This window comes from Bufo bufo, chromosome 8, assembly GCF_905171765.1.
Source record: "Bufo bufo chromosome 8, aBufBuf1.1, whole genome shotgun sequence".
NCBI lineage: Eukaryota > Metazoa > Chordata > Amphibia > Anura > Bufonidae > Bufo > Bufo bufo.
The window spans coordinates 138,051,107-138,155,466 of record NC_053396.1 but is presented as its reverse complement, the minus strand read 5'-3'; the positions used below and the strand labels follow the sequence as shown (position 1 = coordinate 138,155,466).

Here is a 104,360-nt window from a genome sequence, read left to right as displayed (position 1 = left end):
TCTGCCAGGAAACTGAAAATGGGTCGTGGATGGGTGTTCCAGCACGACAATGACCCAAAACATACAGCAAAGGCAACAAAGGAGTGGCTCAAGAAGAAGCACATTAAGGTCATGGAGTGGCCTAGTCAGTCTCCGGACCTTAATCCAATCGAAAACCTATGGAGGGAGCTCAAGCTCAGAGTTGCACAGAGACAGCCTCGAAACCTTAGGGATTTAGAGATGATCTGCAAAGAGGAGTGGACCAACATTCCTCCTAAAATGTGCGCAAACTTGGTCATCAATTACAAGAAACGTTTGACCTCTGTGCTTGCAAACAAGGGTTTTTCCACCAAGTATTAAGTCTTTTTTTGTTAGAGGGTTCAAATACTTATTTCACTCAATGAAATGCAAATCAGTTGCTATCTTTTATTTAAAGTTATTTTTTCGATTTTCCTTTTGATGTGCTATCTGCCACTGTTACAATAAACCTACCATTGAAATGATACTGTTCTGAGACTTTTCATTTCTTTGTCATTGGACAAACTTACAAAATCAGTGAGGGGTCAAATAATTATTTCCCCCACTGTATATATAAAAAAAATCCCGGCAATGATTTATTCATCCACATCGATTGATGTGAATGGATAAATCTGGTTTACCAGGGCATACGAGCTGAAGTAGGTATGGATGTTGGGCGGAGCTCCTATGTCCTGGCAGACGCCTTTCCCCTCCTTTTTTTTTTTATCCACATTGATCGATGCTAATGAAGAAATCTGTGCCGTTCATTTTTTTCTTTGAGCCCAGAGGCTGAACGGAAAAAAAAAATCTCATTACCCGTATGCTCAATATAAGGAGAGTAGCAGAAACTCCTAATGCTGGCCATACATGTAATGATTGCAAAGACCCTCAAATGCCAGGGCAGTACAAACACCCCACAAATAACACCATTTTGGAAAGAAGACACCCAAAGGTATTCGCTGAGGGGCATATTGAGTCCATGAAAGATTGAAATTTTTGTCTCAAGTTAGCGGAAAGGGAGACTTTGTGAGAAAAAACCTCAAAAAATCAATTTCCGCTAACTTGTGCCAAAATTATTTTTTTTCTATGAACTCGCCATGCCCCTCATTAAATAACTTGGGGTGTCTTCTTTCCAAAATGGGGTCACATGTGGGGTATTTATACTGCCCTGGCTTTTTAGGGGCCCTAAAGCGTGAGAAGAAGTCTGGGATCCAAATGTCTAAAAATGCCCTCCTAAAAGGAATTTGGGCACCTTTGGGCATCTAGGCTGCAAAAAAGTGTCACACATGTGGTATCGCCGTACTCAGGAGAAGTTGGGGAATGTGTTTTGGGGTGTCATTTTACATATACCCATGCTGGGTGAGATAAATATCTTGGTCAAATGCCAACTTTGTATAAAAAAAATGGGAAAAGTTGTCTTTTGCCGAGATATTTCTCTCACCCAGCATGGGTATATGTAAAATGACACCCCAAAACACATTGCCCAACTTCTCCTGAGTACGGAGATACCACATGTGTGACACTTTTTTGCAGCCTAGGTGGGCAAAGGGGCCCATATTCCAAAGAGCACCTTTCGGATTTCACCGGCCATTTTTTACAGATTTTGATTTCAAACTACTTACCACACATTTGGGCCCCTAGAATGCCAGGGCAGTATAACTACCCCACAAGTGACCCCATTTTGGAAAGAAGACACCCCAAGGTATTCCGTGAGGGGCATGGCGAGTTCCTAGAATTTTTTATTTTTTGTCACAAGTTAGTGGAAAATGCTGATTTTTTTTTTTTTCTCATATTCCACTAACTTGTGACAAAAAATAAAAACTTCTATGAACTCACTATGCCCATCAGCGAATAGCTTGGGGTGTCTTCTTTCCAAAATGGGGTCACTTGTGGGGTAGTTATACTGCCCTGGCATTCTAGGGGCCCAAATGTGTGGTAAGTAGTTTGAAATCAAAATGTGTAAAAAATGGCCGGTGAAATCCGAAAGGTGCTCTTTGGAATGTGGGCCCCTTTGCCCACCTAGGCTGCAAAAAAGTGTCACAGATGTGGTATCTCCGTACTCAGGAGAAGTTGGGCAATGTGTTTTGGGGTGTCATTTTACATATACCCATGCTGGGTGAGAGAAATATCTCGGCAAAAGACAACTTTTCCCATTTTTTTATACAAAGTTGGCATTTGACCAAGATATTTCTCTCACCCAGCATGGGTATATGTAAAATGACACCCCAAAACACATTGCCCAACTTCTCCTGAGTACGGAGATACCAGATGTGTGACACTTTTTTGCAGCCTAGGTGGGCAAAGGGGCCCACATTCCGAAGAGCACCTTTCGGATTTCACCGGCCATTTTTTACACATTTTGATTTCAAACTACTTACCACACATTTGGGCCCCTAGAATGCCAGGGCAGTATAACTACCCCACAAGTGACCCCATTTTGGAAAGAAGACACCCCAAGGTATTCGCTGATGGGCATAGTGAGTTCATAGAAGTTTTTATTTTTTGTCACAAGTTAGTGGAATATGAGACTTTTTAAGAAAAAAAAAAAAATCATCATTTTCCACTAACTTGTGACAAAAAATAAAAAGTTCTATGAACTCACTATGCCCATCAGCGAATACCTTAGGGTGTCTACTTTCCGAAATGGGGTCATTTGTGGGGTGTTTGTACTGTCTGGCCATTGTAGAACCTCAGGAAACATGACAGGTGCTCAGAAAGTCAGAGCTGCTTCAAAAAGCGGAAATTCACATTTTTGTACCATAGTTTGTAAACGCTATAACTTTTACCCAAACCATTTTTTTTTTACCCAAACATTTTTTTTTTATCAAAGACATGTAGAACAATAAATTTAGAGAAAAATTTATATATGGATGTCTTTTTTTTTAGTAAAATTTTACAACTGAAAGTGAAAAATTTCATTTTTTTGCACAAAAATCGTTAAATTTCGATTTATAACAAAAAAAAGTAAAAATGTCAGCAGCAATGAAATGCCACCAAATGAAAGCTCTATTAGTGAGAAGAAAAGGAGGTAAAATTCATTTGGGTGGTAAGTTGCATGACCGAGCAATAAGCGGTGAAAATAGGGTAGGTCAGAAGTGTAAAAAGTGGCCTGGTCATTAAAGGGAACCTGTCACCAGGATTTTGGGTATAGAGCTGAGGACATGGGTTGATAGATGGCCGCTAGCACATCCGCAATACCCAGTCCCCATAGCTCTGTGTGCTTTTATTGTGTAAAAAAAACGATGTGATACATGTGCAAATTAACCTGAGATAAGTCCTGTACGTGAGAGGAGTCAGGGACAGGACTCATCTCAGGGTAATTTGCATATGTATCAAATCTTTTTTTTTTTACACAATAAAAGCCCACAGAGCTATGGGGACTGGGTATTGCGGATGTGCTAGTGGCCATCTAGAAATCCATGTCCTCAGCAATATACACAAAATCCAGGTGACAGGTTCCCTTTAAGGGTGTTTAAGCTATAGGGGCTGAGGTGGTTAAAGGGGTTGTCCTCAGAGCATGAAATGCAGGATCGCACAGGGCAAGGGTTCTTTTATTTACAATAACACTTCCGCCCAGCAGTGTGTTCGGTGACGTCACCGGCTCTGATGGGCGAGCTTTAGTGCTGCCCTAGCCGTTTTACAGGCTAGGGCAGTGCTAAAGCCTGCCCATCAGTGCCGTTGACGTCACCAGGCTCACTGCTGGGCGGAAGCCTCTGCCTGGCAACCCCATGGAGAGCCCGGTACGTCACCGGAACTGCAGAAAATGCCTTTGCCCAGCGCGATTTAGCGCAGGGCAAAGGAGAGCATTAGAGCATGTACTGCTCCAATGCTCAAGTCAGGGGGGTTGTCTGGGTGAAAATGGGGCTGAACCCGGACAACCCCTTTAAAGGTGCGATGTATGTATTTGGTGTCACAAGTAGCGCGTGACATTCACTCCAATGACTTCAATGTGTCGAGCACCGCACTCACCTATGACATGCTTGGTACTCAGCTGTGTTTTTGTGACATGCGACTTGCTGTCAGGTGACACATGTTGCTGTGTAGCCCTAGCCTTACTCCATAGGGTGACAGCAGTCGCGGCTGGATTTATTGTGACTGTTGCAGCGATCCCATTCATTTCTATGGGATCAGGATCACCGCTACTCGGCGGTCCTGGCCACAACAGTGACCAGTGTAGCCCTAGATTTAGGGTCATTTCACACTGAGTTTTTTGGGGCGTTTCTGCCTCAAAATCAGCTCCAAAAATGCCTCAAAACAGCCTCCAATTCATTTCATTGGGAAGAAGTGTGTAGAGAAGAAGCAGCGCGTCCTATCGTGGGGCAGAATCAGCGTGGATTTTTCCATTCAAATGGGAAACAGGAAAAGAAAATGCACCATTTGAGATGTGCACATACATGTGTTTTTTCGTGTGTAAGCGCACCAAACAGAGCTATAGAATTGAATAAAGTCAAAGATCTGCCTGAAAAATGCACGTCATTTTGAGATGTAAAAATCTGCTTGGATTTAGAGCTGATTTTTGACACATGTATTTTGAAAATCAGCCATAGGCTGGGTTCTCACCTGAGCGTTTTACAGCGCATTCCTACGCGCTGTAAAACGCTCAACAGGCAAAAACCAATGTTTCCCTATGGGCATGGTTCTCACCTGAGCGTTTTACAGCGCATTCCTACGCGCTGTAAAACGCTCAACAGGCAAAAACCAATGTTTCCCTATGGGCATGGTTCTCACCTGAGCGTTTTACAGCGCGTACGAACGCGCTGTAAAAACGCCCTACACCCCAAGAAGTACAGGAGCTTTTTTGGGGCGTATTGTCGCACGTAACACCTCTGTTTTTCATTGTACACCTCTGTGGTCAATAGCAAGAACTTTCCAAAATACAAAAACGCCCCAAAATATGCCCGATAAAAACGCCTGTAAACAGCGCATATCGAATACGCTCAGGTCTGAACCCAGCCTTAGGGTCCGGCTACATGGGGACATTTCATGTAATACATTTCATTAGTGTTGCTATGGGACAGTCGCAGAAATCTATCCAAGTGGGATATTTCTGCAAACCTTGCAACAAGGGGCCTGTTGCATTGCGACACCTTTGAAGTAAATAGCATCAAATGTCGCCTTGTAGCCGCAGCCGTTTTCTGCCCGCAGAGCCTCCCGCTCCGCACTAGAAGCCGGCGGGCGCCGCGGTGCATTGTGGGCTCCGGGTCCCAGCAGCAGTCTGGCCGCCGCGGTGCATTGTGGGCTCCGGGTCCAGCAGTCTGGCCGCCGCGGTGCATTGTGGGCTCCGGGTCCAGCAGTCTGGCCGCCGCGGTGCATTGTGGGTCGCTGCCGCGGTGCATGCCGGTCCGTGCAGGGTGACAGCGGGGACGTCAGAGAGAATCTTCTCCATCACAGCAGGAAGCCGGCAGGAAGCGAGGCCTCCAATCCGGCCCTTCCTGTGCGATAAGCGGCTCAGCTGCATCCCGAGCATCCGGGGAGGAAGGGGAGAGCCATGGATAAAGTGCCGGGGCTGGAGACGGCGAGCGGAGGAGGCGGCACCGCCGGAGCATCTGCCGCTAGGAAGCCTCCGCGACCCGCGGCTCCGCCGTCACTGCCCGGCTCCCGGCAGGCCAGCGTGGAGACCCTCGACAGGTACGGGGGGGATAGAGTGTCAGCTCTGCGGTCCAGGGGTAAGGCGCGACTCTTGTCTGGGGAAATGTCCCAGATGTGCGACTTCTCTATGACAATGTCACCTGCTGTGTCACCTTCCGATACATAGGGTGACTCTTCTGAGGGCATGTTCACACTGAGGATTTTTTTACATGCGGTTTCCCAGACGGCAGCAGTCCATTCAATGGTGCTGATCTGAGAGCGGGACTGCGGCCGGTGTGAACATAGCCCTATACTCCATGTGTTAGGGTTAACGAAGAATTCCGTTATGTCCGTTGTAGCCGAATCCATAACGGGATTCTCTGATAATCCGACGCCGAACACTAGTGGTGATGGGTGCCCCCCAAACCTGTGCGGGGCTCCTCCTAAATCCTCTGCCCATAGAACTCCGCGGTGGGTGCCACTGTCATCCCCCTCGCTGTGTATCAGTGGGAAGGCTTACGTTTTTTTTTATTTTTTCGCTTTAATGCCTCATGCACACGACTGTATTTTGTTTCCTTGTCCGTTCCGTTTTTTTTGGCGGATAGGATGCGGACCCATTCATTTCAATGGGTCCACAAAAAATACGGACAGCACACCGTATGCTGTCCGCATCAGTATGTCCGTTCCATAGCCCCGTAAAAAAAAATAGTACATGTCCTATTTTTTTCTAGTTTGCGGACAAGGATAGGCATTATTACAATGGATCCGCAAAAATATAACGGATCCGCAGAAAAAAACTGATGCCATACGGACGTCATCCGTTTTGTTTTTGTTTTTTGCGGATCTGCAATTTGCGGGGGGGGGGGGGGGGGTGATTTTTACTCACATGGCTTTTTCTTCCTATAAAACAGTCTACGTCAGCGGAGCGCAACCTTGTTTGGTCTGGGGGCCGCATTGTCGCATCGCTCTATTTCAAGGGGCCGCAAAAAAAAGTTAATCGGCAATTGTTTGCCTCGGCTTATTACACAGGCTAAGGGCTCGTTCACACGACCGTGGTTTTGGTCCGAACCCATTCACTTCAATGGGGCCGCAAAAGATGCGGACAGCACATGAGCCGCATCCGTCGCTCTGTTCCATTTCTATAATGGGCCTCCTGTTCCGTTCAGAAAATTGCGGAAGACACACGACCGGCATTCGTGTTTTGCGGATGGCAAAACACGGCACAGTCGTGTGAACAAGCCCTAATGCAAAGTGACTGGGGAGGAATGATCGCTACCACAGTCATTCCTCCCTCATTCACTTCTGTCGATTATCGGCGGCACATTCCTGATTACACGGTGAGATGTGCTGGCGATAATTGTACATATTTCATCCTGATAAAATATGCAAATCAGCCGACAAACGAGCGATTCCTTGTTTCCTTTGTTGATCCGTCATTACCCCCAATGCAAGTCAATGGGACGGATCAGTTTTCTCTGCCACAATAGAGAATGGATCCGTCCCCCACTGACTTTCAATGGTGTTCAGGACGGATCCGTCTTGGCTATGTTAAAGATGATATAACGGATGCAGACGGTTGTATTATCAGTAACGGAAGCGTTTTTGCTGATTCCTGCCAGATCCAGTAACAACGCTAGTGTGAAAGTAGCCTAAAAAATGATTTTTAACACGTTCCTGCAGCATGGGCCTGACACAGAAGATCCCTGCCGCTCCCGCTGTCTCCATCTTCGGGTTCTGGCGCTGTTTACATCCGGCTGGCTATGGGCATAGTCACTTGTACCTCTCCAGCCAGTGACTGGCCTCAGTGGTGATGTGGCCACAAGTAACGTGTCACCGCTAAAGTCCGTCATTTGCTGGAGAGGTGCTCCGAGCCAGGAGGATGCAGACCGCGAGAGCAGCACGGAGCAGGAAAGTAGGAATATTCTGTATCACGAGCCATGCTGCAGGAACTTGTTAAAAATCATTTCAACTGGGAGACCCCTTTAAAGAGGACCTTTCACCGATTCTTACCCTATGAACTAACTATACCAGGGGTCTGCAACCTTTAAGACATAAAGAGCCACTTGGACCCGTTTCCGAAGGAAAAAAAAAACTGGGAGCCGCAAAACCATTGCGACATTTAAAACAAATATAACACTGCATATATTGTTTCTTACCTTAATGCTATATACAGGATCGCGCAGTCAGCTGTCAATCTGAAGAAAAAAAGGACTTTTTCACTTAACAATGTAAAATATATTTTTGCAAATTAATAGCTAATTAAAATATTTAATTTACCTTTACCAGACCACCCCCAATCATGTGCCAGTAATACCAGACCCCCCCAATCATGTGCCAGTAATACCAGACCCCCTCCAATCATGTGCCAGTAATACCAGACCCCCTCCAATCATGTGCCAGTAATACCAGACCCCCTCCAATCATGTGCCAGTAATACCAGATCCCCTCCAATCATGTGCCAGTAATACCAAACCCCCCTCCAATCATGTGCCAGTAATACTAGACCCCCCTCCAATCATGTGCCAGTAATACCAGACCCCCCTCCAATCATGTGCCAGTAATACCAGACCCCCTCCAATCATGTGCCAGTAATACCAGATCCCCCTCCAATCATGTGCCAGTAATACCAGATCCCCCTCCAATCATGTGCCAGTAATACCAAACCCCCTCCAATCATGTGCCAGTAATACCAGACCCCCCTCCAATCATGTGCCAGTAATACCAGACCCCCCTCCAATCATGTGCCAGTAATACCAGACCCCCTCCAATCATGTGCCAGTAATACCAAACCCCCTCCAATCATGTGCCAGTAATACTAGACCCCCCTCCAATCATGTGCCAGTAATACCAGACCCCCCTCCAATCATGTGCCAGTAATACCAGACCTCCCCAATCATGTGCCAGTAGTAATACCAGACCCCCCCAATCATGTGCCAGTAGTAATACCAGACCCACCCAATCATGTGCCAGTAGTAATACCAGACCCCCCACCCAATCATGTGCCAGTAGTAATACCAGACCCCCCACCCAATCATGTGCCAGTAGTAATACCAGACCCCCCCAATCATGTGCCAGTAGTAATACCAGACCCCCCCCCCCAATCATGTGCCAGTAATTCCAGGGGCCCCCCCAAATTCTCCAATCATGTGCCAGTATAATACCATTATGTGCCAGACTGGCAGTTAAAAAAAATAATAATTAACACTTATACTTACCTCTTTGGAGCGATGTGATGCAGGCCTCTTCCGGCCTGTGTCCCGACTCCAGCGCTGTACGGCTCAGGTGGCGCGATGAAGTCATCGCGCCGCCTACGCCGGCCTCTGATAGGCTGCCGCCCTAGTAGTGCCGGCAGCCTATCAGAGGAACAGGAAAGGGACACACCTCCCTGCCCTGCTCATCCGCACAGCCTTCTGTTTGTATCGCTGTCCTGAGGACGGCGATGCAAACAGATCACTATGGAGATGAGCGCTTCGCTTCCACAATGGAAGCGCTCATCTCAGTGCCTGCCCAGCCGCCGCCGCCGCACACACACTGCTCATGCCGCACACACACTGCTCATGCCCATGCCTGAGCCGCGGCAAAGGTTCAAAAGAGCCGCGGGTTGCTGACCACTGAACTATACAGACATATGCAGCGGCCCCCGGGGCTCTCTCTGCACTTACTATTATCCCCGGGCGCCGCTCCGTTCTCCTGCTATGCCCTCCGGTATCTCCGTTCCCTAAGTTATGGTAGGCGGAGTCTGCCCTAGCGCTGGCCAATCCCATTGCAGAGCTCACAGCCTGGGAGAAAATAACCTCCCAGGCTGTGAGCTCTGCGCTGCGATTGGCCAGCGCTAGGGCAGACTCCGCCTACCATAACTTAGGGACTGGTATCTCCGCCTAACATAACTTAGGGAACGGAGATACCGGAGGGCATAGCAGGAGAACGGAGCGGCGCCCGGGGATAATAGTAAGTGCAGTGAGATCCCCGGGCGCCGCTCTACATATCTGTATAGTTAGTTCATAGGGTAAGAATCGGTGAAAGGTCCTCTTTAACCACCTCAGCCCCCAGTGCTTAAACACCCTGAAAGACCAGGCCACTTTTTACACTTCTGACCTACACTACTTTCACCGTTTATTGCTCGGTCATGCAACTTACCACCCAAATGAATTTTACCTCCTTTTCTTCTCACTAATAGAGCTTTCATTTGGTGGTATTTCATTGCTGCTGACATTTTTACTTTTTTTGTTATTAATCGAAATTTAACGATTTTTTTGCAAAAAAATGACATTTTTTACTTTCAGTTGTAAAATTTTGCAAAAAAAACGACATCCATATATAAATTTTGCTCTAAATTTATTGTTCTACATGTCTTTGATAAAAAAAAAATGTTTGGGTAAAAAAAAAAATGGTTTGGGTAAAAGTTATAGCGTTTACAAACTATGGTACAAAAATGTGAATTTCCGCTTTTTGAAGCAGCTCTGACTTTCTGAGCACCTGTCATGTTTCCTGAGGTTCTACAATGCCCAGACAGTACAAACACCCCACAAATGACCCCATTTCGAAAAGTTCACACCCTAAGGTATTCGCTGATGGGCATAGTGAGTTCATAGAACTTTTTATTTTTTGTCACAAGTTAGCGGAAAATGATGATTTTTTTTTTTTTTTTCTTACAAAGTCTCATATTCCACTAACTTGTGACAAAAAATAAAAAGTTCTATGAACTCACTATGCCCATCACGAAATACCTTGGGGTCTCTTCTTTCCAAAATGGGGTCACTTGTGGGGTAGTTATACTGCCCTGGCATTCTAGGGGCCAAAATGTGTGGTAAGGAGTTTGAAATCAAATTCAGTAAAAAATGACCTGTGAAATCCGAAAGGTGCTCTTTGGAATATGGGCCCCTTTGCCCACCTAGGCTGCAAAAAAGTGTCACACATCTGGTATCTCTGTATTCAGGAGAAGTTGAGGAATGTGTTTTGGGGTGTCTTTTTACATATACCCATGCTGGGTGAGATAAATATCTTGGTCAAATGCCAACTTTGTATAAAAAAATGGGAAAAGTTGTCTTTTGCCAAGATATTTCTCTCACCCAGCATGGGTATATGTAAAATGACACCCCAAAACACATTCCCCACCTTCTCCTGAGTACGGAGATACCAGATGTGTGACACTTTTTTGCAGCCTAGGTGGGCAAAGGGGCCCATATTCCAAAGAGCACCTTTCGGATTTCACAGGTCATTTTTTACTGAATTTGATTTCAAACTCCTTACCACACATTTGGGCCCCTAGAATGCCAGGGCAGTATAACTACCCCACAAGTGACCCCATTTTGGAAAGAAGAGACCCCAAGGTATTCGCTGATGGGCATAGTGAGTTCATGGAAGTTTTTATTTTTTGTCACAAGTTAGTGGAATATGAGACTTTGTATGAAAAAAATAAAAAAATAAAAAATCATCATTTTCCACTAACTTGTGACAAAAAATAAAAAATTCTAGGAACTTGCCATGCCCCTCACGGAATACCTTGGGGTGTCTTCTTTCCAAAATGGGGTCACTTGTGGGGTAGTTATACTGCCCTGGCATTTTCCAGGGGCCCTAATGTGTGGTAAGTAGGTAAATGACCTGTGAAATCCGAAAGGTGCTCTTTGGAATGTGGGCCCCTTTGCCCACCTAGGCTGCAAAAAAGTGTCACACATCTGGTATCTCCGTACTCGGGAGAAGGTTGGGAATGTGTTTTGTGGTGTCATTTTACATATACCCATGCTGGGTGAGAGAAATATCTTGGCAAAAGACAACTTTTCCCATTTTTTTTATACAAAGTTGGCATTTGACCAAGATATTTATCTCACCCAGCATGGGTATATGTAAAAAGACACCCCAAAACACATTCCTCAACTTCTCCTGAATACAGAGATACCAGATGTGTGACACTTTTTTGCAGCCTAGGTGGGCAAAGGTGCCCAAATTCCTTTTAGGAGGGCATTTTTAGACATTTGGATACCAGACTTCTTCTCACACTTTGGGGCCCCTAAAATGCCAGGGCAGTATAAATACCCCACATGTGACCCCATTTTGGAAAGAAGACACCCCAAGGTATTCAATGAGGGGCATGGCGAGTTCATAGAAAAAAAAAATTTTTGGCACAAGTTAGCGGAAATTGATTTTTTTGATTTTGTTCTCACAAAGTCTCCCTTTCCGCTAACTTGGGACAAAAATTTCAATCTTTCATGGACTCAATATGCCCCTCAGCGAATACCTTGGGGTGTCTTCTTTCCAAAATGGGGTCATTTGTGGGGTGTTTGTACTGCCCTGGCATTTGAGGGTCTCCGCAATCATTACATGTATGGCCAGCATTAGGAGTTTCTGCTATTCTCCTTATATTGAGCATACAGGTAATGAGATTTTTTTTTTCCGTTCAGCCTCTGGGCTGAAAGAAAAAAATGAACGGCACAGATTTCTTCATTCGCATCGATCAATGTGGATGAAAAAATCTCTGCCAAAAAAAGAAAAAGGAGGGGAAAGGCGTCTGCCAGGACATAGGAGCTCCGCCCAACATCCATACCCACTTCAGCTCGTATGCCCTGGCAAACCAGATTTCTCCATTCACATCAATCGATGTGGATGAATAAATCATTGCCGGGATTTTTTTTTTTATATATACAAAGTGTTTGCCAAAGTATATGAACACCGCCACCTCCTCAGCTCATATGCCTCGGCAAACATATCTTTTACTGCAGAGGAGAAATCTCGTCTTGCAGCGCCGCATACACCGACTTGCGTGTAATCTGACAGCAGCGCAATGCTTCTGTCCGAATGCACATCAGTGCTGCAGCTAGTCGATCGGTTGGTCCACCTGGAAGGTAAAAAAAACAAAACAAAAAAGAAAAAACCAGGCCGCAAAGCAATAACTTTATTAACTTTAGAACAGAACATATTAACTTTTTTTAAACTTTTTAAACTTTTTTACTTACCGGTAATTTTTTTTTTTGTTTAGTTTTTTTTACCTTTATAGAACAAACCTCTCCTTCCCCATGGGACAATGTGCAAAGCGCAAATCGCCCAAAGATGTGGCGAAGTACGTTATGCACTTTATCCCAGGTGAAAGGAGAGGTTTGCAGCAGCTGTGAGTAAATGGGCCCTAATAGCCCTGTGTGCCTGTCCTGTGAGATGCAATCCCTATGCTAGGTGTACCTGTGTGTGGTACTTCCGGAAACACTCACCTAAGCATAGGGCAGGGTGGTCAGGGCAGTCAGGACAGAAATAGCGGGTGTCACGCCTTATTCCACTCCTGCTACAGACACGACATTTTTTTCGGGGTGGCGGTTGGGTTGAGGTACCAGCAACGACACTGGGGAAATGTCGCTCGTGTAGACGGCTAACTACACTGGTGGATGGGGCCACGGAACCTCCTGGGTAAAGGAGGTTCGCGATGATCTCTTCCTGGAATTTGAGGAAGGATCCTGTTCTCCCAGCCTTACTGTAGAGAACAAAACTATTGTACAGCGCCAATTGAATTAAATATACAGACACCTTCTTATACCAGCGTCTGGTTCTGCGGGAAACTAAATAGGGAGCCAACATCTGGTCATTGAAGTCCACCCCTCCCATGAGCGCATTATAGTCGTGGACACAGAGGGGCTTTTCAATGACACGGGTTGCCCTTTCAATTTGGATTGTCGTGTCTGCGTGAATGGAGGAGAGCATGTAAACGTCACGCTTGTCTCTCCATTTCACCGCGAGCAGTTCTTCGTTACACAAGGCAGCCCTCTCCCCCCTTGCAAGACGGGTGGTTACAAGCCGTTGGGGGAAGCCCACGCGACTAGTTCGCGCGGTGCCACAGGCGCAAATCCGTTCTAGAAACAAATGCCTAAAGAGGGCCACACTTGTGTAAAAATTGTCCACATAAAGATGGTACCCCTTGCCGAATAAGGGTGACACCAAGTCCCAGACTGTCTTCCCACTGCTCCCCAGGTAGTCAGGGCAACCGACCGGCTCCAGGGTCTGATCTTTTCCCTCATAGATCCGAAATTAGTGGGTATAGCCTGTGGCCCTTTCACAGAGCTTATACAATTTGACCCCATACCGGGCACGCTTGCTTGGGATGTATTGTTTGAAGCCAAGGCGCCCGGTAAAATGTATTAGGGACTCGTCTACGCAGATGTTTTGCTCGGGGGTATACAAATCTGCAAATTTCTGGTTGAAATGGTCTATGAGGGGCCGAATTTTGTGGAGCCGGTCAAAAGCTGGGTGGCCTCTGGGACGGGAGGTGGTGTTGTCGCTAAAATGCAGAAAACGCAGGATGATCTCAAATCGTGTCCTGGACATAGCAGCAGAGAACATGGGCATGTGATGAATTGGGTTCGTGGACCAATATGACCGCAATTCATGTTTTTTTGTCAGGCCCATGTTGAGGAGAAGGCCCAGAAAAATTTTAAGTTCGGAAACTTGGACTGGTTTCCACCGGTAAGGCTGGGCATAATAGCTTTCCGGGTTTGCGGTTATAAATTGTGTGGCATACTGGTTGGTCTCTGCCACGACTAAGTCCAAGAGCTCCGCAGTCAAGAACAGCTCAAAAAATCCCAGGGCCGAACCGATTTGAGCCGTCTCAACCCGAACTCCAGACTGGGCGGTGAAAGGGGGAACTACTGGTGCGGCTGAAGTTGGTGACTGCCAATCAGGGTTTGCCAGCACCTCAGGGACTCTAGGGGGTCTACGGGCCTGTCTGTGCGGTGGCTGCGACGGGGTAACTACTGCACGTGCCACCGTACCAGCTTCAACTGCCCTTCTGGTGCTCGCTACTTCACCATGTTGTACGGCAGTGCTGGTACTAGGTCCAGGAAGGGCTGCGCTGCTGGTGTATGCCTCACCACGTGATCCGGCAGCGACAGCCCCACTCTGCTGCTCTTGAAGCGGATCCTGCGTAACCTGTGGTCTAGCGACACGGGGCCGGGTACGCCTGGTGCTGCCAGGGACCTCCACCTCCTCGTCCGAACTTTGGGTCAGAGAGCCAATGCTTTCCACAGGTTCATATTCTGACCCGCTAGATTCGTCAGATGAGGGTTCCCACTCCTCATCCGACTGGGTCAGAATCCTGTAGGCCTCTTCAGAAGAATACCCCCTGTTTGACATTTTGGACTACTAAATTTAGGGGTATTCCCTGAGACTACCCAAGAAAAAAAGCAAACCTGTCTTACAAAGGGGAGGCTAGCGAAGTACCGGAGGCCACTGCGGTTGATAAAAAATATCAAAACTGATTTTTTTATCGCCGCAGTGCGTGTAAAGTGAATGTGCAGTGATCAAAAAATATATATTTTTTGTCACTGCGGTGGGGCGGGTGTGGGTGAACGCACGTGTGGGCGACCGATCAGGCCTGATCGGGCAAACACTGCGTTTTGGGTGGAGGGCGAACTAAAGTGACACTAATACTATTATAGATCTGACCGTGATCAGTTTTGATCACTTACAGATACTGTAAAAGTACAAATGCTGATTAGCGATACGCTAATCAGCGAATAAAAGTGACTGCGGTGGGCTGGGCGCTAACTGACGCTAACTACCTAACCAAGGGGCCTAAACTATCCCTAAAACCTGACAGTTTACACTGATCACTTTTTTTCCTTTCACTAGTGATTGACAGGGGCGATCAAAGGGGTGATCAAAGGGTTAATTGGGGTGCAGGGGGGTGATCTGGGGCTAAGGTGTAGTGTTTGGTGTACTCACAGTTCAGTCTGCTCCTGTGCTGGATCCAACCGACGAAAAGGACCAGCACAGGAGCAGAGAAGCCATATAACAGATCATATTTACTAATATGATCTGTTATATGACTTTGGATTGGATTTTTTAAAAATCAGCAACCTGCCAGCGACGATCATTGGCTGGCAGGTTGCTGATGCAATTCTCCTCGAACTTTTGCCGGCCCGCGATGCGCATGCGCGGGCCGGCTGAGACCGAAATCTCGCGTCTCGCGAGAGGACGCGCCAGCGCGTCCACTCGGAATGAAACAACCACCTCCAGGACGCGTCTGTGCGTACAGCGGTCCGGAGGTGGTTAAGTGACGACGTTTCCTACTCACTGCAGAAGACGGCGCTCACTGGTTCTTACCGCCTCCTGCACCCAAGATATACTGTAGGTGACCTGCAATAACCAGTAAGCACTTTCCCTGAAGGCTCACCCACACGGCCATTGTTTTAGTCCGCAACTGAGCCAAATTTTTTTTATGTGGCTTGGATGTGGACCCATTCACTTCAACGGGGCCGCAGAAGATGCGGACAGCAAAATGCAGAACACACATGGCTGGTGTCCTGCGGACCAAAAGAAAAGGTACGGTTGTGTGTATGAGGCCTTACTAGCCGGGAAAGCACTTATTGGTTAACCCTTTAATGGCCAGTCACTTTTCTCATGAATGGCATTGGAGGACACAGCACCATGGGTATATGTCCAGCTGACACTAGGAGGCTGATACTAGAAAGGAAAAGTGTTGGGTCCACCCAGATGGGCTATACTCTCTGCACAGACACTAAACTAACCAGTTTTAGTCTAGTGTCCCTAGGAGGCAGACATGACCTGCTCTGTTTTTATTGCAGGTCTTGCTGCTTTTTTATGTTCTCTTTTTTTTCTTTTTTTTTCTTTCAAAGGCCTCTGCCTGCTGCAGGATGGGGCTTCATTGTGGACTCCACTTTAGTAGCACCCCCTGCAGGCACGTACTATTGTACCTCACCTGTCACCTTGTCCCCCATTACTGCATCCGCAGTGGCATGTCGGCAATCCCACGTAAGTGCGAGTTTGCCGAAGGGGTGACCCTGCAGCGCCTGAAGATGTCGGATGGTACGTACTCTCCCCTGTGTCGCTGCCCCATGGGGTCTCCTGGGTTAGTTCCCTTCTTCTGGCCAGGGGTTGGGATATTCGGGGGGCCCAGGGAGTTTACCCTTTCCCCCCCCCCCCCTCAGGGTCGCCACGTATATTACGTGCACCCATTGCAATAAAAAGTTGCCCTGTGGTCAGCCTGACCCTGTCAGTGCGCAGTGCCTTGTCCCCAGGCCCTCTCAGGACTCCCTGTCCACCCCTTCTTTGTCGGTCCCTTCTGAATGGGCCTCTCCCCTGTCCGAAGCCATAGGGAACCTTGCCCGACACTCTCCCAATCCATGGTAGAGTCGCTGGACCGCCTGCTTGCCCAACTTGCGGCCGCCTCTGCCCCTCCTAGGGACCCCTCCGCAGACGGGGCACGCTCACGTTCAGACACCAGGTCCTGCAAACGACCTCGGGTTGTCACAACTATGTCCCGCTCCTTCTCGGGTCACTCCCAGGACAGGTCTGAGGCTGGCAACGAATCCTCCCCTGCTGCACCTTCCGCCACCTCGGGGGACACCTCTGACTCAGATTCCAGATCAGAGCAGAGCACTGCCCTGTCTGCAGCCATGCAGGATCTCATCAGGGCAGTTAGGGCCACTCTCCACGTGCAGGAAGACCCCTCCTTCTTGCCTCAGTAATCCGTATCATTCCGCCATTCTAGGCACTCGGCTTTGGTTTTCCCTAACCATGCGGATCTCGACGCACTGCTGGCCAAGGAGTGGCGTCACCCGGATAGGCGTCTCCAGCCTTCGAAGAGTTTGGATGTCCTACTTCGAGGAGTCCATTACTATGTGGTCTGTCCTTCCTCAGGTAGACCCACAGGTGGCCCGTCTTGCTAAGGCCACCACCGTTCCTTTGGCCGACGCGGCTTCCTTGTCTGATCCGTCGGACAAGAAGATAAACTCCTTGTCCACGTCTGCATTCGTGGCAGCAGGTTCCGCTTTCCATCCTGCCTTTGCTGCGTCTTGGGTGGCAAAGGCCTGTGTGGTCTGGGCCTAACAGCTGGTTCAGTCCTTGCCCCTGGATTCTACTCGGGGGAGCTCCATCTCCTTGCCTCTTATCTTCTCCAGGCATCCCGGTATCTTTGTGATGTTTCCCTGGAATCGGCCCGCTGCACTAGCAGGGCGGCCGCTAACTCTGTTGCCATCTGCCACACGGTCTAGCTTCGTGCCTGGGCGGCGGATGCCGCCTCCAAAAAGGCGCTCATATCACTCCTCTTCCTGGGTGGTAGGCTTTTTGGGAAGCGTTTGTAGGAGCCTATTTCTGAGGCCACGGGTGGGAAAAGTTCCCGCCGTCCTATGTCTGATTCGCGATCACAGCTTTTTCGCTCCTTTCGGGATTCCGCCTCCCGTCAGGACAAAAAGACTATTTATCCTTCCTTCAAGGCAAGGCCCTCCTGGGACGCCCGCCCTAAGCCTTCCAAACTCCAGTCTTTAAAGCCATCATCTGCATGACGGTTTTCCCCCCGTTCGAGTCGACCCCCCAAGCGGGGGGTCGTTTTCTCTCCTTTCAGGATCACTGGAGCGCAAGCGTGGACGACGCCTGGGTCCTGGAGGTAGTTTCCTCCAGATGCAAAATAGATTTCTCCGCCCTTCCCACAGGTCTGTTCTTCCAATCGTCACCGCCCAGGTCACCCTCCCGGGCGGCCGCTTTTTTTCAGGCCATTCATTCCCTTCACGCGCATGGAGTGATTGTTCCTGTCCCGACCTTGGAACGTTTTCAGGGGTTTTACTCGAACCTCTTCACTGTTCCCAAGAAGGACGGTACTCTTTGCCCCATTTTGGATCTGAACGCGCTCAATTATTTCGTCCATGTCCGTCACTTTCGCATGGAGTCCCTCAAGTCAGTGATTGCTTCCCTTGAGGTAGGCAAGTTTCTGTCATCCATCGACATCCGGGATGCTTAACTGCATGTCCCCATAGCTCTGTCTCATCAGAGGTACCTTTGCTTCACGGTAGGTTCTCTACATTTTCAATTCGTGGTATTGCCCTTCGGCCTGGCGTCTGCCCCGAAGGTCTTTACAAAGGTGTTGGCTCCCCTCGTCGCACTTCTCCGTGCCAGAGGAGTTGCAGTAATACCCTACCTGGACGATCTTCTGGCGAAGGCTTCGTCCCGGGAGGACAACCTGTCCTGCCTTCACATCACCCTGTCCGTGCTATCCCAGTTCGGGTGGCTGGTGAACCACTCCAAGTCCTCCCTTGTTCCCAGCCAGAGGATGGATTTCCTGGGCATGGTCTTCGACACATGCCTCTGATGAGTGTTCCTTTCCCAGGACAAGGCAGTGGCCCTCCAGTCAGGGGTGGCTCGTCTTCGCGAGCCGTCTCCTCTGTCCATCAGGGCGTGCATGTGCGTTCAGGGCCGGATGGTTGCAGCCTTTGAGGCAATTCCTTATGCCCAATTCCACACCCGGTCCCTTCAGCTCTCAATTCTTGCCCGGTGGAACAAGTCTCCGTAAGGCCTCTAATGCCCGATCCGCTTTTCTCCTCAGGTCCGCCAGGACTTGAGTTGGTGGCTGAACTCCTGAACCGTCTCCCTTGGCAGATCCTTCCTTATCTCCCGTTAGCAGGTGATCTCCACTGATGCCAGCCTGGCAGGTTGGGGGGAAGTCTTCGGGTCTCTCACAGCCCAGGGTCAGTGGTCGATACGGGACAGCTCCCTGCAGATCAATATCTTGGAGCTCAGGGCCATTTTCCTAGCTCTCTCCTGTTGGACTTCCCTCTTCCACTGTCATCCTGTCCGGATTCAGACGGACAACTCCACTGCGGTGGCTTATTTGAACTATCAGGGGGGCACCAGAAGCATGGTGGTCCTGAAGAAAGCCTCTCGCATCCTGCGGTGGGCAGAGAGACACGTTCCCGGTCTCTCCGCTGTCCACATCCCCAGAGTCAACAATTGGGCAGCCAACTTTCTCAGTCGCTAACGTCTCTACCTGGCCGAGTGGTCACTCCATGCAGAGGTGTTTCAAGAGACACAAATCCCACCCTTGTTGTTTTCTCTTTGTTCAGGTTTACCGGGTTTCCCGGGACTCTTTGATAATGGTCTTCTTTCTGGTTTAGGACATGTTGGCTTCACTTTTCGCTCTGGATTTTGGTGCTCCTACTGCTTTAGTACCAAGTGGTTAGTTTAGTGTCTGTGCAGAGGGTATAGCCCATCTGGGTGCAGCCAACACTTTTTTTTCCTTTCTAGTGGCAGCCTCCTAGTGGCAGCTGGGCATATACCCATGGTGCTGTGTCCCCCAATGCATCCAACTAGAAAAGGATTTTACGGTAAGTACAAAAATCTATTTTTTTTGTGATTTAGTGCACGTGGTTCAAACACTTATTTTTTTGGACTACCAAAATAACTTTTGCAGCTTTTTATTACATAACACAAGGCTTTTTAATATACGGTATATATTATAATATAATTTTAAAAAAAATTTGTCCTTTTTATTCAAACTATAACTTATTATTTAAATATGCAAATTATTATAATTAGTTCCCTATATGTGTTGGATCGTTTTATTATACAATATGTATAGTTTCACATGAATGGGGTGATAATTGTAATGGTTTTGGTTGGTGTGGGCGTTTTTTTTTATGTATTTCACTTATTTTTTTAATATATTTCTGCTACAAAAAGACCTTTGGGGGACACTGACTTTTTTTATTTTGCACATTTTCCTTTCTTTCCCTTTTTTATTTGTATTTTATTTATTTTGTATTTTTATTATTATTTTTTTATCATCACGTTATTTATTTTTAAAATATATTTTTGCCACATAATATGACAGTGAATAATTTTATTTTGCACCTTTTCCTTTTTATAGTTTTCTTTTACTTGTATTTTATTTATTTATTTTACATCTTTTTGCTATTTCTTTTTTTAAATTTTTTTAAATATATTTTTGCAGCACTATGTGTCCCCAAGAGGTCTTTAAAAGACCCCAGTGGGACACTGACTTTTTTTTTTTTTGCACTTTTGTTTCCCTTTTTATTGTTTTTTCCAATTATTTTTAAAGGGGTTGTCCGGGTTCAGAGCTGAACCCGGACATATCTCCATTTTCACCCAGGCAGCCCCCCTGACTTGAGCATCGGAGCAGTTCATGCTCCGATGCTCTCCTTTGCCCTGCGCTAAATCGTGCAGGGCAAAGGCATTTTTTGGAGATCCGGTGACGTACCGGGCTCTCCATGGGGCTGCCAAGAAGCCTGGTGACGTCACCGGCACTGATGGGCGGGCTTTAGTGCTGCCTTAGCCAGTAAAACGGCTAGGGCAGCGTGGCAGCTAGGGCGGCCGTTTTACTGGCTAGGGCAGCACTAAAGCGATCTAGCGCAGGGCAAAGGAGAGCATCGGAGCATTTCCACTGTAACTGGAGCATCCAAAGGAGCCTCAGTTACAGGGAAAACTAGCCTCCTAGGCGGGGCTTTGTACAAGACAGAGCTGGTGAGGCTCTGCAGTCCTCTGCCCCTGACACCAGGCGATCGCCAGGTCTAAACTGCACAGCGCGCCGCTCACCTGTGTGAGGAGAAGGCAGAAGCGCTGATACACACTGCTTCTGCCTTCTCCTCGGCTTCTCCGCTGTCTCTGACAGCCGGGGACCTGTCCTGCTGGGTAGAAACACAGGTGATCGTGTGATCAGCTGTGTTTCTGCCCGGAGCACCGCATGCGGCCTGTGGGCTGCAGGTTGTGCCCCCCTGGTCTTTGGGAAAGTGTAAAAAAAAAAAACACAGCAAAAGGGCTCATGCACCCGACCGTATTTTCTTTCTGTGTCTATCCCGTTTTTTTTTTGTTTGTTTTGCAGCCCGTATGCGGAAACCATTCACTTCAATGGGTCTGAAAAAAAAAACTGAAATGACTCCGTGTGCATCAGAATCAAATTGGTGGTGGTCCGACACCTTGCACCTCCGCCGATCGGCTGAGCTGCTTGTGTGAGCACTGCGTCCTCTTTAGTGTTTACCTGTTGTCTACTTTATAGCGGTGGTGCAGTGTAATTACAGCTTCTTCTCCTGTTCAGTGTAATTACACTGCACTACTGCAACACTGGAGACGGCGCCGTGGGTAATCACTGAAGAGGAGTGCCGTGGCACTCTATGATCCGAAGCCTAATTATCAGTTTCACATCTGCGGGGATGTGACCCCCAGGACCCCCACCGATCAGCTGTTAGAAGAGGCCTTGAGCACTGCAGCCTCTTCCTAGGCCAGTGACATTCCTGTACATCGGTCACATGGCCCAGTTGCAGCTCAGCCCCATTTAAGTCAATGGGACTGAGCTGTAGTACCAAGCACTGCCACTATACAGTGTACGGCGCTGTCCTTGGAAAGCTACCGGGAGCCTGCATCGCCCACCAGAGCTCCAGTGAGATGTGATAATGGTGACCTATCCTGAGATTAAGCCATCATTATCATTTCCGGGATAACCCTTTTATGATAAAAGAGAAGTCGGTCCAGAATGATGTATGTATGACTATGGGATCAGACTACACGGGGCTTGTTTGTTGTCTGTTACCATGGAATCACATAGGTCTGCCTAGGAGTTGCCACATTTTGCCATTTCAGATGGAATAGAACGGTAACAGATGAACTGGCTGAGCCCTAGGTGGATATAACCTTTAACATCGGAGGTCTTCAGTGCCCGTGAGCTCATTCCTACTTGGATCTCTCCTTTTCCAGTTTAATTTCTTCTCTTCTTTCCTGTAAAGGTCATATTCATTGAGCGATGGACTAATTCGAACATGAGCTATTTCTTTCCTAGGACCGTCCTGATTACTTCTGACAAGGAAAGTTTCTACAACATTCACTTGTCCAAACCCCATTTTAAAACTGGAGGCTTAAAGTCTTCTCCATGAGTCGCACTGATAGTTTTTCCATTAGCCCTTACAGCTCTAGTCCTTCCAGACTAAGCAGGGTTGGCAAGAGCTTCTCTAACCCACACACGGAAAATGTTCTATGGTGCCATATTGATCAGAAAATGGCGGAGATTAATGGAAAGGTCGTGGGATTTAGGTCTTTTACTTTAGTTTTTGTTAAAATAGAATTTTAGTTTTGCACAGAATATCCCAAGGCCAAAATATTTCAGAGGTTCATGTTCTTGACTAGTCCCATCCCGAGTCCTCCACCACTACCTTCTGGCCACCCTCTGACCTGCATGGAGGTGTTGGACTGAAACTTTTTTACTTTGACAAAAAAAAATAAAAAAATAGTGGGATCCATGGTGAATATTGTCAGCAGTCCAGATGAGTAAATCCATGAAAATCTGACCCAAGCGTAGTAGATGCCTACAGTGCACATAAGGCCTGGATCCTGTGACAGTATTAAAGGACCTTAACATGTATAGCTTGGAAGAAAGACGAGATAGAGGGGATATGATAGAAACTTTTAAATACATAAAGGGAATCAACAAGGTAAAAGAGGAGAGAATATTTAAAAGAAGAAAAACTGCTACAAGAGGACATAGTTTTAAATTAGAGGGGCAAAGGTTTAAAAGTAATATCAGGAAGTATTACTTTACTGAGAGAGTAGTGGATGCATGGAGTAGCCTTCCTGCAGAAGTGGTAGCTGCAAATACAGTGAAGGAGTTTAAGCATGCATGGGATAGGCATAAGGCCATCCTTCATATAAGATAGGGCCAGGGGCTATCCATAGTATTCAGTATATTGGGCACATTCTATGTTTCTATGTATAGACTAGTAGAGGAGGAACACCCAAGTCTCAGAAGTACAGGCTTCATCTCAGATACTGATCCTATCAACCCACTTCAGGGCTCCAGATGGCGACCAAAATGGTCGCCAATGCGACTTAGAATTTACAAATGGCGACAAGACTTTTTAGTCTTGTCGCCATTTGCGACTAGACCCACAGCTCTGCAGTTGAATACAGCGGCGGGGCACAGGAGATATGATAGTTCTCTGCCCCGCCGCCGATGTTCTTCTCAGCAGCGCAGTGGAGAAGGAGTCTCTCCCTCCCCCTGTGCTGCTGCCGCCGCCAATAGGGGGGGAGGGGCCGTAGCCACTGCGCCACCAATGAAGATAACTGACCTGTTAATACAAATACAGGAGGTAGGTGCCGGAATCAAATAGCCGACACCCGACCTCTATGACGGGGAGCTGCGATCAGCGGCAGTTAACCCTTCAGGTGCGGTACATGAGGGGTTAACTGCAGCGGATCGCAGGTCCCTGTCATAGAGGTCGGGTGCCGGCTATTTGATTCCGGCACCCGCCTCCTGTATTTGTATTAACAGGTCAGTTATCTTCATTGGTGGCGCAGTGCGCCCCCCCACCCCCCAACACCCCAGTATAATAAACATTGGTGGCGCAGTGCCAATGAGGGTTAAAAAAGAAATAAATAAAAAATTTATTCACCTCCTCCAATTGATCGCGCAGCTGCCGGTCTCCTGTTCTTTCTTCAGGACCTGTGGTGACGTCACTGAGCTCATCACATGGTCCATTATCATGTGATGGTGATGGATCATGTGATGAACACAGTGATGTCACCACAGGTCCTGAAGAAAGAACAGGAGACCGGCAGCTACGCGATCAATTGGAGGAGGTGAGTTCATTATTTTTATTATTTTTTTTAACCCTCAATTGACCTACTACTAAGCATTCTGTATTAAAGAATGCTATTATTTTCCCTTATAACCATGTTATAAGGGAAAATAACACAGTGAATAGACTTTCATCCTAGCAACCGTGCGTGAAAATCGCACCTCATCCTCGCTTGCGGATGCTTGCGATTTTCACGCAGCCCCATTAACTTCTATGGGGCCTGCGTTGCGTGAAAAACGCACAACATGCGATTTTCACGCAACGCACAAGTGATGCGTGAAAATCACCACTCATGTGCACAGCCCCATAGAAGTAAATGGGTCCGGATTCAGTGCGGGTGCAATGCGCTCACCTCGCGCATTGCACCCACGCAGAAATCTCGCCCATGTGAAAGGGGCCTAAGGGTGAATAGGACAAGGGTTCCAGCCCCTAAGGGGGCTAATACTAAGTAAAAAAAAAACAAAGGCTACACTAAGGCTACTTTCACACTTGCGGCAGTGTGATCCGGCAAGCAGTTCCGTCATCGGAACTGCCTGCCGGATCCACCGATCTGGATGTGACTGAAAGCATTTGTGAGACGCATCCGGATGCGGATCCGTCTGTCCGCTTGTCATGCGGACAGGCGGATCCGTCTTGTATCTTTTTTCAAATTTTTACACATGCGCAGACCGGAAGGACGGATCCGGTATTTTGAATGCCGGATCTGGCACTAATCCATTCCTATGGGGAAAAATGCCGGATCCGGCATTCAGGCAAGTCTTCAGTTTTTTTCGCCGGAGATAAAACCGTAGCATGCTACGGTTTTCTCTTTTGTCTGATCAGTCTGATGCATATATAAACAATAAATAAACATATTACATAGCGCTGCGTCCGACAAGTCCAAACTATTGAATTATTAAAAAATATCTCCTATGTGGTGAGCGCCGTAACAGACATAAATAACTAAAAACCATGCGATTTGCTATTTTTTTTACACCTTGCCACCCCAAAAAATAGTATAAGGACTGTTCTATTATGGGCCGAACGTTTCATAAAATGCGGCTTTTTTGTGTGTGTTTTTTTTTTTTTTTGTGTGTGGTATTGAGTATCGCAATACTTTTTTTTATGGTGATGAAAGCGAATCAAAATTTTGGTATTGAAACAACCCTATGCCGATCTGATCAGCGTAGCGTTGTCACGATACCAGAATTCTGATTCGGTTTCGATTTGGCGACTAAAAATTTAATTTGGCTCCTAAATTTCTGAGTTCAGGAGCCAATGGCTACTAGGTATTTTTTTTAGTCTGGAGCACTGCCCTTCCAGCCCTCCCCACATAAATCAACATCCTAATGGCATGGACCATGTGCCAGAAGCCGTTAAAGGAGTTCTCCGCTTTGGGCAATCCTTACTTATTAGAAGGATCCCTTGACAATTAGCTGATCGCAACAGGGGCAGACTGGGAACTTAAAGTAGCCCTAGAAAAATAAAAAAACCTTAATAGTGGCCCCATATTGTAGGAGAGTCCAAATTGATAGAAGGCGGGGCAACACAAGCTATAAGTAGGCAGGGACAACGGAAGGAGGAGGGGCTAGCAGTACCATTGTGCAGCACAAAATATCGCCCCAGCAGAACCAAATACTACAGTGCAGCATGAATAACTGCCCTATCACCACACCAAGGATGGTAAGGCTACTTTCACACCTGCGTTCGGTGCGGATACATCTTGTATCTGCACAGACGGATCCGCACCGATAATGCAAAAGCTTGTATCCATTCAGAACGGATCCGTTTGCATTATTCTTTCAAAAAAATGTCTAAGTCAAAACGGATCTGTCCTGACTTACATTGAAAGTCAATGGGGGATGGATCCGTTTTCATTTGCACCATATTGTGTCAGTGAAAACGAATCCGTCCCCGTTGACTTACATTGTAAGTCAGGACGGATCCGTTTGGCTCCGCATCGTCAGACGGACACCAAAACGCTGCAAGCAGTGTTTTAGTTTCCGCCTCCAGAGCGGAATGGAGGCGGAACGGAGCCAAACTGATGCATTCTGAGCGGATCCTTATCCGTTCAGAATGCATTGGGGCTAAACTGATCCGTTTTGGGCCGCTTGTGAGAGCCTTGAAACAGATCTTACAAGCGGACCCAGAAACGGCAGTGTGAAAGTAGCCTAACACCGTTGAATTCAGGAGGAGGACCTGCGGCCACCGCCAGGTAGATGACTACCTGATGCTCCTAGCATTAATTAGTGCTGAGATCATCAGACTGTTTCCTACCTGGCCAACGGCTGTTAGGAGGCCTCGGGCAGGCCACCCCTTCAAACCCGCCACCGCTCCCCCCCCCCCCCCCCCCCCCCCCCGAACATCAGCCCACCTGGAAATTTCCCTGTAGGGTATATGTCCAGTCCGCTACTGGATTTCAAAGTGTCACCCTGCTCGGATCCCCAGCGATCAGCTATTACCTGTGGAAAAACCTAGCAGTAAGTGTTACATTTTCCCTCCAGCGCCACCACAGGGGAAATGAAGCATTACACAGTGCTTATACAAATCTAAGGACTGTCTGTTTAATACAAGACAGGTCCTCAAGTTGGAGAGACTCTCTGTGTAACCACTTTCTGACCAGAGGATCTCTCTTGAGAGGGGAGAATAAGGGGATGATATACTCTGATGTTCTGCCATATCTTGGGCTCTGTTCACATGTGCGTCTTGGGTTTCTCTTGAGCTTTTTGGTTATTTTTGGTGGCAAGAATAGAATAGACTGGACTGCAGCGCTATTTTCACTATGAATAAGAGAGAGCCTGATGGGAAATTTTGTTTCCTTTCACCCTTACTGGTTCTTCTGTCTTGGTGTCGGGGAGTGGGGGTGCTGCGGAATAATAACCCGTGACTTTGTGAAATCGTGGCTTATTACATGTGTCTGTCTTCTTTCTTGCAGTCCTACTGGATCACACGTTGAATGGTGCAAGCAGCTGATTGCAGCCACAATATCCAGTCAGATTTCCGGTTCAGTGCCCCCCGAAAATGTTTCTCGAGATTACAGGGTGAGTGCGAATAAGGTGGAGCCCACCAAAATATTGTACGTGTTGCGTCTCAGACCTCATTATTAGGGGGTTTTCCAATAATAGGAAAATGTCCTCTGAAACTTTGTGACTCCACAGATCCGGTGAACTGTTCATGTAAACCCTTGTTAAGGGCTCATTCATATGATCGTAGGCCGTCCAAGCCATTGACTTGAATGGGTCTTCAGTCCGCAAGACACGGCGCGGATGCACAAATCGGAAGCCCACAGAAGTACTATGAAGCAGTTCTATGGGCTTTTAGGTCTGTGCAAAAAATACAGTAAAATGACTAGACACCTGTGACATTCAGGAAGCACATTTTCCCTCACCCATGACGGCACCCATGCGACTAGGACCTCCCATCCAGGACAGGAAACCTGAAGAGAGAAAATGGTTCACACCCCCACCACACTTCAGGTTTCCTGTCCTCCGGATAGGAGGTACCTGAGGAGCTCGGGCCGGAAGAGGTGTGGGCATCCTCGGTCATTGGATTAGGCATTTTTGGGCCTAGGGATTAAAAGGAGCCGAGGCACGTTTTATAAATCGGCAGCAGGAGTAGGCAGCCAGTCTTGTGTGCACACAGTGCTATGCAGGACGCGCCGACCCCCTGGAGCCCTCGAGGCCCACAAGCCCGGTATTGGTCCTGAGGAGCAGGGAAGCTTGACTCTACTATTGGTGAGATGTATCCTCTCCTAATAAATTTTAGGTGTTATTTTTGCTTTATTGTTGTAGGTAGCAAAAACACCAAAGAAATCATCTGGAAAGACTAAACATAAAGAATGTGTAGGATGTAAAGTAGGTTTAGCAGCCTCTTATATTAAACCACTATGTCAAGCTTGTATAGATAAGCTGGTTATGGAAGAGTCTCACAGCTTATCCAGAAATATTGGGGGAGACTATCTCAGTTTCTTCCAGCCTGGAGGTGTAAGTGTAATAGAAAACGGATTCCGTCTGGAATTCCTTTCTCCTCCACCAGATTTTTTTTGCCCAGACAGCATGTCCCAAAAATCCGGAAAGAAGAAATGCTTTGGAGTTAGAAGTTTTCTCCCTCTTGGACAAAGGGGTAGTTTGCCCGGTTCCCAAAACAGAGAGGGGCAAAGGGTTTTATTCTCCTCTATTTTTGGTGAAAAAAAAAAACAAATGGAACATTCAGAATGATTTTAAATCTAAAAAAATTAAACAGATCTCTGGTCTACAATTTTTTTTGTATGGAGACGATAAAATCAACTGTAGATCTCCTCTTCCAGGATTGCTGGATGGAAAGCTTGGATCTGGAAGATGCATATTACCATGTTCCAATCCATGCTTCCTCCCAAAAGTTTTTAAAAACAGCAGTCTGACTTGCAAATATATCATGAGACGTGGACATGGATTTTGCAACAAATCTGAAAAACCACGGTTAGGTGCAGAATTTATTATAAAGGGCTCATTTCTACGACAAATCCATGATGTGTGAATTCACCTTAAAAGGTCAGTTAGGGAATACGTCATACATGGGTACAGTATGGGTGCTGGAAATAGACAAGCCATACCATTGCATATATATCTAGTCATTACAGGTAGATCCCTCAGCTGCAGCTACGCCGCTTGCTGATGGTCTCTGCTTCACAATATAAATTATATAATTTTATATATCTTTTTTATTTTTTATTTTTTTTATTTTAGTTTTTAGGGGTTGACAATAAAAGGGTACAATCGAGTAAAACAAAATTTGCAGAAGCAGATATAATGCAAAATAAATTACATATCTCAAAAATAAAGGCTACTTTCACATCTGCGCTTTTGCTGTCCTGTTTTGAGATCCGGTGTGGAATCTCAAAACCACAGCAAAACGCTTCCATTATTATAATACAACCGGCTGCATCTGTTCAGAACGGATCCGGTTGTATTACCTCTAAAATGAACAAGACCGGTTTTTTTCGTGTCCTGAAGAACGGATCCGGCAGCATTGACTTACATTGTGTTTCATGCCGGATCAGTCTTGATCAGTATCCCATGACGCGCACAAAAGCGCTGTTAGCAGCGGTTTTGTGTCCGGCATGGGAACACAACAAACCATAACGGAATCCATTCTGGTGCACCCCGTTCAGCTTTGTCCCCATTGACAATGAATGGGGACAAAACTGAAGCGTTGTACTGCGGTTTTGAGATCCTGCGCCGGATCTTGGGACCGAACAGCACAACACAGATGTGAAAGTAGCCTAAATAAATGACCGTTTCTCTGAAAAAGAAAACCCACCCATGTAGTGTACTAACGATGTGACTTTTTATAGAAAGATCCGGCTGAATTTTACCTTGTCTTGACACTGTTGTGCATTTTAACAGGTCTACAAGAGGCCCGATACAAGGGTAAGATATGTCCGGTGTCCAGTGGTTGGCCTCTTGCCTGTTTTGTCCACTATGTGCCTCGTGTTGAATTTTTTTTTTCCCGTATTATTGAGTATCAAAATCTCTTATCTGATGCAGAAATTACTGCAGAACATTTACCAAGCAGATGAAATAATCTGAAATGGGGTAAACAGATTCCAAGATTACGAGGGTTTTTTCCCCCTCTTGTACATTTGGAGATCTTGATGCTCGTCCTGCAGGTTGCCTTTTCCTTCTGCCGTGAAGACGTTTTTTTCAGGTTTTCCAGCCTGTGTTCTTTGCTTGTATTAGTTGTGCTGTGTTTGCCTGCTGTGTAGCCTCACTTGTGTCTGTGTTTTGTATTTTACGGTTGAACAGGCTCCACATTGACGTCTGATGGTCAGCTTGTGCAGTGTCTTTGAACCGTATTTTGCTGCTTGAAAATCTTCTTTTTTTTTTCATGGAAATTCCAACAGAAGCTAAAAATGTGTTTTGTCCTGAGGGCGCCAGTAACTCCAGACGATTTCATGGTCCTTGCATTCTTCAACTTTTTTGGTATTGTTGAATATTCAATCTTATAGGACAGTATAATGAATATAGATATTAAGAATGCTGTGGAGTTCTTTGAAGGAAATCAAAGAATTCTATATTTGAGCCCCCGTTTTTGATATATATATATATATATATATATATATATATATATATATATATATATGATCAGGCATGTTGAATTTCAGTGCCCAATCCTTTTATTCTCCCATGAAGCTTTTTCTTGGCATTGAAACACATGTATGGGGCATTCGGGAGAGATGGCTGTCAACAAACATTTGACCATCAACCATTGAAGGTGGTGTATGGGACCCTTACAGCTTATGCAGATACACAGACCCTGTATGGCAGTTCTTTGAGAGCCTATGGAGTCCCTTTTGTGGCCCTTTATGTACACCATGCGGTGTCCCGTGAGGCATGCTTTTTTTCTTCATCCCAGAAGCAATAATTCTACAGTAGAGCACCAGCATAATATGCCTTGCAAATTGAGCATTCCGAGTTTCTTTTGTGTGTCTTAGTATAAAATGAAGGAATCATTATGGGCCCATAGCATCTACACTTTGCAACATTGTGCACAAGGTACACGGTCTGGTCCAATCTCTGGACAGAAGACAGTAAAGTTGGCAGGAGCTATAGCTCCAGCACATAGTTCTCTTTTTCTTAAAAAGGTCATATGATAATAATGTGGGGGAACATGGCAACAAGTGTTGAGTTTTCCTGCAGCTCCTCCGCAGGGAAAAGGAAGTATTACACCATTTCTATTGGCGGTGGGGCATCAGTGTAATGAATGGATGTGAGAGGTCTTCCTGAGGAAGAGATACACCTTATAGCCACTCACGGACAAATAGATGGTGATCCATTTAGTAACTTGGTAGTGGGTTTTCTAAACCAGTCACCCCCTTTTAAAGGTGCTTTACCACAATGGATGTTTGTCACCAATCCACATGATAGGACAAAAATATCTGAGCTTGAGATTCCCATTATAATTACAGTGAGGTTCCTGAATCCCCTAACCCTCCTCTTGATGTAATTGAAGTGAGCAGCGGTTTGCATGAAGCTGCGTTCAATCATACACCCTGCTGCTCCGATCATTGTGTGGAGGGCTGACGGAAGTAGCGGAGTGTTGTAGTCGGCTGTTCCTGTTGGTTTCTTTGGGTAGAGGGGCACCACACATGCTTGACCACTGCTCCATTTAAACTCTTCATTGAGGTTCTGCATTTAGAAGAAACGGCAATCGGGAACCATGTTCTAGAGATGAGACAATTTCTTGAAATTGGTTTTGTGTCTAATTAGTGAAATTTTACAAAAAATTATATTTGTGTCTGAATTAAATATGCTCCAATTGGCCTTAAAATTGGTATATCACACTCTGATGTCTCATAGGACTCCTTTTTAATATCTTTTGATAATCTTGATTTTTTTAAAAGGGGGAGAAAGAACAAAAAAAATTAAACTCTTGAATGATTGACAGCAATAGTGGCACTGACATACATAGCTATGGGTAAACACCTGGCTAATGGTGGGACCCCCGCCTATTAGCTGATTGAGAAGTCACTGGTGCCTTCTCATGGCTTTTCCTAGGCAAGTGACGACTCGTTCATTGCTCATGTGACTTAGGAGCAGCTCAACCCCATAGAAGTGAATGGGGCTGAGCGCGATACCAAGCACAGCCGCTATACTATGTACAACGCTGTGCTTGGTGAGCCGGGAGAAGGCCGTGGCACTCACAGGAGCACCGGTGCGTTCTCCAAAAGCTTCTCCAGCTCCTCTGGATAGGTCATTAGTATCTGATCGGTGGGGCTCCGACACCGGTGACCCCCGCTGATCAGATACCAATGACCTATCCTGAGGAAAGGCCTTAAATGGGTTTTCCTAGATATATTAACTGATGTATCTTTCTAGTGTGGGTCTGAGACTCCTCGACGATCAACCACAGCTTTCTCTTAGCTCACCAAGCCTTACACAGTATGGCATCTTGGAAAACCCCTTTAATGAACCCTCTGGAATTATATGGATTCGTATGGTTTCATGTAATCCACCGTTCTTGTTTGTTACTGGTGTGTAAGGATCCTTGACAGCTTGATCTATGTGTTGCTCAAGGCTGCTCCACATCATTGGAAGACGATCAATATTTGTGCAGCGTGATGCGGTTTGTTTAGTGCCATTCTTCCACAGCCCAGCCCGCCTGATCCTCATCAACAGACAAGGCGTGCCTGATCCTCAACCTTTCAATGTGTTTACTGAGCTTAAGTGAACGTCCGGTATTCAACATTAAACTAGCCGGTCAGCTTTAAGTAGTCTGTAAGAAATCTGTATATTAATCTCCTGGTTTCTGATTGTCCTCCTTCCATGTTACACAAGGTTATCACTTTACTGCAGTGAACCCCAATATGTCTTTCCCCTATATCACTCTCACAGGGGTCCTGGAAGGTGAGACCTGAGGACTTATTTGTTGGGGTCTTTACATTGCAGGTCAATTTAGATGTTGTGACATGGGAGGAACACTGTGGTCCCTCGCAACCTTTTTTAACAAACTAGGGAATTACAGATTGATTGCTTTTTATTCCCTCAAAAAGATAAATACCTGAACCTCCAAGAGTTCTCATCTCAGCCTTTTTAAAGGCTGTGGACACTTTGACCAAAAAAAATCACATTAACCTAGGAATTACAGAACACTTACCTGGTGGCCTCCTTTTCAGCTGCAGATCGACCAATTTCTAGGTCTTTTTTTTGCCATCCATGATGGTTGCAGCACTTCTCAGACTACCTGGTGTACACTGTGCATTGCTAGTCCAAGATACTTCCTTCTGCCCTCAGATTAGTCAACACGGTGCGTGTGAACGGTGCCGGCCAATCCAAGAGCAGGGCTGGACAAGCAGGAAGTGTTTTGGACTAGGTCTGGATGAGTTCTCGATATTTTTTCAATACTTTGATACCTGGTTCGATATACCAGGGCTGGAGTTTTTTCGATACTAAGCTGCGCTATTGCACAGCCTAGTATCAGTCACTATCAGAGAACATGGCGCGCATTATGTGCAGGGAATTGTACGGAGCGGGGTGTTGCGGTTTGCTAGCTGTATAATACAGCAAACAACCGACCGCAATGACCATTATCAGCCATCACGCCAAAACTGGTCAATTAACCCCTCAGATGGTGCATTTAACAGTGATGGTGGCATCTGTGAGGCAAGGCAGAGGGATGCGACTCCCTCTGCCTTCTGATCGTAGCCCCGACAGTGAAAATACAGAGCTCCAATCGGTTACCATGACACCCTGAGGCCTGCTGAGACTTCACATGGCTGTCACAGTAACCTCCCTGCTAAGCTGTGCACAAGGCACAGCTCATCAGGGAGTGTGTCAGAATCCCATTCACCCTAATAGATCTCTATTAGGGTGAGTAGGATAAGGGATCAAAAGATCCCAGGGTCTAACCCCCCAAGAAGGCTAAAAGTTATAAATAAAAAAAAAAACATATTAAGTTTTAAATCGCTTCCCTTTCCCAATTTTACATATAAAAAAAATGTAAACACTAAAAAATAAAAATATCAGGTATCACTGGGTCCAAAAATGTCAACTATTTTTTTTCCTGTGCCATTCCGCCATAACGAAAAAAAATTAAAAACATGCAGTTCACAATTTATTATTTTTTTGTCACCTTGTCCCCCCAAAAAACTTGGTGAACAAAAGTTCTATGTACCCCAAAAATGGTACCAATAAAACTAGAGTTTAGCCCACCAAAAAAAAAGTTGTGGCTCTCAGAAAATGGTGATGCAAAAATTTTTTCTTTTATTTTTTTCTCAAAGGTTTTTATTTTTTTTGCCTCATATCAAGTATCGCAATGCCTTTTCTTAGTATTGAAACCGAATCAAATTTTGGTATTGTGACAACTCAGTGTGCATCAGACAGTCTGAGAAGCAGTACAGCCTTATTGGATGGCAGAAGAGGAGCCTGGAAATTGGCAGACCTACAGCTGAAAAGATGGAGGGCACCATGTAATTGTTCGCTTCCCGGTTGATGTGTTGGGGTTTTTTTTTTTGTTTTTTTTTTAAAAGGAGGGTATCTTTAGATGTCCTTTTTAGCCACTTCTTGGAATCATACACTGATAAGTGACAGCTGCTTATAGGTGTTGTCACCAATCTAGTTTTCCAATGACCTGCCTTATATTCCCTATTTCGGTTATGTTCACCTTATTGCTCTGTCTCTGTAAATGTTAAAGGGGTTTTCCTAGACTTAAATACTGATGACTTATCCGCTGGATAGGTCATCAGTATCTGAACAGTGGGGGTTCGACACACCAAGACCCCCGCCAATCAGCTGTTTGAGAAGGCAGCAGTACTCTCTGTAGCACTACAGTCTTCTCATAGCTTTTCCTAGGCCTGTGACGACACGCTCACTGGTCACGTGGCCCCTAGACGCAGCTCAGCCCCTTAGAAGTGAATGGGGCTGAGCTGTAATACCAAGCACAGGCACTATACAATCCACGGCGCTGTGCTTGGTGAGCAAGGAGAAGGCCACGGCACTCACAGGAGCGCCGGTGCCTTCTCAAACAGCTGATTGGTGGGAGTCCCAATTGTCGGACCCCCAAGATCAAATATTGATGATTTATCAAGAAGATAGGTCATCGGTAAAAAAAAATCGCAGAAAACCCTTTTAAGTGTTATTACAGTGTTTTCCAGGCTCCAGGTATTAATGACCTATCCTCTGGATCTATCAATATGATCGGTGGGGTTCTGACACCGGGCAACCCCACTGATCACTGTTCTCTGCAGCCGTCAGCCCCACAATTAGCACTTTGAACGGAGCCAGAAGCACAGCTCTGTTCAAAGTGCTGTGACCGTGCTTCATCACTGCAGGTCAGCTCTCATTCAAGTGCTTCAGGGATCCCTGCTGACCTAGAGGATAGGTTATCAATATTAGGAGCCCAGAATACCTCTTTTAACTTTAGTTCTAACATTATGCTCATCAAAAGGGGCATATGGATTAAGAACTCTGTACATCCCACCAAGATAGAAAACTGTTGTAGAATAGAATATTTATTTAAATTTAAAGGCTATGTACACTTTCAGGGCCAATTTTTTATGATTGAATGGTACTCATTTTGGGCTAAAATAATTTCTTCAATTGGTCTTTATTAAAAATATTTACCCGTTCTGTCACAAAGGTTTAACTTGTCTAGCTGTGTGAATCATACTTTCACTTTGTGCCGGTCATGTACTAAACCTTATCTCTAAATTGCTAAAAGGTCTTAAACACTTATTTAAGCCACATTCTTATCAGTAAGATAAGAATTGAGCTATAATGAGAGTTTAGGAAGTCAGAGATAAGGAGCCGTCAGCTGAGCTGCATGGCGGAAAAAAGTTCAAATTCAGAGCCCACTACTAGAGAATCTCAAAGCTGTACAGAGAAAGGGGCTCAACATTTTTAAAACAGATCAATTGAAAAAATGAGTTTTAGCGTGCAATAATAAAATTGCTCTCTACAGAGCGCTTAAAATGATTACTACTGGTAATACAGACCGCACTGTTATCGCATCCTGGTTTAGGCTCCATATTGCTTGCCGGCCATAACCATTACTTGTTGCTTGTTTTGTTTCTTTGTCTCTGTGATGTTTTACGGTGAATGATAAGGTTTTATGCTATATACCAAACATCTGCACCACTTTATATGTAAAGGGTAAATATTCCTGTAATGGTTTGATTAATTTAAATGTGTATTTGTGCATTGCATTGCTGATAATAACGGGATTGCTTACAGGTAAATGTTAGTGTGAGTACGATATCCATCCTGTAATGGTGCCTGATATTCTGTTTGATAATGCAAGAGGCATGATGGTTACATCTCCACTGTCTGATCAGTGATCCGCGTGACCGCTCTGCTGTATTTATTACATGCATGTTGTGTGTCTGGCTGCTTTCAAGTGTTGTCTTGTAATTGCTGGTCTGTCATGTTATGTATGTCTTCCGCTGAATTCTATGCTCAAACTTGCAGTGCACAAGTTTCCGTGATGTGCAGCGTAAGCATTTCAGCTATGTGTGTTTTGTTGGAAAATGACCTATTGTTTAAATCAAGTCTTTATGTTTAAAGGGGTAATCGCATGATTAACGTAAAAAAAAAATCAAAATCGGACATCCTATTGTGCATGACATTCTCTTTGTAACCAAGCTAGAACGAGCCCTGTACCTCACATAGATCCGGAGATCTCCCCATTCATTGCGCCAATTGCTCTGCTATATTTACAGCTGGCAGCTCAGGGGGCGTGTCCTTTCTGCTGCAGCCCTCTCACTATCACAGCTCAGGCGGATTGTCCTTTCTGCTGCAGCTCCCTCCCTGTAACTCTCACAGCTTCTAACAGTAGGATAGAACGGAGCATGTGCGTCCACCTCAGTGTGGTGGACAGAGAAATACGGAAATGAACAAACAGCAGGTGGTGCTATACAGATACATTTTATTGATTAGCTCATTGAGTGTGCTAAAGTTTTCTTTTTCTTTTTAAGGGTACTTTCACACTAGCGGCAAGGACATGTCGTACTTTTAGTCCGGCCGCCTCTCTGCATGCGCTGCCGTGCTGCCGCCGGAACTCCGCCCCGCCCCCATTGAGTCAATGGGGCCGGAGCAATAGTCTGGGGGCACGCGTGCACTAGCGGCAGGACGGATCTGACAGGCTGTTCACCCGCCTGAACAGCCTGCCCGAGTTCCTTGCCGCTAGTGTGAAACTAGCCTTAAATATTTGTTTATTAACGGCTTTAAAACCAAGAAGAAATAGAAACGTACAATTGCATCAAATGAGTGAGTGATACAATAGAGGGATTACATATGAAATAGTCTAATGATCAGACAGCCATGTAGAGTAGGCTGCTCATCGAGTGCACTAAATTTGCAATTGCATGCAAGTGCAAAAATATTCAGATCCAGGTTGTGGTTTGAAAAATGTAGAATATTTTTCATGGGTCAACCACCTTAACATATGTTTAAAGAAATTTTGGTGCATCCTAGAATACACTAGCCGATGAACCTAATAATAGTCTGACACCTCCTGGTCTGTACAGACCACTGATCGGCAGTCATCTCATAGACAGAGTCCATAGACAAGATCCACCGCTCCCAGTAGGTGATTGACATATCTACTCCCTCCCTGCAGAATGACCTCTGCACAGGTCACAGAGCATGTCTAGAAAACTATCCTATCGAGTCCCTTCCAGTCTATTATGTCTATGGGCCATGTGGCTCTCAGAAGGCTGTTGACAACAGATCAGACATGATGGTTGCCCCCAGAAAATATAAATTAAAAAAAATCTACAAAGAAAAAAGAATAATTACCATTTGGTTTTAATTAACATTGTATGTGGAACATTCCCTTACAACACACAAACTATAAAAAAAAAAAAAAGAACTTTGTATCTGGCCTTTTGGAGCTGATATCCGGGGCACTTGCAGGGTCCCTGCAGCTCCCAAGTGCAGGTGCATGGTCTGAATACATAGATACTATATTGATCTCATGGAACTGTTCTCTGCTGATATATTTGGTGCAGATGATGCCCTTGAGGCCATGACAACTCAACAACCCCCACGAGGAGTCATTCTAAGATGTATACTCCTGCTGGAAGTGGAGTGTTTCCTATAAGAACAAATACCTACGTATCATTCCTTCCCCTTGTTCCGCATGTGGTGACTTACCTGCCAAAGAGGACATTTAGCCTCCACTTTGTGCGCACTTATGGCTAACGTCTTGAACTTGTCTTTTAAGTCTAACCTGTCCTTTTATCTGTTGTCTGCATGATTATTTCTCTCTTGTTGCCCCTGTTCTGTCCCGCCTCGTGCATACACAGGATATACAGGACGAGCACAATGGCTACCATTCCGAAACGGAGGCTGAGCAGTTGGCAAGTTGTACCCCTATATTTTATATCACCGTAGTGCATGTCTCTAGGTTTTAGATCTGTCCTAGAACAATCCATCATGTACGTATACTGCTCATTTAGAAGCCATCATCACCCGTGAGAACACCATATGTTCTAGACTACGCCATTAAGGTCTGGGCGAGTGACTACGGTCATACTGCATTGGACGTGAAGTCCTAGAACATAGGCCACCGTTCACCTGACTGAGGCCAAAAGAGTATGCTTCCACTGGGTTGGGGAGTTCCAACATACCGTAAAACACTGTATGATATGACTTGAAACATTCCTATGACCTTATTCATTTTCCCATTCATTTCCATTGAAGTCACGAGTCGTTTAGGACTGGTCAAGGGGGTTGTTCCAGAATGATACTTTATCACCTGTCCTCAGGATAGATGATGAATGTATGATCGGTGGGGATCCAACCACTGACCCCCTTCCATCCCAGCTAAAAGGATGTGGATCCCGTGTCCCTCAAGGGTCAAGCATGGGTGCTGCCACTCCCTTCGAAGTCTACAGGACTGCTAAAGTCAAGTACAGCACTCGTCTGCCTCAGGCAATCCCAATGAATTTAATAGAGAGGCAGGGAACATTCTTAACCAGCGCTCCATTCAAACAGGGGACACGGGGTCTCCATTCTCATAATTGGTGAGGAAGCCAGTGGTTGGACCCCCACCAATAGACACTTATCACCTATTCTGTGGATCAGTGAGATGTTGCCATTCTGGGAACATCATTTTAAACAATGTTCTCTACCTGGTACTTTACTTAAAGTTTCGGCCACATGTGATTGAGGTTTTGTAAAGCACTTTTTATTTTACTTTTTGCCACTGAACATGACTCTACATTGTCAGATTTTACTGCCTCATTCTCACAGGGTAGTATTGAGGCATCAGATATGATATAGCTCTTGGTTGTTATTTTTCATACACATTTTAATTAGAATTTTGTCATTTTCTCTTTTGATTGGGGTTATTTCTTGTTTTAGCAGAATGTCTTTAAACCTGAGTTGACTGTAGATTGATCCTTGGTTACATTAGGGAGAGAAATACATCAGATTGGTTGGATTATCCCTCTCTAGTCCTGTTTTTCTCAGATATTAGTTATGTCAAGGGTACCTGGCAGCCACTCACCCTCAACCAGGCATGTTATCAAGGAATCAATGCTTCTGTTTTTTTCATTGAATTGCATGTGCTTTGTTATAAAAAAAACTAAATTTTTATTGGATTTAATGACACATTTTGCTTTGTATTGCTTCTGCAGCTGCCATGTATTTACACTATGTAGCAGGCTGCAGAATGTCCTTCTGTAAAAAATCCATCAGTCTGGCCTTCTGAAGGTTGTAGCCTGCAGTCCCTCTCTTTCCCCTAGAGAATGATCTTTATGATTTATAATCAAATCCTAGATGAACTGTGATTTGGTCATAAATCAGCTTAGAAGGTTGCTCAGGTGAGAAGCCAGTCGGGGAGATATATCAAAACTTCCAAATCCATCCGCCAGTCTTGAACTCCCTGCGCTGGCGTGAAGCCTCTTAACAAATCAGGCGCATCTCTACTCTGCCGTGCGCCCGAAACTGAAGTCTACGCCATTCACAGGCTGGTGTAGCCTTCAGCTATAACTTCTTCCACTTTCTGGCAAAAGCTATAGTAAATGCTGCAGCGGCGCTGAGCCACAGCCCTTCCACTAAGCCACGACCCTTTTTCTTCTGAAAAGTGCTGAGAAGCTCAAAGAGTTGCAAATTATAGTGCACACATACCGTGCGCCATAATCTGTGACTTTAGGCTGATAGGCCTTGATAAATGTCTCTCGGTATCACAAAATGGCATTGTTCAACTTGCTCTATAGTCTGTATGCGATGCATTTGGAAAGTCTTCAGACCCTTTCACTTTTTTACATTTTGTTACGTTGCTATCTTGTGATAAAATAAAAAAAAATTACCCCATCATTCTACACTCAATACCCGATAATGAGAAACCAGAATGTTGTAAATCTGCTAATTTATTGAAAAGTAAAAACTCAAATCTTGCATTGACATAAGTATTCAGACCCTTTGCTCAATACTTAGTTGAAGCACCTTTGGCAGCAATTACAGCCTCCAATGGTCTTGGGTATGATGCCACAAGGTTTGCACACCTAGATTTGGTGATTTTATGCCATTCTTCTCTGCAGATCCTCTTAAACTTTGTCAGGTTGGATGTGGACAGTCAGTGGACAGCCATTTTCAGGTCTCTCCAGACATGTTCGATTGGGTTCAGGTCAGGGCTCTGGCTCGGCCACTCAAGGACATTCACAGAGTTGTCCCTGTCACTCCTGTGTTGTCTCGGCTGTTCTTGGGGTCATTGTTTTATTGGATGATGAACCTTTGGCCCAGTCTGAGGTCCTGGACTAGGTTTTCACCAACTATACAGTACAGACTAAAAGTTTGGACACACCTTCTCATTCAAAGAGTTTTCTTTATTTTCATGACTATGAAGGCATCAAAACTATGAATTAACACATGTGGAATTATATACATAACAAACAAGTGTGAAACAACAGAAAATATGTCATATTCTAGGTTCTTCAAAGTAGACACCTTTTGCTTTGATAACTGCTTTGCACACTCTTGGCATTCTCTTGATGAGCTTCAAGAGGTAGTCCCCTGAAATGGTCTTCCAACAGTCTTGAAGGAGTTCCCAGAGATGCTTAGCACTTGTTGGCCCTTTTGCCTTCACTCTGCGGTCCAGCTCACCCCAAACCATCTCGATTGGGTTCAGGTCCGGTGACTGTGGAGGCCAGGTCATCTGGCGCAGCACCCCATCACTCTCCTTCATGGTTAAATAGCCCTTACTTTCAAAGTTTTCCCAATTTTTCGGCTGACTGACTGACCTTCATTTCTTAAAGTAATGATGGCCACTCGTTTTTCTTTACTTAGCTGCTTTTTTCTTGCCATAATACAAATTCTAACAGTCTATTCAGTAGGACTATCAGCTGTGTATCCACCTGACTTCTCCTCAACGCAACTGATGGTCCCAACCCCATTTCTAAGGCAAGAAATCCCACTTATTAAACCTGACAGGGCACACCTGTGAAGTGAAAACCATTTCAGGGTACTACCTCTTGAAGCTCATCAAGAGAATGCCAAAAGTGTGCAAAGCAGTAATCAAAGCAAAAGGTGGCTACTTTGAAGAACCTAGAATATGACATATTTTCAGTTGTTTCACACTTGTTTGTTATGTATATAATTCCACATGTGTTAATTCATAGTTTTGATGCCTTCAGTGTGAATCTACAATTTTCATAGTCATGAAAATAAAGAAAACTCTTTGAATGAGAAGGTGTGTCCAAACTTTTGGTCTGTACTGTATCTCTGTGCTTTGGTCAGGGTTGAGGGAAAGCTGAATGTAACAGTCTCCCTGTCCCAGCCTCTAAAAAATACCCCACATCATGAAGCTGTTGCCACCATGCTTTGCTGTAGGGTGGTATTGGAAAGTGATGAGCAGTGCCTGTATGCATGTGGAACCGCAGAGTCAACCAACAGGTTTGGCTTTGGGCTAAACCTAAGGGCGTTATCCGGGAAGTCCCCTATATTTACCCTTTAACCCCTATACAGGGATCTGGACTTCACTGCAGGGGTGCCACCAAGTCACTACCTCCTGAAATAGTCTGTGTGGTTGACAGCTGACCCACAGTGGTCAGAAATACCAGTATGGAGCACCAAGGGATCAGGCAAAATCGTAGTTGGGGACAGACTGAGATCAGGACTGACGGAGTACAGGCAATCCAGTAAACAACAGTCTGAGGTCAACACACCTTTGCTAGAACTAGCAGGCTAGCAAACCTATTGCTCAGGCACTCTCCCATAGGGAAAGGTGCCTTAGGTGGTCCGCCATAGGCTGGAGTGCACACCAAGGTCTCCTTAAGAACCAGAGGGAGCACTTGCTCGCCCTATTGGCAGAAGGTAAAGGCCTTTGCCGGCAAGGACCAGGCCTCAGCCTGCAGGAGGCGGTGTCAAACACCGATGGCCAGACCCACCGCAAGGAGGCAAAGAGGGGCTCTCGCGTCTGGGCTACAGGTGAAGCCACAAATGGGTGAGTAAAGCAGCAACGTGTTGGCCTGGAAAAGCGGGACAGCGGCGAACTCGAGCCACCCTCGCCTGATTACTTAGTTTGCCAGGGGGGGCCAGCTCTAGGAAGAGTCATGGTTATTCCAAACGTCTTCCATATAAGAATTATGAAAGCCACTGTGCTCTTGGCAACTTTTTTCTTTTTAATAAATTTGAAAAAAGTTCTACAATTCTGTTTTTACTTTCCTATTATTGGATATTGAGTGCAGATGGGGAAAAACGTGAATGTTTTTTTTATTTTTAATACAAGGCCGCAAATTAACAAAATGTGAAAAAAGTGAAAGGATCTGAAGACTTTACAGATGCACTGTAGATGCCAGAGACAGAAGCCAAACGAGGCTTTTAATTAAACCCAATAAGAGGAAACATTTTTATAACTAAATGCATGCAATTCAATAAGCCTGTAAGGATGGAATTACACATTGTGGCCATGTCGCCTTACTGATGTCACCATGAGTTGCTGATGTACAGCCACAATGTGGCTTTTCTGCACAGTTTTTAATTTTTTTTGCCTTTCAAAATCCTAGTTGCTTTCTTTCACAAACAGCACCACACGTGTTCACAGGTTATGTGTGGCATTGCAGCTTAGCCCCTTTCCCAGTGGAGCTGCGCTAAAATACCAGACACAACCCCTGGACAGGCATGGTGCCAGTTTAAGAAGAAAGCAGTATTTTTCTAATCCTGGATAACCCCTTCAATTTATATTTCTCCCAAAACAGTGGTCCATAAAACACTGCACCATCTGATTTTGTTTGCTTTCAGTTCTACATTAAAGGGGTTGTCTGACTTAAATAAAAATCTCGGGCAGCCCCTGTAAATGGCCCCCCAAAAAAAAAAAAATCAATACCTCTTTTGCCCCTTGCCACTTCCTCCACTGTTCTCCATTTCTCCCCGCTGCTGTTTGTTTTCTTGACTGCAGTGGTGACGTTGTGTGCACACAGGTCACTGCTGCAGCCATTCACTGGCCTCTGCAGCAATGTTCCGTAATGTTCCGTATACAGCTGATTGGCTGCACCGTAACCTGTGTGCATTTAACGTCACCAGGAAGATGACATCAGCGGTGCAAAACCGGAGTGCATCGCTGGTAGCAGCAGGGGGAAAGGGGTAAGTACGACATCTTTCGGTATTTTTTAGCTCATTTACAGGGAGTGTAAACTTAAAAAAAAAAAAAAAAAAAAACTCTAGTTAGAAAGCAATTTTGAAGAGTTCCTCTTCAAATAATAATTTTACAATATAAACAGAGTTTAAAAGGGTTATCCAACCCCTCTAATGCCTAGGCCCCTCGTATAGATTGTACTTGCCCCGCTCCCCGCGTCACTCCTGTTGCCTGCAGGGAACTGCTGCATCAAGACATCCGGCGACCGCGTGGGGAAGGATTTGCAGCCAATAGCAGGCTCGTTCCCGTCACGACCTGCTATTGACACACCCCCCGGCCCCGAGCCCCCACTGTGGCCGAATGTTTTGATCCGTGTGGCCATCAGAAGCGACGCAGGTGTTTGGGGGGGGGGGGGTGTACAACCTGTATGAGGGGCCCGGGCATTATAGGGGTTGGATAACCCCTTTAAGGGCTTATTCATGTGTCAGTGATTCCTGTCTAGTGCTGTCCGTTATCTCCAGACAGAATATGGATCTGTTGAACTTCCTACCTGTTTTCAGACATTTTGGTTTTTTTCCCCGCAGACTGTTAGTTGGTGGAAGATGGCAGCATGCACTACGTTGGCTCATTTTGCTGACAGATCACACCCATCCTGTTCAGTGGGTCTGTGAAAACTACAGACAGCACACTGATGCTATGCGTGTCTGGTCCATTTTTTTTTTTTTTTTACTGATCCATTGCATAGAAAATTCATAAAAATTTTGCAAAGAAAAAGTTTGCCTTTTTCTTGGGTGCAAAAAAAAAAACTAAAAAAAAAAAACTGATCAACCACAGTGAAAAAAATCTTTAACCTTTGCTATCCGCAAAACTGACACGGACGTGTGAATAAGGCCTAACTTTGTAAATGCATCACCTTACTCGTACTGATCCTAAGTTACAGCCTGTATTATACCCCAGAGCTGCATTCACAATTCTGCTGGTTGTTGTGAAATGCAGTGCAGGCAGCGGGTTATAGAGCTGGAGGAGCTGAGCAGTTTCATACACTATATATAGTTTTGTGGGAAAGATTCAGTAAAACTTGTAATTGTATATATTTAATAACTAGTAAGAGGCACGTAGTAGCTATCACCTGGTCCCTCAGCATTTTGCAGTGTCATTTATTGGGTCTAGATGCGCTGTAGAATTTAAGGATCTCCCATTAATGGCTGGTATTGTGTGCGCTGCCCGTTTTTGCGGGCTCCATTCAACCTACAGAACTAGGGCTTCCATTGATTTTGATTCTTTACGCCCGTCTCTCGCTGTATATAAAAGCTGTACATTGATTTATGCGCCTGACCTCCCGGTAGAGAGCTTCATAATACCGACATGTCTGTAACTTCATGTGCATTACCATTATGACCAGCCCGCAGAAATCAATGTCTGCCCTGGATATTTGGCCATAGAAAAGACAGAGAAAGATGACATTTATTATACATGAGGTGATGTAGACTGGATGGAGCCCGCTGTGTCCTATTAATCCTGTATTCACCACCCATTCTGTAAGCGGCTATGCTCCTCCGAGGGGGGGAAGAGTGCTTCTAGGAACACTTCAACTGGGATATGACACAGATTTTCTTTTTGCCAGGCTTTGAGAGATGGGAACAAGCTGGCACAGATGGAGGAGGCACCGCTTTTCCCTGGAGAGTCTATCAAGGCCATTGGTAAGTGGAGATGAGGATCACATGGCCCTATGTAATAGTCACCTGCTGGATATGTCTCTTTAGTTGACATTTACTATGGTGTATATAATATACTATGTAATACAATATAATTTTATGGGAATCAGCGCTGAGGTGTTCCCCCCCCAAATGCCCCATATATCCATAAAGGTTAATATTACAATTCTGTCCGCCAGCAGCCACCACTAGGGGGAGCTTAATGAGGACAGATTTATTAGTGGGTTCACTGGAAACCATAGCAATAAGCTCCTAGGAAATAATTGGAACTGAATGTTAGACCTGTGTTTGTAGAATAAAAGCAAAATTGTGGTCAAAGGTGGATATTTCCCTTAAAAGAGTTGTTTGAGGAACAGCACCACATCTGTCCATGGGTTGTGTCTGGAATTGTGGCTCAGCTCCATTAAAGTGAATGGTTCAGAGCTGCAATACCACACTCAACCAGTGGGCAGACATGTTGATGTTTTTTTTTTTTTTGGGGGGGGGGGGAGGGGGAACAGCCATGTTTTTCTAACCCTGGGCAATTATCGTTAGAAAGGTTAACAAGGAACAGAGCCTCTGAATACCAAAAACGAATGACTATTTGCAACCATGCCTACATGGGTTCCCTTACTTTGGGCTAAAATAGGGGGTTCACGTTTATGATGCAGTAGGTAGGTAATGTACTTTAGGATGCTATAGTGGGTTCACATGCATATATACCAGTTTTTGGCGCTGCCCGCCTAGCAGTCTCCCATTTCGATGGCTCCTCCCAGGACATATCCTCGCAGGCACGGTTGTGGTAGAGTTGCACCTCGTATCCCACAACCCGGGTCATTCCTACAGTAAAGTGATGAGCTTCTCCACATCAATCCATGGCATCTTGGTGGTATTGTTTTTCTCACCAATATAGCAAGGCCTAGCAGCCCACGCTCTTCATCTGTTCCTTGACCAGTCAGCACAGTTTACACGTGGCTCAGAGGGCTGTCCCTGGGTTTCCAGGTCTGCACGATGAGGAGACTGCAATTCGAGCCCAAGAACAAGACACGTTCTATAATCTGAAGAATGGACATACAGATGCGGACAACACATGGATCTCATCCTTGGGCCGTCCACATTTTTTGTGGACCCATAGAAATAAATGGGCCTGTGTGTGATCCGCAAAAATATGCGAATCGGATGTGGATGCAAATGCTGAAGGTTTTAGTTTTCTTGAGCTATCCAAGTGACTAATACCTATGCTGCAGAAAGTGTTTGTTGGCAGCCTTTTTCTGTTAGGTGAACCTCCGTTGTTAAAGGGGTCCTCTCACTTCAGCAAATAGAATTTTATTATGTACAGAAAGTTAATACAAGGCACTTACTAATGTATAGTGATTCTCCATTCTACATGATCAATGCTATTTGCTGGAGTGACACAACTCCTTAAAGTTGATTGCTGGGGTTCAGTTGTCATTGTCGGGGTACCTGACGTTTCATCTACATGATGCTTGCCAGAATGGAGAGTCTCTAAAAAAATAAAATAAAAATGGCGACTCTTATTTTTGGTAGATTTCACCTGTGCAAGTTTTACATGGTCGGCCAGATGTGTTAATTTGATGGCCTCTACTTCAGATTCCTCTGATGGATGGTTTTAGAGGCTTGACCCGTGGTGCTTAGTCTGCTTCAGCCAAGCCTTCCTCCACTCTTTCATAAAATATGATTTTATTTTACAGCTAAGGATGTCATGTATATCTGTCCATTTTGGGGGGCCGTGAGTGGGACACTAACAGTAACGGATTTCAAGATGTACTTCAAAAATGTTGAAAGGGTAAGTGGTCACCAGAGATGTAGTCATTTTTACCTACTGTTGGCTTAGTATGAGGCACAATTTCATTCCAGAATTGTGGGGTACTTGGTGCCCCTTTCCCATGAAGCTGTGTTCCTATGTCGGGCAAGGCACAGATGATTCCTCCAAGCCTAGATGCAGTTTACAGCAGGATCTCTGTGCACGCACATTAGTAAATGCCCACATTTTTCATTTTGAGCTGTAGACTTGTAGATGTATAAAGTTGTACTATAGCACACAGATAAAGACATAGGGGGTCATTTATTAAGACCGGTCTTAATAACGCCCATCTGTGGCAGTAGATCTGCCGGAGTTTTGTAGAGGAGCTGGTCTCTTCATAACTTTGGCGGATCCACCGCCGCTTCTAAATCTAAGCCTTACATTTAGACCTTTTTCTACACCTGAAACAGGCGTAGAAAGTGGTAAATGAGACGCCACGCCCATCTTTTTAGACCTGCGTGAGCGGGAAAAGTCACAGATGGCGGTGTAACTAACTGTTGCGCCACCATCTGCGCCTGAAATACGCCTAATATAGGCGTATTTCAGTATAATAAATGACCCCCATAATTATATATGTTCATTGGTGTTTGTGCTGCAGAATATGTACTTGTCAGTACGGTAGTTGTACATTTTATTTAGAACAGTTAGACTGTAGATTTGCTATGTACAGTAGAAGCGGATGGGGCTTTGTTGGGGTTTCCTTTTAAATACAGATTTTATGGAAAGGAAAGAAGCAATGCTGCCCTTTAATGAGCTGATTTTCTTTTTCATTATTATTTTTTTATTATTATTTTTTTGCTTTTTGCCAGCTTATTATTGCCCCTAGTGGACACAATCACCCGCATAGCAAACTTCTTTTTGCTGTGATACGGTCAGCGAATGGCCAGTATGATTATTTTCATATGACTGGATAAGTGTCTTAATTTACTAACTTAGTATCTAACGTTCCTGTATTACATTGCAGGACCCTCCGTTCATCCTTGATGTACCTCTGAGTGTTATCAGCCGAGTGGAGAAGATTGGAGTTCAAAGCCAAGGCAGTAACTCCTGTGGTATAGAGATCGTTTGCAAGGTATCTATCTGTGCGCATTACATAAGGAAAGTCTTTTACTTTAAAGTCTACTCCGAGACTCTTATACTGATACCTCTGGATAGGTCATCAGTACCTGACAGGTGGGGGTCTGACACCCAGGAACCCTGCCAATCAGCTTTTTGAGAAGTCTGTAGCGCCGTGGCCTTCTCTCAGCTTACCAAGCACAGCGCCATACATTGGTATCACAGCTCAGCCCCATTCACATCAATGAATGTAACGTCACATGGCCTAGGCTAAGCTGCGAGAAGACCAAGATGCCACTTTGATTGCTAGTGCCTTCTCAAACAGCTGATTGGCGGGGTTTCCCTGGTGTCAGAACCCCACCGATCAGATGCTGATGTCCTATCTAGAGGATAGGTCATCCGTATAAAAGTCTAGGGAAAACACCAACTTTGAATTGAGGCCATAGTGCTTGTTCTGACCTAACCATGTACTTGCAGCTTTGATTCTTTATATCGCAATACTCTAATCTTACTGGACAAGAAAATGTTGCCCACAGGATTTAAAAAAAAAAAAACCTTAAAATTTCATAAAATACAATTTAGTGGTCTCTGTGGTGCTAAAGTGGAAGTGGGTCTCCGTGTATGCTATGTGGTGAGTGAAGATATTCAGGTCTTCACAAAAGTATCCAAATCTTTATGCGTAATCTATAATCTCCTAATCTGCTGCCAATGGCAGACAGCAATCCATACCTATTCAGGAGCAGCCATCTTCGAACAGTTGGACATTTGCAGGAACTGCCTGCCCTATCCGGCAATCTGTATGCAAACGGATACCATTTGTAGACTGATCCGGATGCGGATCCGTCTCACAAATGCATTGCAATACCGGATCCTTCTCTCCGGTTGTCATCTGGAAAAACGGATCCGGTATTTATCTTTTTCACATTCTTAAAGGTCTGCGCCTACGCAGTACCGCAAAACCGGATCTGTTTTTCGGGAACACTTGGGGACAGATCCGGCATTAATGCATTTCAATGGAAAATAATGCCGGCATTCCGATAAGTGTTCCGGAATTTTGGACGGAGAAAATACTGCAGCATGCTGCAGTATTTTCTCTGTCCAAAAGCCGTACAGTGACCGAACTGAAGACATCCTGATGCATACTGAACGGATTGCTCTCCATTCAGAATGCATTAGGATAAAACTGATCCGTTTTTTTCCGGTATTGAGCCCCTAGGACGGAACTCAATACCGGAAAAAAAAAACGCTAGTGTGACAGTGCCCTAAGAGGATGCATCTCCATGCTGGGGGTGTGTGCCAAGGAGGCCTTGCTGCGGAAGCCTGCTTCAGAGACAGGGAGCAAGCAGAGGAGGGATTATTGGTTTGGGGAATCTCAGGTGACACTGAAGGACAGTGGCAGATGCGAGGAAGCTGGAGGCAAAGTTCCGAGAGCAACCAAACAACTTTACTGTACTTTTAACAAGAGGTCAGTCCACAGATACTTGAACATTGCATAACGAAGAGAACTTAGGCAGCCCTATTAGGTGTGCACTTCTGGGGAGGGCCCTTCCACCCCCGTTGATCTATGAGTACAATATCTCTATGGGGCAGGATATTCCTCCATTATCTTATACAATATAGGACTGGTCAGCATGGTGCAGTGCCATCTGGAGAGGAAATGTTCACTATTATTTTCTCATGACACTTGTAAATAGTGAAATTCTTGAGCTTCCTCTGCTTTTAACATTCTTGTATTATAACCCTAGATTATAGCTTTCTGTGTAACACGTCCCTATGTTTATGTCTGGCAAGGATATGAGGAACTTGCGGCTAGCGTACAAGCAGGAAGAGCAGAGCAAACTGGAAATCTTTGAAAATCTTATAAAGAATGCATTTCCTGTTTCCAATGGGATGGTAAGTGAAGTCATTGACCCTGATAACATGCTGGCCTGAAATACTGAAATAACTGAGGTTACATGTTGTATGATGTGATTTCTGCAGTTATAGGAAACGCATCTCCTTTATAGTAATACCTTCTAACACTGGACTCTTGGGACTAATTTAATGACTAATTTAGATGGTAAACCTTCTTAAAGACCCTATTACACGGGCAGATTATTGTGAAGATGATCGCCACCCGTCATCTGGCAGTATAATACTGCTGCCGATCACCCAACAAACGAGCAAATGGGAACTTTTAACATGGCAGATTGCGCAGTGTAATCGGTGCTCTGCTGCTCTATCTGCCCGTGTAATAGGGCCTTAAAGGGATTCTGTCACCTCGTTTTAGGTTATAGAGCTGCGGACATGCACGGCTAGATCGCCGCTAGCATGTCCGCAATATACCGGTCCTATAGGGCTGTGTGCTTTTATTTTGTTTAAAAAATGATTTTAGAGATATGTAAATTAGTCTTGTAAGGTGCCCAAGGAGCTGTACGAACCTTCTTGGTGCCCAGCCACGCCACCCCTGTGAAGGAGCCCAGCACCGCCTATGTCCTCCGAATCTCCTCCTTCTGTCACAGTTAGATTGCCGTAATCTCGCGATGCGCGAGCTCGCACATGCGCAGTTCCTTCCCTGAGGCTGATGCCAGCACAGGGAAGGAACACTATACCGGCACTGCGCATGCGCGAGCTCGCACAACGCGAGATTACGGCAATCTAACTGACGAAAGGAGGACATTCGGAGGACACAGGCGGTGCTGGGCTCCTTCACAGGGGGGCATGGCTGGGCACCAGGAAGGTTCGTAGGGCCCCTTGGGCACCTTACAAGACTCATTTACATAGCTCTAAAATCATTTTTTAAACAAAATAAAAGCGCACAGCCCTATAGGACAGGTATATTGCGGACATGCTAGCGGTGATCTAGCCGTGCATGTCCGCATCTCTATAACAGAAAATGAGGTGACAGAATCCCTTTAAGGGGTTTTCAGGGACCTATTCTCAGAGTAGGTCATCAATATCTGATCAGTAATGGTCCTACTGCCGATCAGCTGTATATGAAGCACCACATCCTCTTCTTAGGCCAGTGATGTCATGTCCATCGGTCACATGGCCTTTGTGCAGCTCAGTTCCATAAGTGAATGGGATTGAGCTGCAATACCAAGCACAGCCTCTATACAATGTACAGCACTGTGCTTGGTATATTATGAAGATCTCTGCAGACCCTTCAAAGAACTGCTCGGTTGGAGTTGGAGCCCCAACAATCTAATATTGATGACCTATCCTTAGGGGAAGTCATCAATATTTAAATCTTGTAAAACCCCTTTAAGAGTCCCTACACACAAACACCATAGAAACCTCACATCTGTCTGGAGAGAGTCTGCAGGGCCCCATACACATTAGTTAGTTGCTGGGGTCAGCCGATAAACGTCTAATGTTTTTGGGAGCCTTAGAGTATGTTCACATGGCGTCTTTTGCTGTGGAACTTTGGCTCGTACACCCACGCTGAAATTTTACTGGCGACCACATGGCTTCTACCTCCCATTCAGTTCAATGGGAGGGAACATGGTGGTGGTGGTTTAAAGTTGCGGTCGCGCTGACAAGGGACATGACCATTCTTTGGGCGGCCACAGCTTTAAGCCACCGCTCCACAATCCTCAATGCTGTCTCCCAATGAAATGAGAGGCAGAAAGGATGCGGCTGCCGGTGGGATGTTAGCAAAATTTCTGTACGGCTATCTGCGCAAACATTCTGTGGTAAAACCCACCATGTGAACAGTCCCTTAACTTATCAGAATCTTTTTGTTACCATGTCTTCCTGTACCTGGTCACTGCTCATGGGTTTAAAATGTAATTTAAGGCCACTTTTTGCAAATGTTAAAACCAGCAGACTTTCCTGTTAAACCTGCCTAGATGTCACCCAGCATGTCCTTGGATATTCAGACCCTCTCAGGGCCAGTAAAAAACCTTCACCATGAGTAATGAACCCTGGACACTGGTTTCAGGTTTGGATGGAATTGTGTTTTGTGATGGAATAAGTTTTCATGTTTTAGTCCTGTGACCTAGTCCTCACTGGAACCAAATTTTATTTTGCTGCGAGTACATCTGTTCACTGCCAGGAAAACTATACCCTTATGTTGGAAGGACCTCCATATTAATCGTAGAAGCTTAAAAAAACTGTTTACTAAGACTGAAGACAGCTGTGGAGATGGAAAGGATGAATCCAGTGCAACCCTGGACGCTTAATCTACCTGGATTAAATGTATTTAAACTGTGACTTCATGGTCATTTCTTCTGTCTGACTGCCATATTCCTATGTCCTGATAGTCTCCCAGTAAACTAGCAGACTAACAACTATCTCACAGATGTTTGTTAGTGGTTACATTGATTTGAAAGGTTGTACTGCAACCATTATTCATTTATTCATTTTCAGACCCCCTAGTAGGCAGCTTGCATCCTGCTCCTTGTTTCAGAACTTTCTAGTAATACATGCTGGAAAAGGTGGTCTAGTTCCAGGATACTGCTGCCTTCACTAGTTGTCATGTATCAGCACAGCCTCATTCTTGGACTGATTTCCCAGTCTACAGCCCAAAGGACCTCTTTGTGATGACAGACAATGATGCTGAGGAGTGTGTGATGTTCCCCCTCATTCTCTCTTTCCCGTTCTTTCCTCCCCATCCACAGCTTTTGTGATCTCTCCTCCCAAAAGACTTGGGTGTCTTGTTTAGCGATGAGAAGTAGAGAGATGAGTCGTGTAAGGATTTTGGTTTTCTATGGTTAGCTCTGTTTTAGACCCCCAAAGGAGGTTTCTCTATATAAGAGCATCTTCTGTTTCTGGTGCAGTCTGGCGGTGCACCTCAGCTGCAGTGATCTGCTTATGTGATAATGTATCTGGTTCACAGTGATAATTGAGGAGGGATTACTTCTCAGTTGCTGTAAATGTAAGACCTGATTTCTTCTTTCTTCTCAGCAGGTTTTGTGCATATTTTAGGGTACCTGCACACGATTACGGTGACAATACTTGCGCTATACCTCCTGTATAACGTTTGCGCACCCTAAAATGATCTGTGACATTCAGTGTGCTTTTTTCATAGACGCTGCGGACAGCGACATTATCTGTGCTACATCTCCTGTTTAACGTATGCGCATTCCTAAAAATATCAGTAGCATTCTGTGTACTTTATTTGCGCATACACTTACAAAACATGCGCTTCTGTACGTGTGACATACTTGCAAGCATATATACCATTTAATATGCGCAAGGCGAGCAGTAAGGGACGGGGAAGTGGCCGTGCTGCTGATGGTGCACGCAGAGGCCGTGGCCCTGAACGCGGTGAAACTGTACCTGCTGACAGAGCACAAGAAACACACTCATCCACAATACTTGGCTTCATGTCCCAGTTTGCAGGGTGGCGCAGGACACCACTCAAAGTCAGACCAGTGCGACCAGGTGGTAGGTTGAATTGCAGCAGATAATGCTTCCAGTCGGTTAAGCACCACCCTATCCTCCACAAAGTCCAGTCTCAGTAGTCAAGAGTCTGGTCAACAGAATCCTCACCCTGATACTCCTTTCTCCCACCATGGAGAGTCTTGGCAAACAAGTGATCCCACACTCGGACATTCCGAGGAGCTCTTTTTATCACCATTCCTTGATTTGGGCCTCTCGACAAGCCCGTTGGAAGAGGGACATGAGGAGATATTGTGCTCTGATTCCCAAACTCTTGAGCATCCACAGTCAGAAGAAGATGACGGTGGGGAACGGCAATTAGTGTTTCACAGGGTGGATGATGATGATGAGACAAAGTTGCGAATAAGTAAACCGCAGTTAGTGTCTCAAGAGGTTAATGATGGGGATGAGACACAGTTGTCAATAAGTGAGGTTGTTAGGTCAACAAGTCAGGAGGTTGACCAGAGTGAGGAAGTGGAAGAGGAGGTGGTGGACGATGAAGTCACTGACCCAACCTGGGAAGGTGGAAAGCCGAGCGAGGACAGCAGTACAGAGGGGAAGGGATCCGCTGCACCGCAACAGTCTAAAAGAGGCAGTGGGGTGGCAAAATGGAGAAGGCGGGCCACACCAAACAGGCCCGCAACTCCCTTGCCAAGGGGTAGGTGTTCCGCAGTCTGGCGCTTTTTTGAGGAAAGTGCGGATGATAAAAGAATTGTATTTTGCAACCTGTGCTGTACCAAAATGAGCAGGGGCATGAACACTAGCAACCTCACCACCACCAGCATGATCCGCTAAATGACATCAAAGCACCCTAATAGGTGGGCCAAACGCCTGGGTCCACAATCAGTGTCTGCGGGTCACACCACTGCCTCCTCTTCCCCTGTGTTGCGTGCTGGCCAATCTCCTGTTGAAGACGCAGGCCCAGATGCCTCCCGCCATGCACCTGGACCTTCACAAGCACCATCAGCTAGCACATCCACTTCTGTGTCCCAGCGCAGCGTACAGATGTCCATACCCCAGGCCTTCGAACGAAGACGCAAATATCCAGTCACCCACCCACAGGCCATAGCACTGAATGCGCACCTTTCCAAATTGCTGGCCCTAGAAATGTTGCCATTTAGGCTTGTGGACACTGAGGATTTCCTCAGCCTTATGGCGGTGGCCGTCCCTCATTACTCTGTCCCCAGCCGCCAATATTTTTCACGGTGTGCAGTCCCAGACTTACACCAGCATGTGTCCCGTAACATCACCCATTCCCTGACCAACGCAGTTATTGGGAAGGTCCACTTAACGACTGACACATGGACAAGTGCTTTTGGCCAGGGACGCTACATTTTCCTGATGGCACACTGGGTGAACGTTGTGGAGGCCGGGAGCGAGTCGTACCCTGGGATGGCACAGGTGCTACTGACGCCAAGGATTGCGGGCCCTACTTTCATCAGGGTTTCCGCCACCACCTATGTTAGTGGCTGCAACCCCCCCTTCTCTTCCTCCGCCTCCTCCTCCACTTCCACCTCTTAATTATCATCTTGCAGCACCAGTCGGACATCAGTCAGTAGCTGGAAACAGTGTAGCACTGCAGTGGGGAAGCGGCAACAGGCCGTGCTTAAACTGATCTGCTTAAGTGACAAACAGCACACCGCCGCAGAGCTGTGGCAGGGGATAAGGGACCAGACTGAGCTGTGGCTCTCGCCACTCAACCTAGAACCAGGCATGGTTGTGTCTGATAATGGCCGTATCTTGGTGGTGGCTTTTGAAGCTCGGCAAGCTCACACACATACCATGCCTAGCCCACGTGTTCAACCTAGTGGTTCAGCGGTTTCTCAAAACCTACCCCAATTTGCCTGAGCTACTGATAAAGGTGTGCCGCTTGTGTGCCCATTTCCGCAAGTCATCGACAGCTTCTGCCGGTCTGGCAACGCTGCAGCAGCGCTTGCAATTGTCAGCACACAGACTGTTGTGCAACATGAGCACACGCTGGAACTCCACGTTCCACATGTTGGCCAGGCTTTGCGATTACACTATTATCAGCGTAACCATCCCACTTCTGTGTCTACTCAAACGCTCACTGCTCACAATTAAGGCGGACGCTTTGCATGTGGAAGAGGTGGAAATGGGGGAAGACAATACACAGGGTGATAGCCAGACCACCCTCAGTTTGTCTTCTCAGCGCAAATTGGATGATTGAGGAGGAGGAGAAGGAGACGGTTGCCTCCGCTAAAGAGGGTAGAACCAATGGAAGCTTTATTCAGTCTGTTTAGCGTGGAAGGGCCGAAGAGGATGAGGAGATTGAAAGTCATCCTCCTGATGAGGACAGCGAAGTCTTGTTTGTTGGAACTCTGGCACACATGGCTGAATTTGTTAGGCTGTCTTTCCCGTGACCCTTGCGTTGTACGCATTTTGGCCAACAGAGATTACTGGTTGTTCACCCTTCTCGACCCCCGCTACAAAGAGAACTTCTCATCTCTCATTTCTGTGGTGGAGAGGACGAGCAAAATGGTGCAATACCAGAAGGTCCTTGTGGAAAAAATGACCCAAAAAATTTTCAGCTGACAACGCTGGCTGCAGAGTACATAGTTCCTTGGCCAGCCGAGGAGGTGAACACACAGCAGTTCCAACAGGCAGGGCAAGACTCTCCAAGGCCTGGGACAGTTTTATGACACCCCGCCAGCACCCTCAACCTGATGCGCGGCCTAGTGTCACAAGGAGGGGAAAATTTTAGAAGATGGTGAAGGAGTACGTAGCAGACCGTGTCGGCATCCTCAGTGATCCCTCTGTGCCTTACAACTATTGGGTGTCCAAGCTGGACACGTGGCACGAACTGGCGCCCGCCCTGCTGCCAGTGTTTTGTCTGAGCGTGTATTTAGTGCTGCTGGGGGCGTAATAACTGATAAGCGCATCCGCCTGTGAACTGAAAATGCTGACAGGTTGATTCTTATAAAAATGAACAAGGCCTGGATTGCCCCTGACTTCTCTACTCCACCAGAGGAAAGCGGCTGAACATAAAGGCACTTTAAATGTGTCTTTTATGGTGTATTGAATACACTGTATTCCCATGCCCCCTTCCACCACTAACGGTATATGGTTCAATATCCCTTTTCTCGTCCTCCTCCTCCATCATATCAACATGCTTATTAGGCTGCCCTCGCTCCTAATGATTTAGAGGGTCAGCTCAGCAGCAGGCCCTCACCCATAATGTTTTTGAGGGTCACCAGCAGGCCCTCAACCATAATGTTTTAGATGGTCAGATCAGCAGGCCCTTGCTCCTAATGTTTTAGAGGGTCACCAGCAGGCCATCAATCATAATTTTTTAAGGGTGTGTATTAGGGGTGGGCGATATAGACGATATAGGCGATATGCGATATAAATTTGTGCCACGATATGGATTTTGAGCATATCGCATATATCGCCGGACCGCGATATGATCGCGCTCTCTGCGCGCACCATCTTCTCCTGAGTCGGCACACAGAGAGTCCCTCCCTCCCCACTGTGCGCGGCTGCCGCTGACCACCAATGACAAAAGAGGAGGAGGGGAGGGACTGACAGTAAATCATTGAGTTTTCACGATCTCAGTGAGCGCGTGAAAACTCAAATCCGATGGTATATTCTAACCCCCAGGCGTTCCCATGGTGACAGGGACGCTTGCCTGGGCGTTAGAATATACAGGGCCACGCCGCTGACAGTAGAACATTTAAAAACTAATCAGTAACTTTAACTTTATTCATTGGTGATCTCTTTACTGTATACCTTACTAGGTCTTAGCTCCGGTAACAGCAGGCAGTGCGGGCGGGCGGCGCTCACTCACTGACGTCACGCGCCTGCTCCTCCCACTAGGCGGCGCAGGCAGGTGACGTCAGTGAGTGAGCGCCGCCCCCCCGCACTGCCTGCTGTTATCGGAGCTAAGACCTAGTAAGGTATACAGTAAAGAGATCACCAATTAATAAAGTTAAAGTTACTGATTAGTTTTTAAATGTATTCCTGTGAGCGGGGGGGGGGGGGGGGGGATCTGTGGATGGCACCGTTTAGGGGAGGGGGGGATCTGTGGATGGCACCGTTTAGGGGAGGGGGGGATCTGTGGATGGCACCGTTTAGGGGAGGGGGGGGGGGAGCTGTGGATGGCACCGTTTAGGGGAGGGGGGGGATCTGTGGATGGCACCGTTTAGGGGAGGGGGGGATCTGTGGATGGCACCGTTTAGGGGAGGGGGGGGATCTGTGGATGGCACCGTTTAGGGGAGGGGGGGATCTGTGGATGGCACCGTTTAGGGGAGGGGGGGGGGGATCTGTGGATGGCACCGTTTAGGGGAGGGGGGGGGATCTGTGGATGGCACCGTTTAGGGGAGGGGGGGATCTGTGGATGGCACCGTTTAGGGGAGGGGGGGGGGGATCTGTGGATGGCACCGTTTGGGGGGGATCTGTGGATGGCACCGTTTAGGGGAGGGGGGGGATCTGTGGATGGCACCGTTTAGGGGAGGGGGGGGATCTGTGGATGGCACCGTTTAGGGGAGGGGGGGATCTGTGGATGGCACCGTTTAGGGGGGGGGATCTGTGGATGGCACCGTTTAGGGGAGGGGGGGATCTGTGGATGGCACCGTTTAGGGGAGGGGGGGGGATCTGTGGATGGCACCATTTAGGGGAGGGGGGGGGGTCTGGGGATGGCACCATTTAGAGGAGGGGGATCAGCTCCCTGCTGCTGTGTGCACAAAGCACAGGGCAGCAGGGAGAGTGTAAAGTCCTATTCACCCTAATAGAGCTTTATTAGGGTGAATATGACAAGGGTTCTACGTTCTAGCCCTTAAGGAGACTAATAGTTATTAAATAAAAAGTAAAAAAAAGTTTAAACACGCCCCCCCAAATATAGAAAACAATATATCACAATATATATCGCATATCGCACATGCTTAAAATTATATCGCAATATAGATTTTAGGCCATATCGCCCACCCCTAGTGTGTATGATGCCCTCCTTTATGTGTAATAAAGGGTGTATTGGAGTGCCGGTTCCTTGTAATTTTTGGCAGCCCTTTCACTTAGTGCATAGGCTTTATGAGTGTAGGAGTCCCACTACCTGAACAATTGTACCACAATGTGAATGAGGCCTCCTTTATGTGATATACAGGTTGTATCCGAGTGCTTCTTCCTTGTAATTTTTGGCAGCACTTGCACTTTATATACAAGTAAATATACAGGAAAGAATGTTTCCTAACAATTTTTACTCTAAAATCGATTTTATCTTCGGTTTTGTGCGTAATTTTTTCAGTCTGTAAAAGTGGCGTACTACTCGGACAACATCGTTCCCAGCAGCGACCTGGGAGTCCAAGATGCATTCAGTCATCCTCCCCATGCTGTTCCCGAACCATTTCAGTGATGTTTCCATCAATTTCTGACCTTTTCCTGTGAATCAGACACCCTCCCCTCTTCAGAGCAGGGGGTGCCTGGTTTAATGCTCGGGTTCTCCCATTGACTTCCATTGTGCTCGGGTGCTCTGTAGAGCACCCCAGTATCCCGATGTGTTCGGCCAGAGCACCCGAGCACTTTGGTGCTCGAAAAACACTAGATTTGACAAATCCCCTGTAAATTTTGCATATCTTTTCTGTGCAGGAATTTTAAGATCTGCAGCATGTCAGTAGCTTCTGTGGATTGTTAGTGCTGATTGGGGCAAAACCGCATCACATCCACAAAGAAATCCGCAGGTAACACATACGGTTTGTGGTGTGGAAAGGCAGAAAGAATCTGTGCTGAAATTCTGTTTGGAAACTTGCACTCGGGTGCAGATAGCCATATCATTTCATGTAATGGACTTCATAAAACCTTCTCTTCTCTTCCAGCCGCTGTTTGCTTTCAGCTATAAAGAAAAGTTCTCTGTAAATGGCTGGAAAGTTTACGACCCTGCAGCAGAATACAAGAGACAGGTATAGTGTCATGCTTTACTGCACTCAGCCATTTTTTATTTTTTAGTTTATTTTACAGTGTTCTCTATATACTTTGTCCACATTTCTGTCATCACATCTGCATCGGAGGATGGATTGCAGATAGAAATAGATTTGACGGAAAAAATAATGCATCTTTTAGCGCTATTCTTCCCATCAAAGCAGCCGACACCTCGAAGGAAACCCAAAAGAGTGCACTATGTCAGTGTCTGGTGTCCATTGTATGCTCTTTCTGGCACTTCTTTGTGGTTTCTGACAAATGTGACCAGAGCCTAAAGGGCTTAGTAACATTTATCAGGATGTGTCAGGGTTTCACCACTGCATTTGATACCCTTCCTTTACAGGGGTTGCCTCCTCTGTCTCATCTCCAGAACAGACCCCCGAAAGTGAAGGAGAGCACACTGCACATGTGCGGCTTGCTCTTCATTCATTTTATCTGAGTTCCCAAAAATATCTGAGTTCGGCTTTTTCGGAAGTCACATGGAAATGAATGGGGAGCGTACAACGCAAGCCCTGCCTCTGCTCCATACACTGCTAACCCCAGTTATTCTCGGCAGTACCATAGAAATTAATGGGGGGCAGCCGCGCATGCATGGCAGCTCTCTGCTTACTTCGGGGGTACCGTTTTGGAGACGGATGCAGGTCCCACCTATCTGACACTGGTGGCCTATCTCAGTGATAAGCCACTAATATCTCAGATGAGACAACCCCCATAAGCAACTCCTCTTCGTTCACTTTGGTGGTCACATTCTGGAGATAGGTGCAGGTCCCACCTATCTGACATTAGTGGCGTACCGTAGCGATAAGCCACCAATATCTCAGATGAGACAACCCCTTTAAGTATCTGTACTATATATGGGACAATTGTAGCAGAGATGCCGCTGCTTTGCTGATCTAAGGGATGTTGAACAATCACTCGAGAAGACGTATTGCAGTAAATATAAATGAAGATCGTTATCCTTTACTTCTATTGTGCTGACATACTCTGCGGTGGTTACTGAGAGTGCATTGATTCGTATCAGGGTCTTCCCAGCAGAGTCAGCAGTCTGCTATCCCTACATAAGACGTGCGAATGCTAGGACTCTACTAGAGGAAGCACCCGTTATCTCAGCCCTAGTCAGCATTAATCAGTAATCTCACTATTGATAATATGCATATCGTGTGCACAACGGTGCAAATAAGAATATCACACGTAATACACGAAAGAGGCGTACAGAGGCCATGCGGCCCACTGTGCGGATGTCAGTGACTGATTTAATGTCATTCCAGATGATTGCATGTTATTCCTCCGCTCCTCTATTTGCCATTGATTTTTCGTCCCGTGTATGCAGTCAGAAATACATTTGTTAAACTCTGTGATTCATTTTCCTCCTTAGATCCCGTTCCCTGAGAATGCATTGATCGGTTCTCTTATAGAGCTGCTGTCTCTGCTTTAAAAAAAAAAGTTAAATCTAATTATCTATAAGGATGATATAGATACTGTCATTTAGATCAAATCTTAGAGGAATATGTATGCTTTTAATCCACTGTATGAAGAAGAAAAAAATCACAGCATAGCAGGGGTTAAATGAAAAATGCATACAGTCTCTATTCAAGCAGGCGCAGCCACCTCGAAGTGCGACTTTTCGGCAGCACCACCGACTGCCGAAATGCTGCATTTTATGATGGATGTGCCTTCTTGAATAAAGACAGCTTGCATCTTTAATTTAACCCCTGCAATGCTGTAATATTTTTTTATTTTATTATTATTATTATTATTATTATTTTTTACAGTGGATTTTCAGATTGCTGATCTGTTGATCACGTGCATGGTGGATAAAGGTTCAGCAGCCGACCCTTATACTGCATTTTGTATGCTTTTAGCCTATTCAGTTAACACATGTACCATAAGAGGAGAGGGTTCTTGCCTTTAGGTGCAATTTTAATGTAAAATTAATTTGGTTTTCTTGCGGTTTTACTCCAGTTTGTCTGCATCGGTGGTATTGTTGCTTGTGACTTCTATTATACCATTCTGCCTTTGCCGTGTAATGGAGGTCAGCGCTACATGATCTGGCTTCCTGGTGAGCTTGAGGTAGCCTCGAGCCCCCCAAAAAAAGAACACTTATATAGAGGGAGAAGGGGAGGAAAAAAACACAGGACCAATCCCCCAAAAAAGCAAGGGAGAGAAACCGGGATCTTCAAACTGAGCAGTTACACTTTGTCCGAACAAGAAACGAGAGTGCTGAGTTAGGCCCCATTCACACATCCACAATTTCGTTCCGCAAAATGGTCCCATTCATTTCTATGGGGCCGCACGATGTGCAGCGCGGCTCCGGAAATCCAGACCCGGACTTCCGGGTCCGCCTTCCCGTTCCCGAAAAAAAAAAAAAAGAACATGTCCAATTCTTGTCCGCAATTGTGGACAAGAACAGGCATATTCTATTAGTGCCGGCGATGATTCATGAGAGGGATGAATCAATTTGAAGTCTTTTTAGATGTTCATAAATATGTAAGGAAGCTAAATATATAGTGAAGTATTTCACTAATAGTCAAATGGCACCAATAAAGAATTTTGAGGAAAATAATGAATTTACGCATACATCGCTACAGGAAAAAAAAAATTTTTCCCCAAGAACAAAAGTAATGAATGCATCGAAGCCTTTAAAAGGGGAGTATTAAATGAAATAGAAAAAATGGAAATCAAGCCAAAGGTGCATAACTTGACAAGGGAAGAAAAGACAGCACTGAGGGATCTAGAAAATAATAGGAATATAGTAATAAAACCGGTTGACAAAGGGGGGGGGGGGGGGGGTGTTAGTTATTATGCTCTTTAAAATGTCACAGCATCAGTGCAATTCCGGTGAATTCTCCCGATCTGGCCTTACGGGATGTTTTTAAGCCATGGGCCATAATGGCAGCTGCTCATATCAATGTAACCATTAACGTCTGTTTTTTTTAAAAAGGTCTTGGCCTAAAGCCGTCCCTCTACACAAAGATCGTAAGGTCGAGAAAATTCACTTCCTTGTCACTGATGCTTATACATAGCCAATATGCTGCAGTGTACAGCATGGGGAAGGGACAGGGCAGCATCCTGGGCAAACAGTAGATTTTCTACTCCCGTTAGACAGTGCAGCTTGGCTGCTGTCATAGGTATAACCTAACAGATCAGAGATTGAAACAGCCAAAACTGAAGAAAATAGAAAGCTGCTAAACTTTTCCAAAACGAACATACCTTTCCAGGACGTTCTCCATGACAGCACCACATGGAGGATGTCTCCCCGCCCACTATTGGGACAGGAACAGAGAGAGGTTAAAAGTAACCCCCCCCCCCCACCATTGTTTTTTCCTGTCCCAATGATGGATGGGGACAGAGAGGGATCTCTGAACCCGGAGACTGGCAGGGGTTGGATTGGGAGGCATGTTCCTCTCCTTCCCTCCCGGTAAGGTGCCACGCTTAAACCCTCTAAGCTGGGGGTCCCTTAGCTGTTTCCCCAGCCCCTCCAGTACCTAATGGCCAAGTGGCTATAGGAAGGTCAGAGTTCCAAGTAGGCCGCAGGCTGGGGAGTTGTTTGCCATAACCCCGGTGGGGCTCTGGGCAACGGGCTCCCTCCTCCTCCTCATCGACGGACGTCAGGACCGCATGGGAGACGCGGTATGCACGAGGCGCAGGGCGTCTGATGTAATTTCCCGGACCAAGGAAGGGCAGTCGGAAACAAGATGGCGGCGCCCATAGTGGCGTCAACGATATGGTGGCTGGTGAGGAGGATTGCGACGTCCGGCCTCACGTCCCATCCGGTTGACTCTGCTAGCATGAGTCCCGGAAGGAAGAGGAGGGGCATCGCGGCAACAGGAGGGGTAAGTGCCAGTGGTATTTAGACCTCAGGGGAGCTAGCATGAGGGTCCTCACCTTATGGATACCTCAGCTATATGCAGAGATCAATCTCCAGAGCCTCCTGTGCAGGGACATGTAAGTAAATATCTTATCCGGTCCCTTTCTTTATCCCTTGGAGTATCTACTCTAAAAGACTGTCCGTCATATCTTCCTAGTGGGAAAAAGAAACTACCCATAAGGTGGAACCTAAAAAGAAGCCTAAAAGATGTGCTACATGCAACAAGAGGCTTCAACTATGCAGTGATTGTATCAGTAAAATAGTAAAGGAGGAACAGCTGTCACTATTGACGGATCTCAGATCGATTATAAGAGAAGAAGTGAAAGCGTCCGTTTCATCCTTCATGCCCTCTCTGGGGGTTAGTTGCGCCCCTAGGGCCAAAAGACCAAGAGGGGACTTAGAATCCGACTCAGAGGATATAGAATTTCGATATACTCAGTCGAATGAAGAGGAAGGAGACGAATTCATGTCCTCCACATTCTATGATAAGCAGCGGAAATACTGCTTCTTTTCAGAAGATATGGACTCTCTTCTATCGGCCATTAGAGAAACTATGGACATAGAAGAGGAACAACAAAAAAAGATCAGTGCAGGATGAGATGTTTGCAGGCTTAAGACCAAAAAAGAGGAAAATTTTCCCAGTCAATTCCAACCTAAAGGAACGTCTGCAGCTCTAGTCAGCACAAATATTGCCGCGACATCAGTTGCAAGATCTATGCTTTTATGGTTGTCTTAACTTGAAAACCTTCTAAAAATGGGGACTTCTAGGGAACTTATACTAGAATCTATTCCCGTGTTAAAAATGGCCACGGCTTTTCTAGCTGACTCTTCGGCTGAATCGGTCAGATTCAGTGATGGCCAGTTCGCCCATGAACACATGCGAGCTGCCATCTTAACTGACAAGTCCGGCAAAGCACAGGTAAGTCCTTACCTGTGCCTGTGCGTGAGCCGGTCTGAAATGAAATACGGTCTCCGGGTGCAGGCAGTTCCGAGAACAGCCCGATGAAGGCCCCCGGCGGCTTTTCTCGGAACTGCCTGCTCCCGGTGACTGCATTTCATTTCAGACCGGCTCGCGCACAGGCAAAGGTAAGGACTTACCTGTGCATCGTCGGACTTGTCAGTTAAGATGGCAGCTCGCATGTGTTCGCGGGCGAACACGGCGAACTGGCCATCACTGGTCAGATTTGCCGCCAGGAATGGGGCTCTTTCAAACATGGCAAGAAGAGCCTTGTGGCTAAAAAATTGGTCGGGCGACCTGGCTTCCAAAAATAAATTATGTGCCATTCCATTCTCGGGGGGCCTACGTCTTTGGTCCAGTGCTGGACAATATCCTCGAAAAAGCCTCAGACAAAATGAAAGGCTTTCCAGAAGAAAAAGCTAGAAAGCAGCAGTTTTTTCATAAAAGATTCCTACAAAAAAAACAAAAACGGTTAAGGACAAAGGGAAGTCTGGAAGATGGTCCTATCAAAAAGGGGTGAAAGGAATGGGTTTTTTACTTAACCCCAACTCTCAAAACAAACAATGATGCCAGACCTGTGGGGGGGAGATTGAAATTCTTTCTTCCAGCGTGGCTTCAGATAACTCAAAACCGTGGGCGCTACAGATAATCCAGAAAGGCTACAAAATAGAATTTTTGGAAATCCCTTAACAAAAATATCTGATAACTTGGTATGGAAAAAATGCAGTACAGCGAAACCTCTTAAAGGATATTTCAAAACTAAAACAATTAGGAGCAGTAGTTCAGGTCCCAAAACATCAGGAAGGCGAGGGGTTTTATTCGAGACTGTTTTTTTTTCTTTCTTTTTTTTTAAACGGACGGTTGATTCAGGACTATAATACATTTTTATTTCCTGAACAAATCAATAAAATACCGACGCTTCAAGATGGAATCGATCAGATCTACTATACCCCTAATTCCTCCAGGATCAGTAATGTGCAGCCTGGACCTGAAGGATGCATATTATTATGTGCCGATCCATCTAGACTACCAAAAATATTTAAGAGTTGCAATAAGGGAAAATGGGGGAGTACGTCATTATCAGTCCAATGCCTTCCGTTTAGGATATCCTCAGCCCCACGGGTATTCACAAAGTTGATAATAGAAATTGTTGCCTTCTTAACCCCTTAAGGACATAGGACGTACCGGTACGCCCTATTTCCCGAGTCCTTAAGGACACAGGACGTACCGGTACGTCCTGACTTAAAATCAGCATTCCGGCGCCGCGGGGGTTAATCGGAACGGGATGCCGGCTGAAATCATTCAGCCGGCATCCCGTAACAATGCAGGGGGGGGTCATTTGACCCCCCCGTATCGACGATCGCAGAAAACCGCAGGTCAATTCAGACCTGCGGTTTTCTGCGTTTCCGGTCCATTCGGGTGTCCTGTGACCCGATGAACCGGAAAAAGACTGCGATCGGTGGCGTAATTATACACCACCTATCGCAGTCCGAGGATTTGGAGAGGCGTTGCTGGCCCTGGTGCTGAACGCCGCTGTCCAGGGTGCTGATTGGAGCAGGGGAGAGAGGCGCGAGATTCAAACTTCCTGCGCTCCTCTCTCCCCTCCTCTTCCTGTCCAGCACCCTGACCGTGCAGCACCGTTCGGCACCAGCTCCTGCGTCCCCCTAATCGCCATCCATCACCCTCCTGCACCCATCGCCACCCAGGTAGGTTAGGGTCAGTGAGGGAGAGGCACCGTTAGGCAGGGAAAGAAGGGAAAAGTTAGAAAAAAAAAAAAAGTTCTTTTATTTCAAAACTTTTTTTGATCCATCAGACCCCAGACCCCCCCTGCCACTTGTGCCCCCCCACCAGCCCCGCACCCCCCCCCCCACCCCCACCAGCCCCTCACCCCCCACCAGCACCCCTTCCCCCACCAGGCCCCCCTTCCCCCCCCCCCCCACCAGCCCCCCTTCCCCTCACCACCACTTTTTTCTTTTTTTTTTTTTCTGCGTGCGCTGACTGGCCGGCACTTTTTAGCGTCCGTCCACTGTTAGCGCATCGCCCACCCCACCACCGCACCACCCCACCGACCGCTGATCAGCGTTGTACCGCTGATCAGCAAATTTGAACTTTTTTTTTCCTAACACTTGCCCTTTCTTTTTTTGCCTTTTTTAGTACGTGAACACCCGTTGCCCCCACACACACGCACATATAATAAAGGTTTCCACACACGCACACATACACGCACACACACCCATGGCCCGCCGGATGTTCTCGGCCGAGGAGGCATACGCCCAGATTGCCTCCGACTCTGAGAGCCCCAGTGAGGATGAGGATGACCCCACGTTCCTTTTGTCATCCGCATCCTCCTCATCATCATCGGATGACGATGAGCCACCAAGGCGGCGGAGACGCCGCCAGGCGGAGCCAGGGGCCCCACATGCTAGGGATCCTGTGGCCCACCCTAGTACGAGCCACCCTGGGGTTCGTACTGGTTTCCCGGCCCACCAAATAAGTCCACCGGAGCCCCCTGCCGATGAACTTAGTTGGTGTCCCCCAGTGGACTTTGAGCCTGAGATTCCGGATTTTGCTGGCAATCCTGGAATCCAGATTCCCACAGTGGGGTTTACTGAAATTGACTATTTTAGTTTTTTTTTCAGTAACCCACTGGTGAATCTGATGGTGGAGCAGACGAATCTGTATGCCCAACAGTTCGTCGCTCAAAACCCAGGCTCATTTTTGGCTAGACCCGGTGGCTGGACGCCGGTCAGTGCAGCCGAGATGAGGACATTTTGGGGCCTCATGCTGCATATGGGTCTAGTCCAAAAACCCAGTGTCAGGCAATACTGGAGTGGGGACGTCCTATACCAGACCCCACTGTACAGTATGGTCATGACACGCTCCCGGTTTGAGGCCGTCCGGAAATGTCTGCATTATTCCGATAATGCAACATGTCCACCCCGAGGTGATCCTGCCTATGACCGGCTGTATAAGATACGGCCGGTCATCGATCACTTTGGGGCCAAATTCATGGAGGCCTACGTACCTGGAAGGGAGGTCGCGGTTGATGAGTCTCTCGTTGCGTTCAAGGGGAGACTCAGTTTCCGCCAATACATTCCCACAAAGCGGGCGAGGTATGGCGTGAAGCTATACAAAATTTGTGAGAGTACCTCAGGGTACACTTACAAATTTCGTGTGTACGAGGGGCGAGATTCCCGTATTCAACCCCCAGAATGTCCCCCCACTCTGGGTGTTACCGGGAAACTCGTGTGGGACCTTATGTACCCACTGCTGGATAACGGTTACCACTTGTACGTGGACAACTTTTATACCAGTATCCCCTTGTTCAGGTCCCTTGCCGCCAGATCCACGTTCGCTTGTGGGACCGTGCGGAAAAATCAACGCGGCCTCCCTGCCTACCCCCTCCAGGTACCTATCCCCAGGGGTGAGACCTGTGCCCTTACCAGTGGAAACCTGTTGCTGGTCAGGTATAAGGACAAGAGGGATGTCCTTATGCTGTCCACAATCCACAGTAACAGCACCACCCCAGTCCCTGTGCGAGGTACCGCGGCAACGGTCCTCAAGCCCGATTGTATCGTCGACTACAATCGGTATATGGGAGGAGTTGATCTCTCTGATCAAGTCCTCAAGCCATATAACGCCATGCGCAAAACCCGGGCATGGTACAAAAAAGTTGCGGTCTACTTGGTGCAGGTTGCCATGTACAACTCTTTTGTATTATCCCGAAGCGCTGGCAGCACAGGGACATTCCTCCAATTCTATGAGGCAGTCCTCAAGGCCCTGATCTTTTCGGACCGGGAAAGAGCAGGCCGGAGTACCTCGGGAATTGGAGGCGCCCGGATCGTCCCTGGCCAACACTTTCCAGGTGTGGTCCCCCATACTGGAAAGAAGGGACGAACCCAAAAAAAGTGCAGAGTGTGTCACAAGAGGGGGATACGGAAGGACACCACCACTCAGTGTGACACGTGCCCCGATCATCCGGGCCTCTGCATTATCGATTGCTTCAGGGAGTATCACACTTCCATGGAGTACTAAATTTTTATAATCCCCAACAGTCCACTAGAGAACATAAAAAACTATGGCTCTCAGACTTTGGAGACACGGAAACATTTTTTTTTTCCCAAAAAAATATTAGTTTTAGTGCAGGCATCCTCAAACTGCGGCCCTCCAGATGTTGTAAAACTATAACTCCCAGCATGCCCAGACAACCTACAGCCATCAGCAGGGCATGGTGGGAATTGTAGTTTTACAACATCTGGAGGGCCGCAGTTTTTAGGATGCCTGCTTAGTGTCTCCAAAGTCTGAGAGACATACATATTGGGCATCGTCGCGTGCGTAAAAGTCGTCGCTATAAAAATAACTTTTGCCCAAACGCCTCGGATGAACGGTGTTAAAAATATAAAATAAAAACGGTGCCAAAACACCCATTTTTGGGCAAAATTTCCATTTGAATCCTTTTTGCCGGTAATAAAGCTAGGGTTAACAGCCAAACAAAACTCAATATTTATGGCCCTGATTCTGTAGTTTGCAGAAACACCCCATATGTGGTCGTAAATGGCTATATAGCCGCACGGCAGGGCATAGAACGAAGGGAACTCCATATGGTTTCTGGAAGGCAGATTTTGATGGACAGTTTTTTTTTTGACACCATGTCCCATTAGAAGCCCCCCCTGATGTAGCCTAGACTAGAAACTCCAAAAAAGTGACCCCATCTAAGAAACTACACCCCTCAAGGTATTCAAAAGTTACTTTACAAACTATGTTAACCCTTTAGGTGTTCCACAAAACTAAATAGCGAATGTAGAAACAATTTTAGAATTTATTTTTTTTGTTACATTGCCTCAAAAAGAGTAAAATAGAGCAACCAAAAATCTAATTTACCCCTAAAATAGTCCCAAAACAACAACCACCTTATCCCGTAGTTTCCTAGATGGGGTCACTTTTATGGAGTTTCTACTCTAGGGGTGCATCAGGGGGCTTGAAAGGGTACATGGTGTCAATAAACCAGTCCAGCAAAATCTGCCTTCCAAAAACCATATGACATTCCCCTTCTTCTATGTCCTGCCGTTTAGCCAAACAGTAGTTTACGACCACATATGGGGTGTTTTTGCAAACTACAGAATCAGGGCAACCCATTTTGAGTGTTGTTTGGCAGTTAACCCTTGTTTTACTCCTGGAAAAAATGTATTATATTGGAAAATTTTCCAAAAAATAGAAATTTCAAAATTGTTTCTCCATCTGCCATTAACTCTTGTGGAACACCTAAAGGGTTAACAAAGTTTGTAAACCCAGTTTTGAATACCTTGAGGGGTGTACTTTCTTAGATGGAGTCACTTTTTTGAAATTTCTATTCTAGGGGTGCAACAGGGGGCTTCAAATGGGACATGGTATAAACAAAACCAGTCCTGCCAAATCTGCCTTCCAAAACCCATATGGCGTTTCCCCTCCTTCTATGTGCTACCGTTCGGCCAAACAGTAGTTTACGACCACATATGGGGTGTTTTTGCAAACTACAGAATCAGGGCAACCCATTTTGAGTGTTGTTTGGCAGTTAACCCTTGTTTTACTCCTGGAAAAAATGTATTATATTGGAAACTTTTCCAAAAAATAGAAATTTCAAAATTGTTTCTCCATCTGCCATTAACTCTTGTGGAACACCTAAAGGGTTAACAAAGTTTGTAAACCCAGTTTTGAATACCTTGAGGGGTGTACTTTCTTAGATGGAGTCACTTTTTTGAAATTTCTATTCTAGGGGTGCAACAGGGGGCTTCAAATGGGACATGGTATAAACAAAACCAGTCCTGCCAAATCTGCCTTCCAAAACCCATATGGCGTTCCCCTCCTTCTATGTGCTACCGTTCGGCCAAACAGTAGTTTACGACCACATATGGGGTGTTTTTGCAAACTACAGAATCAGGGCAACCCATTTTGAGTGTTGTTTGGCAGTTAACCCTTGTTTTACTCCTGGAAAAAATGTATTATATTGGAAACTTTTCCAAAAAATAGAAATTTCAAAATTGTTTCTCCATCTGCCATTAACTCTTGTGGAACACCTAAAGGGTTAACAAAGTTTGTAAACCCAGTTTTGAATACCTTGAGGGGTGTACTTTCTTAGATGGAGTCACTTTTTTGAAATTTCTATTCTAGGGGTGCAACAGGGGGCTTCAAATGGGACATGGTATAAACAAAACCAGTCCTGCCAAATCTGCCTTCCAAAACCCATATGGTGTTCCCCTCCTTCTATGTGCTACCGTTCGGCCAAACAGTAGTTTACGACCACATATGGGGTGTTTTTGCAAACTACAGAATCAGGGCAACCCATTTTGAGTGTTGTTTGGCAGTTAACCCTTGTTTTACTCCTGGAAAAAATTGATTATATTGGAAAATTTTCCAAAAAATAGAAATTTCAAAATTGTTTCTCCATCTGCCATTAACTCTTGTGGAAGACCTAAAGGGTTAATAAAGTTTGAAAAAACAGTTTTGAATACCTTGAGGGGTGTAGTTTCTAGAATGGGGTCATTTTTGGGTGGTTTCTATTATCTAAGCCTCACAAAGTGACTTCAAACCTGAACTGGTCCATAAAAAGTGGGATTTTGAAGATTTCTGAAAATTTCAAAATTTGCTTCTAAACTTCTAAGCCTTGTAACATCCCCAAAAAATAAAATATCATTCCCAAAATGCTACAAACATGAAGTAGACATATGGGGAATGTAAAATCATCACAATTTTTGGGGGTATTACTATGTATTACAGAAGTAGAGAAACTGAAAGTTTGAAATTTGCTAATTTTTCAAAATTTTTGGTAAAAATTCTATTTTTTTTTGCAAAAAAATTAAATTTTTTGACCCAATTTTAGCAGTGACATGAAGTACAATATGTGACGAAAAAACAATCTCAGAACGGCCTGGGTAAGTCAAAGCGTTTTAAAGTTATGAGCACTTAAAGTGACACTGGTCAGATTTCCAAAAAATGGCCTGGTCCTTAAGGTGAAAATGAGCCCGGTCCTTAAGGGGTTAAGGAGAAAAGAGATAAAAATTGTGCCATATCTGGATGACTTTCTTCTGATTGCAGATTCAATCTAGGCTCTCGTCGACCAGACCCAGAGTGCTATTTCCCTCCTACAGAGTTTAGGTTGGATCTTGAATCTAGAAAAATCAGACCTAGTTCCAGACACCAGGAAGATCTTTTTAGGGACCGTACTGGATTCCAGGTTGCAGAAATCCTTCCTTCCAGAAAACAGACGGATGACCCTATTAGAAAAAGTTGCGGCCTTTCAAAAGAAATCCGCATGTACAATAAGGGAAGTGATGAGCATCCTGGGTTTAATGACAGCCTGCATCATGACGGTCCCATGGAGCCAGTTCCACTTGAGAACATTACAAAAGATGATTCTCTCGGTCTGGGATGGAAACCAACAATCACTGAATCAAAAAATTCACATAAGACAAAGCTTGAGAATCTCTGAAATGGTGGGACTATGCGGAGACTCTCTCTCAAGAGGGATGGAACCTAAGTCCCTATATCGTGGTAACGACAGATGCCAATCAGCAGGGATGGGGAGCCAAAATAGGGGTTTGGAACAATAAATGAAAAAAAAATCCTCTAACTTTCGGGAGCTCCAAGCTGTTTGGGAAACACTGAGGCAAAGCCAGGATCTTTTATGTGGTCACCACATAAGAATTTTATCCGACAACATGACAACAGTAGCTTTCCTCAGGCATCAAGGGGGAACGAGATTCCCTCTTCCTCAAGCTCTTTCCCACCAGCTCTTTTTCTGGGCGGAAAATAATGTCTTATCAATCTCGGCAATCCATCTCAAAGGATCACAAAATCAGTCGGCAGATTTTCTGAGCAGACACTACCTGGACCCGAGCGAATGATCTCTGAACAAACAGGTGTTCAAGGAGTTAACGAAGGTATGGGGTATCCTGAAATAGACCTTTTTGCTACAAATTGGAATGCGCAGGTAGATACCTTCTTCTCCCTAAATCTGAGAGATCATCGAGATGGGGTAGATGCCAAATCTCAAAAATGGGATATGAAGCTGGCATACGCATTCCCTCCGTTTCCCCCAATACCGGCAGTCCTCTGGAAAATCAGGACGGAGTCAACAAAAGTAATTTTAGTGGCCCCATTCTGGCCAAAACAATCATGGTTTCCACTCCTAATCTCCATGGCTACAGAACAGCCGATAACTCTCCCTCTAAGGCCAGACCTTCTTTCTCAAGGCCCGATCTGGAATCCGGAAATAAACAGACTAAGATTGACAGCATGGATCCTGAAAGTGACTTGTTAAGATTATCAGACAGGGTTATATTAACTCTTCAAAAGAGCCATAAACAGGTAACCTCAGCTATCTACAACAAAATATGGAAGAAATTTTACTCCTGGGTGGTATAAAAAATGGAAATCCTCTGCTCCCAAAGTTGGCGGAAATATAGTTTTTTTTTTTTTTACAGGAAGGGTTTGACAAGGGTCTTAAACCCAGCACCCTGAAGGTTCAGATAGCAGCCTTAAACTGGTTCCTAGATTATTGCTTGGCAGAGAATAGATGGGTAAGCAGATTTATAAAAGCAACAACAAGGATTAGACCAACTCTAAAATCGACTGTTCCTCCTTGGGATTTATCGACCGTTCTCAATGGCTTAATTAAAGAACCCTTTGAACCAATACAGAATTGCTCTTTAAACCATCTCTCTCTGAAGACTGTTTTTCTAGTGGCAATAACATCGGCCTGAAGGATAGGTGAGATACAAGCCTTAACCACCCGGGAACCTTACTTTCAGATTCTAGATGACAGGGTCATTCTAAAGCTGGATCCTACCTTTTTACCGAAAGTGGTCTCTACGTTTCATCTAAATCAGGAAATAGTATTACCTTCCTTCTGTGCAGATCCAAAAAATGACACAGAAAAGAGCTTCCATATGCTAGATGTCAGGGGGACTCTTCTGGAATCTTTGGAGGTTACTAGCAGATTTAGGAAGGATACAAATCTGTTCATACAGTTTGCGGGCCGAAATAAAGGCAGGAAAGCTTCCAAAACAACATTGGCCAGATTGGTAAAAAGGGCAATTATAGAAAATTATAGAATCCTACGATCTGCAGGGACTGGCTTGTCCACAAAATATTAGAGCCCATTCTACCAGTGTGTTGGCGGCATCTTGGGCAGAAGCTTCAATTGATCAGATTTGCAAAGCAGGAACGTGGTCAAGTTCGCATACATTTTGTAAACACTATAGATTAGACTTTGCAGGAAAACATGACCAGAGGTTCGGACGTAAGGTCCTTCAGGGCTTGGTCCCTCCCTAATGAGTGTACTAATCTGGTATTGCTCCATGTGGTGCTGTCATGGAGGACATGCTGGAAAGTAGGAATTAGACCTACCAATAATTGTATTTACAGGAGTCTGACATGACAGCACTCAGATTTCCCTGCCTTATCTTACTTTAGTTATGTTTGATGTGATATGTTGAATCATTCAAAAATAGTTAACGTTTAACATCCATCATTGTGTGATAATTTAAAAAACACTGGTGGGTATGTGTGTGTGGGGGGGGGGGGGAGCTTTTAACCTCTCTGTTCCTGACCCAATAGTGGGCGGGGAGACATCCTCCATGTGATGCTGTTATGTCGGACTCCTAGAAATACAATTACCAGTAGGTCTAATTCCTACCTTTACCACCCCAATTATACGAGGGTTTGTTAAGCTTTATTATTATACAGAATTCATTTTGGTTCGGTTTGGTTATGACCAGAATCTGGCCAAATACAGGGAAGATATCAAGCGTTTCTGTTGGTCCCAAGTTCTCACGTGTTGGAAATGACCTGTGATGAAGTTTAGGCCGGCTGTTTGGTGGTCAGTCCTGATCTAAACATCTGGCCAGCTCAATTGATACTGCTATAGCTACACCCCTGGGGGTCAGTACAGCGATCTATCCCATCATCTATTTAGCCCCAGGACTGTGACGAGGGGACATCCTCTGCATCTGGAGGAAAGAAGGTTTGTACACAAACATAGAAGAGGATTCTTTACGGTAAGAGCAGTGAGACTATGGAACTCTCTGCCTGAGGAGGTGGTGATGGTGAGTACAATAAAGGCATTCAAGAGGGGCCTGGATGTATTTCTGGAGTGTAATAATATTACAGGCTATAGCTACTAGAGAGGGGTCGTTGATCCAGGGAGTTATCTGATTGCCTGTTTGGAGTCGGGAAGGAATTTTTTCCACTAAAGTGAGGAAAATTGGCTTCTACCTCACAGTTTTTTTTTGCCTTCCTCTGGATCAACTTTGCAGGATAACAGGCCGAACTGGATGGACAGATGTCTTTTTTCAGCCTTTTAAACTCATATACTATGTTACTAGACCGTTACCTTGTATCTACAGCCAGCTAAATAGGAGTAAAAAGCACACACAAAAGAAATGTTGCTCACACATCCTCCTACATCCTAGACCAGGGGTAGGCAACCTCCGGCACTCCAGCTGTTGTGAAACTACAACTCCCAGCATGCATACTTGCTCTGCTCTTCTGAGAACGCACATAGAAATGAATGGAGCATGCTGGGAATTGTAGTTTCACAACAGTAGGAGTGCCGCAGGTTGCTGATCCCTGTCCTAGAAGCTGTCTACCATGTTACCACACTATTAGGCTCAATTTTATTTATTTTTTATTTTCTTTACTCCATTTAGGGTTTGCCCAATGAAAGCTGGAAAATCTCCAAGATCAACAGTACCTATGAGCTGTGTGACACGTACCCGGCAGTGTTTGTCGTCCCCACGAGTGTAGCAGATGATGATCTGACCAGGGTGGGCGCATTTAGAGCCAAAGGGCGCATTCCGGTAAGATGTGGAGTTTGTTTCCACGGCTAAAAAAGTCACTGTGACTTGATACTCGGCAGGAAACATCACACACTTTGTATTTGCTCCATAAGTAAAACTTATGGAGCAAATAGAAACTCTCTTTAAATGCAGCAGATGCTGATGTGTATTAGCTGGAGGATGCTCATGGTTTCATGTTTTACAGGTTTTGTCATGGATTCACCCAGAAAGCCAGGCAACCATCACCCGTTGCAGCCAGCCTTTAGTGGGGCCCAATGACAAGAGATGTAAAGAGGATGAGAAGTATTTACAGACTATCATGGATGCCAACGCTCAGTCACACAAACTTATTATATTTGATGCCAGACAGAACAGCGTGGCAGATACTAACAAGGTAAGGCCAGAATGTTTGCTTTACTTTTGCCTTCTTAACAGAAACTGTCCCATTTAAAGAGGAACTGTCACCACAAAGTCCAGTGCAATCTGCATGCATCAGGTTATAGAGCAGGAGGAGCTGAGCAGATTGATATATAGATTTATGGGCCAAAATTCAGTAAAACTTGTAATGTATACATTTATAATCTATTTTTTCTGAGCTTGAGATCACCCTGTATACAGCGATCAGTGACTGACAGCTATCTCTGCACACATACTAAAGGGCCCTTTACACAGGCTGAGAATTCACCAGATAATTGCTAATGAGTGTTCATAGGAATGCTAGTTAGCGATTATCTGGCGGTGTAAAGGTGTCGCTGATGAACGAGAAAAGCGCTTGTTGGGTAATTAGATTATTTGTGTGGTCAACGAAATGGCCGTTTGCCAGCAGCAGATCGTGCCATCTAATCACACTCTGCTGCCGGCAAACAAAGAGTCTGTACGGGGACGAGCGATGGCATTGGCGTCACTCCTCACCATACTGTGGAGGAGATGACTACATGTATATGCAACGGTCTCCTTCACTGACGAGCAGGTGATTGCCGGGTAGGAACGCTTCCTTCCCGACAATAGCCTGCTGAATTATTCTGTCTAAAGGGACATTTACACAAAGAATGCTATCAATCACTGATAACACCTACCCTGTAGTCAGCGATCAGTGACAGCTATGTCTGTATACACACTTACACAGAGAATGCAATCAATCACTGATAACACCTCCCCATGTACAACTATCAGTGACTGACAGCTATATCTGTATACACACTTACACAAAGAATGCTATCAATCACTGATAACACCTCCACTGTATACAGTGATCAGTGACAGCTATGTATGTATACACACTTACAGGGAGAATGCTGTCAATCACTGATAACTCCTCCCCTGTGTCCAGCTATCAGTGACTGACAGCTATGTATACACACTTACACAGAGAATGCTATCAATCACTGATAACACCTCCCCTGTATACAGAGATCAGTGACAGCTATGTATGTATACACACTTACACAGAGAATGCTATCAATCACTGATAACACCTCCCCTGTATACAGAGATCAGTGACAGCTATGTATGTATACACACTTACACGGAGAATGCTATCAATCACTGATAACACCTCCCCATGTACAACTATCAGTGACTGACAGCTATATCTGTATACACACTTACACAAAGAATGCTATCAATCACTGATAACACCTCCACTGTATACAGCGATCAGTGACAGCTATGTATGTATACACACTTACACGGAGAATGCTGTCAATCACTGATAACACCTCCCCATGTACAACTATCAGTGACTGACAGCTATATCTGTAAACACACTTACACAGAGAATGCTATCAATCACTGATAACACCTCCCCATGTACAACTATCAGTGACTGACAGCTATATCTGTAAACACACTTACACAGAGAATGCTATCAATCACTGATAACACCTCCCCATGTACAACTATCTATGTATACACAATTACCCAGAAAATGCTATCAATCACTGATAACTCCTCCCCTGTGTACAATTATCAGTGACTGACAGGTATATCTGTATACACACTTACACAGAGGGGGGTGGGCAGCACAGCGTGGGGTACCCTGTCATCACCTTGCTTTTGAAGGCCCTTCTAACAAAAATTGTGAGGAAAGGAGCTTTCATGTTTATGGTGGATATTATATACTTGGTAAAGCAGCGAAGGAGCAATAATGCTTACGATTGAGTAGGATTGTCATTGCAACAAATTATGGGAAATTGTGAAAATCTGTCTAGAGATTACTTTGTGGAGAAAGCTGTGTAATCTGTAGAAATCCGATATTGGTCATGTACAGACAATAGGCATTGCAGCTTGAGCGGCTGTCACTGATAATAGCTGTGCCTTTGTGAAGCAGAGCTGTAATGCAGCCGACATTGAAGAAATTAAGTGGGTTGGCCCATAAACAATACGATTTATCACCCATCAGCCGCATAGAAGTGATAAACATATAATCGTTGGGGGGCCGACTTTCCCGTCGTCCTCTGTGGTGCAAATTCTAATTGAGAAAAATACAAGTCCAGTTGCTGATTACTACTGATATGTGCATCCAAGTCATTTTCTAAATACAAATTATTAAAAAAAAAGACCAAAAAGTGCTTTTAACCATATTGTAAAAGCCAGTGGCCTAGCTCCTCACAGCTGTCAGGTCTCAACTTCCGGTCCAGGGCCTCCCAGCATGGAGATCAGTGCTCCCATAGGTGGGAGATCTCTCTAGTTATTGCAAGATCTCACTGGACCGACTTTACCCTTTAAGGACTGGGCCAGTTTTCGCTTTCGTTTTTTTTACTCTGCTTTCCTGGAGCCATGCCATTTTTATTTTTCTGTTCACATAGCCGTATGAGGGCTTGTTTTGTGGCCGGACAAGTTGTACTTTCTAATGGCACCATTTATTAGATGTAGTGGTGGCTTGAAAACAAATTCCAAATGAGGTGGAATTGGGGGAAAAAAAGCTATTCCGCTGCAGTTCTACACATTTATACAATTTTTCTTGTGTTTTAATAAATTAAGACTTTAAAAAAAATGTTTTTGAATCTTCATATTCTGACCCCTATAGCTTTTTTTATATTTTCATCTACGGAGCTGTGTGAGGGCTCATTTTTGGTAGGGTGATCTGTTGTTTTTATTGATACCATTTTGGGGGGGTGTATGACTTTCTGATCACCTTTTATTCAGTTTTTTAGAGAGCTGAAACGACAAAAAGCAGCAAATCAGCCATTTTGATTATTTTTCCTGCTACAGCGTATATCGCACGGGAATAAATTTATATTTTAATAGTTTGGGCTCTCTGGGACACGGCAATACCTCTATTTCTTTATTTTTATTTATTATTTTTAGGCTACATGCACTCGACCGTTGTGTGTTTTGTGGTCCTCAAGTCGTGGATCCGCAAAACGTGTGCATTCTGCAATTTGCGGAACGGCATGGACAGCCTTTAATATAACTGCCTATTCTTGTCCGTAAAGCGCGGACGGAGCGGACAGCAGACGGAGTGCTGTCCGCATCTTTTCCAGCCCCATTGAAATGAATGGGTCCACATCCGAGCCGCCAAAACTGCAGCTTGGATGCGTACCAAAACAACGGCCGTGTGCATTAGGCCTTAATATGAGGAAAAGGGAGTGATTTAAAGTTTTTTTTTATATATTTTTAGAACCTTTTTTCTTTTACTCTTTTTTTAGTCCCTCTAGGGGACTTGACCATGCGATCATCTTATTGCTTCTCCCATAGATTGCAATGAACTACCATTGCAATCCATAGGAACTTCGCTATGGCAGGCCTCTGCTTTTTCAGAGGTGCCGCGGCTGCCATAGCAACAGAATGGCTCCATCGGTCTCGGGGTTAAAAATGCATTCCAGCAATTTGAAGTTATCCCCTATCTACCTATTAGATCAGTGGGGGTTTTATTGCTGGTGTTTCCGGAAAGGTCCCATAGAGATGAATGGAGCAGCAGTGCACATTCTCAGGGGTCCTGCAGGGTAAAGTTATCCCCTATAAACGTCATATTTAGGAATACCCCTTCAAACAGTGCTCTTAACTGCTGTATTACAGCACTTTATCTTTTTCCTCATATGCACTTTAGCACAGAGGCGAGTCATTTGCCTAAAATGTTAGGTTTAAAGCTTTTTTTTTTTTTTTTTTTTTTTTTTTTTTCTTACGTCTTTTTACGTTTAGAAGATGTTTCTTTTATCTTTTACAATTAAAGAGATAATGTCAGGGTGGTGATAGGTCCTCTTTAAAGTTTCATACTTCACAATAGCGTAAGACGTCTTTGTCCGGTTGCGATTTCAGAGCTTAATTTAGTATTTTCTATATTTCAGGCTAAAGGAGGGGGATACGAGGGTGAAACCGCTTATCCCAATGCTGAGCTCATTTTTCTGGAGATTCACAACATCCATGTCATGAGGGAATCTCTGCGTAAGCTGAAGGAGATTGTGTATCCAGCCATTGATGAGGCTCGCTGGCTGACCAACGTGGATGGAACGCACTGGCTCGAGTATATCCGGGTAAGGCGCGCAGCACTGGTGGGTTTGGCAGTGGTTTCGCTCATGATAGTGTCAGACGCCTAAACTAAGGTGAATCACCTGATGCTGATTGCCGTGGATCTGGCTTCTGAGATCACTGAAGTCGTGGCCAGCCATACATTTTACCTGCAGGGACATATGTAGGTGGTACCTGGCGTTGCTTCGCCTCCCTCCGATCCTCCCAGAAGTGCATGTATAGTGTCTTTACATATGAAGAGGAGCAACTTTTAGACTATCATAGTTAGACAGCTGCATTATTCATTAAAGGGGTTATCCTACACTGCTCAAAAAAATAAAGGGAACACAAAAATAACACATCCTAGATCTGAGTTAATTAAATATTCTTCTGAAATACTTTGTTCTTTACATAGTTGAATGTGCTGACAACAAAATCACACAAAAATAAAAAAATGGAAATCAAATTTTTTAACCCATGGAGGTCTGGATTTGGAGTCACACTCAAAATTAAAGTGGAAAAACACACTACAGGCTGATCCAACTTTGATGTAATGTCCTTAAAACAAGTCAAAATGAGGCTCAGTAGTGTGTGTGGCCTCCACAAGCCTGTATGACCTCCCTACAACGCCTGTGCATGCTCCTGATGAGGTGGCGGACGGTCTCCTGAGGGATCTCCTCCCAGACCTGGACTAAAGCATCTGCCAACTCCTGGACAGTCTGTGGTGGATAGAGCGAGACATGATGTCCCAGATGTGCTCAATTGGATTCAGGTCTGGGGATCGGGCGGGCCAATCCATAGCATCAATGCCTTCGTCTTGCAGGAACTGCTGACACACTCCAGCCACATGATGTCTAGCATTGTCTTGCATTAGGAGGAACCCAGTGCCAACCGCACCAGCATATGGTCTCACAAGGGGTCTGAGGATCTCATCTCGGTACCTAATGGCAGTCAGGCTACCTCTGGCGAGCACATGGAGGGCTGTGCGGCCCTCCAAAGTAATGCCACCCACACCATTACTGACCCAATGCCAAACCGGTCATGCTGGAGGATGTTGCAGGCAGCAGAACGTTCTCCACGGCGTCTCCAGACTCTGTCACGTCTGTCACATGTGCTCAGTGTGAACCTGCTTTCATCTGTGAAGAGCACAGGGCGCCAGTGGCCAATTTGCCAATCTTGGTGTTCTCTGGCAAATGCCAAACGTCCTGCACGGTGTTGGGCTGTAAGCACAACCCCCACCTGTGGATGTCGGGCCCTCATATCACCCTCATGGAGTCTGTTTCTGACGGTTTGAGCAGACACATGCACATTTGTGGCCTGCTGGAGGTCATTTTGCAGGGCTCTGGCAGTGCTCCTCCTGTTCCTACTTGCACAAAGGTGGAGGTAGCGGTCCTGCTGCTGGGTTGTTACCCTCCTACGGCCTCCTCCACGTCTCCTGATGTACTGGCCTGTCTCCTGGTAGCGCCTCCATGCTCTGGACACTACGCTGACAGACACAGCAAACCTTCTTGCTACAGCTCGCATTGATGTGCCATCCTGGATAAGCTGCACTACCTGAGCCACTTGTGTGGGTTGTAGACTCCGTCTCATGCTACCACTAGAGTGAAAGCACCGCCAGCATTCAAAAGTGACCAAAACATCAGCCAGGAAGCATAGGAACTGAGAAGTGGTCTGTTGTCACCACCTGCAGAACCACTCCTTTATTGGGGGTGTCTTGCTAATTGCCTATAATTTCCACCTGTTGTTTATCCCATTTGCACAACAGCATGTGAAATTGATTGTCACTCAGTGTTGCTTCCTAAGTGGACAGTTTGATTTCACAGAAGTGTGATTGACTTGGAGTTACATTGTGTTGTTTAAGTGTTCCCTTTATTTTTTTGAGCAGTGTATAATTAATGTAAAAATGTGATATCCTATAATAACATGAATCCGGAGCTCCCATTTATTGCCCCAATTGCTCTGTTAGATTTATTTCAAGCTGTCAGCTTAGAGGGGGCGCGCACTCTCAGGGGGGATGTCCGCTGGTGGCAGTTGAAGGCTGGAACCCAGCATGTGCTTCCATCTCAGTGAGCAGGGCACAGAAATTTGAAAAAGAGCAAACAGCAGGTGGCGCTATACAGATACATTTCTGTGAATAACTGAAATGTTTAATTACATGCAATTTTTTTTTGTGGAACAACTCCCTTAACTCAAAGCTGACGAAAACATGATGGACATAAGAGGGTCAGTCTTTTGGGCAGACCTCTAGGTGCAGAGGTCTGGTCCGGGGTCAGAATTATTTTCTCTTACATTATGTATTTTTCTTTACTGTTGTTTGTAATGTTCTCCGGCCTTTCAGATGCTCCTGGCCGGTTCTGTGAGGATTGCAGACAGGGTTGAATCAAGCAAGACCTCGGTTGTGGTTCACTGCAGCGACGGCTGGGACCGGACGGCACAGCTCACATCCCTGGCAATGCTAATGCTGGACAGCTATTACAGGACTATCAAGGGCTTTGAAGTTCTGATCGAGAAGGAATGGATAAGCTTCGGCCACAGGTTTGCTATGGTATGTATGTGGAAGCTGGAATGTAAATGTGTGAAAAGAAACCTATTGATTGACAAGGCACCAGAAATACAGCTACCCCTTAGGAAGTTAATTCAAGCCGCTTACTAATGTATAGTGATTCTCCATATTGCTTCCTTTGCTGGTTGGATTCATTTTTCCATCACGCTATACACTGCTCGTTTCCATGGTTACAACCACCCTGCAATCCAGCAGCAGTGGCCGTGCTTGCACATTTTAGGAAAAAATGCCAGCCTCTCTGGTGGTCGGGACCGTGGGAGCGAGAATAGACCAGAATGTGCAGTATCTGGTCGTAACCATGGAAACGAGCAGTGCATAATGTGATGGAAAAATGAATCCAGCCAGCAAAGGAAGCAATATGGAGAATCACAATACATTAGTAAGTGCCTGGTATTAACTTAATCTACATGATAAATGCCATTTGCTGAAGTCAGACAACACCTTTATGGATCTGATCTATGGACAGCCCTAGATCAGTTTGCGGGTTCTCCTGAGACCAATTATATTATTATATGGTGCTTATTAAAACATAGTCTGAGAGGGGGTCACTCTTACTAGTGGCTCTGGCTCCTAGAAGGGGGTCCCAAAGCAGGGGGCACACGTTTATGACGTCCTCATGCTGTAATGGGTAATTATTCTGCATTAATAAAATGTATTGCTTTGTTAATTTTATTTCTTTTTTCTTTTTCTGCAGAGAGTGGGCCATGGGGAGGATAATCACGCAGATGCAGACCGCTCCCCAATTTTTCTTCAGTTCATTGACTGTGTATGGCAGATGACGAATCAGGTAAAGGTTTCCTCTTTGCTATGGCATAGTCCGCCTCTACAAGTCGCACTTGTATAGTTTTATCCACTGTATGTGGTGCTTTATTTTGCTGTAGTTTGTGTTTAAAATTTGGGCTAAGGAGTTTTTCCTATGACTTATAAGGTGGCAGCATATTCCATAGTGCAGCGCAAAGGTTAGAATGGCTGACGTCAGCCTCCAGTGGACCCCGCCATCTACTCTCACGAGGGCTCATTTCATGGAACGCAAACTAACCTGGAATACTATGTGGTGTTTTTTTGGGGGGGAACTGTGGGAAGAAACTGGGGTACAATACATACCCCTACCCATCTATGATTTGCTAACCCGTTAGCCTAGTGTTTTGGTCCTAAACGACCAGAAGCTTTTTAGCACTTTAGGCTACTTTCACACTTGCGTTTTTCTTTTCCGGCATAGAGTTCCGTCACAGGGGCTCTATACCAGAAAATAACTGATCAGGCATATCCCCATGCACTCTGAATGGAGAGTAATCCGTTCAGTTTGCATCAGGATGTCTTCAGTTCAGTCGTTTTGACTGATCAGGCAAAAGAGAAAACCGTAGCATGCTACGGTTTTATCTCCGGCGAAAAAAACTGAAGACTTGCCTGAATGCCGGATCCGGCATTTTTTTCCATAGGAATGTATTAGTGCCGGATCCGGCATTCAAAATACCGGAATGCCGGATCCGTCCTTCCGGTCTGCGCATGCGCAGACCTTTAAAAATGAAAAAAAAAAAAAAAAAAACGGATCCGTTTTGCCTGATGACACCGGAAAAACGGATCCGGTATTGCAATGCATTTTTCAGACTGATCAGGCATTTTTCTGACTGATCAGGATCCTGATCAGTCTGAAAAATGCCTGATCAGTCAGAAAAAATTACAACCGTTTGCATACAGTTTGCCTGATCAGGCAGTCAGTTCAGGCAACGGACCTGCCTGCCGGAATCAAACAACGCAAGTGTGAAAGTGCCCTTAGTGCCAACTTTGTGTTGAGCTACCAGTATTATTTTTTCATGACATCTAGGTCTTTTTATTTGATGGTGGTTAATAATATATGACATCTGTGTGCTTTTTTTTTTTAAACTTTAATTGAACTTTTAGGCAAGGACTGAAAATTCAACTTTTGACCAAAGTTATGGATCTCAGTGAGGCATGTGGATCTCCATACCTCTGGCCAAAAGCTGACTCTTGATGAAAAAAAATACAACTTTAATAGAACAGGTTGTGAAGGTCAATTTACTACGTGATGGGCTACTTTCACACTGGCGTTTTGGCTTTCCGTTTGTGAGATCCGTTCAGGGCTCTCACAAGCGTCCAAAACGGATCAGTTTGCATTCTAATGCATTCTGAATGGAAAAGGATCCGCTCAGTTTGCCTCCGATCAGTCTCCATTCCGCTTTGGAGACGGACACCAAAACGCTGCAATCTGTGTTTTGGTGTCTGATGCAACTGGGCCAAAAGGATCCATCTTGACACACAATGTAAGTCAATGGGGACGTTAATCCGTTTTCTATGACACAATCTGGCACAATTGAAAACGGATCCGTCCTCCATTGACTTTCAATGGTGTTCATGACGGATCAGTTTTGGCTATGTTACAGATAAGACAGACGGATCCATTCTGAACGGATGCAGACGGTTGTATTATCTGAACGGATCCGTCTGTGCAGATCCATGACAGATCTGCACCAAACGCAAGTGTGAAAGTGGCCTAAATGCTATGGATTTACTTCACATTGCATTGCAAAGAGTGAATCCGCAGAATAAATTGACAGTCTGCAGATTTTATTATGGAAACTCCTCAGTGTGAAGATACTGCTGATGGCGTGGATAGTATGCAGATAACCCACAGCAGTTACGCCACTTGTCGCTCTACCCTAAGGCTACAGTCACACCTCCATTTTAAGAACAATTGTAGTCAGCAGTTTTAACGGACATCAAAAAATAGAAGATGTTCTATCCATTTCACTGACCAGCAGCCCCCATACAATTGAAGGGGAACGTTTTTAAGGTCAGTTTCTCAGAAAAGCATCAGGTAGAAAAATGTCTGTTAAAAACTGACAGTGTGTCTGTTTTTAACCAAATTTTTTTTTTTCATATTCGTGTGAATATAGCCTTACGGTGGCTGCACACGAAATCCGCACCATTTTATTGCGATTTGGTGCAGTACTTTGTGTGGATTTTCTGCAGATCTCACTCACCCTTCCATTGAAAAGGGTGAAATCCACACAAAAAATAAAAAAAACTGACATGCTGCAGATTTCAAAATCCGCACAGCAGGTCAGTTTCCGCACCCCAAGGGTCCATTCACATGTCCGCATCCGTTCTGCAATTTTGCGGAACGGGTGCTGACCCATTCATTTTCAATGGGGCCACAAAAGATGTGGACAGCACACAGTGTGCTGTCCGCAAACGCACTTCCGTTTCGCAGCCCCGCAAAAAAAAAAATAATGTCCTATTTTTGTCTGCAGACACGGACAAGAAAAGGCATGACCGGTGTCCGTGTTTTACGGATCTGTAATTTGCGGACCGCAAAACAGTTGCAAATGTGTAGGGATCCAGTTGCGGAACGGATGCGGACCCATTTTGCAGACGTGTGAATGGACCCTAAGAAGAATAAGAGCCAAGTCTACATGAGATTTGACTGATCGTTTTTTTTTTCCCCACACAAAATCCTTGCGGAAAAACTGTGCGTAATCTGCGCCATGTGCAGGTACTCTTATACAGACCCTATAATGCCACTACACCTGGACCCTGATCATATGGTGGCCATATTATAGCCTCCGGTCTATGATCTGTGGTGGTTTCGGGTCTACCTTTTATTCATCTTTTCATATGGTCACAATAGTGTCTGTGATCCCGACATCTTGGGTACAGAAAATGTTCTGACTGCTGGTAAGAAGGGGGAGCGGAACAGAATCTGTATATTGTAATAACTCTTCTTTGTTTCGTTCATTTAGTTTCCCGCAGCCTTTGAATTTAATGAGCTTTTCCTCGTCACCATTCTGGACCATCTCTACAGCTGCTTGTTTGGCACATTTTTATACAATAGTGAGCAGCAGAGAATGAAAGAGGTATTTTTTTTATATTATTTTTATAATTATTATTGTATTATATTTTTTATAATTGTGTGTGTATATATTATTATTATTATTATTATTATTATAATAATATTTCATGGTCCGGCATTTTGCTGAACTCGTAGTGATCACATTTACGTCATCTCAGCAGACCATACAGTGCTGCTCTATGAGAACCGTTGGTTCAGCCAGACAGATGCTAAAGTATTAGGCCAAACCGAAAAGTAGAAAATGTCTTGTAAGATGCCACACAGCATTTGTAATGACACGTGTCCTAATAGTAACCATCTGGAAGGAGACAAATAACTGTGTACATGACCTGTCAAAATTCTCTTGCAGGCCACTAGGTGGCGCCACAGTATATATTCCAGATTTTGTTTTTCGGCCTTGACACAGTCATTATTATTCTTCACATCTTTCCTGATCATCATGTTTCCATAATATCAGACGTAAAGCAGTGCCTCCTTGCCGCTTCACGGAGATAGCATCCCTGTGTTGCTTTTATAACCAACTTAGTATTCAGTATAATCCAATATATTTAGATATATAAAAAAATAACATTTGTTTTTGCTCATATAATCCCATTCCATGTATTACTGGCTTTGCATTTTGAATATCCCACAGTATATACAGTCAGGTCCATAAATATTGGGACATATTCTAACATTTTTGGCTCTATACACCACCACAATGGATTTGAAATGAAACGAACAAGATGTGCTTTAACTGCAGACTGTCAGCTTTAATTTGAGGGAATTTACATCCAAATCAGGTGAACGGTGTAGGAATTACAACAGTTTGCATATGTGCCTCCCACTTGTTAAGGGACCAAAAGTAATGGGACATAATAATAATCATAAATCAAACTTTCACTTTTTAATACTTGGTTGCAAATCCTTTGCAGTCAATTACAGCCTGAAGTCTGGAACGCATAGACATCACCAGACGCTGGGTTTCATCCCTGGTGATGCTCTGCCAGGCCTCTACTGCAACTGTCTTCAGTTCCTGCTTGTTCTTGGGGCATTTTCCCTTCAGTTTTGTCTTCAGCAAGTGAAATGCATGCTCAATCGGATTCAGGTCAGGTGATTGACTTGGCCATTGCACAACATTCCACTTCTTTCCCTTAAACTCTTTGGTTGCTTTTGCAGTATGCTTTGGGTCATTGTCCATCTGCACTGTAAAGCGCCGTCCAATGAGTTCTGAAGCATTTGGCTGAATATGAGCAGATAATATTGCCTGAAACACTTCAGAATTCATCCTGCTGCTTTTGTCAGCAGTCACATCATCAATAAATACAAGAGAACCAGTTCCATTGGCAGCCATACATGCCCACGCCATGACACTACCACCACCATGCTTCACTGATGAGGTGGTATGTTTAGCATCATGAGCAGTTCCTTTCCTTCTCCATACTCTTCTCTTCCCATCACTCTGGTACAAGTTGATCTTGGTCTTATCTGTCCATAGGATGTTGTTCCAGAACTTTGAAGGCTTTTTTAGATGTTGTTTGGCAAACTCTAATCTGGCCTTCATGTTTTTGAGGCTCACCAATGGTTTACATCTTGTGGTGAACCCTCTGTATTCACTCTGGTGAAGTCTTCTCTTGATTGTTGACTTTGACACACATACACCTACCTCCTGGAGAGTGTTCTTGATCTGGCCAACTGTTGTGAAGGGTGTTTTCTTCACCAGGGAAAGAATTCTTCGGTCACCCACCACAGTTGTTTTCCGTGGTTTCCCGTGGTCTTCCGGGTCTTTTGGTGTTGCTGAACTCACCGGTGCGTTCCTTCTTTTTAAGAATGTTCCAAACAGTTGTTTTGGCCACACCTAATGTTTTTGCTATCTCTCTGATGGGTTTGTTGTGTTTTTCAGCCTAATGATGGCTTGCTTCACTGATAGTAAAAGCTCTTTGGATATCATCTTGAGAGTTGACAGCAACAGATTCCAAATGCAAATAGCACACTGGAAATGAACTCTGGACCTTTTATCTGCTCATTGTAATTGGGATAGTGAGGGAATAACACGCACCTGGCCATGGAACAGCTGAGAAGCCAATTGTCCCATTACTTTTGGTCCCTTAACAAGTGGGAGGCACATATGCAAACTGTTGTAATTCCTACACCGTTCACCTGATTTGGATGTAAATACCCTCAAATTAAAGCTGATAGTCTGCAGTTAAAGCACATCTTGTTCGTTTCATTTCAAATCCATTGTGGTGGTGTATAGAGCCAACAATGTTAGAATTGTCTCGATGTCCCAATATTTATGGACCTGATTGTATATGGAAAGATGCAATGTGTAATTGTTCATTGTGTGTTTTCACATCTAGGAGGTGCAGACAAAGACAATATCTTTATGGTCGTACATTAATAGCCATGTGGATGAGTTTACAAACCCTTTCTATGTGAATTATGAGCACCATGTGCTGTATCCGGTCGCCAGTATGAGCCACCTGGAACTGTGGGTGAATTACTACATTAGGTGGAATCCAAGGACCAGACCTCAGGTAACCGCAACTTTTCATTGGGCTGAACGCAAACATTTTTGCTTATCCTGTTAATATTGGCCATATATAGCTTGATTCTTTATGGGTACATTGTGGGCAGTAGGAGATTTGTCAGACCGGACAAGGCTAGAAATGTTACTGGAACTTAGGCCCTCAGGAAATCTGCCTTAGTATGGTCACTGAAGGATTGTGTATTACTCCTTTTTTTTTTTTTTTTTTTTTTTTCTTCTTCAACTGAAGCATGGCGTGTAATAATTCTTTTAAAAAAGCGCTAATATTTTCCATAGCACTGAACAAAATGTTACAGGGTAAAGTTACAATCATGTACAATGTTAAAGGGGTGATGTGAAAAATGAAAATCAGACATCGCATAGTACATGACAATCTCTTTCTAACAAAGCTAGAACCAGCCCTGTACCTCACATGGATCCAAAACTCTACCCATTCATTGCTCCAGTTGTTCTGCTAGGTTTAGTTCAGCCTGGCAGCTCAGGGGATGTGTCCTTTCTGCTGTAGCTCTTTTCCTGTAACTGCCACAGGTTCGTACAGAAGATATAGCAGGCAAAGGTTGAAACCTCAGTGAGGTGGACAAGAAATAAGGAAAAGAACAAACAGCAGGTGGCGCTATACAGATACATTTTATTCAATAGCTCAGTGACTATACTAAATTTTTAATTATGTGCAATTACAAAAGTATTCATATCCAGGTGCTGGTTTGACAAATGTAGAGTATTTTTCGTTGCACGGCCGCTTTAAATATTAGGAGAGAGGGCAATGCTCACAAGCCTGCAGACTACAGGGGTCGTATAGACTTGTTGAGCCACTTTAGTACCATGGCTTTTCAAGTCATTAAAAATTTTGTGCAAGTTTAATATGGAGCTATTTGTCTTCTTTTTTTCTTTTTATAATGGACATACGCTGGACAGCATCATTCCTATTTACCTCATTCCTGCCCCCCCCCCTCCCTTTCCGAAAATGCAATAATTATGTATTTTTTTTTAATTGAGTGCAAATGGTTTACAGGCAGTAAGATCAGCCAGTCACTAATCTAGTGTCTGTACCCCAGGTGCTTCTGTAAGCCCGTCCCACATGCAGTCACATGACCAGGCTCCAGATTTTTAACCCCTGCATATGTTTTTTTTTAACCCCTCACATGCTTCTTATCTCTACTGAACCCTGGTTTTCCCCTTCCTTTCTGTCTCTGGAGGGATTGTGTTTCACAAGCTGGGAAACAGATTATGCAGGTTCATTGAGCATCAGCAGAGCACATTACATTACCTTATAGTTTGTAATATAGGAGCATGCATCCAGAGGAGGGCTATAAATAGAAGCAATGTGTAGACTGTACTGCTTTACAGCAAGCCCTGGCAGCATGAAAACAAAGTTCCTGTACCTGGCTGGCAAGACAATGCAAATAAAAAATAACTATTCTGAGCTATAGTGGCATCATCTAGTTAGTACTGAAGACACATATTGGTACTTTTTTTTTTTTTTCTGATTCAATTTTTATTGAGGTTTTTAGTATAATATATTCTTTTCAGTAACGTGATACAAACTTGTAATAAAGATGCATTATGAGAGAGCACGCATGACATTCAGAGCTAAAAAAAAATAAGTAAACCACGCAACGACGTGGATGAGGACAATTAAGGAAACGTGGAACATAACTGATAAAATAACTTAGAGAGAGACAAATAAAAAAGGGAAAAAAAAGATAGTGGGGGGGAGGGGGAAGGTAAGGAGGGGTTAACTTAGGAGCTAAATATGTAGAGTTTACATCTGTATGTTTTGAATGTCTCCGATGAGCGGAACGCTTCCCACAAACCCCAGGTCTTCAAGAATCGTGAGGAATCTAAGGGTGTCACACTAATAAGGCCATCCATTCTCTGGTATAGAGTGATCTCCTCCAACCATTCCTCTGGTGAAGGAGGGGAGGGGGTTTTCCAGTGTCATGGGATAACTGCTTTTGCTGCCTGAATCATGTATTTCAGAAGTGAGTTCTTGTAGGCTGGGACATTTAGGTCGAGCACAAATAATAGAAGAGCTTCAGGGGAGTTCTGTACAGGGATGCCCGTCACTTCTCTGATTGTTTTGTGTACAAAGTTCCAAAAGGGGCGTAGGACAGGACAGTGCCACCAAATATGGATCATCGTACCCTCCTCTGTGTGATATCTCCAACAGCGATCAGACACTGTAGGAAACCATTTGTGGAGAAGCGTGGGCACCCTGTACCATCTGGATAGGATTTTATTGCTCGTTTCCTGGGCCTTTGGCCACTTTCACACTCGCGTTTGGTGCGGATCCGTCATGGATATGCACAGACGGATCCGTTCAGATAATACAACCGTCTGCATCTGTTCAGAACGGATCCGTTTGTATTATCTTTAACATAGCCAAGACGTCATAGCCTTGAACACCATTGAAAGTCAATGGAGGACGGATCCGTTTTCTATTGTGTCAGATTGTGTCATAGAAAACGGATCCGTCCCCATTGACTTACATTGTGTGTCAGAACGGATCAGTTTGGCTCAGTTTCATCAAATGGACACCAAAACGCTGCAAGCAGAAAAGTGCAGGGGTTCTGGTAGGTAGAGGGAGGCAAGGCCGGTGCGCGCGCATGTGGAGAGCGCGATTCAGATGCAGCCGGGGAAATTTGTTGACTATTTTGCCAATAATTTATTTTTTTGCCATCCATACTGAAAAAGTAGTAGGTCTTGCTACTGTGTTTTGGGAAACTCTGAGGTTTCAAAAGAACTGCTTGGAAAGTCCTGGCCTAGACAGATGAACATTATGCCCATGATGAAGTAAAGGCAACTTTACTTCTGTGTATCTAAAAAAAATACTGTACTTAAAAATGGTGCTTGACTAAAAGTACCCTATTGTTTTGTATATACAGCACCTGTGAGTCTACCTATTGTTACACGTTTTTATTGAGTGGAAACAAACCCTGCATAGTTTGATTTTATAGTTATGTAACACTCCACTACCTCTGACCCTCTAGTTCAAACCAACCCCACTAGAAGATGGAGGCAGAAAGGGAGGGGCTTACCCATGACTGTTCAGCTTCAGAGGGTTTGGAGACTAGCTGTTATGTCGTCTCCCATACACAGCACACATACAGAATAGGAGATCCTGGTCCCCTGTCTCTCTGTTATATATACTTAGCAGCATGGAAGGACATTATATTGCAGTACTGAGCAGTGTTGCTGTGAATCCCGCATTGGGCTGAGACAGTAGAATGCTTACTGGAACCAGTAGCTTTTCTGTTTGTGTCTCTCACTGCAGCTCCTCCCCTCCCATATTCATGAACTTGTATGGGCAGCAGCTGTAACCTGAACCACCAGTAAAGAGGAAAAGCTGTCTCATCTTTGCCTTTCTTAAGAATTTATTTTAGCAGAATTTTGCTTCAGAATATTCTCTGAATGAGGACTGGGATCTTCATTAGTTACTATGAGTTACTGCTTTACTTTTCTTACACCGATTTTGTGATTGTGGCACATTTACTAAAAAGTTCACTAGAATAAGCTGGGCCAAATGTATTGAGACTTATGCCTCTTAATTAAATTGTCGCATCTTGTGCTGTCCATGTGCCATCAACTGAAATCGACGCCAGCTGTGAGTAAAATGATTGTTATATACATTAGTGCTTGTGAAAAAAGGTTGCACTTTTCTCTTGTGGACATGTCCTTCTCCATTATACGTGCTGTGTGCTGTCTTCACTAGTGCTCATGTATCATTACAGCTGCAATATCCTGAGATCTTAGGAGAGCCAGCTGTCTTGAGAGGTGTAGTGTAACCTTTCTGGAAGAATAGAATAATTATGTTGCATGGCAATGTGATATGCTTTCTGAATCACAGCTCATTGTCTATGGTTTGTAATCCATTCTGGTTATACAGAGAACAAAGCATGGATTTATAAAGAGCATTAAGTGAATAGAGTTTACTTCCAAATTTTCAAGAAGACTACAAAGCGGCTTGTAGACAGAGAATGAGTGGGTTCAGAGTGTGAAGAAGGTCTGTCTGTTGGCCATACATGTTATGGGCCCCTGTTACACATTAGCTGGTCAGCAAGTCCTGCCTAAATCAACGGGTTCATCTTACATGTCGTTTATGGCCAACTTTAGATCTAATTGACTATTAAAGGGGAGATTATTATTAACACTACTTATCCCCTATTCTGTATTAAGTGTCTGATCATTGTTTGACGGCCGTGACCCCTAGAGATCACAATAATGGAGGTCCCAGAGTCCCCTATGAGAATAGAGCAATGGCGCACATGCATGATCACCTCTCCATTCTATGGCACTGCCAAGTACAGCTCTAGAGAGAACACTAACCTTCACTAACCTCTCAGTTGAGAAGTCGAAAGAGAAGAGAAGAAGAGGTGTCATATGATGAGCCGTTTTCCCTGTACAGCTCTGAGTTTTTCTATTTTCTCTCTGCTCCATCAGGCAGGGAGCGGACGGACTCCTGATCTCTGACCTTATAAACACTTATTAAAGCTCAGTTCTTATTTAAGCCAGATTATTATCAGTAAGATAAGTGTTTATGACCTCTCAGTAGTTTAGAGATGAGAGTTATTAGATGACCGACACAAAGTACCATTCGCACAGCTAGAAAAACTTTTTACCTTTTGTGACAGACCTGTTCAATATTTTTAATAAAGACCAATTGAAAAATTGTCCCTGAAAATGTACATAGCCTTTAAAGTCAGCAGCGTAGTGATTCCTACTATGGTTCTAGCTCCTTTTATGCATTTTTATAACTGGGTCCTTGGTTAAACACAAAAATGAAATGACCCCAGCCTAGTTTTTGTGTAGTGTTGGACCACATTCCCACCGCACCAATGTAGTGCTTACCCAGGATTCTACACTGTACCAGTTATAGGGAGCCCAGGCATATGGATAAGGCTAAATTCACACTGAGTTTGCAGTGTCTATTTGCACATATACACTCACCTAAAGAATTATTAGGAACACCTGTTCTATTTCTCATTAATGCAATTATCTAGTCAACCAATCACATGGCAGTTGCTTCAATGCATTTAGGGGGGTGGTCCTGGTCGAGACAATCTCCTGAACTCCAAACTGAATGTCAGAATGGGAAAGAAAGGTGATTTAAGCAATTTTGAGCGTGGCATGGTTGTTGGTGCCAGACTGGCCGGTCTGAGTATTTCACAATCTGCTCAGTTACTGGGATTTTCACGCACAACCATTTCTAGGGTTTACAAAGAATGGTGTGAAAAGGGAAAAACATCCAGTATGCGGCAGTCCTGTGGGCAAAAATGCCTTGTGGATTCTAGAGGTCAGATGAGAATAGCCCGACTGATTCAAGCTGATAGAAGAGCAACGTTGACTGAAATAACCACTCGTTACAACCGAGGTATGCAGCAAAGCATTTGTGAAGCCACAACACGCACAACCTTGAGGAGGATGGGCTACAACAACAGAAGACCCCACCGGGTACCACTCATCTCCACTACAAATATGAAAAAGAGGCTACAATTTGCACGAGCTCACCAGAATTGGACTGTTGAAGACTGGAAAAATGTTGCCTGGTCTGATGAGTCTCGATTTTCTGTCGAGACATTCAAATGGTAGAGTCCGAATTTGGCGTAAACAGAATGAGAACATGTATCCATCCTCTGATGGCTACTTCCAGCAGGATAATGCACCATGTCACAAAGCTCGAATCATTTCAAATTGGTTTCTTGAACATGACAATGAGTTCACTGTACTAAAATGGCCCCCCCAGTCACCAGATCTCAACCCAATAGAGCATCTTTGGGATGTGGTGGAACGGGAGCTTCGTGCCCTGGATGTGCATCCGTCAAATCTCCATCAACTGCAAGATGCTATCCTATCAATATGGGGCAACATTTCTAAAGAATGCTATCAGCACCTTGTTGAATCAATGCCACGTAGAATTAAGGCAGTTCTGAAGGCAAAAGGGTGTCCAACACCGTATTAGTATGGTGTTCCTAATAATTCTTTAGGTGAGTGTATAAAGCATATTCATAGGTCCCAGTTTATCCAATGGAGCATATTCATAGGTCCCAGTTTATCCAATGGAGCATATTCATAGGTCCCAGTTTATCCAATGGAGCATATTCATAGGTCCCAGTTTATCCAATGGAGGTAAATAAAAATGAAAAATCCTCCCAGTGTATATGACATACACAGCAATCGCAGTGTGTATTGGCCCTAAGAAACGTTCCTTCTTTAGATTATGTCAGCGCTGGTAATTATTTCCTATTACTTATGGAACACCATCAAATCCTGCAAAGCTTTGTTCTGCAGTCATCATCTAATTTCCTAGAAAATCAATTAAAGCAGTTGTATCAGATTAGAAAAACATGGCTGTGTTCTTCCAGAGCCAGCGTCGCTCTTGTCCACGGGTTGTATCTGGTATTGCATTGTAATTCCATTCACTTGAATGGGGCTAAACAAAAAAAAAAAAAGACAACTCGTGGACAAGTGACTTTTTCTGGAGAGATACAGCTGTGAACCCTGTTAAAGGAGTCCAGGATCCCCTCTATTTTAAGCAAGCGCCCCTAATGTGTTTGACCAAGTAGAAGAATCCTTCTCACCTGGTCCCCTTTGCTCCTGTCCTACACCCTGTCTGCGTTCAGCAGTCTTCTGGTCTCTAGCTTGTTTACTTCTGGCCTGGTGGTGGATGGGTTAACACGTGCTCACCTCAGAGGCGACATGTCACCAAGCAGCTCGTCACTGGTGGGTCTCATGCTGCTTGGGGCCTGCTGAGGCCAATCATTTGTGAATGTCACCACGTTTGCAGCCCAACCGGAAGATCACAGAAGGCAGCCAGGGCACAGGATGGAGCTAGAGGAGAATGATTCTTGTATTAGCTTGGGGGGTTAGCCAAGTACATATGTTGTAGGAGTGTTTGGAAACCCACATAACCTCCATACAGATGTTGCTACAGGAAGGACCCAAACCTAGGATCTAAGTGCTGCAAAAGCAACCTGACTTACAAAAAACCCACCATGCTGTTATGTATGAGGGTGAACCTCAGACATTTGTGTAGTACTAAGGCCAGTAGATAGTTAGACACCCAAATTCATTGTGACAAGGGAATTCTCTTGCACTGAAAACTTCAGTGGTTGTCCCAAGATGCAAAGTTAGCACCTAACCACAAGGTACGAAATAAGTATCTGAATACTGAGTGAATGGAGTGGTGGTGGAGCATGTGCACTGCCACTCCATTCATTCTCTGGTGGACTGCCGGAGATAGCTTGGAACGCTGTACTGTGCTAGAGAAGGCCCTGTTCTCCTGATTGGTTGGATCCCAGTGGTCAGATACTTACCCGCTATCCGGTAGTTCTATAGAGAATGAATGGAGCAGCACTTCACTACTCCACTGACACCCCATTTAGGGAACTCCAGACCCCGTTCTCATGATTGTTGGAATCCCAGTGGTGAGACCCTCCACAATCAGATACCCCCTATCGGTCAGTTGTATAGAGAATGGATGGAGCAGGAGTGCACTACTCCACCGACGCCCCATTTAGGGAACTCCAGACTCTTTTGTCATGATTGGTGGGATCCCAGTGGTGAGACCCCCACAATCCAATACTTATCCGCTATCCTTAGAATAGGGGTTAATTTTATATCCTGGGACAACCCCTTTAACAGATTAAGGCTTCATAACTCTACCCACATTTCAAAATTGCAGAAGCTTAAGGCCTCATGCACACGACCGTTGTTTTATTCCGTGTCCGTTCCGTTTTTCGTGATTTTCTGAGGACCCATTGACTTTCAATGGGTCCGTTGAAAACTCGGCTAATGCACAGTTTGTCATCCGCGTCCGTGATCCGTGGTTCCAGTCCGTCAAAAAAATATAACCTGTCCTATTTTTTTTCATGGAAAACGGTTCGCGGACCCATTCAAGTCAATGGGACCTTGAAAAAACGCGGAGGCACACAAGATTGTCACCCGCGTCCGTTTTTTTCCTATCATTTGCATGGCAAACTTGACTTAGACTTTTTTTTTACTTTCCTTCATGTCTGGTGATCCTCCAAAAAATAAAGGAAGACACATGGAAACGGATCACGGAACAACGGAACCCCATTTTGCGGAACGGAACACAACATCGGTCGTGTGCATGAGGCCTTAGTCAAGCAGCCTGACGTGACTCACACCATCCGTCTAGCATAGTATTATAACCTACATAATATGGATAATTACAGTTCCTCTCTATTGTTTAGTTAGAAGTTAGACTGATCTGACAAAGGCTTAGCATGGCGGGTCTGTGGATGACTGCAGTGCAATGCTAATTGTCTCCACTGGCTGCTTTTCTAATGGCCAAATAACGCCTTTCCCTGCGAGTACATTTAATTGTCAGAGCTTTCTTATTTAATCCCAGTCAGATAACGTTCTGTTTCTTGATGAACAGAAACGAGGGAGGAAACGCAACTGCAGGAAACGAGGGGAGTCTTGAAGGAAATGTGTTTTTGCAGATAAATGGGAATAAATGGTGGCCTGATTTGACGGAGATCACACGGTGGCATTAAAATACATTTGCTTTTCTGTGAAGACTCCCCGTCGCAGCCGAAGATAATAAAAAACAGACTCATTCAGCAAGAACAAATAGATTCATCACTTAACAGTTTTCAAGGTAATGCGTGTCCTTGAGTGAATAATGTGCAGTGCATTATACAGCCAGACACTGTGACGAGGAGAAGCCTTTGTGCAGGAGACCTTAGGGAACCTAGAATGGAGTCTACACATGAATCCTTTGTATCATCGCCCCAAGATTCCTGGCGTTATATGGTGTATATAAAGATGCCCCCCCCCAGATCTGATGACCTCGGTCCTCCGTTATTCAGGGTCTAACGCCACTGCAGTAACAGCTTATATTTAGTATTAGCTTTACATTTAGCATGACATGATTTATGCTGGATTTGTGTTCATCTACTTGCAGCTCCCACCACAGTGTATTTGAGTTGCCTAGCAACCAGCATGGGTGACAACCGAGCGAGAACGGGAAGCTGTCGGCTGTGAGAATACATTGCAGTTCTGTGCTATTTAGTCCTGTGTTAGGTCCTTCCTCCACCAACTAGAAATCATGCAGTGTATGGGTAAAGCACGGGAGACACGGGGATGGAGGGTGCAGAAATGGACTACCTCTAGAAATGTACAATTTGACAGCAAATGCATCTATATAATCTGCATTTTTTATTTTTTTTGTACTTCAAAAACGAATGCATGCTTACAGTTGCTTATAGAGCGCTAACATATGTAGTCTGCAGCGCTGTACAGAGATGGTCACCAATCCTGGTGGGGCTTACATCTGAATGGTGAATGGTACAGAGATGGTCACCAGTCCTCGTGGGGCTTACATCTGAATGGTGAATGGTACAGAGATGGTCACCAGTCCTCGTGGGGCTTACATCTGAATGGTGAATGGTACAGAGATGGTCACCAGTCCTCGTGGGGCTTACATCTGAATGGTGAATGGTACAGAGATGGTCACCAGTCCTCGTGGGGCTTACATCTCAATGGTGAATGGTACAGAGATGGTCACCAGTCCTCGTGGGGCTTACATCTCAATGGTGAATGGTACAGAGATGGTCACCAGTCCTCGTGGGGCTTACATCTGAATGGTGAATGGTACAGAGATGGTCACCAGTCCTCGTGGGGCTTACATCTGAATGGTGAATGGTACAGAGATGGTCACCAGTCCTCGTGGGGCTTACATCTGAATGGTGAATGGTACAGAGGTGGTCACCAGTCCTCGTGGGGCTTACATCTGAATGGTACAGAAATGGTCACCAGTCCTCGTGGGGCTGACATCTGAATGGTACAGAGATGGTCACCAGTCCTCGTGGGGCTTACATCTAAATGGTGAATGGTACAGAGATGGTCACCAGTCCTCGTGGGGCTGACATCTGAATGGTACAGAGATAGTCACCAGTCCTCGTGGGGCTTCCATTTGAATGGTGAATGGATCCTAATTTGCATGGACACTGGGGAAACACGGAGAGAACATTCCAACTCCATGCAGATGGGTCTCAAGTTTTACAACACCTCTGTGGTAGGGCTCTTGCACCGGTCGGTCACATCTGTAAATCATGTTCTCCCTGAGGCGAAGGTTCCCCGGTAGTAGAACTGCATCATGTTTTCCCTATGGGGAATTCCAAAGTGGTTATGGGATTGTCAAAAGGCCAGGTGGTGTGTGAGCTGTAGTAGTACCATGGTTTTACCACAACTTGAGAGTGACCAAACGTTGCTATAGATCTCCAGCCTATTGGGGTTCTCTCACTAAGGCTACTTTCACACTGGCATTTCAGGGTCCGCCTGTGAGATCCGTTTCAAGGCTCTCACAAGCGGCCCCAAACGGATCAGTTTAGCCCCAATGCATTCTGAATGGATGCGGATCCATTCAGAATGCATCAGTTTGGCTCCGTTCCGCCTCCATTCCGCTCTGGAGCCAGACACCAAAACGCTGCTTGCAGCGTTTTGGTGTCCGCCTGGCGGTGCGGAGCCGAACGGATCCGTCCTGACTTACAATGTAAGTCAATGGGGACGGATCCGTTTACATTGACACAATATTGGTGCAATTGTAAACGGATCCGTCCCCCATTGACTTTCAATGTAAAGTCAGGAGTCCCTATTAATATACCATCGGATCTGAGTTTTCTCCAATCCGATGGTATATTTTAACTTGAAGCGTCCCCATCACCATGGGAACACCTCTATGTTAGAATATACAATCGGATTTGAGTTAGATCGTGAAAACTCAGATCCGACAGTATATTCTAACACAGAGGCGTTCCCATAGTGATGGGGACAATTCAAGTTAGAATATACTAAGAACTGTGTATATAACTGCCCACTGCTGCCTGGCAGCACCCGATCTCTTACAGGGGGCTGTGATCCGCACAATTAACCCCTCAGGTGCCGCACCCCCCTCCCTCCCCAGTATTAAAAGCATTGGTAGCCAGTGCGGGAGGGAGGGGGGGTGGCCGCACTGGCCACCAATGCTTTTAATACTGGGGAGGGAGGGGGGGGTCTGGCCCCTGTTGCCTGGCAGCACCCGATCAGGGGGCTGAGATCTGCACAATTAACCCCTCAGGTGCGGCCTGTAAGAGATCGGGTGCTGCCAGGCAGAAGGGGGCAGTTATGTACACAATTCTTAGTATATTCTAACTTGAAGCGTCCCCATCACCATGGGAACGTCTCTGTGTTAGAATATACTGTCGGATCTGAGTTTTCACGATCGTGAAAACTCAGATCTGAAAAAGCTGTTATGCAGACGAATCCGCACTGAACGGATACCATCGTTTGCATTTATAGGTGCGGATCCGTCTGTGCAGATACCAGACGGCTCTGCACCTAGCGCAGGTGTGAAAGTAGCCTAAGGCAGTCCCTGTCCATAAGACCTATTAGAGTGTATTATATGTCAATAGGCCCTATCTCCTTAAAGGGGTTGTCCCACAGAACATATTCTACAGTTTTCAAACCAGCACCTGGATCTGAATGCTTTTGTAATTGTATGTAAATAAAAATTTAGCATAGCCACTGAGTTATTTAATAAAATGTATCTATATAGTGCCACCTGCTGTTTTTTTTTTTCTTATTTCTTTGACCTGCTCACTGAGAAGGTCGCACATGCTCAGTTTCATCTGCCTCCTGAGCTGTGATAGGGAGAGCTGAGACACGCCCCCTGAGCTGCAGCAGAAAAGACACTCCCCATGAGCTGACAGCTTGATATAAATCTAGCAGAACAATGAATGGGGAGATCTCTGGATCCATGTGAGGTACAGGGCTGGTCCTAACTTTGTTAGAAAGAGATGGTCATGTACTATATAGTGTCTGGTTTTCATTTTTTACATTAGTCGTGGGATAACCGCTTTAATTTAGCAAAAGGAACGTGTACATTTTTTCTTTTTCAAGCCCTTTATTTTCACACTGGGCATGTCCGACCAGGGCAAGAATGTCTTTGAAGATGAGAAAGAACTAAATAGTTTTACTTGAGTTTACCTTGCTAGTCTAGCTCATATATGGATGTATTGCCCTACCTGTAGGTGTAAGAGTATAGGGGACTAAAAAAGTGCTTTGACTACATAGATGAGCTGCTGTATACATGTGACCATGTCCTATTTGTATTATTTTAAATTGTATTACTACTAGATTAATGATACTTAAAGGGGCTGGCCCATCTCGCTCATTGGTGGTGTATCGCTATCTCTAGAATGAGGTCCCTAAAGTGAAGGTGAGTGCATGCGCTGGTCTCCATTCACTCCTATAGGAGTTTTGAAAAGAGCAAAGCGAGCGTGCTTGGCAGCAGAGCTTGCGCGTTGCACCCTCATTTATTTTGAGGGCGCCGTTCTAGAGATAGGTGCAGGTTCCTCCTCTGGGACTCGTACCTATGTGACATTGGTGGTTATATCCTAGTGATATGCCACCAATATTTAAGATGGGCCAACCCTTTTAACTAAATTTGAGATTCCTGGCACACATTTTGATCAGATTACTGTCATCCGACCTGCCGTGACCATGCAGCGTCACTCAGACGGGTTAAGGGTTGACGATGTTTTCTGCCAGGTTTATTTGCTGAGAATAGATAGTGTGCTACTCATGTTGGTGGGAGCCACATGTACATATCTGAGGTGGGAGAGCCCTGGATTTTTCAGCAACCATATCATTGCAGACTGGTTCTAATCAGCAGATTGCAGGTGTCTTTACAGATTTAGGGATCTTATGCGTTTTCAAGTAAAACCTGCAGCATCTGAAAAGCAAATGAAAGCTCTGCCTTTGATAGCATGGCTGTGAAGACTTCAGATTTGAAGCGTTGTTTGCAAAGGGTGCTAATTATATTGAAACTGTGACCGTTCTGTTCAATAATTTTAGAATATTTTGGCAGAGATGTGTACCGTATATATAATATATGTATATAGAAGGTATATATCATATGCATCAGCCAACATTTTCCTTTGAGGTTTATGACATTCTCTGACATAGAGTTGTTTCGATACCAAAATTTTTATTCAGTTTCGATATCATAAAAAAGTATTGCGATACTCAATACCATTCGTTACCACACAAAAAAACTAAAACCCCAAAAAAGCTGCGTGCATTCCGCATTTAATCGAACAGTCTTATCCTATTTTTTGGAGGGGCAAGGCGACTAAAAAAAATTGCGAATCGTGCGATTTTTATTTATACATGTTTTCTGTTATGGCGTTCACCGCTTAGGACGTGGCGATATGTAATATGTTTATTTATTGTTTATATATTTTATATGTAAAATTGGGAAAGGGGGTGATTTATACTTAATATTTTGATGTTTTTTTTTTTATTTAATAACTATTTGCGCCCTTAGGGGCTAGAACCTGGGATCTTTTAATCCCTTGTCCTATTCACCCTAATAGAGCTCTATTATGGTGAATAGGATCTCACACTCTCCCTGCTGCCCTGTGCATAGTACACACAGCAGCAGGGAGGTAACCATGGCAGATCAGTAGCATCCTGGCTGCCATGATAACCGATCGGAGTCCCAGGATTACACTGCTGCCACTGCCGCCAATGAGGAGGAGGGGACCCTGTGGCTACTGCCACCAACCACCAATTATTTCAAAACCTTTAATACAGATACAGGAGGCGGGTGCCGGCGGTACCCGCCTCCTGTATCGGTATTAAAGGTTAATTACCATTGGTGGCACAGTGGCCAGGGACCTGCTATGCTGGCTGCTTGACTCTGGGGAGGACGCTCAGGAGGAGGAGGCTGCTGCCGTTCGCCAAGCTCACTAGCTCAGACGGCGCAGCAGTATATTCCCTCCCCCGTCCCGCCTCCTGCTTTAATTAATAGCGGCACATTCATTGGTGGCAGTGGTGCGGGAAGCTTCAGAGCCCGCTCACTTCATTGGGCTCAGCGTGGCCGCGTCATAGGAGGAGAGTCTAGTATCGAAAAAAAATTAACATCCTGATACCGAATCGATACTGGCATAAAAGTATCGAAAGTTCGATACCCGAAACAACCCTACTCTGACACTACAATGCCTGAATATAGAGAATCCTTGTCATGTAGCCATTTGACCTGTCAGAAGCTCCTATTGCCCTTACAGGTGTTTTGCCACAGCGGGGATGTGTGCTATTAGCTTCCAATCACAAAAGATTAACCATTGTATTAAGAAGATTACATAATACATTGCATTCTGGAATCAAATTTGTGAGGTCAGAGAGATCATTCCATGAGATCTTATAGTCCTTCCTGCCCCTGTGATCTCAGTAGATGTGTGGTTGCCATCAAAGCACTCTGAAACCAGGAGAAACTGTTGAGAGATCAGTGACAGCAAGGCGGCTCGTGGTCGTAGAGTCAGCAGTTAGTTCCAGTAGAAGGGTAGGTGATAAATCTCTAGATTTGACATTTGTAGTGCTGCAGATAACGTCCCATGGGGTAACCTGGTAGAGTCCTTGCTCAGGAGATTTTGGTCACTGTCCATCAGCACTGGAGCAGTCAGGGTTCTAGCCAGGGTGTTGCTAAAGAGTAGAAAAAGTGCCAGAGATGTTCTTGGCAGACAAATGTTCCTCATTTTCAGCACATACAAGAACTAAGAGAAACTAAAGCCATGTAGATGTGGATCATCAAGTCTATCTCCTTCTAAAATACGGCCTTCACTTCTGTCGTTTGGGGGTCAAGATCTATTTGGTATCAAGGCTTCCAGACTTTACTCCTTTCCAATCCACTGCTTTTGGCATAAAGTGGTGATATTATATGGTTCCGTTCATAAGTTCTAGTACATAGAGTGCTGGAGGTGTAGGCCAGGACCTTCCTATGTCATCTATTACAGAACAAATGTTCACAGATAGATGGTGGGTCCAAATTATGGGAGAGACTGATCATGTCCCTTGCGCCAGAAAAGTGGCTTTAAAAATTCACAAGCTGTGTGTTTTTTAGTGGAAAAAAAAAAAGTTGCAACTACCTCTTTTTATGGCCACCCTCGCCACTTTTCCAAAAGGGAGTGTGGCCCACAGCCAAGACAGATTTATCTTCATTTACACCAGTTTTCTGGTGCAAATGAAGCCAGAAATCTACGGCAGCTCGGAGCTTTTGTAAATTACTGTTTAGTTGCACTGTCAACCGGAAGATGCACTTAATTTTTGACGAGGCCTGCACAGGGGATGTGAAGACCAGGTGGAGGTGGTCCTATAACAACTCTATCAGTCAAGCCTAAAACATACATTTTTACTGAAGTAGTGTAAAATATATCATCACCAACATTAATAACCTATTTTGTTTTCTTAGATGCCAATTCACCAGAGCCTAAAGGATCTCTTGGCTATTCGAGCAGAACTACAGAAGAAAGTAGAAGAACTTCAGCGTGAAGCGGCAACCAGATCGGTCTCCTCGTCATCTGACCGAGGATCTTCCCCTTCGCATTCTGCGACGCCTGTACACACCGCTGTCTGATGGGCAACGAATGGTGAGAGGCACAGCATGGAGACATGTACTGGCAATCTGCCGAGTGCCTTCTAACATCTGCTGCGTATGAAGAAATATCACGTTGGGCACCAAGGCATCAGTGCAATTCTTTTCTGGGTGTTTCACCCTCTGCAAACATTTCAGAAGGAAACCACAATCAGGACTAAAGGCTGGAAGCCATTCCGCTCTCTCCTCCAGATTTGAAGGATTTGTACATAGGCTCATGCCATTCAATATTGTTTACAGGCCGTGCTCGTCAGCTGTTACAGTGGAAAGTGTTTCCCAGGTGTCTCTATGTTGATAGTAGTCGTCCCCGAGGTTTACATACATTTATTTTATATTGTATTTTTATCCTTAGAAAAATGAATCTGACGTCACTTGTAGCCAGCAACTGCTGTGGCGGACATTTCATACAAGGCTCGTTTTAAGTTATCTCTATGAAAGGATCCAGGCCTGGAAGAGATGGCATTTTTAGGTATCATATGAACTGACAATGTAATTTAAATCCCATATTACTCCTATTTAAAAAGTAATGTAACGCACCTGATGCCATGTAAAGCTTACCGAACAATGAATGGGCATAACCACATGTAAGTTATCCTGTTGCACCTAAGTATGTATTTGTATAGTGTTTTTACCTCAGAAAACATGAATTTTTATTCACCGTTGCCAAGTTTTATTTATTAAAAGTTCACTCTTCTTGCAAATGTTAATTGCAATTACCCAATCAACAAGTAATTTTCCTAATATTGGTTACTTATCCTTAGGATAGGTGGTTAATAGCCGATAGGTGAGAGTCTGACTCCCTGCACAGCTGTAACCAGCACTTTAAAATGGAGCAGGAAGCACAGCTCCGTTCAAGGTGTAGTGGCCGTGCTGGGGTACTGCAGCTAAGCTCTCATTGAAGTGAATGGGAGCTGAGCTGCAGTAACCCAGAATGGCCACTACACTATGAACAGTGCTGTTCCATTCACAGTGCTAGTTCCAGCGCCATAGACTGTAAAGAACAGCGGGGGGCAGGATGTCGAACCCTCACAGATTACATATTAATGACCTATTCCGA

The 104,360-nt window shown here is 45.1% G+C and overlaps 1 protein-coding gene across 3 annotated transcripts; it reads left to right on the top strand.

The window, feature by feature from the left end:
- The first annotated feature begins 5,321 nt into the window (after positions 1 to 5,321).
- Positions 5,322 to 103,965, top strand: MTMR1 (myotubularin related protein 1). Of its 3 annotated transcripts, XM_040404767.1 has the most exons (16): positions 5,322 to 5,625; positions 26,830 to 26,935; positions 29,279 to 29,302; positions 44,572 to 44,647; positions 46,354 to 46,448; positions 47,431 to 47,538; positions 49,314 to 49,415; positions 58,712 to 58,795; positions 74,326 to 74,475; positions 74,660 to 74,848; positions 78,744 to 78,929; positions 81,242 to 81,448; positions 82,161 to 82,253; positions 85,228 to 85,341; positions 87,677 to 87,853; positions 103,121 to 103,965. In XM_040404767.1, exons 1-16 carry the CDS (start codon positions 5,486 to 5,488, stop codon positions 103,283 to 103,285), a joined length of 2,016 nt encoding a protein of 671 aa, XP_040260701.1. In that variant the 5' UTR covers positions 5,322 to 5,485; the 3' UTR covers positions 103,286 to 103,965. The 3 variants fall into 3 exon arrangements, with proteins under 3 accessions (XP_040260701.1, XP_040260702.1, XP_040260703.1); XM_040404768.1 differs by lacking the exon at positions 29,279 to 29,302; XM_040404769.1 differs by lacking the exons at positions 29,279 to 29,302; positions 44,572 to 44,647 and having other exon boundaries at positions 5,492 to 5,625.
- Positions 103,966 to 104,360: the final 395 nt, after the last annotated feature.

Bases quoted from the DNA above. Each gene is read 5' to 3' on its own strand.
- MTMR1 (XM_040404767.1), top strand. From the start codon at position 5,486: ATGGATAAAGTGCCGGGGCTGGAGACGGCGAGCGGAGGAGGCGGCACC. The intron at 74,476-74,659 runs GTAAGATGTGGA...CATGTTTTACAG, and splicing joins GAGCCAAAGGGCGCATTCCG to GTTTTGTCATGGATTCACCC. The intron at 74,849-78,743 runs GTAAGGCCAGAA...TCTATATTTCAG, and splicing joins GCGTGGCAGATACTAACAAG to GCTAAAGGAGGGGGATACGA.